We start from the raw sequence: 144,179 nt of genomic DNA on the forward strand, positions 1-144,179 counted from the left end.
CTTGCCAAAAGTCACCGCCACTCGTCGTGAAAAAACAGCCTCCCCCCTCCCTGGAAAAACTGTTAGGAAAATCTCATTCTGTAGCTATTGCACCAATTAGTCTTTACAGTAGGAAATTGTATGAGTTTTCTTAATATAGACATATTTTACATCGTATGCTGCACAGACATGCTTAGGCGAGCATGACTAGAGGACTCCAGCTCATTGCAAGAAGGAGAGACCCCACCCTGCACAACAAAGGATACCCCTGGACACCTAAGATAGCACCACCATCCCAGCCCCTCCAACGCCCCTGTGACCCCCCCCATTACCTGGCATCACAGACAACTAACTGCAGCAACACCCGCTGCAGGGACATTTAGATCGAGGAAGAAGCGGATGGATGATGACATCATCAAATTATAGTTGCTTTGCCAAACAGTGGCATGTGTGTGTTAAGTAGCGATTGGTCAAATCACGTTCTCCCTGAACGCTTGAAAGGCGTAAGAACCGTGTGTAAAACCGCATTAGGGGTGCCCCAATGTGAACGGGGCACCTCACGCACGTAAACAAAGAATTACCCTTGTAATTCTACATTTTGCATCCCAGCCCCTCTCCTTGCTGCAAAATTTTCATGACAAAAGCCAGCTGGGGGTGCTCGCAGGCTGGGGGGCTGTGACGGGACCTCTGCCAGGCTCGGGGGAGAGGAGGGTTTGTAGGCAGCTGTGGTGCCTCTGAGTAAATTGACTGGTGCAGTTAATCCTACGGGCCCGGGCACGTGTCTTGCGTTCCCAGGACTTGTTGTTTTATTCTCCCCCAGGCTCCAGGAGATAGGGCCAGATGTTAAGGAACGTGGAAATTCGCTGCCTTTAATATTCGGGAATTGGGCCGTGACCAAAACCTGTCAGAAACCAAAAAATCCCCTCCCCTCTTTGACCAGTTCCTGTACAGAAGCACTGCTCAGCAACTGAAGTCAGGTCTAAAATAGCCCACCCCTTCCAGCAAGTTTCATCCTGATGTGCTTAAAAATTGCAGCACTATGAGCTCCTGGAAAAGGCGTGTTTCTTCTCTCAAAGCAACCTGCCAGGCTGCGAGCGGGACCGAGAGGCTCATCCCAGCAGCGACAGCCTTACGCTCGAGCTTGAGCTGATACGCTTGATAAACCTCGGACTTGCAAAGGTTAGCCCAGACATAGCACAGGGTTAGCTAAGGGGTTTTACGGTTTCCGGGGAAGGCAGGCGGGAGGGGATCCCAGCGCAGAGCAAAGCGCAGTGGCCGAGCTGCTCCAGTCCCTGGGAGCCAGGGAAGGGGGACCCCAGCGTGTGCTGCCACTAACTCTGGCCTGATGAGTGTTTAAGGGATCAACAGTGCTGGAGCTTTCACACAGTATTGGGAGAACAGCCCAATCGATCAAGAAATCCCATCTATCAAACCCTTCCAAGCCTTCCTCGCCGTGGGGGTGAAGGATGGAGGCGTGTCGCAGCTTCCACAGGCTGAGCCCCACAAGCCCTGTTTCACTTTCGGAGAAGGTGGGTGCCTGGGGGCTAAACCCTGCTTTGCACAAGCCCCGGCAGTTCAGGAGGGTTTAACTTGCATCTGGACGTCTGTCGAGCAGAGCACAGCGAGCCCCTGCCTGTGCCAGGGCTCTTTTGGCTGGACTGGGAAGGACTTGCCTCCCATTTCGTGGCCAGGAGAGGACACAGTAACTCCCAGCAGCTGCTTCATGCCAGGCAGGTGTAGGCTGAGGCCACCAATGACCAAGAGCAAAAATAATTACCTCTTTTGAGGGACGTGACTGGAACTGTGAGACTGAGGTTAAGCTCAGCTGGGGCGGCGAAACCCAAAACTGAGTTTCAATGCCTGAAGAGCATCCTCAAAGGGGCTAGTGCAAGGCCAGCTTTGACAACGTCCAGAGTCCATGAGCAACGGATTGCTTGAAACCGTATTTGTACTGCCCAAGAGAATGACAGAAAGGAAATATAGCATCAGGTAGATAAGGATGGGAGCGTGAGTCCCACCACTGCTTCACTCACAGGAGGAATCTGCGACATTAATGGACAAAGAGCAACGGAAAAGGAAACTACGCATTGCTCTTGCACCTTCTTCCCTCCTCCTCACCAAAGGATGTAAAGTTAATCAAGGGAAGGCACGCTCCTATCCAGCATATCAGAGACTCAGCCAGTGTCTATTGGGTTTTTTTTCTGCAAACATACGGAGATGAGGCTCTTCAGACCTCTAGGAAACAAACCCTTTGGTAGAACAGAAGTATGCGGGAATAGACGTCTAAATTTTCAGCTTTCAACAAACCAACCAAGGAAGAATCTGTAACTTCCCTCAGATCATGTTTTTTTTCTGACTTTCTTTTTTGAGGGTCATGCATATTTTCTGCCATTACTTTTTATCTGTAATCTAACATCTGTAAGTCGTTTTACAGTCGGACCGGCAGTAGCTCACCACCTGGGGCGGGGGAAGCAGCCTTCTTGCCGAATGGCCGCTCTGGATGCTGCTGACCTTCACCAGCTATGTAAAGTACATTTCCTTCCTATGCCAAAGGATCACATCAGCTGTCTGCAGAACAATGCTCATGCGGACGACATGGAAAAGGCTGCCGGAGCCGTCTGGATAGGGAACCGTCATGCTGGGCTTGGCCTCCTTCCAGGCTCCACACGCATGAGCAGACGCTTTGATGGCAAGCGCCTTCGAAGGGGAGTCGCAGCCAAGTAATTCAAAGGCATTTTGGTGTTTAATTCGCAACGCTTTCGGCGAACGATAGGCAGCAAAATACCTTTGAAGTTTCGTGCTCGGATTTATTCTTTCTGTGAGACTTCGGTTAGGGGTATTCCCAAGCAAGCAGATGATTAACTTGAACTTTCTACTAGACTGAAAATGTAATACTACACTGACTTGCAGATCCCTCTGCTGTGATTAGATATGGTCCCACAGTTTTATAGTTCCTGTGAGTTTTACAGCCCATGCCTATTAAGGAGTGAGGGGTTCCACAATTGCTGTCGTAGCACAGGACCAAAATCTATGTGCCTATCGGAATTAAGTTATTCTAAACACTGTCCCTTAAAGAAAAAAAACATCGCTTATTTAATCTGGTTTTGTTCCTGTGGGCAAGGCTTACACACTGCATTTACTCATGCAAAATAATGCTGACAGCTTGAAACCCAGCCCTGCTCCACGTGGCAATCGCAGCTGCCCGTGGGGCGGAGGAAGGCAGCAATTTGGGGAGAAGCAGCCCTGAGCGGTGCTCCCCCATTTCGGCCCCATCTCGCTGGGAGCACCGGGCACATCGCCGCGGCCTGCTGCTGGGGGCAACAGCCCTCCAGGGCCGCCGGCACGCTGGGGCAAAGCGCTGCCGGCCTGGGGAAACAGGGAAGTCGTGAACAAGAGCAGGGAGGGGATCGCCCGTCTTTATTTCTTGCTGCCACGTTTGGCTCTGGGCTCACATTGCAGAGAGCTGGAGAAAATGCAGAGAAAGTCGTCCCCCCCCCCCCCCCCCACCTCCCAGATCATTTTTCTGCCTGGGAGAAAACGCCCTCAGATTTTGAGGCACGACAACAGCGCGGGGCTGTATAGCTTATGGAAAAAGACGATTAGGAGGTGTCTGGATGACAATTTATAGCTAGATCTCTCAACAAAAGCAACTATCGTATGCTCACTATTTGCAAGCAAACCAGCATGAGGAACCAGGGGCTGGCAGCGCACCAGTTTCTTTGGGGACATTTCCAAGTCTCATCCCCGGTGCCTGTGCCTCCCTGGGGCTGCAGCTCTCCCAGGCAGGTCGTTTCCCACAGGAACCTGGACTACGCTGAAATAAATGCCTGAGATAGGTGCTCTGGTGTCTTTCAGCAGGAAAGCAATACAGGCTTCAGTGGTAGAATATAAACAGAGTGAACAATTTATAAGGCAGACATCTTTCCAGGATGGAGCCTGGCTTGGTTCTTGCAGGAGCAAACGCATCTCTTGGCTCTCGCAAGGTACCGCTGCAGCATCCCCGAACTACGCACCGACTGAGTCGCACGGGGAAATGACCAACGCTCCCTCCGGCTTTCTACGGAGGTTTTCAATAAATGTGCCATATATCTGCACCAGCTGGGTGCTTTATACGGGCGGACGACGCAGAGGGTAAATAAGAGGGAAGGATGGAGGGGGCTGGCAGTGGGAGGTGGGCCCGGGGCGGCAGCGGACGGGAGAGCCGGGCTGAAGGCGGGGGCCAGGGCGCTGCAGAGGTGGGGATGCCAAACCTCAGCCTCTGCCTTCCCAAAAGTCTGCAGGAAGGCGGCAGGGCAGGGTTGGGAGCTGCTGTTCCAACGCACCGCTGCCCCAGGCGCCTCTGCATTCCTCCGGGAGGCCTGTCCTGCCCGGCCCGGCCCGGCCCGGCCCTGCCCCTGCCTGCGCGGCCCCCCCGCGCTGCCCGCACAGTTAACCCCCGAGTGGCAGGGGCGGGCCGGGGCCGCGGTGGCAGGGCCGGGACCGCGGTGGCAGGGCCGGGAGCGGGGTGGCAGGGGCGGGCCGGGACCGCGGGCGGGCCGGTGCCCTCCCCTACAGCCCGGCTGCCCGCCCTGCACCTGGGTGCGCGCATCCCCTGCCCCCGGGGTCAGGGCGGAAAGGGGTCCCGGCTTGGATGATTTGCTTCTGTTGGAGCACGACCGCCTGCGACGGGGCGCGATCTCTGTCGTTAATTACACTGAGGGTCATTTAATCAGCACTAACGGCACAGAAGGGCCGGGGCAGCACAGGGACAGCTTTCCCAGCGGCCTTTCTGGAGTGGTGCGGACGCATCAGCTCAGTGGGGATGCTGCGGGCCCTGCTCACAGGTGGGTAAACTGAGGCAGGGAAGGGTTACCTGGCAGGATACACCGTGGGGAGGCGAGAGAAGCCGTAGGGAATCACCGAGATCCCAAACAGGAGCCCAGGCAGCAGCAGAGAGAAAAGGTAGCGAATCCCCGAGCTGCAGCGGTTTGGTCTCCCCGAGGAGGGCCAAGCGCTCAGCTGCCGCTCCGGGGCAGAGAACGCCCTTCACCTTCCTCTCTTCAGTTCCTCCAGGTGCCGTCAGCGGTGGCGGAGACCTTGGTCTCCCTTTGCCGTCAGTCCACCAGGCCAAGTACTTGCTTTCGGTGGCATCAGGGTTGCACCAAAATAATGCAGGTGGCTTTGGTGGGTTTCCTACCCCTGCTCAAAAGAACATGGAATAGTTTGTTTTCTACTACAAAGAGCCTTTTATCAGGACAAGAACTTGCCTGGAGAATTTGTCCAGCTCCGTTTCCCTGCCTCTTTATCAGCGCATTAACACAAACAGCACCGTGACCTGTTTAACCAACATACGTGGCCTTTAGTAGTCCTCGGCTGGAAGGACTCCGCAGGTCAGACGACATCCTGCCATCAGTCATCGGCCTCACATGGCTTGGTGGACGGTGAGTGGACTTGCCAGATGCAGTCAGTGCACCCACCCCGTTCTTCCGTGCATGTCCTAGGAGAAGCTCTCTGACTAACAGATGTTTTTAAATGCTCTTTCACATGGGAAAATTGGAAAGTATATGTTTTTATTGCACCCTTGCTATTTCATCCAGCCACGTGGATCTCCAGGGATGGAGACGTACTTAAGAAAAATATTCATTTCTAAAAGCTTCTACAATTTTTTTCACAATACTTTCTCGGCTTAGTCAGCTCGACAACGCACGCTCACATTTCCATTTTGCAGCAATTAGTAAGATTTGCTAATTACGCAGCTGTGTATTTAAAGACAGTTGATTTCCCTTTGTAGCAGAAAACAATTTCCTGTTACACCAATTCTCTTCGTCTTCATCAGAAACAAACCCAGGCTGCCAATGCCAGCAACGTGTCACGCCCCTTTATTAAATTGCTCTCTTTTCTGCCCCAGTTATGTGTCCTGGTTTATTATTCCTGATCAGTGCACTGGATCACCTACAGCTGTTATGACTATAGGTATTTTGCTACACGTATTGCTGGCACCAAGCAGTTATTGGAGAGCAACTCCCCTTGCTCGGCAGCTGGCGCATCTCTTCTGGCAGCGGGAGGTGGGGGTACTGGGAGAACCTTGGACCTTTTATGCTCGGTTTTGGCACATGTAAAAAACTAGGAAGTTCAGAGCCTTAGATGTGACTGTGGGCCTTCCCCTTGCAACCAGCCCAGAGCGTGCTTCTATCGAAGAGAGCAAGCACAAAGGCACATGGTTCTGTTCATGTAGATGTATACGTTCCATTTACAGTTATACTGAAGAAGATCAGTCTTTTCAAAGAAAATAACTTCTTACACCCCAGATGTCCCAGGCTGAGTGTCACAAGCAGAAAGAATATGGATATTTAGCTCATTATACTTAAGCCTTTCCCATTTATATGTTCCTTTGCTGAGCGAGCAGTTTGGCAGCCTAAAACAGAGAGCAAATTGGCATGGCGCAGGCAGATGAGCATCCAAGGAAATGTCCTGGATGTTCAATATCGCGGGGTATTTTTGATGAGATTCCTGTGATCAACATCTCTCACAAGTTTGGGCCATGTTCACCTGACAACAAATACAAGCATCTGCTTGACCTTGACTGAGTTTCCAGTCTCTCACTGCCAACATAAAGGCTGGCAGGTACAACAAGGGCCATCAGGACTCCTCTCTGCCACGCCGCTACACCCAGGCAAAAATATTCCCATTCAGAGACCCCAACAACTTGTAAACCCAGGAAAACCTGTTTAAACTCTCCGATTACACGTAAAACTAGAGCTAATTTTATATGGAAGATGATGCTGGCTTGCAACTCTCCAGGGTTGGAAACAGACCTGAACTTAGCCAACCCAAGGCTTCACCTGAGTGAGAGAAGTGCCGCGAGACACGAAGGTCGTGTGTGACTCGGGGACTCCTGGGACAGACGGCATTAGGGAATTGCAGAATGCTTTGTGGTACCGGAAAGTCACTTTAATCAGGAAAGGCAAAAAAAAATATCCCACCTTTCCTCCACGTGTCAGGCAAGATCTCTTTTATCATCTGGGCTGCAGATGAGAGCTCTGATCCTGTTCCCTCCTGTGCAAAGATAATGCTCCAGTTCAGCTCCTTGTGCTATGGCTGGGACGTGCTAAAACCTGCCTCTGATCTACTGTGATCAGCTTCGTGCTTCTTCTTTGAGACATAAACCCCATTTCCATAAAAAAAATAACACAGCTGTAGTTCCAGCAACATTTTTTAAAGTCAAAAGTGGACATTACCTGGACTGATAGAAATCAGTGGGCTAATAAGTATATTCACCACTTGGGTTCTCGTGATAGACCTGGCTTCACATGCAAGACTTCTCTTACAGCACGGTCCTTTGACACAAAATTAGCTCAGATCCTAACAGGAGGCAACTGAAGAAATAAAGCAACAGAAAAAGCACCCCGCAAAACCAGTGTATGTACTGTTCCAAGTCAGTAAATATACATAAATAAAGCCAATCCCCTCTCTGTAAACTGCAGTAAGTATTGCAAAACTAGAAAAAAACCCAGTGATTTCTCCCCCGTCCTCATTTATAGCCAAGCTTTTAGAAAAATCTGACATACTGCAAACTTCCCTAGGAAGGAACAATCAGCAAAGTGCTAATTAACATTCTTGCTAGTTCATGTTGATTGCAAAAAGTTTAGAGAAGAGAAATAGTGTTCTGTGAGGCTTTACACTGAAGAAGGAGAGACAAAGAAGAGAGGCTGTATGACCTGCATTATCTGTGGAATTTCTCCCTCCACAAGAAACAAGGAGGCTTTTACAATGTCAGATCAGAAAAAGCCATGATTAACCAGATGTCAGTTCTGAGGCATTACTTTAATCCGGTAAATCGCAGAGAGCGAGCGCAGAGATTTTATTTCGCACCAAATCTCCATTTTTGGGTTCTGGTGAAGGGCATGGAAAAATACATGCTTGTTCAGCAACGCCCTTGTATAGGTTTTTGTTTGAAGCATAGGTGGGACAACCTGGCTAGAGAACTGCCTTAGCTAGTGACCTAAGCTGTAACATTGTTCCTTAATGCAATGTAAAAAGCCCTGTTGCCTTGCTGCAAAGCAGCGTTGGTGTGTCCATGTCAGCTCAGTCAGCGGAGATGGCTACAAAACACCCACGGCTAACAACACATTTTTCTGCACTGTGGTTTCTTCCAGCACGTTACACTGCCCCATCTCCCCAGCATCTGAGACCCTTCGCACGAATCCAACAGCATCAGAAAAGTACTTAGTGACCTTTCAGGACTTCGCCAATTTTTATTTTTCCAGGATCAGTGTTTGAAGGCTGGACATTTTGGCAATTCAGTTACAAGAAAGATTTTGGGGTAGAAAGTGTACCAATAATTCTTTTAGAATTTTTATATTATTTAAAACAGAAAATTGATACAGACTGGATCAGTGCCGTGACCAGTCTTCTATCACTATGAGCAACAGGATGCAGGGAGTGCCCCTTACGTGTCATAGATCCGTTTCTTGGAATAGTTTGTCCTGGGTCTATCCCACATCTTCTTTGGCTCATCACTTCGTGGAATAAGGACAGCGGCACCATATCAATTTTAATGTGTGTGACAAACACAGGGCAATTTGATTGACTGCCTATCAGTGCCTTTCCTTCTCGCTCCTCAAGTATCCCTACCCAGATTTAAAACTCCCATACTATTTAGCCATTGAACTCTTCAAGGGCACACAATCTGTGATAACGCTTTATACCACCTTCAGCATAAAGATGCATCTGTACCACGATGCAAGTTAACAACTGTTAAATAAATGAGAGGCATCTGTGGTTAAGTTATTTTATAAAGGCTTGGTAACAGGCTACAGCCGGTGTATTAGTCCCACCTAGGCACCGACCAAACCTGGGAGTCACAATTATCGTAAGACAAATGGCAATCCTGCTTGAGAGCAGGTCAACCTTAGGAGAAATGTTAGCAGCTGTCAGGACAACTGCACAGCTCCACAGCTGGCACCTCTGCCACCTTTCAAACATACACTTAGGAGGGGATTAGGTTCTGTCAGACTTGCTCCATCCTCTCTCACTCACTTTTTCACCGCCTTTTTTGTATCCTCTAGACCATGCTGAATTTCAACTTACTGTAAACACACTGGCATGACTTTTGACTGTACGCTTTTTGTGCAATTGCTGTTCACTACCTTTCCTTTTTTAGCGTGTAGAAGTCCATTCCTTATTTTGATTATTGCCTGAATCACCAAGTGACATCTACAATTCAAGTCCTCTGGCAAGAGCAAATACCTGCCAGTGCTAACAGCAATAAACACTGTGGGCTGCTGCTCAGCCCTGGAGTGACTGCAGCTTTTGTTTAAAGACACCTTAGGGCTGCTGGGCTTACAACATTTTTCTTCATCCTTGTAAATTTTAAAGGATTTTATTTACACCAAACATGTCACCTTTCCCCCAAAGAAAAACTCTGTTAAAATGGTTCCACAGGGTGTGTTAAAACTTTTACACAGAAAAAAAGCAGGACGGTGCTATGCTACAGATTTTACTGTAAAGGATCTCTTTCACAGTTCTTTTAGGGGCTTCTGAACAGGAGTTTTATGAATTTATAACAACATATATGTCAGGCAGACACTGGAATTCAAATTATTTTAACTCCAACTAAAGGCCTGTGTTTGAATGTCTGAATGCATTCCTTTGTGGCTGAGATTTTTGGAGTCTTAAAACTGCAGAGACTGTATCTTCATTATAAATATTCCATTTCTTAGCCATTATTGTGTCCAAGGACTGCTGAAGAGAAAAATCCGCACAAGTGTGCTCCAGGAGGAAGCAGAAATCAAAAGAGTTTTGTTGCAGAAGTAGGGACATGTAGAGCTGAATCTGTTTGCTGAGCCTGGTATCTCTACTACACAGCTAGATCTTTGGTACCAAAAATGTGTAAAACCAAAATGGCTATCAGTACTGCTTAGCTAGTACTCACACTGCAGTGTCATCTATCTTGAGCCTAGTTGCTTAGCATCTGTTGGACTTACTTACTGTTAAGAGGGAGATTTTTGTTGGTTTCCTTTTAATCTAATAGAGAGTCTGGACGACTGCTGGGCTGGAAGGTTAATACAGACCTCTATATTTGCCTAGCTGGTTCTTATAGCCCACTTCTTTACTAGCAGAATGGCTCATAAATGGCTGGCTTATTGGACCACTTAGTTTAATGGCTGTTAAAGAAAAGACATTCTTACACAACGAACCCTGTAATTGTCTCTTTGGAAACCCTTTTTCAAGCATTTGCTAAGTACAATAAACATTTCCATGTGGATATAACAGCAGTGCAGTGTACAAATAAAATGGTTGAATGGCTGTGTTTTATGAAAGTCTGATTGATTTTTAGAAACGTGATGGCTATTTCCACTTAATGAACCCCTCGGAAAAAAAAGGCTTTCAACTGAAGTTCTATGATCTAGGCACTGCAGGAACTAGGAGTAGAGGCAAGAAGCACACTGTCTGCCTTCCCCACTGCTGCGTTTCCAGCAGCCGACTCATCCCTTTCTTGAATCCCCCCAGAAGTCTCTGAGATGGCTTACACGTAGGATGTAACTTCCATTCTGTGCTGTGCAAAAACAACTGCCAGCACTTTGCTGAAGTTGAATCTCTCATGTATGAGCCAACAGAAATATGCCAGCGAGGAAGGAGGATCCTGGCTAAGGCAGGGCTTGGCTAAATAATCTGACCTTTTTCTTGGCTTGGCTCTGAAAGGTATGTGAAATGTATCAAACCACCCCATTCTGACTACCTGCTGTGCCGAAGGCCAGTGCTTAACAAATCCTTTTTAAATTAACACTCTGTAGTAACATTTTCTTACAACTTAAAATGTTAGTTAATGGTAGGGTACCCAAACACGAGACAGAGGGAGCAAAGACTGACTGCAGCGCACCTAACATGTGGTGTAGCACATACTCAGGGCAGTTTTTTAGTCTTGGAATCGTATTTCTGCCTCTGCATTTAGCCAAGCCAACTTTCCAATAGGATATATTCCTGAGGCTGACACTAAAAGCCCTGCGCTTTGTATCATTTACATTCTGTTAAAATAATTTCGTTCTTCTGTGCTTCCTTCTCGTGCTCCCAGAGAATATGGACAAACAGCATCTCAACACGACCCGGTAAGAAACTTTAATTCCGCGCATTTCTCCACGCTGAAATGAAGATTTAGCAGCAACCTGATTTAAATAAGATTTCTTCCCCACCGTTACGTGAGATTTAAATAACCGTAACTGGTATTTTGAATCGGTTTCATCTCAAAAGATTCCAGTTCCCTTTTACAGCCCAGCAGAGCCTTTGCTATTCTTGCACTAAGAAGTTGATAAGGGCAGTTCTGGGAGACAAAAAGGCCTTTTTAATGGTTCGTCCCTGGAGATGCTTGACTCCAAGCTCACTTTGAAGAACTAGTTTGTGAACTTCTTCAGAATTGCGGGCTGCTTGCTGAGGCACAAAAACTTTGCCACAAGCTTTGTTATTGATCTGAAAAAGAGAGACATGAAAACAAGAAAAACAGAAGTTACTAGACTGATTTACACAATTTCATTTCCTGAATCCAACCCATCTCATTACATGTGGGGAAAAAACGTGGCTCAAACTCTCTTTTCTCCAACACCAAACTTCCTAAGTAGAAGATAAAATTCTCCATACCTCCTCTCCATCTACCATAAAATAAGAGAATGAAACTCTGACTCATGTACTCAAGGAAAATTGAAGAAGTGGCCACAGGAAGTCTTTAGTTTTGAAGACAGCAAGCAGCATGTGACTATGCAGTGTGGTGACCTTTTAAGTTTAAAAACGTGATAGTTAGACAGGCTGAATAATGAGAGTGCACATAAGGGTTTGTCAGGTGGGAATCTTGGTTTGTGCATACTGCTAGGCTGCCATTTGGATTCTTTACAGCTAACTGATCCCTTACAGAGATTCAAATGCAAGATTTATTAAAATAAAAGTATTTGTGGCTGAAAAGATATCTGAAAGATTCATCATTACTCATTTTTAGAAAAACAGGCTTTACCTCATTATATGTCGCATTCGTACTAAACGCATGACTCATTAAGCCAACGCTGACCACAAAGATGACAACCACTCATAAGGTAATGCTTTCCTGCATGTGGCTGGTTTTCAGAGCAGCTTCCATACTGCTTTTGCATCAGCAGGGCAGACTCATGTAAGTAAAACTCAGTAAGGCCTGCAGTGGGAATCACCTTAATTTATAAAATGGTCTTACAAATTTTTTCTATCATCCAGTAAGAGTATATAACAGAGACTGCAGAACCTTAGTGAATACCTTCTGGAATTGGCATAAAATTCATTATTACAAAAGCTTTCAGATTTATATGGAGTACTTGCAGTGGATTAATGAAAAGAATATCAATCCAACATTTTAGCAAATGAAATAATTTGAATTTTTAAATCCAGTTCAATCAAATTACTTGGATAAAAATCTGCTGCATCTTTGACCTTTAGACATCATTGTAACGAGTTTTCAGTCATCTAAAAGGAACATCTGTTGCTTCATATAGCTTGGACATAAAAATGCACACAGCTTGGTTTTCACCTGGATTTTATACTGGATACATGTATGCAACATACCATGAATGAGAGAGACCTACTTCACTTACCTAATTTGTATTTTATTGAAAATAAAATAATCTGTGCAATTCTCAGAGAGAGGAAGCTGGGACAGATTTTTAAGGAACAAGATGGAGTCTCAAATGCAGCTGGGATGAGTAATTTCTGTTTTTTGACTAGACTTGACATCAGTTTGCAGTGATAATGTAGGTAGGCTTTTAACTATTCCTACATGCATCCGTAACATGGTATCATAAAAGGCTGGCTATGTTAAACGTTGCCTTTAGCACCTCATGCAAAGTAAATCCCTTGAAAAACACAGGAGGAGTTCATTTTTAAAGCTTTTGTGAAAAATAAATACAAGTAGTTCTTTCTGACAGGGCACTTCAGAGAAGAAATACATCCAACAGGAAAAAGAAAACATTAAAATCCAAACCGATACAGTTTTAGTGAGAATATAAAGCAAGCTTGTGAGCTCGCTGCTAGGACACACAGCCTGCAGTTCAAAACTATGCCTGCTTAGTTAAAATGTCATTCACTGCCCTCCATGATGCAATTAATATGTCCCAGTGGATGGATGTTGGCAGGGGGAAACTTGCCACAACTAGCCTATTTGGTGTTCTCAACAGAAAAGCCAAGCGGTCTAAATCAACTTAGTAAATAAATGACTACTAGCAGTTGTGTTTTCCCAGAAAGGTCGAGAAGCCTCGGCGACCTGACACTGTGTACCTTCCCACAGCATCTCTCCTGACCTTCCCACACCGTGCTGCGAGCTGAGTCTGAAAATCCTATCCTTGGTTATGATTTCAGCACGTTTGCAGCATGGCTCTCATTGTATCGTAGGTATCATGATGCAAAGTCAATCGTGTTAATGCCATTCTTAAAATAAGCATCTGCAGATTTAATCACACACTGTGCGCAAGCATCCTAGTCATGTATTCTTTTAGTCGAGGGGTTAGATTCTCAGCAGGACAAATAACTTCTGCTATGCCTCCATCTCTCTCTCTGTATCTCACTTGACGAGCATAACCCTTGGCAGCTCCAGGTAAAAGTGCCAGCACAAGAAACTTGGGTGCTGGCAGCCTTGTTTCTCTGAAAAACCACGACAAACTGCAAGAGGAGAAATAAATGAGACTTGGGTCCTTTTGTCCCCTGAGGAAGGAAGCTGTTGCTTTTTCTTGTCTTTTTTTTAAACATTTGACATTTTAGATAATTTTGGATCTACAGGGAGCTAGAGGGAACTAGAGAGGTTATGAAGGATGAAATGAAATCATAAAAGACTGAAAAATAAGCATCTGGAGGCTGCAGAGAGGAATTTTTAGTTCAACTCAAATATTTTTTTACCATTGATTCATAATCCTTCTGAGAAGTAAAAAGAAAAATAAATATCTGTGCACTTTTAGGCCTTCCTCATATGTGAAAACAAGAAAAATGACACCAACTTTTTTTTATTTTATAAAAACATCAGTTATAAGACCATAACAGTTCTGCACCACCTAGAAAATGTGAGGAATGCTAGTCAGAAGCGTGTTCATTGGATGAAAGGCACACTACATTCAGGTCAGATTTTTCCCAGCATAGACAATATACGGTATGATTAAAAATACTGAACTTTGCAATAACTTTTTGAATAACAGATACCATGCATATCCAGTGAATTTAAATGTCTTTCTTATAGGAAATTTGCATTGTGTCAGCCAAAGATGCAGTGAAGTTGGTTGGTTTTGCTGCTTTGGGTTAAATATGGAAAGACATAACCCCAGCACAGACAGGAAATAATGAAGTATTTTGTGTCAAAAGAAATAAAACCATAATGTCTCAGCAGGCAAATCCCTGGCAGCCGGAGGCAGTTTGATGTCCTGAGAAGAATAGGGTTGTGGCCCAAAGACTCAGTGTGGCTGTGCAGCCTTGTGAAGAGACACTGCCTCTTTGCAACTAACCAGTTCCTTTGTATGTTGAGTGTTTCTTGGTTTAATGAGGGCAATTTATTTTTACAGCCATACAAAAACCTACAGTGTCCACAAGACTTTAAAATATTCACATTTATGATGATTCCTCCCTGCTCCTCCATATTTGCCTTACTCTTACAGGCACACCCCCCATGCACTATTTTTAAGAATTATTCCCAGTTTGAAAAAGGAATTTGTCTCTCTGGTCTTCCAGTCACTTGCTTTCTCAGAACTAAGGAAGGTGTTTACATACATCATATTCTTCCATGAATATATGATTGAGAACACAGGGGTTGCTTTTTCTCTTATTACAAGACTTCTACACAAGGCTATGGCTTTGACAAAGTCAACCAGGAAAAGAAACAAAAATAATTTTCATAATGGTTGTTTCAAGCAAAATTAATTGTTATTTTTCTGGTTTCTTTTTTTGAGAAGCAAGCTTTAAAGTCAGCAGAAAAATATCAGTGAAATGTTTAGGCATTTTCATGTTCAGTTGTATAGTCTTAAAAACATTGAGTTCAGAGTTTTCCCTGTATTGCTGAAGTTTTATTTTAAAGATATATTTAATAACATGTTTGCTTTAACCACAATCGCAAAGAAGTTTCTAGAATTACACAATTTCTCATTGACTTCCTTATAAACTGAACACTGGAATTTAAGATGTTTGCTAGCTGTGCTTGAAGGTGAAGGTTTATTTTAAGCTTCAGCAAAGTGATTATACCTCAGTGAAGATTTTTGTGGATGTATGACCTTTTCACTGGTATAAATAAATGCTTATCACTTAATGAAAGAGAGAGAGAAAGAGAGAAAGACAGAAAGAGAAAGAGAGAGAAAGAGAAAGAGAAAGAAAGGGGGGGAAGAGAAGGGGGAAGGGGGGGAAGAGAGAGAGGGGGAAGAGAGAGGGGGGAAAGAGAGAGATAGGGAAAAAGAGAGAGAGAGAGGGAAAAAGGAAGGAAGGAAGAAAGTAAGTAACTCACTATTAGGCTAAGTCTGCTATTAACCCCAGTTGGCACTTAAGTCCTTCTCCTTGGATTGGGAAAAGATGCCAATTGAAAATTTCCTCCAAAAATATATACGCTGTGGTCTCTGCTAAGGATGTATGTTAGAAAAAAATCAGTGTTTTAGCAGCATTTGTCATTCTGTTCAAGTGGACTGACTGAGAGATCTGGCAGGATATGAAATTATTTGCAAAGATACTTAGATTAAGGAAACCTACAGCAACATCACTTCCCCTAAATCCAACCAATCTCTTCCCTCCTCAAAACCCCCAGCTGAACAAAAATAACCCAACTGCCTTACTCCTTCTACCTGAAGAAGCTAACAGAATAAAATAGATAAAATGCATTGCTTCTGTTTCTCTTACACACACAGAACATGCAGTTTTACGTAACCAAATGATGTTTCTTCTAGAGGCTCCATCTCATTCAATGTCCAGAAACACAAAAAGTGTTTAAGTTGAAACATTTAATTTAATTTAAAACATTTAAGTTTAAAATGTCTGCATGGTAGATTAAAGGTTATTCTTTGGTGAGCAGTGAAAAAGGCAGGAGTCCTGCAGATCTAATAGTATGCAACTACGTAATTAGAGACTATCATAATGCCTGCACGTGAAGAACTTGAATGCAAGTTGGCCAGGAGTCAGTCGATGGAGGAGCTGGGACACTACTCATGGATCCCACCCCCTTGGCTCCAGGCAGTCCCTCTATGGCCTGCAGTGGCATTTGCTGCTACTGTGCTCCATCTGACGATAAAGCTTTAGAATGCCTGGGAGCTTTAGAATGCCTGGGAGCATGCCTAGCAACGCAGACTAGTTAACTAGAGGCGCAGGGAAAAAAGACAGTATACTACACTGTGCCTGTGCTCATACACGTTAGAAAATTACAGGTTAACTAAATGCAGTTAGAAGTCCACTCTTGCACTGAACTGCCAGCTCTTTCCCTAGACCACAAAGGAGTTAGAGCTCAAAGAGAAACTGGAATGCAGTTCTAACATTAGCCAAGATACCTGTTTTTCCTCAGCCTCAGTCCTGCAAATACGCTCTGATGAAATGTGCCAGAAGTTCAGCTCGAGGCAGACGGGAAACATCGTTTGGCAAAAATCACAGCAACTTAACCCAGCTTATGATAGGTTGTATTAGGCAACCATAGCACTACAGGTACCACAAGAAATGTCATCTAATTACACATTTTTGTACAGGGCCAAGATTATAAATGCACCGTCAGGCAAAAAATCTGGAGGGACTTGTATTTTGATCATAGTTTTGACTGTACCATCCTTGCCCACAGCTGTTCATTGGTCAAATCTCCACAGGTACTAATATGCACTCACTCAAAAAGATTTCTATTTAGATCATCTCCCCTCCAGACTTGCTAAATTTTTTCATTTAGGAAAACATTTTAATTACTTAGCACAATGGTAATTGCAGCTTCTGTTCTACCTGACCTTTCACTGAGCCACCTAAGAAGGGAACTGACTTCCACAAGAGCAGAAATTTTGTCATCCTCTGAGCTTGTAATGCATTAACTGACCACCGCTGAAAATAAATGAAAATGCTCTTACCAGAACAGACATCTCCACAATATCTGATGGCTGAAGGTACTCTGGGTCTACTTTGGGCCAGGACTGATGCAGCACATCAACATCCCAGTGATGATGAGTACAAAGTTTATTCTGCATATGTGCCAAACCTGGAAAGCGAAACCAGTTAAACATTCATCTGTACTGTAACCAGAACATTCAATCTTCAGAATTTGTTTGATAAATAAGATCAGAATGAAGCTGACTTTAAAAGCAAGTCCCTTAGGAGGGAATAACATTGTTTAGATTAGCATACAGCACATTATAAACAGAAAGATATACATCTTTCAAGCGCTTATTTTATACCATGTGTAGGGATGCTAACATGAACGTTGTGGGCACATTTTAGATTTGGATTAGCACTCCAAAACTTTGCCAAAAGCACAGACCACTGTTTATTATTTTAAACTGTAATACTGCAACACAAGCTGACCTCTACTTCTAGAAGTCAATGATAATACTGCATTTTTTTCAATAACACCACCAGTTTGATTAAGATTTTACTATCAACTCAGAATGATACAGAAGTATGGCTTATTATTTTACCATCTGTAATATGCTGGATAGTTTCTAAATTTGCAAGTCAAGCTACTTGCAAGATTTTCTCATATTTTGTGAAGTATCTATTTTCTCACAAATTAAAGGTGCTACGTAAGAATACCTTGCACAGCTTGCTCTCCTTCTTACGATACATATATTCTGAAATGGTTTATCCTTTGATTTTTTTACGAAGGCCTCCTAAAATGGCTAGAAATCATATCCTTTCATTAAATAGGCTTTGCTCTCCCCAAGACAATTCATTCCTGATTTGTTTAAGTAATAGGAGAATAGGATGCAGTTCATTCTGAAGCTGCATTCTTCAACTGAATAAAACCTTCTGAGTGGGATTTATGTTGCTGTTTACTCCAGCTGTAGGACAAAATAAAAATATTTCACTTAACAAGAGGCTGTCAAATATGATCAATATTGATGATGATTGCTCTTGCGATTCTCACGAAGTCAGGGGATTTTAAAATTAAAACCATTCTCTGTGTATGAATAAGAATACAGACTAAAACTTTTTATAAGCACATGCTTCATCTAGAACTGTAAAATGTATTTGAAATCTCAACTAGTTTAGGGAAACTCCAGCAAGAGCATAAAGAAAACCCATCAACACAAGATTCACTGTTGAGACTGAGGCACCTGAAGCTGTTCAAAACACAGCACGATGGCAGACATAGGAGCAAAACCAACCTATGCGTAATACATACATGAATTTACCTAGTTGGATTGTTTAGACTAATACAGTGAATAACAGCAAACAGAGAGGTAAAGGGAATGCGACTTCCTCCAGAAAAATCCGTCAGATTTTTGTCAGCACTTTTTCAAACAAAGCACTTTGGTAAAATGACACACAGCCTTGCTCTTTGCTGAGTGATTCAGATAAGGGCAGTGGGGTGGACTGGTGGGAGCTATTTCTAATGGCAAGCAAGAACGTGCACATTTCCTAGAACCTTATTAGGTAAATAATTGATTAAAACACTTTAACGGATCTGGATTTGTGTATTTTTTTTCTCTTGCGACAGTAGCTCAGAAACTGAAAGAGCAAAAGATGGGAAGTCAAGCAGAAAAAAATCTTCGCATTGGTGATTCATTATCACGTTAACTTTAAAGACAACAGCTGCTAGATTCTTCCCTTTTTGGCTTTTGAACATCCAGATGAGCTCATTTCTTTCCAACTGATCACATGCCTTGTGGCAGAAGCATGCGTACTGGCTACTCCTTATTTTCCTGTTGAAGTGGATTCTTCAAACTATTTAAAAACTACTTTCTTACACAAGTCAAGAGCGTCTATCTACGAAAGCAAAACCAGGGTCACTTTTAATCCCTGTGGAGGCCATCAGTCCTAATAAACCTACTAATAAAAAAAAAAATTAAAATGTATTCTGAAGCAGATAAAGTGTGACTAAGCACGATGTCTATCTTTTGGTTTGTCTTCTTGCTACAAAATGAGCTATGAGCTCACACGTATTAAAAAAAAAAGTGCAAAAGTCAACAGAACTAGTTTCAGAAAACAGAGTTTGACAGGAAACCAAAATGAAGGTTTTAGTTATGTTGCCTGTCTGGCTTCCTGCCATAATTCACATTTTGTGAGCTGTAGAACACAGAAAACACAGTAATTTGGTTTGCATTTTCAAAATGCAATACACAAAAACCCAGAAACTTCATCACTCTGATCCAGAATGGCGATGGCCCACGTGTCAGGACCTAGGCAGAACCCTCCTCCAGCCTTTCCACTTGATTCGGAGATGTTAAACAAAAGCGCTGTTTGAGAAGTTAAGAACTGACCATTTCACAGACTTTTATTGTGAAAACATTAAAAACCTGTTTTTATTGTACTGGAAAGCACTTAGTGAAGTGCACATTATGAAACACTGCATTTTGCTTTCCATTTTTTGACATACGTTGCTTTTATGACCATAGATTCTCTTGCAGGCGTAGGACAGAAAGCCACCTGAGTACATTTTTACTTACTGTAAGCCATTTACTTATATGTACACATCTGTACATCTATACAGGACAGATCAAGGACAACACTTGTGCTGAACCTGAAGCCCTGGTCCTGCAATTGGATCTGCTTCAATGGACTTTTGCTGACTAGCAAACTAATACTAAACCAAGGTTTGCCTAACGAGTAACTTGCAGCATTGGAGCCCAAGTTAAAAATACCAAGTTAAATGCATATTATATTACTGTAAGTGAGTTGAGAGAAAGAGGGGACAAGATGTTTCAGCTCATGGCAATGTTTTATTAGCATTACATGAGTATGTCATAAACATAATACTTCTACTAAGCACTACTAAGGTGCTCTTTGGGGGGGAAAGGCAGATTCTCATTTTAAAGAGATTTAAGAAGGAAGATGTGAAAGCATTCGTGTATCAGCAAGGTAAGTTAGGACAGCAAGGTAATTGTAGTCTTACAGAAAAAAAGCACTAGAAAAAATTATCTGTAAAATTCCAGCAATAGTGCAGCTACTTTGACACAAAATGATGTAGGTGAAAGAAAAAGATGTGATAATGGAGTAAACTGAGTAAGAGCTGGCATGGGACAAGGGCCGGCACAGAGAGGTTAACAAAGCAGAAAAGGCAAGGAGGACGGAAGTCTTAATGGGTGATAAAAGGAAGTGAATGAAAGCAGCTGAAGCAGCGCCAGTATCAGAGTTTAGGACTAGGGATTTTCTAACAGGAGATCTAAGAAGATCAGAGGGGGCAGTATAAGGTGACTATGAAGGTGCGTTATCCAAATGCTGTCCAACTTTTGGATTTAGCTAAATCAAAGCAAAAGAAATCTGTGTTAAGTAAAAATCCACCACACTAGCAGATGAGCAGATAAAGTTTTTAAAAAGCTCAGAGCAGGAGTGTGTAAGGGTAAGTGGAGATGCATTCTGGGTCAGTATCTTAGTCATCTCTGCAGCCTCTTCCAAGGAGAAGATTGTCACCATATTACTTTGTTCTTGATAAGCTTTTTTACTATTTAATGAATCTTCCTATTTGACAGATTCAGGCAAGTTGTGTATCCGAAATACCTTTCTGCAGCCCAGGAGGAATATGTCTGCCCGTCACATGTGAAATGGTCTGCAATCTCAAAGAAATTATGGCAATACAATAACAGCTGTTTCCAGACAGCTTGGCAAGAAACTGTACTGTACTGCTGGTATAGTAGTACAGAACCGGGTAAAGTCAGGAAAACTTACATTTACTCAATACAGGGCTAGGGGATTCATTTTATACGTTCCCTAGTGACAGATGTGGAGCACCAAGGCAGGTTGTGAAAAGCCTGGGTTACTAAAAGCTAACTCTAGAATGGGTTTCCAATTCAGCAAACTCCACGTGAATCCTTTTAACCTGAAAATGATCTGCCTTCCGCCATTGGTACGGACTTACTATCCTTCACTTTGGGTTATTACTCTTGAGTGAAAAAAATACTTCGTTAATTGCAAATCGTGTTTCTTCTTGGATTAGCGAAGGGGGATTTCTGCATTCAGATTTTCAATTAAAAACTGCAACATCAATTAGCTTCTACTCAGCTCTATTCTTTACAGAAGGCTTCTTGAGCAAGGACTGAATTCAGAAGAAGAAATTCTTGCAATAGAGCTATTGCAATGACAGTTAAAATGTTGCGAAGACTATTATACATTACAAATTCCAATAGTTATGTTTCATTTCAATGCACCTTAAGATGTGTTTTTCATCAGTGTATATCTTTCATGTGCCATCTCTATTAAAAATTTAACAACTCACAATAAGCAGTTTCATATCCTTGTCTAGACAGCAAAATACTGTACTACTACAAACAAACTAAAAAAAAAAGTCTCCAGTGGTGTCTGTATATTCCTCAGATACAAGGTTTCAGGAAGGAAACAGATTTCCTCATCCTGTTAGTGTTCATAAACTGCCAAGATATCAGCCGGATGAACTCTTCCCACACTGAGGGGCTACAGTCGCTTTTTACGTTATTAAGCGATAAACCAGTGTATTCACTGCACAATTAAGACCATTAGGTTGACACACCAAAATACTGAAAACTGTTCCTCCTCTAAGCAGGAGAAAGAACTACTTCACACACAAAATATCAAAGCACTGGGTTACTATTGTTCAGCTGCTGAAAGGTGAGGCACTTATCAAGCAGCATTCAAGCAGCTTTTCCCTTGACTCAAACTGGAAATATTCACTGCCAATACTGAAGTACGCTCTTCATCCAGCTCACAAAGGGACCAAACTCTTCAGTCCTACCTGATGCATGAAAACAAGATGGTCACATACAAACTAAACCCCATGGGAGAATAATTCTTCAGCTGCAGAAGAGCAAAAATGGCTCTATCTTGAATCTACCTAATTTTACTTTAATTGTACTTAAAAGTTGAACATTACATCAGAAGCATCCTTGGGCTATCAAACTGAAGTTCTGAGTTTGCAAAGTTTATCAACAAACTAAGAAAACATAGTGGACTAAAAAGCTAAAATTTCGAATGAACTGTGATGCAACTCCTACAGAGCAGGATAGTCATTACATAAAATGTCAAGCAAAGCATCTTTAATTAACACTCTAAAATTATTTTTGTAATTTTCCTAATATTTTCATTGGTTGGCAGTCAGTAAGATGGACTGGCTTGCAGTTAAATCTAGCTGTAAAGAACTTTCTTGCTAATCAAGAGGATACCTACATACATGTTTATACACTTAGCCAAGTTTTAATTTTTACAAGCTATTGTATTAGAAAACACTGATTTGCAATTTTTTTTAACATTTCATTGTGATCTGTGTCAAATAGCTTTTAGACTGAAATGGAAAACAATTCAAATGCAAAAACCACATTTTTTTGCTATTTAACTAGAAATGCATTCAGAATGCAAGTATTTAAGAAAATGTGTTAGATACTTAAAATTTATCATGTTTTGCAGTTAAATATTTTTTTGAGCAAAGGAGAGTATTTTATGTAATTACTGAATAAAACTAACAGTATGAGATATTTTTGGAAATCAGATCCTTCAAGATTTTAATATTTAAAGATGATAGCCTATTTTGCCTAGCTTTTTATTCCAAAACTAGAAAAGGAAAAAAGATTGGTCGATTTTTTTCAATTTCCAGCACACCTGTCATTTAAACTGAAAAAATACCATATGCACCTGCAGAAGAGCTTCCAGTTGTCAAAAGTTATTTTATTACCTCCACAAAGCCTCATTCCACGTGCTTAGCCAGAAAGTTCTATAGTTCTGTGGTTTAATTGTCTTCAAATCTTTGGCAGAATTAACTTAACCTAATACAATACGTTAAGTCAAGGTCTTATTGTAGGTTGTCATTATTTCACATTTAGTTTTAAATTCTGTTGTAATTTCTTCTTAAATGTTTCTTGACCATAATCAGTGAACAGCAAAGCACAAAAGGAGAGATTACAATGCAACAGTAAATTAAACATTATTCATCCTGTGAAGCACAATGCAAACAGTCGAAATTAGTAAGGATGCTCTTTTCTTCTCTCTTTTTTAAGGCTGTAGTAAAATTAATATTAGGCATGTCTGACTATGTAGTAAACTTTCTAATGACAAACACTGATAAGAAAGCAAATCCTTTTTCTTCAAAAAAAGCTTAAATACACAAGGAAGTGCAATGTGGTTCAGAGTTAACACAACAAATCACTGTTCCTATCTGCCTTCCTACTCAACTGTAAAATTATCTGTCTGATATTAAATACAGGGCTTCCAAATTTCCCTGTTTCATTTTCCCCTGTAGAAAGAAAAATGCTCCTTGTTTTAATCACTAAACCAAACAAAATGTAAAGGCTGCATACAGGTTTTTTTGGAATGAAATGTCAGTATTTAATTATAAATATGTTGCTTATGTGTTGTTTATTATTGGCATTGCCATAGCAGACAGAGCCTTCCATCAAAGTGTGGGGTCCACTGCTATAGGTGCTATTTATAGACCTAATAATATACAGTTCTTTTCCTGACTAGTTTATGAGAGAGGAAACAGCACCATCCCTACATTTAGATGCAAAGCCAAGGTACAAAAAGAGAGACTTACTCTGACTGTGTATGGAGAACTAAAGCACAAAGAAAACTAAATGGAGTATTTAAAAAGCTTAATTTTTATATTGAAATTATTTAAAATAAGCAAGCATCATCACCTATACATAATAAAGTTTAAGAAATTGGTTACATCAGAAAAGCAACAAGACTTGGTGGAACCAGCGTGCAATTCAGAACATAAACTTGGGGAAGCTGTCTCTAGAATATAGTTGGACATTTTTCACCAGAAACCCCAATCCCAGGACAGAATTGCTAGGTGTTGGATATTTCAAAATAATATAGCCTTCTTACCACAACGCAGTAGTTAAATGTACATACATTCTCCTGATAGAATTGTTTAATAACTTTCATGTAATGTAATGATGACCATGCTAAAAGAGAATGTGATTTTCATGTTTAGTCATAAAATTCTTCAGGCAATAACAGCCACAAAATGTTTTTGTATGCTAGTCGCACTGAATCACAATGCAGTCTTTGGACCACACAAGCAAAATTTTATCTTTAAATGCATACAGGAGCAGAGGACAATACATTCCCAATTTTCATTATGCTTCCTTTTCATTCTTACATCAGAGAGAGATCCAGAAAATGTTTATCCTTCTCCAGTGATTCTAGTAGTAAGAAAAGACTTCCTTCTCTAACATTCAAAACATTACAGGATTAAGCTTTTCATTTGACAAGTTCGGTTAATTAAGACATCCTACTGTTCTTTGTCATTTTATCAAACATATTTGATATTTCTGTATTCCCTAACATTTATTTGAATTTCAAGTTAACAAGGCACTGTATGTGTAAGTAATGAGCCTGGACCTCTTCTGCCTCCATCTCAACCAATGCGGAAAACAAAATCATGACCATTACTTCCATTTAAGTATAATTTTAATTAGATGGTACTTCACATTATAAGAGAATATTGACCAGAAGTAGCTTTCTCCAAATGGATCATGTCTGATGCCGCTGTTTATTCTAAACAATTAAGCTTTTAAGACATCTTAGAAACATTAGAAATGAAAATACAGAAAAAACCCCACTCTCCCCAACATATCTTGCTGTTTCCAGAGTCTCTACCCCTATGTTACTGCTTTGAACAAGAACAGTCTTTCTTTGGCAGTTAACATTATTACAGGGCCATGCACAGCTCTGAAATACAAGCAATTTAGTAGGTCTGCTCTGTAAACACTTGAATGCACGAAGTTTTAGGATGACTGTGGAAAATAAAACTCTTAAAACAGTATCCAAAAGCTAACATTAGGTCCAAAACCACACAGCAATCTGTGGCCAGTCATAATGCAGAATATATTCCTATCTTCCCACATATGTCTTGGGACTTCTCCCAATAAACCTTAAAAGCAACTGCTGAACTCTGGCATGCACATCCCTTATTTCACAGGCTTTAACTGTAGGAGTACCATGCATCTTAGCCCACTTGGGATTCAGACTTCAAGGTTTATAACTGTGATAGAGCTTAAAAAAGATTTCCTGTCTACCATTCCCACTCTCCGCGAGAGGTTAATTTGCAGCATAACCTCCCTCAGTCTCTGGAAAATATTCCAGGAGTAGGACTTTCACTGAACGCTCCTTTAGTCTTTTTAGTATACAGCCCCGTGACATGGTCCTCTCTGCCTGAATTCCTGAAAGAAAGTATTCGTAGTCCAAAGACTTTGAAACAGTTGTTTGAAAAAGGGCTGTTTCTGTCCTCAGGTTCAGCTATTAATACTGCCATCCACATACCGGAGCAGCTAGCAGCTGACATACGAACTCCTCATGCAAGTCCTGTCTTAAATTTTTCCTCCTTCTCCCTTTCTCTGTCCCTTTCTCTGTCTCCCTTCTCTTTCTCCTTTCTCTGTCTCAAGAAACCCACCTTTGTATGCAAAGAAACTAGAAGCAGACAGACCACAAGTTTCGAGTTCATTTAGGAATTATGACAAAAGGTGACAAAACAGATGCAGAATTGAGGGATAAGTGACAGATGTATCATGTTAACTTTTTTGCCTTTTTTCCTGCAACATCAATAAAAAGTGTATTTCTAGAAATACCTTTCCACATCTCTGACGCAATGTGCGGAGCCATAGGTGCAACCATGATGCAGAGTGTAGCTAAAGCATCTTCAAATTCTGCGCTGTGGAGAATAAGAGGCTGAGAAGCTTGCTAAGTGAAAAAACAGAAGGAAAAGAAAATAAATTGTTAATACAAATATTCTGGGGTGGAGGGGAAAGTAGTTTAAGAAGAAAATGTAGTCGTGAAACCTAAAGTCAACGTCTATGCTCAGGACAGCATAACTTCATGGTAAGTTAGAAACTTAAAAGTTCTGGAGAATTAAAAGCCAACTGTTGGTCACAGAGTGCTCTCTAACACCTGGAAGCTAATCCTGAAGAGGCTGATGCAGACCCTTGGGGATCTGCTCTGGTACAGGTGTCTGAACCCAGACCCATGTAGACAACACTGGCCCTCATAAAAAATTGAGTGCTGCCACTTCTAGAAGTGCAATCTTAGATAAAATCAGAACTATCTGAGAAAAGGTGAAGTACTCATATGAAAAAGTCAAACTGTGCTGAATGCAGCATAGTTTTTGTTGGGACAAGGTTCAGTTGTATGGGTTCCTTGAGTGGCTTAAGTAAAGCGGAATTTAGTGATTAAGTGAGGTTTTAGAGCTGAAGAAAGGTTTGGGAATGAAAAGTGCAGCACAGCTTTTTACAGTTCAGTGTTCAGATTGCTTTTCAGCTTCTCTAGTACAGATAATTTTAAATTTCTTGCAAAAGGTGCCAGACTGACAAAATTTGAACCTTCATTACTGTATTGTATCTTAATAGAAAAGATTTAGCACTAAAAGTAGTCGGATAAACTTTTTCTTCCTTTGCCTCTGTTTTGACTCAGAGAGATTACATCCCATGGTAAGTTCAGATTCTGCATTTATTTTGTATTTCACCTCTCTAATGAAACAGCACAGAAAAATATCAATACATGTCAGCTTCTGAGAATTATTGCACGGGTGTGATGAACTATCTACTAGAAAATGATCCAAAACCAGTGATTTGTTTGACACAGACCACAGAAGACCTGTCAGATGGCATCTTCTTATCACTGATACTAACGAGATCAATGCAAACTAGATTTGAGTAAGTTTTAGTAACTACTACCTTTTTTCTGTACTTAATCTTCACCCACCTCCCCACTTCCTCCTTTCAAATAGGACCAAAAGAGGAAGTGTCAGCGTGCTATATGGAAACTTGTTCTTGAAAGATACTGCACTGACTTCTTTGGGCAAGAACTATGTCAAAGGTCCAACATCTGGCTGTCTGTAGAACACTGATTTTTATTTCTTTATTTTTTAACATTCACTCATCACCATCCACCAGCCCAAAATGCGTATGAATCACTGAACTGGAGGTAAAGAACTGTGTGTCACCTTCCCAACACCACACAGTATCCCAGACTTAAGTTATTTCAGTACAGCACTTGTGGATGCCTTACTTATCTTTTTATTAAGTTCCTTGACTTTGCCAATAATCTCCTTGGAATCCATAAAGTATAAAATGTTATTTCAATAAAGAAGTTGAAAAATCCAAATTTTTAATTGATTTCTGGTTTAGGTCAGGTTACCGTTATGTGCCTGAAGGATTGCTCAACCAGATCTAAGAGTAGTAAAAAAATAATGATAATAGTTTGTTATATTTGACCTCTTGCCACTGGCTGATAAACAACATAATCTAAATAAAAAATGCTAAAGACTTGTTATTTTTACGTTTGTTTTAAAAAGGGGAATTTGCAAACTCTATTACTAGCAGACAGTTCAGTGGTGAAAGCTGTCTCTGAGGAATGTAAGATTATGTGCGATTTTATAACCCTTTTCTTTAAATCAGAATGTTTGGTAATTCTATAATGTAGTACTATACCTAGCTACCTACATAACTTCTTTAAAATCAAAAGAGAACAAAAACCAGAGCTAAACAAAATGTATTCCTTTTGAAATTACAGGGTGCAGATGTAAACATCAGAACCTAGTGGCTCTAATACCATCAAGCCCACCCTGCAAAACAATATATTTTAGGGTTACAGTGATACTAGAATGTACTGCTTTTAAACCAAATAATTGAGTGAGGCTCTTGAGTTAGTAGCAATGTTAATGACAGTAAATGACTTTTGGAAAGCTGGACCTGTATAGTTCAGGCAGCTCTTGCTTTGTATAAAGACTCACAGGAACACAGTCTGAGAGAAAAATACCTTCATTCATATCGCGTACTTACATGGAGTACGTTAGTGAGGCTCATCAATCGAGAAATAGCTGCATTGAATAAATGATCCTTTGTGAAGTACTCTGTTACCTTGTATTAAAAGAAAAGGTTTGTCACTAATTACTCAAAATTCTCAAACATGGAATACTGGGTTTTAAAATGAAAAATAATTATTGCTAATCAATTTCAATTTGTGAAATACGCCCATCTTACCTCTTACATGAAAATCACTTCAGCATACAAACACATCCTACATGCAAGCACGTGTGTGGATGGGAAAATAATAATCATATAAAAATTCAGTTGACTAGTTCCCCTCTGTTTCAGGATTTTAAAAGCTTCAATCAATGCCAGTTAGAACTCTGTATTAGTAATCACCCTCTGTTTCCTTTAAAAAAGTATCTTCCCTTTGCCCCTTGAAGAGGTCTTCATACTTGTAAATCCAGTTATGCTGGTGACAGCTTGTCTATCCATAACAAAATTATAATTCTAATGTTTGTTAAAACACCTGGAAGGTCCCTTGCCACAGAATTTAAATCAGGAAAAGTTTTTATCCGTAGAAAAATATTTTAAGTTAATTTTGCAGGCATTTATGTCTCCTTCTGAATCTTGGATAATTGAATTGACACTAATCACAGCATGCGACAACACATAAGAAGAGATGAATAATCATTTCAGTAATTATTTTTTTAGGATACGCTAAAATATTTTCTTCAACAACTTTTTTTCATTTTATACGAAACAACAGGCATGATAATGAGGTGTGAAGCAAACAGAGCAAAAGTTCTCGTCAGGGATAACCTGCATAACTCACCTATAGCTTTGCTACTGGAAATGGAGTTACTCCAAACCCAGACTGATAATATTTTAATGCCATAACACTTCAGCCTTTAAAGGAGGCACACAGCAGAGAAATTTTGCCAATCCAAATCCCACTATTTTGCAAGAGTTCTGTCCCATAAGATTTGTAGGTAAATAAAATTACTTATACAGAGAATAATTCACTTAAAAATTATTTTATAAGCCACTCATCTGGGGAAAAACTCTTGACTCCGTAAGGCAAGCATACGGTTTTAGCATGAGCAGCAACTTATTTAGTCATTTACGAACTATGTAAGTATTTCTTTTAACCTCAGATATCACCAGATTCTTCTGATCCCAGATCTTTCTGGCTTCAGCCGCCTCTTTCTTACTCAGAAGCCCAGGATTGGGCATGGTTCCTGAAGTCCTTGCTTCGATAAGTTTGGTTACAAGTGTCCAGAGGCGCATCTGCCATCTCTGAACACCTGGCATAGCATCAGCTGAAATTAATGAAAGATTGCAGAAACAAATTTCAGTTACAATGAATGAATCCAAAACTTTAAAGAAAAGCAGAAAGGAAACTGAACGTTAAGAGTTAAACATTCTTTTAAAAAACCCTGTATTTTAAATGAAAATTGTCAATGCAATTAAAAAATGCCTTTACAAATAATGCCAGGTTGCCTTAATGGAAAGAAATCAGTAAGATAAAACAAAAGTATTTTTCTGCAATGACTTTAAAACATCTATACAGCAAGAATATTTGCTAAATCAGTAAAATAACCCAACGTTATGTCAATGTTAGAATGTTCATCTCGTGTTTTAATGACTCAAAAAACCAGTTCTTCTACACGCTCTCATTTTTCAGACTCATGGAAGAATACAAACATACATATATATACACACGTGTTTTTTTAAATGGAAAGGTTTCTTCTAAAATTCGATTTTAGTAATTACTTATACTTTTGTTGCTACAGAGATGCTACTGTGCTAATGAGTATAGGCTCTGATCTGTGGTACCATCTTTTGACACATCTTAGTTTTGGATGGGGAGATTATAAAGCTGTTCACCCTGACCCTGCAGGCACCGATCCCGCGCCATGGATGCTCTAAGAATGTGTTTCTGTGACCATGCTACAGAGAGACCCAAGCTACTGCTGCTCACAGCCAGGTCCTCCACGTGGTGTGGTGCAGAGCTACTAATGAAGGTATGGCTTGAGGTGTGGCACTGATACGGCTTTAGCTCTCTCTTCCAGATGTGTTGTGTTTCTACTAGACTGCACAGCACTACATCCCACTGCACTGCACAGTATCAACATATCCTAAGATGTCCCAACTGGCAAGAGCTTCCAATTCTGCTCCAGCAACTGCGCTTGAGAAGACTGCCAGGTCTACTACTAAACCGGGAGAAGTAAAAGACATGTGAGTGACTGTAATACAGGTGAATTATCTGTCTGATTGCACTAGATGGAAGACTTCCTGCACATCTAGGAACAGTAAAATACAACCTGACTGAGTATGTCTGCGTGATCCTCTTGAACTCTTATAGGTGGGACTGGGAGTATGATGCTGTCCACAAACTTTCCATCTCCTGCTCATACCAGAAGCACGTAGATCATCTAGACACCGCAGGCTTAGCATTATCCAGACTGTTGTAATGGTGTAATAAGCTACTGGATAAGTTTGGCCACATCTGGTCCCGCATAATCTGGAAGACTGCTTGCCCACACCAGGGGACAGGGGAGAGAATGATGTGGGGCCCTGCCTTCATGTCCACTACTGAAAAGACAAGGGATCTAGTCTGGAGGGCAATCCTCAAAAGGCTATCAAAACATATCCAGTGAAGAGAAGGATCATGGCAACTGAGAACCAGCATTTAATATTCTCCGAATAAGACAATTTTCTGTTTACTTGCTGTATTTCTTCAATTTAAACATTCACTATTTTGTTATCATTAAGAAATTCAAACCAAAGCTTAAAGATTTAAAAGATGCTTTTCACCTACCTTCCATTTTTTCCTCCTGGAAATCTCTTTAGGCTGCTAACATCTCCTTTTGTTCACATTTTCCAATACTCTTTTAACACAACACGACTCTGAAATCTTTCTTTGTATTTCTCAAGTGGTAAACAGGTTGGTTTGAATGACTAAATGGGTTTTTGCTAGCATTATACCTGCATGTGCTTAGCTTTCTTAAAAGCATGTTTAACCACCAAGCTCTAGTATACTTTGCAACTAAGATTTTGTATCCATCATTCTCATGCTAATTTAATTATTCCATTTTCAAAATGGAAAAATACAGCAAAAAGACTGTGCATCACTGAATTAGCTGCCTCAGAGGGAATTATGTACCTGTGTACTGTTAGGGATGCAGGAATTACAGCTTGATTCCAAGCGGCTGGGTTTTTTAAGAGACCTCTTCACATGCCTAGCTCTGTACTGTTGTGATAAGACAGTGACAGAAAGCCAACTAAGAAAAGTCATACAGCCCACTCCTTCAGAACATACAATAGTGCAATAATATATAAATGAACAGATATGAATGTAAAGGGTGACAGACACCAACTGAAATAATGCTTAGTGCAGGCTGAACTAAGTAGCAAGAAGCTAACACAAGAAAAAAATGAAGAAATACACCTTTTAAAACCAGGCATGGAGTGTTTTATTAAAGCCTTATGCAGCAAGAGGGCTAGATTTAAATTTATGCGTAAGACTACATTAAAATGTATGAACCACAGTACATAAAAGAAATTAAGATCTGTCAGTATGACAAATTGCATGATGGCAGTAAATAAGTGCGTAGGAGGGTAAATCTTATCTTATTCAAGAACTAAGCTCATAAAAATGTCATGTGAATACGAATACTATACGCTAGGAACTTGGATTATCTTCTAATGAGATTCTTCCGAGAAGTATTTCATGGTCCAGCTTACAAAAGCCACTGCATACAGGTGTAAATAAATGGAAATAATAAAAAATTGCAAAGTTTTATCTGTAATCTGATACGATTAAAAAAAGCACCTTATAATGAAAAAAATAATCTTATAATAATCATTTTCAGCCAATCAACCATAGGTAATAAAAAAATAAGAGAAGGATGTCCAAGTTTGTACTCTATTATTTCAGAAGAAAATATCACTTGAGAAGTATTTTTCATACATGCTTTTAGCTTGAAAGAGGTAAGCCACTTGGAGTAATCTTGCAAGCCTGCCTCTCAGTGACAGCTTTGTGACCCTCTCTCTTTTAAAAGAAACAAACAATAAAACCTGTTCATTATACTTTTTTGATTCAATTGTTCCAAAACTTGGGTATCCAGAACTGTATTTTGTGTTTAAAATACAACACACTAGAAAAAAACCCAAAATAAGCAACAGAAACAATTCGACTTACTTTTAGCATCCCACAGAATATCTTGTTCTGGAGGAGCAGCAAAGAGAATGTAAAGACGTAGGGTGTCAATGCCATACTCTTTCACTAATTCTTCAGGATCTATTCCATTGTGCTTAGATTTGCTCATTTTTTCCCAAGCAACTTGGAGCTTCTCACCAGTTTTTAGGTAAACTGGTTCAGTTCCTAAATATTAAGACATACACAAAATATTAAAGCAATTTTTTCTCGCTTGTAGCAGCAATTAATTTTGTTCCCTAAGCATAAGCAGAAATATATGTGGCTTTTTTTTGTTTGTTTGTTTCCAAACAGTTTAAAGAGGAAAACCCATATATAAGAACTCTTTTCCCTCCCAATTTTTTCTTACTTTCATGTTTTAACACAAGTAATATTCCAATGCTTCCATCGCATCATGACAAAGTCTCTTTCTACTGTTCGGAAGCTGTATCTGGCACTCACTCTCTGTGCTACCTTGATAGCCCTTGAGATTTAAGCATTGTTATAACCATGACATTAAAACCTCCTGGATAGGTGTACTGATTTGGTATAATTTTGACCTGCACTTAGTTTTTACAAACACCAGATTTATAGGTTTCAATCGCAGTAAGTTATCCTGACAAGAACCTGCCTTCTGTTGCATGAATTTGGAGATGGAAAGGGGCATTTACACTGATAAGGTGCAACTGAGCAAAACCACCTGCTACAGAAAAGCCTTAGCTTTTCTGGAAGAAAATAGGATAGCAGACAGTGGTAAATGTAAGGGGGGGTTTTTGTTTGTTTGTTTTTAACTGGCATATGGGGTTTGAATGCAGAACAACACTGAAAACAAGATTGTGTGAGAGGAGGGCTTAAGGGAGGCAAATACAACCAAGCCACGCTTGTTGCTACAGATCCCCAGACAAGGGCTGCTGCTCCAGCCAAACAAGAATTTGGAGATGGAAAGGGGCATTTACACTGATAAGGTGCAACTGAGCAAAACCACCTGCTACAGAAAAGCCTTAGCTTTTCTGGAAGAAAATAGGATAGCAGACAGTGGTAAATGTAAGGGGGGGTTTTTGTTTGTTTGTTTTTAACTGGCATATGGGGTTTGAATGCAGAACAACACTGAAAACAAGATTGTGTGAGAGGAGGGCTTAAGGGAGGCAAATACAACCAAGCCACGCTTGTTGCTACAGATCCCCAGACAAGGGCTGCTGCTCCAGCTTACTCACTGAAGGCACCGGACAGAACTTGAGAAACAGCACTTTCTCCTATAACCGTGTTACACATGCCTAATATTTACTGAATACACCAACATCTGTGTTAGCTTTGCCATGGTGTTTTTGTAGGTTGTCTGTTTGCTGGGACTGCTAGCTCCGTTCAGCAAGCTGTCTTAACAAAACTGACTTCTGGTCCTTTGGACTACACTGGAGCTAAAATAACACCATAGCACTGTTTCTGTGCTTGGATGCAAGCAAAAGCTGCTAGATTAGTAGGGTCTCTGTGCACTCAGAGTGGATATGAATCCAAAACTGACAGAAGTTTCTCTCCAGTTTAAATATTACAAGGATTCATTTTATCTTCCAAATTTTCCTAGCCCTGAGTCTTCTACACCAAAGCAGTGCCTGACTTTCTGGATGCATCTGTGCTGGTTTTCCCATGCAGTCTCTCTTACCAGTGAGATCAACCTCCTCTTTCTTCAAACACTGGCCTGTTGTTGTTAGTCTGAATGTCTGATTCTTGATAAGACCTTGAACCAAGAGCTTATGGAAAGGCTCCCTAAGGATGGAAGGACAAAGAAACTTGTCTGTGGAAAAGAGCTGTCAAAAGCATACTTTATGATAAGCCTCAGGTGTTGAGCCAATCAGGCACAATTATTTAATGAAACAAGAATTTCAAGTTGACTATACATAAATGGGTGTCACCTTAGAAAGAGTACTTTGTGCATTTATTCATGGTGGCTGGCTGGCAAGTGTAAGTATTTATTTGTATTCTGCACACATTCTTGTATCCTGATTTAGTACTCAGTTATTCTAACATCACTTTTCAAATTAGCATATGGAAAATACACAAGAGTTTCTCAGCCAACTGTGCAATTTCACTAACTTCAAGCTAAATCCCCATTTGTAAAAGTGTTCGAGTACCTGGCCTCACTGTCTTACACATATTTAGTGCTAGCTTCTCTCCGAGGAGCACAGCATTTTGAACAAATCAGAATCTCAACAGACATTTTCTTCTATAAATGGAGAAGATAGTTTCTCTAACATAAGCACTTGCATGCCTTCTGCCTTTGCAGAATTAGCCGTGAAGACCTAGCTGTAAGAAAAAAGTATACTAGAAAAATGGCAATGCTGGAAAGTTCATGTCAGTGGATCAATTTTTTTAGCATCTTGAACATTAAAACGTTTCTATCAAAATTGGTATCAGGGAGAGTAAACTCTCATCAAATGTGTGTATGATAGAGCTAAAAAGAGCCTTAAAAGGACCAAAGCTAAAGGCAGTGGTACACTCAGCAAGAAATAAACTCTAAGTAAATACTGCTCTGGTTGATGGATACATTATTGCTGCCACCTCCTTTAATGATCTTGCATTTGTAATTCATCAAGTCAGATGTCTATCATTGTTTTCACTGAAAAAAAAGACAACAAAATTAATGTCTAGAGGTTTTGGTCCCCACTCGATAGGTCAGGAAAGTAAGGCAGTTCTAACAGCAACCCCAAGAATGCTAGGGGCTGGGGAGGAGGTATGGAGCCAGACCCAGAGGCATACACAGGCTGGGGAGTCTTCTCATGGGATCCTCTGACACCAAGACATTGGTGATCATCATTTTGGAGGACATGCTAATCAGCACTGGTTACTACTGACTTGCACCTCCTAATGCTCACGTGTGCTCAACACTAAGCAATCTGAATCCTCCCCACTTCCACCTAACAAAGCCCCACATATTTACCGAAACAACTTATGTAAAAAGGATGCATCACTTATATTTACATGTCTTTCAAAAAGCTAGAATAAATCCAGCCATCTAAAGAAGAAAAAGTAAAAACAGGCTTTGACATTTTACTTCACATGTACAAAAAAGTCATAATCCAAAACACTACTCACTTTTATTAAGTCATTTTAATATTTTACATTATTAGGCAACATAAAGGATATGACAATTTATCTCCTGGTGTAAACCACTGTCATTTATTTAATCACATAGTTAAAGTATTATTAATTTATATAACAATTACGCATGTTTTAACTGTATTAAAGCAGGTATCTTCCAACTCCTACTCTTTAAACCCTTCTGATGGCACTGAAGTAAGGAGATATTTGAAAGAAAAGCTTTAAACTGGGACAGAGAAAGTGACAGGCTTCATACTTTATCTTCAACATATTCATATTTGAACATGAGTTTCCTTCAGGGCATATTTTGTATACTTCTAAATATTGTGCAAGAACTGGCACATAGTGTATCATTCAGTCACCAAGCAGCACTAGTCTCTACCATGCCACCTGGTTTTATCAACAATGTTAAGTAAGAGTAGCAATTCAAGCACCTCTATAAATATTTTTCTAACCAGTATTTCATAGGTTGCCTGAAAAATCCTGTTTAGAAATAAATCAAAGGAAGTTAAGGAGATGACAACTGAAGTAAAATTTAGACAGTACAAACAAGAAAAAGTATTTTAAAAATAGGAGGTAGTAATTACCTAAAATCTCAAATAATTATGTCAAATTATCCAAGTGAATTAGAAGATGAAAATCAGGAACAAAAACCTTGTAATCCTATCATCAACAAATGGTGTAAAAATGCTTCAGGAGATAACCGTTCAGAATAAGTTTCTTCTACAAACTAAAGGCATTACACCAAGGAAAAATAAAAAGACTTTTTCCCCCCCTATCATTCAGACTTCAGTCTGGTTAAGATCTCAAACAGTTATTAAAATAGCTACACTTGCTGCTATCTAAAATAAAGCTAACAAGGTAGCCAGAACATCCAAATCAGACAGGGCTCTCCGCTGGAAGTGATTTTTCAACGAACACTCATTTTTAATGACAAACAGTTAGTTCAGATCGTACGCCAAGTTATTAAAAGCTGAATGCAGGAATGAGCATTTCCTATTTTTGTTTATGCTGACAGAGGCTACAAAAATGCAATACAAAATACATTACCAAGTATGGGGGGGAAAAAACCCCACGTGTTCCTAGTGGGAGACCGCAGGAGAATGGAGACATGCCCAAAATGAGAACGCCAGAGCCCGTCTAATAAACACGGGGCTCAGAAACAAATTGAGCCCTGTACTGAATTCCTCCTGAAGCGTACAGCGATTTTGGCAGTGTTGTGGTGGCTCCATCTCACGGTCACATGCAGAGTTACACTTTAATTTACATTAAAACTGCACACTTAAAACCTTCCCCTTCAAAGAAACCGATGTGTGTCTTGGCTGTGGAAGGGGACTGCCAAGAGGCTGCAGCACATCAGGTGTGATGCAATTCTGATCTAAATGCTGCGGCACCCAACATGCCCATGCGTCATAAATACCTCCTGAGCCACGCCACTGGGAACAACTGAAACTCAGCCATGTTCGGACAGACAGACACTTCTGGCACAGTAAGCAAAGAGGTGGCTTGAGTTTCTTTGAATGCTCCATCACATTTCAAGTTGTAAGGATGCTGGAATGGGATATGCCTTCACCTGCCCGTAAGTCTGTTGGTGCCCACACTGGAGTACGGGCGCGTGGCCTTAGCTGTGCGCAGCTTTTGATCGTGTTGAATGTCAGATGGGATCCCATCTGTGAAGGCTGCCTGACACCTCTAAGAAAGATCTGCTGTGCCAGCCATGAAGTGTGTAATCCATCTTTTTCCTTTCAGTAACGTTCATATACAGGTTCATTTCTATGATAGGCCAATCTCTCTATATAGGAGCACGCAATGGATGGAGGGGCAAGCGTGACTGACAGATCAGGAACTCCTGCTCAGTGCCATGTCCTTAGGCTCCTCAATCTGCTCCATGCAAGGTGACTAGTGGGACTTTGAATCCAATTACAAATGACCTGGCTGGAAGGACTCTCTGTGGAGCCTTCAACAGTAATGAACAGTGGACTCAGAAGAAGGGATAGCTCTAGCAAAGGAGCTCACTGCATGTATTTGCATCCCGTGCTTCTAGAAAGGCTGAGAGAGCCCGACGGTGTGCCCTAGAGTCAAGACAAGACTTTGGTCAGTCACTGTCAGCTGAATTCAGGTGCTTGTGAAACCTGCAGTTAAATCTATCTGTAACGATCTGGCAGTCCTGTAGAAGGATTTAGGCAGAAAAAAGATCAAACAATATTGAACATTCAGATTTTACACAGTCAATAGCTGAGTGCTTTTACTTAAAATCAACGCTAGTGATAAAGTCCCTAATGAATGTAGTGAACCTCTAACATCCTTCCTTTACAGAATAAGCTATTTCTGTCACATGCATATCTTCTTTACTCTGTAATGCAGCTATGTAAAAATAGTGCCTTCTTACTCAACAGATTTGCTATCACAGTCAAATCTGCTGACTTAATGGCAACAATAAACTTCTTTATTGCTTTATAATCCTTGAGAGTGTGCTAGATTCCACTTACAATTATTCATCAGACAGAACTGATTACTAAAGTCTAAGGAAGAGCCAAATTCTGTATAACTTGTACTTGCAATAATACAGTTGAGCAGGTGTAACCGAGTATGTCAGCACACACTCGCCATGGTGGATTAAGCTGGAACAGATGAGTAGGTTGCTGGTCCCAGCTGCCTACCTGGCCCCTCTCCCAGTGGTCACAGCTGGAGGGCTGACTGGCTTGTGAATTAATTTCAGAACTGATGCACTTTACAGACCAGATTGCTAAAACAAAATGACATCAATTTGGGCTTAATCTGTTGTCATATGTACCAATACCCAGAGGGTGCTATTTATTCTGCCTTCTAATTACTGAGGAAATGAGCAGCACTTCCCACCATCTCCAGTTCAATGCATTAAAAAAAATTAAATGCCCCATCTTCAGGGGATATTTAAACTATATTGACACCTTTACAACTTTAGATGCCTATAAACATTGCATCTTCTATGAAATTATGTGTGACATCTGTAAATAAATGGCCTACAATATTTCTATTGTAATAATGTACATCATATGTGAAGAGATTGCTTTGAAAATCTAAACTATGAAATTTCAAACTTTTGTTTTCAACCTCATTATTATATTAATAGCCACTAATACAGAATTAAAGACTATCAGGAAATATTTCAAAGGATTTGAAAATCAGCAGATAGGAGCCAAACAGTGAAAATTTCATGAAGAAAACCTATCAAAATGAAAAATTACTACAGATTAATAGGAGAATCATAAAAATTTGTCAGAATACTAGATAACACTTTAAATGGTGGCAGCTCTCATTAACTGAGATGTAGCAGAATTTTACTAATTTAATTGGTGAACAAGACCTGAGCTACTAGAGAAAGACTGAAAATGCACAAGAGGGCAGTGTTTTTTAACATTTTAATATTTTCCCTTGGAGCCATGGGCTTCGAGACCATGACTTTAAGCTTCCTAACAATAAGCTTGTTGTTTCTAATCACCCTTTTCAGATGTCTCAGACCAGCCCTGGAGCAGTCCTAACAGAAGACTAAGCAAAATTGGCTTCTGACCAATGCTAAAACATATTTAAGTCATGTGGTAGTATTTACCAAGGGGTTGAGATTTCCATATCAAAACAAAATCCTAATTTGACTTCATGGCTTAAAAGCACCTAATGCTTTAAGTGCGTAGAGCTAGAGCAAGCAAACAATTTTGCGCACGATGATGAATTTGTTACAGTCATCTTGCATTCTGAACACACATAGAAGCAGTACATACAACAGATCCTAGGGGCAATGCTGTAACATATCTTCACATGTGCGACAGTTCTTGAGATTGTATACAGCCTCAAAGGAATTCTCCACAGTCTTGCAAACTACTTCTACAGAAAGCAATTTTGTTTTTCTCTTCTGTTGTCACTAGACATAGTGCTGCTTGAGCATTTTTTTCCATTGAAGTTAAGAGTTTTTTTCTGCAATTTACCATATTTAGACCACTCTAGGCATAGTGCTTTGGTGCTACTGCTCTGTCACAGTGGAGTATGAACAAAACACATTCCAAATTCATACAGCTACAGAATCACAGACTCTTAAAATAATGTAGGTTGGAAGGGACCTTTGGAGGTCATTCAGTACAACCCCTTTCTCTCAGCAGACCTAACTTGAGGTTGCTCAGGGCCTCATCCAGCTGAATTTTGAAAATACCCTATGATGGAGATGCCCCAACCTCTCTGGTCAAACTGTTGTAGTCTGACCACCTTCACTGTCAAAATTATTTTCCTTCTATCCAGCTGGACTTTGCTGCAATCTGTGACTGTTACTCTTTTCCTTTCTCTGTACATCTCTGAGAAGAGTCTGGTTCTGTCTTCTTTATAATCCTCCTGTAGTAGACTGCAATTAGACTCCCTCCTTAGCCTTCTCTTCTCCAGGGTGAACACACTCAACTCCCTTAGCCTCTCCTTGTATGACACATGCTTCAGCCCCTTACCATCTCAGTGCCCCCTCCACTGGCCCCTCCCCTTTACTAGTGGATACTAGTAAAGAATGAATGCATACAAGTTGCTACTTGAGAATTACTGAGCAGTTGCTTTCATGGGATCACTCATTTTGACTCAATCTATTCAAATGTCTCTGCTGATGGAAGAACTGGACAGAGCACGGGGCAGTATTTTGCTATTCTGACACTAGTGTCCTCCCTGTTGAGGCATTCCTGTGATGGCATTTTAGCGTAAAAAAAGGGCAGAATTTCAGTGGAAACGGGGACATCAGGCTGGGAATCTGAGAGGACAAAGAAAAGAATATCAGATGACTCACCTTCCTGCCTCAAACTTTACCTCTAACCGAAACAGAGGATAATGATTTAGGCTATAGCAGCATCAGCAGCAAGAGTAGTTAAAAGTAATTATATAAATGTCATTAAATAAAAAATAAATTGACATATACATACACATACATACGTATAGATACATACACTGCTTTTGCATACCAAGAACTGGTTTGCACTGTTCAGCTCCAATACTGCAGTGAATTATAGGAGTGCTTATTTTTCTACATATGCATGGTTCCACTGAAATAAATGATATTACTGTGCATGAAGTTACCTGATTTGAAATAATAGCACTACTCAGAATGCCTGAAGTTACTACTTTATGCAAGCTTTTGCAGGCTGAAAATCTACAGCAACATTTTATCACCTACTCTGAGCCAGTTAACACTCATGTAATAAAAATGCTATGTATGTATGCATATAGAAAATGCAACTGACTGTGAGAAACCATGTAGTTAGACAAGACTGACAAGCAGGAAAATTCAGGCTTCTTCAATGCAATGTTCTATCATCATAACAATGTTCACTAACGCTCTTGCTAGTCAAATATGAAAGATTTTTATAGAAATATGTACAGCTTACTTGTGTTTTGTCATCTTTAGGTCATGGCAAAAATGGCTGAAAAACCTTGCATAGAATAAGTGCATAACTGCATGCTCCTTTCCTCCAATGTACAAATCCACAGGCATCCAGTAGTCTGCTAAGTCACTATTAAAGGGCCTGAAAAAATACAATATGGAAAAGAAAGATCAGCTCTATTAAAATAGCTCATCATACTTGACTAGACACCTGAGAGCTATACATGTGTAATAAAACTTTTATTTTGCTATCATAATTTTTAAGAACTGATATGCTTATTAAATTATAGACAGAATTTTAATTGCCTCTGAAAAGCAGATCCATAAAAATATTATTTTCATATATATTAGGGAAGCAACTAAGATTTCATATACCTTACCTGAGACAGTGATGAAAATATTTGCTTGCTCTTTAAATTATTTTTTCATAAATACCCTGTGGCTAGCCTCTAAATTTTTTAAGCATTTATCAAGTTTTACATACAAATATATTACAGTGAAAGACAGAAGACATGCCCAGTCAGAAACTGGATTTTTTTTTAATCAGAGGTTTGCATTGTTGCCATTAGGGGGCAATGAAGCAGTTTACTATAAGGTTGCAAAACATTTTGAAGAGTCAGATGGGTCATCATACTCCAACTGAAGGATGCTCTATGAATTTACAGTAAATTTGTCATTTAGAGCATATTTACTATGTTGTTGGAGGTCACCTGCATAGTTTCCTAGCACTGCTTACTCCTTCATTAAATATTGTTATGTCTCCTGTAATGGGCTCCTGCCTTCAAAATACCATTCGTATGTATGTTGTTCTTTAATGCATGCTTTATGGCCCTGTTCTAACAAATCTACTTGTTTTGTCAGCTTGTTTGATTACTCTATCTGTAATTTTTGTAATAGCAACACTTTTTTCCTCACAGATGAGGCCAGAAGCAAATCGTGAATCTGGAATTCATGTCTTTAGTGGAACAAATCAAAACTGACTTGTTCACAGGGTTCCAAAATCAACAGAGTAACTCTCCCAAATTCTATACCTGTGAAATATGACTTACAGAAATAAAGGGTTTATGTTTACCCAGCTTAGCTAAAAAAAAACAAATAATAAATCAAATGGAGGTAGCGATCTAGTGCAGAAGTCCATAAAAATGTTTTTTCAATATAAAACAGATTTAGCTACACTAAGCTGTTCCTTCGACAGCTGGATGTTACGTCTGACTATTTCATCTTCAACTTCAGGAAAAGTTCCTTTTGTACCTGCATAAAAAAATATTTTAAACTGTCCCTGGAGAAGCAGCAGTGTGCATAATATTAATAATAATTCACAGTATCACTAGAAAATAATGAAAATTAATGTGAAATAGAAGTGTTCATAGAAGATATTTCTTTAGTTTAACTAAATTGGTGCTGCCAATAGAAAAAAAGATATAATGGGCCCAGCTATACTAAATCACTTGCTATGTAGTGTGTACCCAGACAGTGCTCTGGACAACAAATAATTAAATAAATCTCCAAACAGCCCTACATGTCATATCAATATGTAAAAAATGCAACTCTTTCTATCTTCCTCAGACTACACAGTAGAGCTGTTCCACTGATTCCTCATTGGCAAAACCAGTGCTATCAGCAGCACTACTACAGGCAGACTATGACGCAGAAAAGCAGCTAAACAATGACATGTATCTTCCCACACTCTCCATGCTGCAGCCGCTAATACACAGCACATGAAAAATCTCCTTTCATTAATTATGCATATAGCTGGAGTACCGACACAGCAGGAGCTTGCTGCGATGCCACTTCACTTGCGGTCTGCGCACGAGGAAGTAGCAAGAGTTACCGGAATTCAAAAGGAAAGGAGTCAAGGGGCCGTTCTTGGCAGCTGGATGTTCCACCAGACTATTCCTCCTCTTACCAGTGGAAAAGCACTGTCTGTCCACACACCGAAAAACTCAGTGTATTGCCAGGGAGGGTACCCTCCGTGCAACTTACCACAGTCTCGGAGAGAGCCATGGTAGGCTATCATTCTTGATGGCACCCTCTGCTAAGGACTACCTTTAGCTCCTCAGCTGATCATTTCCTCTGTGTCCTGCCCCATAATGCCCTTTCACGCAAACTTCTGCCCCTTATCCCGTAGCTCCTGGGCTTACACAGTTGCATCTACACATCCTGCTCTTGTAGATCTCCTGGCACGGGAGCAACCAAATGCCAAATTTTTTGAGCAATTCCTAGTCTACCCCGTGCTGCGCTCAGGCCAGAGCATGGGCACAAAATCAGGGCAGCACAGGGGTTTGTGCCACCTTCTGCAAAGGCAGTAGCTAGAAGCACCAGACTGCTTGGCCCCTTTCTTCTTTCTTTCTTCTCTTCTAGAAGCGGGCTGGCCCACCCGATGGCCCCGCGCCTGCAGCCCTCACCTGTCCCTGTTGTGAGGGTCAGTGTACCTCAGGTAGTACCAAGCGGAATCAACAAATGTATCCATGGTATCGACTTCTCGCCGTGCTGCTGCCTTACACCTGAGCAAGAGACGGACAAGAGCTATTTTTAGATAAATGACAAGCTTGGAAAAAAACAACTGTGTACACAGTGGCCACGAAGACATTTAGATTGAAAACTGAACAAATCTGAACAGTCTGAAGAGTGACATGTCCAGAAAAAGTCCAACACCAGTAACAGAGGCCACTCTCCTTCCCTCTCCCTCCCAAAACAAAATAAATACAAACCAGAAAGAAGCCTGAATAGCTATAACACCAAGCAAGAGCACCAGACAGCCCTCTCCATCGTATGTTCCTGGAATTTTTTAGAATTGCCATTTTAAAAGAAACGAAGCAAGTCTTAAGCACAGACAAGCATACTTTGCTATAAAGTCAATGGGAACTCAGTATATATGGCCTTCTTGGCCACCTGGGCACACTGCTGGCTCATATTCAGCCGGCTGTCAATCAACACCCCCAGGTCCTTTTCTGCAGGGCAGCTTTCCAGCCACTCTTCCCCACGCCTGTAGCGTTGCAGAATGGGCACTGGCTATTTAATATTTTCCAACTGCATATTTAGTCTGGGATCAGGCTTGATAACTGAGCTGCAACATGTATCTGCCTGTCTGCCTGATACTTCAGCTTGGCTTGCTGAGGCAAGTTTAGGAGCATATCACCAATTAGCTTTTTCCTTCTCTGTCTCTGCCCCAGGTCCTTCTCTACCAGCAAGTTTTTCTTTCAATGGGAATAACGTAGTAAAGAAATTTTACTTCTAACTTCTTTTTAATATAGAATAACCATTTTATTAAATTGTACATTCAAGCAGAGACTTGGCCAATGTAAAATAATGCTATAGGATATTGAAACAGAATGGCTTTTCAGTCAAAAGCAAGAATACTTTACAGTCATTGAACCATAATTATATCTGCTTCATGCCTCTGATGTTGCCTGTACTCTAAAGGGACACGGCTCACCAAGACACAGAGAACATAGGCATCTTTCAAAATTTATACAACAGGCACAATACTGTAATGTCATCAGATGATCTTCAGACAACTAACACAATTACCTGGACTTGTGTAACAATTAATAACTTGGGCATCTCCTCCCATTTATGATTGCTAACATTATCATCACTGAAATACTCACAGACTTTTGTATCTTTCCATCTTGCTTTCCTTATAAATTCTAGATATTAAATGCCGCTAATAAAAAGAAACCCTATTACTGGAGAGAAGAAATACTAAAGGAAGGGATGACGTAACATCTCAGAGCACGGAAAACCAAGGAAGATAGCACACACAAAAGTAATAGCTCAAACGATTTGAAACTGTAGCAGACATATGGATGAGCAATACTGAAGATAACTGTCAAATAGGTGAGAAATAAGAAGCCAAATAAAGGTGAGAATTAAAAAAAAGTTAATTTCAGCAAACTACCACAATTTAGGCTAAGAAACTAATCCTGTATGCCTTTATTTCTGACTAAACAAATGCTCTTGATCAACTTCTAAGTAAGGCGGCCACAGTAACTATCCAGAAGCCATAACGATTTGCTACACATCAGAAGTATATTGTTGCCTGGTAAACAAAAAAAATCATTTTTGCATTAAGGTCAGGAGGAAGCCAGGAGTGCAGACAGTGACTTTCAGTCACATCAGGAAAATTTTTCTGTTGAAATTAGTAAAATCCCTAGAAATGCTTTGGTCTACAATTCCTAAACCTGTGGATCTTGTTTAGTAAGGCTTCCCTGCAAGAGTCACACTTTAAAATACCCTACTATATGTAATTTAAATAGGCATATCTGAGAAGAAATTTTCTATGCAGAAACATGAAAGAAAATGTGTTTTACATAAAATACATGTTATCAACAAAGGTCAAAATACATGTTCCCAGAGAACCACAGAACTGCTGTGCGCAAGCTACCTAATTAGAAACGGAAACCACATTGATACTCTACCCTGTAGATGTTAAAATACAGTGAGATGTTATGAAACTGCTGCATTATCAACGAGAGCCCTAATGCCATTTATATGTCTGATTCCCCTGCCCGGCAGCCTGATAATGTTCTTCCCATTTGGTCAGTCTGTTAGCAGCAGCATTGCATTGCACTGTTGATGAAAGACTTCCCTGGGATACCCCACCTCATGTTTTACCGTTTCCTTCTGCAGAACCTGTATGCAGACCCCCGCGTACAGAGTATCTAAGCAGCCCTCAAGGTTAGACAAGTGATTTTCATGATGTATCTCTCACTACTTAATTTAGGCTGTTTTATTTTTTAAACAACTGGACTACAAACAATAAAGATTACAGCATTGACAAGATGCATATATTTACTATCTCCTTCAATGTGAATCACATGCTGTCATCTGTAATGTACAGTGAATGTGATTCTTCATGATAAAGAATTATATAGCTGAGGAAACACTTTATTGTTGGACTATTGCCAAGAAAATAAACACGACATTAGTTTCCTTACCAAAAGGATATAATTTAGTAATCATTAGAAGCTTTATATGAACTCTGCTGGTGAAAGATAATGAAAATTATTGTAGTAAATTAAGTGAGAAATACTGTTAAGAAATAGGGGGCAGGGAGAAAATAATTTTGTTTTCCCTTTTTTCATTCTTCCAACTTAAAGTGAGCTTTGCTTCAGCTTGTTTATGAAGGAATAGCAGTGGGTGTCTGTGTTGCAAAAAGAGTTTTACAGAGTATAGAAGAAAAAAAAAAAACTATGCTGGGTCACACTAAACATCATTCTGGAGTAATATCTTTGCTTAGAGCTGTTGTCAACACTTACGGGAAGAGCACAAGAAACAGGCAGGTACAAAGCGATCTCTCTCAGTCTGCAGTAAATGCACCACTGCCTTACCTCGGACAGGAACAGTTCACCCATTCTGGAGCAGCTTCTAAAGGTGAGGCTCCCTTTCCTGTGAAGGTGGTTACATTGGGCAACACCACAGGTAAGTCTTCATAAGGTACGGGGACAGTGCCACATGTCTGGCAGTGGATGACAGGAATAGGTGTGCCCCAGTATCGCTGTCGAGATATTAACCAGTCTCTTAATTTGTCACTTGTTAGGTCTCCACCTATTCCTTTATTTTTGGCCTGCTGGGTAATAGCTTTTACAGCCTCCTGACGAGTCATGCCTGTGATCTGATCAAAAAAAAGAGAAGCAGAAGAAGAAAGAAAGATGTGTATTTGTTGTCAGTGAAAATGCAAGAACAGACAAAAAAGTCACAAACGCAATTTCTGAGAGTCAAAGCTTATGAGCCTCACATTAATCTTCCCCTTCCCGCTGCTTAACATCCTTCTATCTAAGAAACTATTCACATACCAGTTACTTGATTCTTTTAAACCCTCTTAATCAAAAGGTAATGTTCTTGATGGCCTTTGATGGCCTGAATAGAACAAGGCTGAGAAAGAGCCCTGTAGACCCCTTCAGCCTTTATTGGCAGATATTTGCATTTACTGCTGATATTTTAATCATCTGCTGTATGCTGAAACTTCAGAATGTCATTAACACAAGGTAGAGACTGAGGAAATGTGGATGGTGAAACAGCTTTCTTTCTCCTGCGTTCATTTGGGGTTTTTCTATTGTTGCTTTCAGATACATCTTAACCGCTTAGACCCTACCTGTCATGTAATAGAATATGAGCTTTGTGTCTGCTATTAAATGCATTTTTTTCAAGAGCTATATCACCATATATATTTTACATTTAAATATAAGATTTCTATGTTACTTCAGGCAGATATGTTACCAGAAAGGTTTACAGCACATTTCAATGAATATGTGGAAAAAGGACTAATATATTAATATTTAGATTAAAAATGTATTGAGATGACGAAATAAGAATAAACTTTGAACATAGGATCAATTATTCAGTTTCCATTCTAGAACTCAGACCAATACTGTAGCTTCTTCTCCGGCACAAAAGGAAGAAACCCTCATTTTATTGCTACAGAAGACCCAACCTATTTCATCGTTAAATTATTCCTAGAAATTTGGTAGCATGAGCCTGGCTTAATTCTTAAAAAAAAAAAATAAAAAAAAAGCCTGTAAACATACAAATTATTTGGCACTCTTGAGAAAACAGATTTAGTTTGCATTGTTATTGTAAGTTGGAAAGAACTCCATACTTGTATACCCACCTCCCCAGAATTAATGACTTTCTCCAAACCATTTGGCAATGTTTCAGTGACTTCAGTGAAAGAAATGCCCAGATTCTTAGCTACTGCAGCATCTTCCGCACTTGTACTAGGTATTCCTGGCAGGAGGGGTGGGGGTGAAAAAAATAAATTAGTTCTGGGATTGACTAACATGGATATCAATCATCAATTTGAGCATAAAACATTTTATTTCTGTGACACTCTCTTTATAATGACTTATGTTTGCCCAAAGGAGTCTAAAAATCTAAGAACAATAAAAATGTTTTAATGTTCTTTAAGCAGTGAAATTCAAGCAGCAATAATTACAAACACATTTTCTCAGTTTCTCTGTAATCTAAGTATTAATCAATGTCTCATCACAGGAAAGGCTGAAAATTAGATGGTTCAGAAACAGCCTAAAAGTAAAGCTACAAAATTTGGATAAATAATACAATTTTATAGAAAATTTTATTATCTAAATATAATATATTTAAATAATACAAATTTAAATTCTGTTTGCTAACATGAGAAACAAATACTAAACAGCCTAAATAGTCCTCTTTTTTAAATAGTAAATTTAATCTTTTTCTAATGTCATGGTTTATTAAAATGTACCACAACACAACAGTCTCTAGCATTACTATCCCTTTAACTTATTATGAAAGATATGATTTGTTTATAATCTCAGGAAAACAATTCAAATAACATCAATTTTTTATTCAGAATGTAACCTCTGAGAGCACTTCCTACTGCTGTTCAAGTCAGCTATAGAAGTCACAGTATTTAAGGCCCCTGATGCTATCTTTCTCTTTGCATCTTATTATTTGGGTCAGTCATACATCTTGAATACAATTTCCTCTTCTAAGCCACATAGACTTCTTTTTGTTATAGCAATTTACCAGCACCACAAAATGACACATTATCTTTAAATATTTCTTACTCATATTGATAGATGATGGCATCTTCCCTCTGATTTTGCTGCATGTATTTTGAAAGATACTTTGTTCTACTTTGGAGGACTACCTTTCATGGTGAGTTAAGAAATTTCTTAACTTTATTATCACATGTATTCTGAAAAAACATTGAGATACTAACAGATTTATTATTTCCACAGGGAAATACATCTTTCTGCGTTTTTTTTTTCCTTTCAGTGACAATTTATTTACTATTTTGAACAATCTTGCACAATTGCTGTCATCTTTAAAAGCCAAAGAAACTTATTTCAACAAGCCAATGCCAACATTAGGTTGGTGAAAACTACAGACAAAAGACTCTCAAAATAGTGCTAAACACATTAGAATTATTAACATACAAACTACTTCATTCAAACCCAGTTTAATTGTCTTTGTTCAGGCAATGAAATGCCTGCTGTACATTAACTCTGTGAATATATGGAAGTTTGGAAGCAGATAACTAAGAAAACCAAGCAAAACTGCCCTGTGACAAATAACTCCCTAACTAGCAAAATACAGAATCGCTATTTTATCTTTCCAGCAGATGTATGCTCTTGCCATTTCAAGGCCCTATCACAGAATAATGTATGTGTCTTAATTTGTCAGAGAGCCCTGCAGCCTGCAACAGGTGGCTTCACAATATGCTCTACAAATGGAAAAAAAGCGGGCCCCACTTTTTGGTCTTCTTTCTTTTGAAAAAATGATGCTATTAATGTACATTTGCAAAGCTCAACAGCTGGCATCCAGAACTTCCCGGGAAGAGCTGGGCTGTTTCCAACAGACAGAAGGCCAAGGTACGTGCCAGTGAGCAAGCTGGAAGCTTTTAATGAAAAATATGATTAGGTATCTCAATTATTTGGCTTCTATTACATGAGCAGAGGTTCTGGTTCTCAAAAACAGATTCATTCCTAAAGTCTAAGATGCGGGCATGTTGTAAGTAAGGTATAGAGCCCAAGTGAATAATTTCTATCAGCCTTGTGAGGGTCATCCACGACATTTTTGCAGCGTCAGCTGGTTTTATTCAGTCCAGTTGTTGTGCAGGAACAGCCAACATTGGCAGTGGAGTAAAGAAGAAAGGAGTAGCTCCAGGGCAGGAAAGAAGGATCGGCAACAGGGAGGCAACAAAAGGGACTTAAGGGATAAGGATGTAGTGGAAAGGGGGAAGAAGAGATAAAGAACTATTTCCTGTTAGGACTGGCACAGAACATTGCCTACTCATTGCAGCTGAGAAGAGACCACAGAAAAAAAAACAACAGTCAACAAAAAGCTTGGTGGGTGCTACTGATGAAGATACACTTTGCAGATTAAAATGGACACAATTTTTAAAAGTTAGTACAATTTCTAATTTTACTTAGAAGGACAGGCACATCACCTAACCATATGTACTTAACTGCCTAAGTTGAGGGGCTAGGCACCCTGTGCATGAAAGGAGTAGGACATGCTGCTTCATAGGATGACTTTGAGAAGAGAAACCCACTCCAGGCAACTCAGAGTATCCTCTAGCAATGCCCTTCGCCCTCCATTTATGGATGCTCAATCCTAAATTAGGTGCCTAAATTATGGGAACTCTTCCTTTAGAGGTAAAGGGTCCAAGATAACTGTCCAAGACTACCTGAACAGATTTATTACCTATGCTGGTTCATTTTACTGATTTCAAGACAAATATTATCAGATAAAAGTCAAACTTGGAAGTTTCGTACATTTACTGTCTGAAACATTTCTCTATAAGGATGCACATAATTTATGTAAACATAAGACAAAAACAAGCTAAAAGTTTGGGTTGTTGCAAAATGTTTATGTCAAACAATGCTACAGTTCTGTTTTGATTAAGGATAGTGAGAGACAGCCAAATACACATGCACTGAGGTAATCAATCCTCTTAAGATATGCAGATCCTCAAATTTAGCTCATTAAACATACTAATTTTATAATATTTCCATTAAAATTTATCATCCTGTAAATCTCTCTCCCAGACAGATTCCACATAGCTACTTTTCCCTTCCTTCTTCACTAATGAAGAACAGTAATGAAGAACAGGATTCCACAGTCCAGAAGAGAGCCGCCGTGTTCAAAGATTTGCTGCAACAGTATCTGGTGCTCCAACACAGCAATTGAAAACTATACTATCACACTTACATGTTAAATATCACATACCTATTTTAGTATCGAGAAAATTCTCAAAATTGTTTTTTGCTGAGATGACTACAGGAATCTCCTGATTGGTAAGCAAATTCACAGCTGTCACTGAAGTAAGCGAGTCTGAAAACAAATGTAATGATCACAGTAAGTCAAATGCATGAAATTTAAGTTAGAATTTTGTTTAAATAAGAAAGAAAATGAAGAGCTTAATCACATTTCTAAAAAGTTCGGACGTCTTAAAAACTTCAGTAAGTCTGACTGATAAATTTTCATTATTAGAAGACATACTTATAACAAACACCTGAATAAAAAGAGAGTGAGATTTGGACTATAATAAAAACATAGTGAGTCCTTGACCACTATTTGTGTGCTGCAGAGTTGTATGAATTGGCTCTAGTCAGCCCTGAATGATATACTAGCAGACATTACAAAATTAAGCAGAAAAAATCCAGTTATTCAGATGAAACTGAAGGGGAGCATATATACTATGCTTATGATTTGCTTTCTTACAGAAGAACTACAAAGCATGAGAAATATTGACCAGTGTAAAAAAATGAAACCTAAATAACCAAGTGATTTCCAAACAGAATATTCATATTATATATGAGGAACCTAATGTCCACAGGGAAGGGGAGAGAAGAGGAGAGAAGCAAGTGTGATAAACCGACATTGATTTACAATGTGTAGCTTTGGTGGCTCGGCAAGAAGAAAATCAAACCTGAATACTCCCAAGTTTTGAGGATTCAAACCCCACATCTCAAATTGGAGCTGTTTCTAACTTTTTCAGTGCCTTCACGATGATGATAATTAAAATAATTAAATAATTTAAATAATTAAAATACAGACTGCTAAGCGCTTCCTTCCACCTATCTTCATAGCTAACCTGAGGAAAGTCTCAGTCGTGCATTGCTACGCATAAAATCTTCTTGAAAGAATATAACAGCATTTTAGAGAATAAGGCTACTCTATCTCACCAGTCTTGTTAACACAAACAATATATTTATTTATTTCTGATTACTACCTTTGCAAATTTCAGGTCTCTGAGATACCCATATTCTAGATAAAATTTCTCACGTTCAAACCACCGCACATAGCTTTCCTCCTCTGTTTAAAAAATGTACAAAAGGAATAATTTCACTCTTTAAAAGAAACTAAGCAAAAAGCCTCATGAACAGGATGCTGAGTGGGTAGGACAGTCTGCTTTTAAAAATACCTTCTCTCTTCCACCCAGCAATAATTTTGATTTTATGCTGCAACCCAAAATAGTAACGCCAGTTTATAAAGGCACTCTTTTGCTCATTTGCTCACATCATTATTATAATAGCCGTAAAGAGATGATATTACAGTTACAAATGTAAAAGAATGTACGCATAGTATTATAATGAGATAATGAGCAATATAAGGATGATCAGGGGACTGGAACATCTTTCTTATGAGGAAAGGCTGAGGGACTTGGGTCTTTTAGCCTGGAGAAGAGAAGACTGAGGGGGATTTTATTAATGCTTATAAATACTTAAGGGGTGGGTGCCAGGAGGACGGGACCAGTCTTTTTTCAGTGGTGCCCAGTGACAAGACAAGAGGTAACGGGCACAAACTTGGTCACAGGAAGTTCCATCTAAACATGAGGAGGAACTTCTTTACTTTAAGGGTGGCAAAGCCCTGGAACAGGCTGCCCAGAGAGATTGTGGAGTCTCCTTCTGTGGAGATACTCAAAACTTACCTGGACACATTCCTGTGCAACCTGCTCTGGGTGAACCTGCTCTGGCGGGGGGGTTGGACTAGATGATCTCCAGAGGTCCCTTCCAACCCCTATCATTCTGTGATTCTGTGATCAAATCTTTATCTCAGATACCTCACACTGACAAAACTAGAAGACTTACCAGATTCTAAATTAACATAAATTTTGCTAGGCTAAAAACAAAAGAATGAAAACCGGCTGCTCACCTGTATTTAAATAATAATAGCCTAAAATACAGAGCTGTACTCCAACAGTAAAGGTATTAGAACTTTGTTACTTTGCCATACAACATCTTTTTTTTCCCCCTTTCCTAGAAAACATAAAAACATACCCTCCTAATTATTTGAAATAGAATACAGTGAAGAAAGGGAGTTACAAGACTATCTCTGCTGAAAAGAAAACAATTACAATTTTAATGTTACTGGTGAATGTTTTAAAAAAATCTTGGTTAATGTGAAAATATGGTCTATCGAAGGCCGTCAAAATTTTCTTTTTACTTAAAATGCCATTGTTGGCCCTTCATATGTACCATGGCTGAAATGTAAATCTGAAAGTCCATGTAGAAATTCTTCTCCTTTACGTTCTCTTCTTTGGAAAATACCAGTCCGTGCCTTTGAAATGCTCAAGAAATGTAAGAAATATCAGCCAATTTCAACAGAAGAATGGATATATTTATGAGTAGCAGGAGTACACAACAATAGCAGAGTTACTATTCTAGAATAGCGTCCACTTTAAAGCCTCTTTTTCAAGGTCTTATGGCTGTCATTATTCCGGATGAGAGTTTCTTAATTCAGCTCAACCAAAAGGTGAAGTTCATTGTTAACAGACACAAAAAAAGCCTTTCAAGTATTTTCACGTAAAAACAATAGAAAAAATATACTGTAGTCCTTATTAAAACCAAGTTTTGCACCTGTGTGGTTCGGCTTAAAGCACAAGATCCAACAAAGATACAGGCACGTGCATGTATGTGCATTTCTGGGGTTAGTGCTTTGATTTGGCCTAATTGTAAGAACGGCAAATTTCTTCCTTTGTTCTTTAATAAAAATTCTCCAAGCTTTTCTCAGCGCTGAGACAAGGGCTCTACATACTCAACACATTCGGGCTCCATTTTCTTCTGCTAGCAAGCGAACTCTATTAAGGTTATAGAAATGAAGCACTCAAAAATAAAATGGGTTCTGTTCAACCATAACAATTTCCCACAAGATTCCTGCTTCACTGCTGTTGACATCAGATGTTATATAGACAATGAAGCCACATGTTTACCAGTGAGGAAAAAGTAAATATTGAACACCAGTGTGAAGTGGAAACAAAAAATATTCAGTATACTTTGTATTTACTCTTATAATTTTCAGGTTTTCCAAACAACAAAAAAATAGTAGGCCAGGAATGCTTAATGAATCGGTGGCAGGAGCCTTCAGGAAACCAATCAACACCAATTAAAGAATTACCTCTTATTTGTATCATCTGTACAAGTCAGGACCTGCCATAGGGTACTCTGAATTTACTCCATTAGAATCTGCACAACAGAGTACGGTTTTGCTATCTATCAGTGACCTACTTTGCTATTTATCAATGATCTCTTGCTCTCTTTATATTCCCTGTGACAGGAAGAGATCATCATTGGTGCAAGAGTTGGTTCTGCTGTCTTTGTGCTAATCACAAATTACCATATAGCCACGAGATTTTCAAATGGGCTGTGACAGAGCCGGACTATTCACTTCTGGTACTTGAGGAAACAAGAATCTGTTCCATTGCTTTTATATACTATGAAGTTTTACAGCCATTATAAAAGGAACAAATCTAACGTAGCTGCTGTTACTGCATCTGAAGCCAGGACAGGCTGATGTGATACTGTTTGACATATACAAAGAATCAAAAGACGTGTTCCCTCTTAACAGGAACAGCTTATGCTCAGCTTGACACACATTCATTGAAGATCATTCTCTACAATTGTTACTCTTCTACAACAAAATGCAGTATGAGAAAAATACCACCTTTCCCTGGAATGAACTCCCTCTGAAAGACTTCCTTGAGACTGCTCTTCCCATGCAGCAGTCTGTGAGTCGGTAAGATATATAAATGGGAAGCTCCATAAATGGCTTCAGGCGTATAGGTGTAAGCTGCTAGCTTCTCTTCTGTTACTTTACCATTAACCTGAAAAAGAGCAAAAAATATCCCTGATGAATTTATTTTTTCCTCCATTGGAAGTGCAGCAGTTTTAGAGTCCCCTTCCTTTTCATGCAACTAACAAATATACATCACCCTGAAGAAATACACAATTCTGAATATCAAAGCCAGATGCATTCCCACTGTAGGGAGTTTTTCCAGAATCAAATCTTGACAAAATTTACTTTTAAGACCTCGAGAAAGTTGCTTTACAATCTTGCCTCAGCTTATCCAAATATATAAAAAAATATTTATATTCTAAAATAATACGTAAAATTACATTGTGCTACTGAGCTAGATTCAATCCCTGGTTAAGTAGCCTGGAATCCTTCTATTGCCTTTTAATATGCATACCCTGTTTCCAAGAAATGGAAATGAGATGTTACCTCTGAGCTCTAAAGAGAATTTAAGATTTTCTCAGCTACCAGGCTTGCCACTGCACTTCTCTGATGAAGTCAATGTTGCAACTTATGTACAAGAATAAAATAATAGAAGGTGACACAACATTAAAACAACGGGACATAAAATGAGAGTAATAAATCCAGAAGACCGCTTAAGAATTATCACCCATCACTATCAACAGGCTTTATATTTTAGGTCAATTAACTGTGGCGTGTATGGGGGTCTTAGAAGGAGATTTTTCAGCAACAGGTATTGATACACATTTTCAGAAACAATTGCCAAAAACAACTTAAATACAAAAATGCACCTTCTAGCAGTGTGCAATTCAGAGGTAGTAAGAAAGTTGTATTGGGTTTGCACAGCAAGGTTTTGGTAGCAGGGGGGGCTACAGGCGCGTCTTCTGTGAGAAGCTGCCAGAAGCTTCCCTCATGTCCGATAGAGCCAATGCCAGCCGGCTCCAAGATGGACCCGCCGCTGGCCAAGGCTGAGCCCATCAGCAATGGCGGTAGCACCTCTGGAATAACATATTTAAGAAGGGGGAAAACAACTGCACAATGGCAGCCAAAGAAGAGAGGAGTGAGAATATGTGAGAGAAACAGCTCTGCAGGCACCAAGGTCAGTGAAGAAGGAGGGGGAGGAGGTGCTCCAGGCGCCGGAGCAGAGATTCCCCTGCAGCCCGTGGAGAAGACCATGGTGAGGCAGGCTGTCCCCATGCAGCCCACAGAGGTCCATGGTGGAGCAGATATCCACCTGCAGCCCGTGGAGGACCCCACACCAGAGCAGGTGGATGCCTGAAGGAGGCTGTGACCCCGTGGGAAGCCCGTGCTGGAGCAGGCTCCTGGCAGGACCTGTGGCCCCGTGGAGAGAGGAGCCCACGCTGGAGCAGGTTTGCTGGCAGGACTTGTGACCCCGTGGGGGACCCACCCTGGAGCAGTCTGCTCCTGAAGGACTGCACCCGTGGAAAGGACCCATGCTGGAGCAGTTTGTGAAGAACTGCAGCCCGTGGGAAGGGCCTGTGTTGGAGAAGTTCATGGAGAACTGTCTCCAATGGGAGGGACCCCACGCTGGAGCAGGGGAAGAGTGTGAGGAGGAAGGAGCGGCAGAGACAACGTGTGATGAACTGACCGCAACCCCCATTCCCCGTCCCCCTGCACTGCTCGGGAGAGGGAGGAGGTGGAGAAAATTGGGAGTGAAGTTGAGCCCAGGAAGAAGGGAGGGGTGGGGGGAAGGTGTTTTTAAGATTTGGGTTTATTTCTCATTATCCTACCCTGATTTTGATTGGTAATAAATTAAACTAATTTCCCCAAGTCGAGTCTGTTTTGCCTGTGACAGTAATGGGGAGGGATCTCCCTGTCCTTATCTGGACCCACGAGCCATTCATTATATTTTCTCTCCCCTGTCCAGCTGAGGAAGGGGAGTGATAGAGTGGCTTTGGTGGGCACCTGGCGTCCAGCCAGGGTCAACCCACCACAAAAGTTTAAGCTGTCTCAATTTGAGCTTCCCAAAAATTCAGTATTTTAACATAAGAAGTCACTTTTAAAATGTTAGACCAGGCTAAATGAACACAATAGATCTTCGAAGCCCAAGGGCTGAAATTCCATCAGGACCTCTGAAGATCTATTCTGTCACTATCATATTCAAAAAGCCTTTTGCATCTCTTCAGAAGGACTTCAGATTTTGCCATTTTTCTCTAGATAATTATAATTCTCTTAAGGTTTCTCTTTGCTTCCTCTCCTTTCTTTCTATCCAGACTTCCCTGTAAGCTCCATCACTACTTAACTGTCTGGTTTTCATTATTTTAATTACTCTATGTAATAAACGAAATAATGGACAAATGTCACTAAGTGGCTTGCCTGAGGTCACCTTGGGTCTGACAGAGAAGGTGCTGTGCAGAGCGGAGCTCAAAGCCCAGCTAGATCCCAGCTGACTTGTGCAGTGCCACTTGATACTGCTCTTGGTACTGCTCCCCTAAATGTCCTGTCTTTCAGGAATGCTTATTAGCTGGCATGTATTTTGGCACAAATACACACAGCCAATTTGCATCTGATGTTGCACTTGAACACGCAAACCCTTTCCTCAGGAAGACAGCAGGGAGTATCTCCTCAACCCACAAGTGGTGTTTTTCAGGATCTGTGCGGGTCTGGGCATGAAGATATAATAATCTCTTTTAGTAGGTTTCCATCTTTTTACATCTGAAAATCCATTCCCATCACGCATTTCAGGGCTTGCAGTTAGCCCAACCAAGATAGCAGCATTGAAATTTCGGACTTACCTTTAGCAAGAAGTCAAAAGAGCATCCAACACAGTCACCTATCCAATTTGCTTGCATTTCTTTTATACCATACCACTCAGGGAGATCGGACAAAGCATCAAACATAGCCTGATGCAATAAAAGAAAGAACATTCAGGTTTTGTAAGCATACAAATGAAGACTATGGGTTTAATTATAACTAACAGCAAAATTATAAGGTGCTGGTAAAAACACAGGAAGAGGTGTTTTTATTCTGCTGCTGCCCCAAATTAATCTCTGAGAATAGAATTAACACAGCGCAAGCCAGAGGTATGATGTCTCCAACAGAGATCCTATTGCTATTAAAAGAGGCCTTCCTTTTGAATGGACTAAACCTTAAACACAGAACAAACCCTTCAATGAAAACAAACACAGAAAATATTCCAAATGGGTGTAAGCTGTAGGAAGTGTAAGTGACCTAATGAGCTGAACAAGACTACTGACACATAAGAGATGTGCTTGCAGGTATGAAGCCTGCAGTTGGATTAGTTGTTCTAGACAATAGCCTGGAGATGGCAGTCAGACATTAGACATTTAAATGTCCTAAAATTTTCAGGCTCTGACTTCAAATGGCAAAATAGAGTTTCCAGCTGCCTATCTATTTTTCATATTTCGTATTGATATTTTACCAAGCACACTAGGCTGTAAAAAACTGAATGGGATCTTTAGGTGATATCATCCTGTAAAAAACCCAACAAACCCAAATCATAATAATAAGGGTTCATCTTAAATTCAAAATATATAAAATAATACTATTATAAGATAATAATATAATATATTATGCAGCAGAGAAGAAATTAAGTGTTGGCTCCTTCATTAGCCATAATGTCCAACAGCCAACCTGTAACTTCTATGTATATTTATACTCAGCAAGAGATATATCCATCTATTTACATGCTTTCTGATGTGTGGCATGGATAACAGACTATTCCAAGTCAAGTAATATTTGCCTAAACCATTTGAACAGTATGTTTTTAATAAAAGAAATCTATAAAAAGGTAAAGGAGAAGACGTACAAAGGGATGGATAACTCAAAGCTCATCTCATTTTTCACTTCATAACATTTCCCATTTGTGTTATGAATACTCCATGACTTTCCAAAATCTTTACTTTAGCAGAAGTACAGCCAGAGGCACGAGTCACTCAGACAGATGGTGGATGTGCTGAACAATTACAGTTAAAAATCTAAGAACAAGGCAACATGTTGAATAATTTTTCCTTCAGCTGTGACTCCCAACATCAAATGTGCAAGCTCTTTATTATCTCATTAATTGCTAACAATCTGCAAGGATGGACAGTAGCTATTAGGTGTTGCCCAAATTAAATAGTGGGTAGTTAGATAATTAGTGAATATACAACTAATTCTTTTTCAACTGTTGTGTTTTAACAACATTCTTAGATATTTTCAGAGTGAGATGCATAAAAGACATTATAAGGATTACTTTCTAGTTACTGCTCTGTTGTATATCTATCATTCAAATTACAACAAAGGGCATGTCCTTCATAAATCATAATATTATACTACCGCTTGGGATTTTTACCGCTTTCTACATCCTTGAGAATCAAATTAATTTTCTGATGATTTACAAATTAAAGAATGGTAAGGTTTTGGAAGGTTTTTAATCATACTGTAACTTTAATGAGTTGTACCTCACAATTGCAAGTATACTGTATCACAGAGAAGTCCAAATTCTCATTATTCTCATTAATTTTAGTGTTCCAGAGACTACTGAGCTTTATCTGCTATGAATAATCCATGTACATATATACCTACTAAAGAATAAGGAATAACTGGAGATATGTATAGATATAGAGGTAAATGTACACAATACTTGGATACCTTATTTGTAAGAATTTTATGCATTTTAGAAAGAATGAAGTTGTGCCAATACACACAGAACTGGCTGGACACATTAGCAGATTTTTATGAATTCTCCTGCTTGGATATCCATCCTAATCTACATTACATTTTGCTGGCAGAAGCAGCTAAATATGCATGTGCTCTGTTGAAACTGTACAGTCTGTAATTGCTTGCCAGCAAAACTTTCTTTTTCACTGCAGGATTCATACATCAATAGATCCTTAATACCACTGTGATAATGATTTCAACTCTAGTTAGTTGGCCTTATTAGGAGCTATAGGCTACAGTTTGACTTAGCCCAATTCTTCTCTTGATAATGCAGTTGCTTCATGCAGCTAAATGCAGTAAGAGCCAACTTAGCTTCACCTGAACGAAGATAACAAAACTTATTCTGCACGGTAACACAGCCTAGGAGAGTTTGCAAACACAAACCCTTCATATCTTAATATGCACATGAACAGTAGTATAGCGTGATTAAAAAAACAACCAAAAAAAGCTTAAAAAAATTTTCAATATGGAATTATGATTCTCCGGTCTTTGTACTCAACACATTACTTCGGTTTCTTGTCAAGGCTACAAATAGCAGGTGAATTAGAAAATGAACAACATGTAAACCACAAACACTTTACATAGTGTTACAGAGGCAAACAATATACAGCATGTATACTGCTAGCATATTAGTAAGTGTTTCTGGATGGTAAATTAACCTAGGATACTCACTAACAGGAAAGTAGAAAAGCATATTAATCTTACAGACATTAAAGTATTGTACATTCAAAATTCAACCATGCAAAGTAGGAGGTTTTTAAAAATTGCTTAAGGGAAACCATTTTACAATGTTTTTTTTTCAAATCCAATTGCACTACACCCTGCAAAAACATAAATCTATGAATATATGTTAAAACTATTATTAATTTAAAAAATGTATATGTAGCCTGTTTGGATATATGAAGCTCTTGAATTGAAGCTGAGTAATGCTAGCATAGAAATTCTTGAATATTATAAGCTAGTGTTTGAAAAGTTAAATATTAACTCCATGAATTTAGCTTGCACGTTCTTTTTTAAAATAGCAGCCAAGTTTGGTAAAACGTCTTATGAATCATTAAAGTAGTCCCGTGAATTCTGCTCGAACTATTATTTTGCAATTACTGATAAGATTCCTTAAACAAAATTTTTGACCCTTAAGGCCATGCACATAACTCCTAGTCATCTGTGCCACCAGTTTGTTAACTAGGTAACACAGAAAAGATGATCAACAAGAAGATTCCCAGCACACAGGCAAATAAACAAAAGTAAACCCATGTTGGATTCTGCAAGGGACAAAGAAAAACAGCAGCATTACAATCCAGCAAGCAGAGAGTGATACACTCATCAAATTAATTCCCTTTACAAATTTCTGTTTATGACTTAATAGTGAGAAACTTGAAAACATTAGATAGCAGAGTCTTTTTACTTCCATTTTTCATGGCTCAGGAAGAGATGATAAAACTTAAAATGCAAACTTCTAATTACAGAAGAAATTACTCTCATCTTAAACACAAGTCAAGGTAAAGCATAAATACATTTGGCGGTCTTTCAGATCTAAAGATAGGTTCAGGAAAAAGCTAAAGACATCAAAGCTACATTCAGGGATGAGAATGACTTCAAGGCTCTTACAGCTTTAGGAAAGTTTGACTTAAGTGCTGGAGAAGTTGAAGATGCAGGATAAACTAACGTTTCACAGGACTGCTTTACTCTTTCAGAACACCTAGAAAATTCTGGCATAGCTAGAAGATGAAAGTTTACCAGTTCAGATGACCAGAAAGTCACAAAATCAAGAAGAGTTTGCTGAAAATTCATCACACACAATGATGACCAAGTCTGAAACTAGAAGTAAAGCATGTGAAAGTGGAAAACTGTTCTCACATATCCAGCTGTTTAGTCTGTTGAAGATTCATAGAGAAACAGAACTTCAGTTTAGCAACCTTCAGACAAAAAAAAAGTACGTAAAATCAAAAAACAGAAGTGCTTTATAATTTCCGAAGAGTATCCCAACTCCAAAAGACCCTCAACTGCTTGTAGTTCAAAGAGGGAGGATTCTGCTGAGCACCTAAAAAATTCAGTCTCTGACTTCAGGAACTAAAATTTTTAGTATGATCAATGCCTGCCGCTAATTTCATACTTAGTGAGAGGACTTCAACTCCTCCATGACAGTAAATGAAATAAAGTGAAAAATCTAAATTTTAGCTATAAAGCAAAATGTTTACTCTTTTTTCAATGAAGACACTTCAATGAAGTTTGACAAGTTTGCAACATAACAAGACTGAAATAAAAAGGTCAGCAAAAGGTTTCATTTCAAAAGCATTCATTAGCAAAATAAAATTGTCTTCTACTGAATTAAAATAAAATGAAAATAAAAATCTTTGCTTCTGAGGAAGAGTCAAAGAAATAGTCAAGATCCATTTGGATTAAAATGAAATTCTTCACTTTATTTGATCAACCTCCCAAAAGAGTAACCAAATATAAACTAAAAATTACACAAAATAATTTAATACAACTTAATATATTAACTAAAGTATAGGAAATTAAAGTTAGGCTGCCCACTCTTTTATTTTGCACTTTATTGCACAGTTCCAACTGTGATTATGCAGTACAGCTTCTGCTGGTATTTAATCTCTTCTTGTTTTTTTACCTTCAGTAGTTTCTGCCTGTAGGTCACTCTTGACTCTTATGTCCCATGTGTGAAGTATACTGAAAACATACATTAAAAATGAGTAACAACACAGATACTGTGTGTGCTTAAAATTCTCTCTTGTAAATGTCTGAACCATCAGAGTTTCTCCCTTTACCATATAATTTATGGTCAACAAACACCTCTGGTTTGACTATGTAGAACGGAGGCAAAGAAATGATTCCTTGAAAGCAAAAAGCAAAGCCAGCGTTCTCCAGGTTTGCTCTCCAGCGTTGTTCTCATCGTAGCAATTACCAAAGAGAAGATACTCCCTTTCCAATATAATGAAGCGTATCTTTGGGATAAATAAGTAATTGATTCCATAAATATAAAAGCTCTTTAAAACGTTTGTTATCATTTTTATTTGTACTGAGCATTCACTGTTTCGATTAATCTTATACCAACAGGAACTTAAATTTATATTGCTAGAGCATCAAATGAGACGTTGCATTTAAACTAAGGTGAGAAGATCAGCCTGGTCGGGATATCCACAAACAATTGTCTGTCTTGCCAAGCTGACAAAAGAGGTGTCATTTTTTTTACTAATGAAGTGCTAAGCAAGCTGTGGAGACAGTACTCTTGGTCCCTGTCCAGGAGAGAACTCTCAGCCTGACTCAAAGGAAGTTTCGAAGCGAGGTTTATCAGGCCAATTCTGTTGGATGAAGACAACTATGAGCTAGACCCCAAGTGCGGGAAGTGAAAAAATTACACATAAAGCATGAAATACTGAAGAGCCACAATTTCTATTCTCCTCAATGATGAGGCATTACCTCATGCTATGAAATCCAAAGTACTGTCAGGACTCTTAATACCTTAAAATGCAGTACTTCAGTTTCATTACATTCCATTAACATTCTGCTTAATATCTCAGAAATAAAAGAGAAACGAAAAAATCCACTCAATACACGATTATGTAAAACAATTCCAATTCTATTCAGACCAGACAAAGGGGCTATCAGATGCAGCGCAAACCCAGAGAAAAGCTAGAGAAGAACTGGTAGATCTTTTATTGTTTTCCCTTCACAAAGTTAGCACCATGCTAAACATCTAAGTTCCCGCGCTTCACAGAATGTGAGAAGGATTTGTCTCTAAATGTCTGTAGGAAAAAAATAAACTATAAAAATAAAAAATAGAGTACCACTTATCTGTATGGCAACTCTAAATCAGAGCGGCAGAATTCTGTAGTCCCTGTCACTTTCCCCAGTATTTAAATTAAACATACATACACTATCTTATTGCTGTGCAAAAAAGGGAGATTATTCAAGGCAAAACTTGAAGTTTCAAAGTTGCTTCTATTTTATTTTGTTAAAAAACCCAATTATTTTCTGGTTATTTGGGTGATTTTTGAAAAGTAAAATATGAACAAATATTGTACAAAATGAATTTGGGAAGAACAGGGACTATGCAGAGACTAACCTTTCAGATTCTCATTTGGGGACTCAGTTGACTGTGCATAAAAAACCATAATAGCAATTTACAGGTACACAGAGAAAATACTAACATTTACAGATAGATTTTTCCAATGAAACTGCCTACAGATTCAGCTGGGTAGCCATAGCAACTAAACATTTTAGCTTAAACATCTTAAATGCACAGACAACAATTTGAATAATAATGCCATCAGTTAAGGCATTATACTTTTATCAAAGAAATTTGTCAAAAGAAAAATAGCAATTAAAATGGTCTTTAAAAATCCATAAAAGCTACTAGACCGTTTCATATGTACTTCACAGTTTAAAAAATGGGTCATGATTATTATTTTACATAACCAAAATGCTTTCTGCTAAGTGTTTAAAGCATGGTCAATATTTTTGCCCTTTGAAAAAAATTCATTGGCAATGGTAAATTGCCGTGTGAGCAAACACTGCTTTGTTTGTTTGCATTTTTATTTCAAGAAAGGACTACGAGCTGGTGCAGTAACAATAAAGAAATCAAAGCAAATCCACAGAAGATGCTTCCTCTGGACACAATAGAAGTTTAAGGAATGAAACACTAACTCCTGTAACACACGAGATGATTTCACAGCCTATTGCTGATCATGTAAGTCTTTGTTGCTATTTGACTAGTAATTTAAACATTGCAGATGAAGATTACCCTTACTAGTATTTACTTTTATTAAAGTTGTGAGATACAGGAGAAAACATAAAATGATAAATGGGTGAAAGAGAGGAACGCAGATGACTAGAAAGATCATCAATATGCAGTATAAATAGGTTGAATAGTTACCACAAAGTAACTTGGGGATGCTCCGAGTAGAAAATAAGTTGTATGCATACATATTCAGCCATTATTGCTAGCTGGCAATTTGCATGAAGAATTAAGAGATTGCAGATTCATTAAGTGTATTTTAAATGGAACCTTGTCTATGAAACATGGTTATGAAATTAAGACTTACATTTTCCTCTAAGCCACACCAGAAAGGAGTTACTTACCAGAAATAAAGCTTTTTTTAACATGCTTTCCCACTATGTCAACTTAAAGAAAACTCACGTAACTTCTGGAGGGAACAGGGAACAGATTTGCAGAGAGCCTTGTTGCAGAAAAAGGGCAAGGAAGGTGGAGCTTTCTGACATTTGGTCTTGAATTTCTGTAAACTTTTCAGAAGAAGTAATAGTCACCATGGAAGGTGCAAGCAAAAGGTGACCAGAATCAAATGGCTTTCCCCATGAGATACCAAAACCAGATTAAGGCCTCACTGGAGAACGATGAGTGGGAGAAGTAGAACACACTTAAAGAATACTAACCCTCTAAGTCTAAAAGAGGCCAAAGTGGGAAAAAAATACAAATCTTTCCCAAAAGGTGCAAGGATTAAATTACTATCAGATAATCTTAGTGCCTCCCATTTTTTAACTTCAAAACAAAAAGTAGTGAAACTTCAGGGGCTAACAGAAATCTAGCCATATAACTCACTGAAAGCCTGATCCACTTAGCTCTCTACCTTTTCCCAAACCTAATAAGAACATCCCGCACAAGGAAGGAATAAATCTGCTCTGTGCCCATGAACTTGTCCAAGCTGTGAGATACAGGCAATAGAGGGCCAGGTAAGTTCTGATACAAATTCTGGCAGTATGGCTCAAAGACCTAAAAGCCACTCTATACTGACAGAAAATGTAGGTCTTTGGATCAGAATGATTTTGACCGTGCTAATCTGGCACCACCTTGCCTTAACCTTCTGGACATCTTCAAAAGAAGCAGAACTGGACAAAAGACATTCAACAGGCAATCGATTCAGAAATGGGGAATAAAGACCTCAGGGCCAGACAAATTCTGGAAGGGGGAACTTCTATTTCTTTTGTTTTTTTAATGCAAAAAAAATTGACCATGGATTTGAAATCCCCAGTCCCATTTAGAGATAATCTTTATAATGTCCTCTCAGATTTCCCATTTACAGGAGTCTGGCATACGGTGAACCATTAGTAATCTTCACCATCTACGCCCAGTTTGGATAAAAATGCTCCCTACTACTGTAGCATCCTGAGCCTTCAGGTGCCTGAAAATAACTGCAGAGAAGATACTATACACATATTCATGGCGAGCCTCAAACAACTGAAGAAAAAGGGAAGTGAGATCCATAAAGACCCTGGTATTAATCTAAAGAGGTATGTTCATTGGCCAACTGTCAGGTAAGGATAAAAAAACCCTAATTGTTGTACTCATTTATCATCAGAAGCACAAATATCTGAAGTCTCTGAACAGCAAATACTTTCAAGAAAAGAAAGTTGTACCGGTAGTGGTTCTGGTCCACAATATAAACCAGGAAAATCTCTTTATGGAAATGAGTGTCTTCAAGATCAAGAGATGCAAAATAACTCCCCCTGCTGAAGTGAAGCTATTATCACGACTAATGTTATCATCCTAAAATTGTATTAGCGATTAAAGATCTGTAGTTTCTTAAAGTTAAAGAGATGTCTCTATCCTCCACACCTATTAGGACCAGCTCTGTAAAATCTGGACGCTCCGCTCCAAGGTGAAAGGCTCTGTAAACGACAAAGTTAAATGAATGTGTCTCTCTCAACAAAGCCCAGTCTCCTGGCAAGGGCTTTTGAAAAGAGGTGGGGAAGAAGGCTTGAGGAATAGGCTAGGAAGAGTGATTGCTGTAACCATGGTGTTCAACGCTATGCTATTTCGGACGATATGGATTCAGATCAACTGTCAACAGCCTGAATCCAAAGAAAAAGTATACAAAAGAAACAGATTTAGAAGGAAGGACTCATGTCTCTTACCACTCCTTGAAAAACACTGGGATGACTACTGTAAGGAATGAAGAAATGTGTGCAAAGTTGAGTTTTGAGGATAATTAGTCAAGATATTCAGAAAGAGGAGCCAAAGTTGTATCGTTTAAGATCTGTAATTTGGCTTCTGTTAAAACGCCGTTGTGAAATTTCCTGGTTATGTCAGTGTGAGCATAGAGTCTCTAAGAGACTGAAGTACTTGTCCAGTGTTAGCTCAGAGACAGCCTCCCTCTGATGGACAATCTTCAGTTGCGGCTTGCAGTTCATGGGCCATTCAGAGCTGTAAGGCCAAAACAGTCGTCTTCAGAAAGTAAGACACAACATGCTATGTAATCTAGCCTCTTGCAACTTGAAAGAAAAAATTAAGTACCACAAAAGGGAATTTATTTATCTTCATCTTCCAAAGCATGAAATCCATCTAATATCAGATATTGGACTTAGAATAGCAGAGCCTGGTAATCTGCTATCCTTATTTGAAGGTTTGGGGGAAAAAAAAAAAAGTTATTTTTTTCCCCCTCTACAACCAAATGTTTAAAGCCCTTGCCAAAAGAAGCAGAGTGAGACTGTTCAAAATGTGCCAGAACCACAGCAACAAAAATGGGAGTCAGTGGAGGGTGAGTAAAAAGGAAAATCCAAACCACCTGCTGATACTTGGTAGCATCTGTCACTGTACAAGAAGTGGGAGCACAAGAAGGCAATGCTTGCCAAAGCACTTGAGCTGGGAGCAATATGGCATCATTTATCGACCTGGTTGTATCAGCTAGCATAGACCATACAGCATATCAACCATGCACAGAACAAAATTTTGGGAGACCTTTACAGAGATCGGTAGAGTACTCAACTGTCCTCTGTAGTAATGCTTAAAGGTTTTGTAGAGGTTGATATAAATGTTCATCCCCAAATGAAAAGTATAAGCAGCTCTCATTCATGATGCCACTAAGATGTTCAAGAACAAGGGGTTGTTTGCACTGTTGCCCTTCATATAGGTAGGGGATAATGGTAGTCTACTGAGGTGACATCTTTGGGGGGAAGATGGGGGGGTGTTGTGGAGGCACAAGTTCCTTCTTGTCATCAACTGAGCCTACTTAGTGGAGAATGACATGTGGGAGACGTGATCATCCCAAGAGCTGATGCCTTTTCTGTAATGACATTTCTTAGGTCAGAGACTAAAGACAAAAGATAAATCCTCCTCCCTCGAGGAGGGTGGATATTGAGCAAGAGGTAATAATCCCATAAGCCAAGTTTTTTTTCAAAGTTACTGAAAAGCTCCTCAGTCTTGTCTCTTGGTCTTTATGAGTAAAAATTTAAGGCTTATTCACCCCTCTTAGAGGGAGATAAGTAAACAGTGATTTGGTGCAAGCATGGATACAGCCCAGAAATACCACTCATTGTTTCCTACGACCACCATAAATACAATAGACAAAAGATGTATCAGTAAAGGTAGAAACTCTAGTGAAGCTCCAGCCTCAAATTGAGGGAAACAGGGAGTTGGGGCAGACCCTGAAATATCACAAAGGTGATCATGAAATCTGGTGACAAGAGCACCAAGAAAAAGCTCAGAACGTTGTGATCATTTTGTGACTGTGCAGACATGCTCCATTTTCCCTTCAGCTATAGCAAATGTTCCCTACTTACTGCCAGAACAGGCAGCACAATCAGAAAACATGCATCTCAACTACCCCCTCTGTATATGAGGAATCAAAGCATCAGGCAGGATATCTAAGGCTTTTCTCTTTATTATGAATGGACCTAGAGTGAGACCTGGATTTCTTTCCCCTGGATGATGGTGGAAATTTGGTCTCTTGAATCTGAGGCCCAGTAAAAGGGTCAAAGACGAATTTTTAATATTTTCATGGGAATAACGTTCTTAATCTGTACTTGAGGTCTCAATACACAGAACACTTGGATGGCATAAAACCTTCACCCAGACAAAACAGGAAGTCGATACTTTCATCTCAGAGAGCATAAAGCCAAAAATTTTGTTGAAGAATTCCTAGATATGGAAACTATGCTGTCCCATCACAATCAAAATTTGAGCTTATAATAAAAAAGGATTTTTAAATAACTTCAAAATATTTTCTAAATTACAGATAATCAAATAGAGTAGAGTATGAAGTAAAATATAATAGAAGGTCCAGATGATCTTCAATAAAGAGCAGTTAATCATAAAGAACTATGGTTCAGACACCTGTGGAAATGAATGCTAGGTGACAGGCTGTAGTCCATTGCTTACACCATGCCCATAAGTCCAACAGGTTGACGAGGAGAACAAGTTTCTAGTTCAAAAGATTGCACAGCTGTACACTCAAAATATGCAGGCAAGCACTTGATGCTAAATATAGGATGACAATCTGTGAATGGAGAATTCATTCATTCACCTCTAATTTATGCTTTTTGATTTCTTCAAAACTTAATCCCACACCAATTACTTAAAATTCTTAAAGATGTGAACAGAAAGACTTCAGGGATAGTAATTTTTATATACACATATACACAGGGATAGATCACGTATATTATTATATAATTATATATTACACAAACTTGCATATATAAAAGACCACATTCAGCTTGATGAATATTTCTGGATGAAAAGTCACCTCTTTTAAATGCTACCACAATTTACAAAAACTGTATTCGCATACCTTTGCATACGCAGTAGTTTTGATAAACCACTGTTTGAGGTATTTCTGTTCCACTTTTGCTCCTGAACGCCATGAGCAACCATTGTCATCCACCTGTTCATTAGCTAGAACAGTCTGATCCACTGGATCCCAATTAACCAAGGCCTAAAAAAAGTTTCAGGAAGAAAAAATATTTTCAGCAGCTATTGCAAAACCAGAATCTTACTTTTCAGACACCAAAGAATTATCCAGAAACATTCCTTGGGGCCCTGAGTTCTCTATATTTTTATAACATCCACTTGAATCAGTGACAGGGACTCAACTGAAGTTGTTTTGAATATTCATCTTCTCAGAACTCAAAAAACCCAAGAATGCAGTTGGCAGCATTTGTCTTGATTGATTATGCCAGCAGGATAGGCTGACATTTGAATATTAAATAGCTAAGTGTTCCAATTGACTACACTGCAAACTACATAGTCTGATGCTTAAAAGCTGTCCACCACAAATCCAAAAGCATTGAGTCAGACTGAGGGGGATGAATAACCAATGATCTCCAACTTGAGAGGACAGAATCACAAACAAGTATTATAGTAGTCAACTATATTTCAAGCGAGAGTTGATATTTTCTGCACATAACTTCCGTCAACTGTGTGAATTACTTTTGGAATAATTTTTCCTTATCAATACAAAAATGTTAAAGAAAATTTAAAGTGAAATAGATGTTGGTGTTCAACTCTACAAACTTTGTTTTTTGAGGACTAACTGAAATACCAGACATAACATACTGCGGAGGGAACAAAAATCAAACTCACCCCCCGCAGCGTTGAACAATTTAGCTGATCATTTATCCTAAAGGATCTAAGACTACAAAAGAATCCTAATGGTCATTCCAGAACTGGTATTCAGTGCTAGACATTAACTTGGAAAAATGAACAGAAAGAAAAACAACACAACAACAAAAAAAATCGAAGTGATAAAGAAGAGACGTCCATTATTTTGAGCGTTTGAGCTAAATCAAAGTTAAATCAGCCTGACTGAAAACCAGTAGCTTCAGCTCCATCGCATTCTAACACATTAAACATTATTTGAAAATTTCAGATGCATTCTTTGGGTATGGGCAGGACTTAGTATCTCAATCTAAAAACTAATCACTCTCCTCATGTTACCCACTTTACATTTTATCTATCACTGATCACTTTCTGAAATGCCCCAGTTTCCAAACAACTGATACTACTTAGTTTTAAATATGCTACATGTTCTTAGATATAGTAAATATCACAACCATTTTACAAATCTTATAGTGAGGACAGCAGAAAGACAGATGCATATAACCTCTTCCTTAGGAATACTGTTGCTGGTTTTGTTATCAGCGTGTGGTATACGTGTGTATGCGCGCGTGCGCGCATGAAGTCTGATTACCTACATTGATTTATACAAAATTTATTATAATGAAATGAATGAAAGTCATTCTTTGATAAAAAGAAACTCACTTTCAAATGAAGCTTGGGTGATTTCAGTATGTCACCGGAATTTAAACTTTTTACAGTTTGCCTACCTTTTGTCTGTTGTCCACCCACCCACCCACACTGCTTTTTATAAAAGGCTTCTGAAAATTCATTGGGAAATTACAAACAATCAATATATTCCACTATTACAGATTTATTTTCTAGACTTTCAGTACACACAACTTCTTCAACTAATGATATGACACATTATGAAGTTGGCTCTAAAGTAATGATCTTTTAATTTATAAGTTCTGAAACAAATCCCACACCACTACAACATTAAAATAACAGCTAAAGAGAGATAAATCAGATAATATTAAGTAATAAAATGCCAGTTGCATAACGCAGTATTAGCATATGCTTGTATTAAACTGGCTATGAGACAAAGTTGAGAAAAAAATACTGTTTCTGTTTTGATGATACTGGATCAAATTTATGATGAAAATTTCAGAAGGTAACTGAACTGATCTGTATGAGTACCATTATTTAGCATAACATACTCTCATGATTCATAACAGGAATATTTATCTAAATAAATCATGCAAAACAAGGCGAATACGCATTTAAGAAATCTGTAGCTGAAAGTTCTTGTCTGTGAATTTTTAGAGTTGCATTTTGTTCCTTCCATCTTTCACAGCCTTTTGAGTAATATCCAGAACCTGGATATTAAATTAAATACTTAGTTCCTACTTGCACCTCACACAGGCAACTTCTTGACAATGACAGCCTCCAAAACTATGGCCCCAGGAAGCCACTAAATGTCATCTACACAAAGACAGCACAGTGCAAAAGTGTTTAGAGACCACAAATCATTTAGATCTCCTCACTACACCAACGTAGACCATATGCTTTTAAGATAGGATTCATCTCATCTAACTTCAGGTATCTATAGCATAAGTATCTATCTCCAGGTTTGGTGTCTATGGTTCCACTACAGTCTACAGATACCTCATCAAAATAATCAATACAGTCTAGGCAGAAATTAATCTCATCCTAAATAAGACAGCCACATCTGGCCAAGTCAATACCTCTGCAGTACATTGACTAGATCACTACTGCAGCAGAAGAGACAGGATTTTTGCTACGGTGAATAAGGATATGGATGCTGCAGCACCCTGACAGACATTGTTAATTCTCACTAATTCCAGCTCCCAGACATAGTGAGTCTGTGTCTCCCTACCAGGGTAATTTCTGGCCAGACACACATACTCCTGGAACAGACCGTTAACTAGAGTAACACTCTACATATATTATTCTTATTGCCACAGTAATGCTATGAATTATCTCCTTGTACCCAGTAAGACAGGAGACTTCAAGCTGTGCAAAAGTGCTGCCTAACATATATTGCAGGTGGGCTGAAGACATGGGATAAACATACGCTCTAAGTACATCTGACTGTTTGCAGGGACCCAGGCTTATGGGCTATCTCTGCCACCTGTTTCCTGCCAAAAAGCAACTGGTTTATATCCACCAGAGGCTACATACCCTACAGGTTCACAGATGCCAATTTAAGTCCTCAAACTGATCCTTGACTCTTAAGAGGGAAGCAGATCCAATCATGGGTACCCAGACACCTCCAGGATCCCAGAGTACTGGGGGCCTGCATGCAAAATTCATTTTGTATATCATCACTGTTTCTAACGAAGCAGCAAGCGTTGTGCTTTTCAGATTCACCTGGGATCACTCATCAAGAAAACAAACTTATTTTTATCTGTAAATTTGTTATGGCAAAGCTAGGGGTTTATTTTTTTTTATCACAAACGGAAAATAATTACAGAAAAAAACCCCCACCACTTCCCCACCCCAAACCCAGCATGTTCGGACATATCAAATACTGAATCTTTTTGCTGGCTGTCATTTAAGATCTCTGAATACATCTTGCCTGTGGAAATAGGAGAAGTAGCTCAGTAACACCCTGCCATTTCAAATGCTACCTTTCACCATCAACCTCTTTCTCTGGGTACAGAGAATAGCGTACATCCCTTATTATATCCTATGGGATTTCTTTGTTTTTATAGAATGCAAACGAAAAGTCAAAGCATATTTAAGAAATCTTAGTTTTCATTTTAAGTTAGAAACATTCACTAAATTGCAGCTTTGTTTAGGTGCAGCTGTTCAGGTATTTTGGAATTGTGTTGCTTTGGCTATACAGAGAGTTCTTTGGAATGCTCATTTAACATCTTTGTTTCACCTCCTGCTTAGGAAGTTAACTGAACCCTTTCCTTTTCAGATAGCCTGATATATATTATTTACAAAACATTTTAAGGTCAACATTTTCTTAATGTACTCTAACAGAAAAACAGCTGTGATAGTCTTATAACATCTAATATTTCTGTAATATTTTAGAGACCACAAATAGGGTCGAGGAATTGGATGGTTAGGCACATAATCTCCGACTATCCTATCCAATCCTATCAGTTCTGAGACGGCATCACAGTAATGTTATACAGTTAAATAATCTTGCTGCTGAAGAGACTCCTCATGATCACATTATCTTATAAGTTTTCATGAGAAGGAAGTTAAGACCTAGAAAATTCTATATTAAGCCCATGAAATAAACTAATAGTAGCTATATTCTGATCCTGCACTTCAATGTAAATCACTGATAATAAACATTTCTGATTTGACTTGCTACAATACCCATTCATGTTAGTTAGTTACATACAAAAATTACCTATATATAAAATTCAGTTGTATAAAATCCATTATATTTTGCAGTGATTTAAAACCAATAGAGCACAATAAATACCAATCCACTTAATGAACGTGAATGGACAATCCAGAAATGTGCGAGTGGCATAATGAGTGACTTGTTAGTGCACCTGCAAAGTATTAAAGATCAAAGCTTGTACCTACCTCTTTTTGATACACTATCCCAGCTTCAAAAAGCTTAAGAAAGAGATACTGTGTCCATTTGTAGTACTCTGGTAAGCAAGTGGTTATTTCCTGCAGAAATGAAATAAAATAAAAATTCCTGAAGCTATTCTTAGTATTTTCTTACAGCGTTTTAACTTCAACAATTAACTCAGGAGCGTGTAACATATGCCACAGAGAAAACATAAATGCAATTTTGGCTGATGTTTATAGTGAGGGATATTCACCTGTCCACAAAACCAGAGAACATGGGCTTTGTGTGGGTTTGATGTGCAAAGTTTCCCTGTCAACATGGAACTTAAGAACCCTGTAAAATCAATGCTGATAGGTGTAAGAACAGATGATGAATGGAAATGACCATAGCTGCCTGCCCAGGGAAACAAGCTAAACTAGAAGAAAGCAGAACTGTATCAGAAGTCATCTTAGCCACGTTGCCTTTTCCTCTGCTGCTCAGCAATGGAAAGCAGGAAGGGAGACTGTCGAGTGCTGAGGGGCGGCTGGGAGCTGGCTGCAGAGCCGCGAGCCGGCTGGAGGAGCCTTCAGCTGAAGCAGCAGATACACCAGGACAGCAGAACAGCTCTGAGGAACCGAGGCTGTCGACAGAGCGTGTGGGGCAGACGGGAAGGAATATGGGGCAAGACTCAAAACTTCAAGGTGAAAGACTTGCAAAGGGTATCTCACAATCAAAGGTCAAATAAGCGACCCTTTAAAAAGGCAAGGTAGGAGAATGCTCTGGGTTAATGTGCGGAGGAAAAGATAAGAGTCACGAAAGAAGTCACAAATGAGGGGGATTGTTAAGAGACAGATAAATCTAAAGACAGATAAAAATAAAAGACGACATAAGAAGGAATGGGAGTTAAGAGAACAGCAGGTAACAATAAAATGGATAGCTTTTTTTAAACTTGAAAACATTTTATAAGTTTTTAGTGAACTCTAATAATTAAAAACCAACCTATTTATCACCTGTTTACAAAGTTCCGTATTTTAAATGCTTGTTCTTAAAAAAACAAACTGCATTTCAAATAAACACGTCAATATGTAAAGATGACTACAGGATTACATGATTATAGACTCCCAATTTTCAATAAAACAGTGATTTACAGGCACAATGGGTACACATACACTTTCACCCACATATCTTAAAGTTTGGCCAAAGTGAAAACAACTGTGTAACTCAGTGCTTAAGCTCTAATTACAACATAAATATGTAACAATAAACAGATCACATCTCTCTCCTCAACAGCTTTTCTGGTTAACTTGCACTTGTTTAAAGAAGAAACATTTCTACAAACTTTCTGTTTGACCACATTTGTCCTTACTGAAGTGGAAGATGACTCCTACGCTAAACTTCAAATCAACAAGAACTTCTCCCGATTTTAGAGTTACAGAGTTGACAGCAAGTCTCTGATAAAATTTATTCCGTTTGCAAACAGTTATCAACTACCTGAAATAGCTCCAAACATGAAATGCCTTTCACCCAGGCTTTTCTACCATCTAAGCTTCCCACTACACACGACATCAGCAGTATCATCTGCTACTCAAATGACATCTGAAGCACTCTAGCATAAAAATTTTACTCTTTTCCTACAACTTTATATGCCAGTGCTGAAATGTCGCTTTGAACAATTAATATGACCTTTGAATAGATATGCCTCAGAAGTGTGTATAAGAGGCTTTCAAGACCAGAAAGAGACATTTAATGGCAAGTTTTCAGCACAGCATGCAAAGACTTAAGTCATGAAAAACAGTTGCTTGATTAAATCTCTGTGCCCTGCACTGAAAAAAACACTTGATAAAAGTCTGATTTCCATCTCTCCAACTAAACACAATCCATTTAATATTTTTTTTTTTCTCCTGCTTCTCCACACAGTGGAGTTGTTCTGCCAGTGTGATACCACTGCAGGCAACAGAGCTTCATCACTCTAATACCAGGGACACAAAAGAAAAAGAGAGACAATCCCCTTTGGTACAATACAAGATTATGTGAGCAACAGGCAAACAGGTAGGACAACTGAAATGAGCTGTCAAATAAAAATCGTAAAATGGACTGAGGTTTGTCCCTTTGGTCCTGAATGGCAGATGTGTGTTAACTGAAACAAAAAGAGATGACGTTTCTCAGTCTAAACAGGCATGTTTAAGACACGGTACAAGCTAACTCCTAGGAACAGATTCTCATGTCCATGCTCTCTCACAAGTTGTAAACTGACATTTTTTTTAGAAAGAAATGCAGCAGACTTATCACTGAAGAAAATCCATTGTGTGGTCACTGAGCTGCAAAAAGATCACTCAAGCTCATCATTTAACTTTATAACCATGAAGGTTTGAAGTAACATTTGAAGTTAACGAAAAAAGAGAAATTACATCACTACCAAGAGAAATGAGCTGATGATGACAAGGCGGCAACCTCTTGATGACTTGATGATCTTACAGGTCTTTTCCAACCTTAGTGATTCTGTGATTCTTGTCAATCTCAAAATGTGTTTTCGTTTTTTCCTACCATTTAGCACATTAAGACTTACGGTAAAAAATAATTTTCCACGTAAGCCAGTTACTGATCTTGATTAAATAAATAATGTCTGATAAAAAGTTTCCATTAGGCTGCTATCATGCTTAAAACTAAGTCAAATATTTACGTTGCTATTCATACTTCATGAGCGTGGCAAAGATTTGCGGTGCATTAAACAGAACTGACTTAACTCAGAAATACAGAATAGGGTTTAGAAAAGGGTTTGCAAAATAGCACAATAGAGCCCTTCCACCCTGCCAAAACACAGTGAGCTGAGTACTAGCGTAAGAGCGTATATACAGAACCTCATATCATAAAGCAGTTCAGTGAATATACGTAAACAGGATGAGAGCCTATTTTCTCCAAAGATAAAATATATACTAAAAATCAGGACCCTTTTTACAAATATGAAATATGCTGCGCAGCTGTCTACTGCATGTGCTCTTCAGTGCTCTGTGACAGGTTCAGTGATAACCCATCACCCCAGCATTTCAGAAGGTACTATGAAACGGGAGGGACAGCATCTCCCTCTTCCCTCCAACCATTTTCCCTTTGCCTTTTGTCAGCTTGCTAGTTAAAAAGAGTACCTGATACTGCCACCAAAATGCACCTTTGTCATTGATTACTGTTACTGCTCCTTATTCCTACAGGAATGACACTCATTCATTAAAACAATTCATTAAAACAATTAAAACAAACCACCTTTAAAAGTGCTATGCTTTTAAAAATAGCAGATATTGCTAAGGTATATAAGAGAAAGATCCCTACCCTTACCAAAAACTACCTTGCTTAATCCCTTTATCGCAGCACAGCAGTCTGTTCCTAACAAATAGCATGATGGAGGGGTTAGTACCTTATTTATTTTTGCAAATAAATTCTCAGTTACAGACTAAATAGCGGTATTACAATTTAGATTTGACAGCAGTGCGACTTGGGAAGCAACCAGTTCACGTTAAGGTTAAAGGGCCATTCATTATAAAAAAATCTGATAAAAAAACTCCAGCTACCAGAAATATGGGAAAACCAACAGTAAAGAATCCTGGATAAACAAAAAAAAACCAAACTGGATGGAAGATTTTGGTCATTAATAAAAGAAAAAATAATTTTCAAATGCCCTGTTTTATAATTCATCATTTGTTCTAAATCTGTTCCATTCTTACAACTTTCTATTATGCAGCTCTGACCTAAAACTGGTTTTTGCTTGTTTGTTTTTTAAGAAAGTTACATCTTCAAGCTACTTTCATGGCTATTTTTTTTAAAATAAAAGTAACATTTACAGACTGCATTAAAGTGTTTATTTGTTCTAAGATCCACCAGGCTTTGTGAATAATTTATAACTAGACTAGAGACAAGCAATTTCCTAGTGTATTACTAATTTTATTTCTAGCACAGTCTTACACTAACCTGAAGACAGCCATGTTGCACGTGATACTTATTATAAAGGTGATAAGGATAAAAAGTCTGAGCAGATTTTTTTCAAAATCTATTTGGGAAGATTAAACTGTCTGTCACCTATTACGTGCCTATTTTGGCATTGAAGGGCATGCACCACCTCATCTGGAAGTATAATTATTTGATTTTCACAGGTTTAGAGCTACACCAAACTACATTTCTAAATTCATTGAGTATTTGTATTTCAAAGGCCTTTAGTTTCATGCTTTATTAGCTATAAATACAAATGTCATGCAATGCCTACATTTTAGAGCATGAATATCTTTCCTGCAAAAAAGTAGCCTTGTATCAACGGTTTCCTTTTTTATTTAATTACAAGTAGGGTGACTGATTATCAGTGATATGTGGATAAAAAGAAAATTTAATAGGTAATGTTCTATCTGCTGTTACAGGTTTATGCATGCATAGGCAGTGCACAAGAATGACAACTTCAAAACTAAACAGAAAAATATCTCCACAAAGAAAATCTACCAAAGATTTCATCTTTTTTAATGTACAGAGCAGAAGGGGAACATTACTCTCATGCAAAAAATTATGTCACTTGGCATGTGGGAATTGAACAGACTAAAAAATGTTGGCAGTATGAGCTACCTTCTAGAAGAAAGTTACAGATTGATAATACAGTGGTGCACTGATGGCTTGCTGGGAACATGCATTCAGTCTGACGGCACTCCTGAGCAAAAGAAAGGAAAAATGTTATATGCTCTCCATCCCTTGTCGCTGATGATATGAATCTTTGAAAATTATACTGTCTAATTCCCCTGAAAATCATGTTTAAAAGAAGTGGCAGGCAGTTTGCTATGCTGTCTGGGATGGTATTTTGGAGAAATCTGATGACCAGGAATGCCCAAATTATTGTTATCTTAAAAGCAAAACATAACCACAATGGTTTTTTTTTATTTTCCAGGTGGTTTTTAATGCGTCTCAGAGACATTTCTTCCATCCTCAAACTGCAGCTTGTTAACCCTGGATCTGACAAACAAATGTTCAGAACAGAAATGTTCTCACTTTTAGTATTTTTTTAAAATCTCTCCCCAAAATCACACCCTTTTCAAAGTGGTTTAAAAATATAACATTTATTACTTGAAGCACTTAAAATACCTGCATGTTTCCAGGAAAAAATATCAGATCACTATTAGTATTCAAAACCACTCTAAAGCAAAGTACTTACAGAGCTATTTTATGCATTTAATCACATTTTTAGTTTGCTTACATTTTCTGTTTAGGAGAATAATTTTCAAGTGTCTTTGTAACCTGGCTTTCCGAAATCATCTAATTAGCTTTTAATAATGCCTTATTTGTGGTGCCTTACTGGTTAAGTAATTTCACTGACTGCTACAATACAAAAATACTTCTGCGTTTTGATTTGTAAGACAGAGAGCAATGAAAAAAACCCAGATAAATAAAAGGAAACTTCTAGTATCCCAGGTGCACTGGGATTTGTTCGTAATAATATTACCAAGCAATGAAACTGCAACTAGTCTTCATATTCCTGGACAGGACTTTCTTGAACACCAGGCATGACTTTATAAGCAGTTCAGCTTCTTCAGCACAGCTACATGCACGAGGTATTCAAAATGTACTTTTTATTATTTTCCCACTTCTTTTTCCCTTAATGTTTGTAAAATCACATCATCTAGGCATATAGTCTAAGCTAGCCACAGAGGACAAGGACAGTTAATGTGAAAGTTTCACACTTTAAGAAGGCAATTCACCACACACTAAAATAGGGATCTAAGGTAGGGGACTGGGTTCCCTCCAGCATATATTAGCTAGGTGCTATGCTATAGCACAATGAAGGAGCATATTTAAGCAACACCAATGAAATTAAATTAAAACCAAACTCCTGTTTTGTACAATAGTCTTGGTGAATTAGACTAACCCATATAAAAAGTGTTTTTCTTGCATTTTTCACAGGAGTCACTAACACTAGTGGGTTTTTTTGCATTGCCACAGTATTTTGTAAGCCACTGATTTAGTGCCATACAAGTACAAAATAATAAGAAAATACTCCTTACCTCAAAGAGCTCACTTTTAAGATAAGTACCTGCACAGCGCAGTGCACTGCTGTGCAAAGATGCTTGAGTTAGCCCAGAAGCAGTGCAGCTGAGGCAGCAAGATGCTCTGCCCAGCCTAATTAGCCTTGCAGAGAAGCAAAGGCAGTTCTTTCATGGCTAGCTCAAATATCTGTGCATTTGGAGATCATGTAATACAGATATATTTCAGGCATCATACTTTTTTTGCAATGAACAAATATATCTATTTCTAATGGTTATCATCAGGTCATTCTTACTCCAGTTAATAAGGCAGGCTTTCTGGGTAAAATAAAGCTTAACTAATAAGCTAAGGAGTGAAAACTCCAAAATTAATTTTGTTTCAAGGAACGCTTTTTAGCTGTTTTAAAATCTTACCTTTCAAAACCACAAACTATGTGCCCCTAGAGCATTCTAAATTATTTTAATTACACAACTGTTCAAATTAATTTAGCTGTGCAGCATCAAAGCCCTTTCCACAAGTATTCAGAGACTTCTGAAAGTTCATTAACCAAAACATGGTTTACTAGAAAAGCAAAGGTAAGCCTCAAAGAACAGGCGCAGAGATGAGAAATTACTTTCCCCTGTATACTTCCTGCCATGGTTTTCAGTACTGCCAGTTCTCCATCTCTTCTTCAGAATGGAAGGGTTAAACAAAAGTCCATAGAGAGAAGTGAATATTCTCAATTTTCTTGAAAGGCACTCTGGAACATTCAACGCTGGTGTGTTCCATAATACAGCCTACACATATCATTTCACTGTTGTGAAGTATTGCTGTACTACACATACAGAAAATCTCTGAGATGCTAACAGTTTTAAATATAAGAAAATAATTGTGAAGAATGCGTGCAGTAAACCTTCCACAACAAGCCTTTTATTTTCAGAGCAACTTTTTGACTACCAAGAAAACAAAACTCTTACTAAAAAGGCTTATACTGAAAATCTTGCCATATATATGACATGATGAAAGACAGTTTTTAGATAAGACATACAAATAAACAACTTCACCTTCAAGAGTAAAGAAAACAGATGGCAGGTCTCCGACTGCCAGAAAGCTAATCCTTTTCCTTTTCAGATCTACAATAATGCTATAAAAATCCAAGATTAGCATCTCCATCACTCTATTCAGAAACATATTAAGGTGATAAGCAACGGTTATTGCTGAGAATATAAAGGTAGTGACTGACTTTGATTCACTGGTAAATGCAATAACCTTACAATTGCTTCAAAAATTAATTTCTTTTTTATCTTGAAAATGACATTAGCTTATGTCTGATCATGTTAGTAAGGTTTTTAAGGTGAACACCTGATTCTCAAGCATTAGTGTTTTAAATAAAATTTGTTTTCCAAAACGGTCATGATAGGAACACCTACAAAAATGCAGACTTATGTTTCAAATTCAGAATAACATAACCAAACCACCATTCCAAGGTACTAGCTTTAAACCCTTGAGTATATTATAAAAACATACACATTGAAAAAAGCACTCCTCAAAACATACATATCTTAATACAAAGGCATGCTGCTTCATAAATATCTATTTACACTATTGCCTAACTTCTAACACAGAAAATTGCTACTTTGGAAGAGCCAAAAAAGCAGAGAAAAAACAAAATGCAAAACTGAAATTACTTTAAAGAAAAGAAAGATTCTCCTAAACCTTGAGATTATCAGATGACGTCAGTATGTCAAACGTAAGAGAAGTTTGATAAGAAGCTTGAGAGAAGCTCGATTTCTAACTTTTTTCAAGTGTAATTTCACAGTTTAAAAACTTAAACTGGTTACTTTCAAAGACTTCTATAATGTCATAAATAAAATGGTTCCATGTTCCATCATACAATAAAGCAGCATCCCTTAAAAAGGAAAATCTTACCCTTTCCCATGTAAAAGACAGGCCTAGTGCATCAAACTGTTTCCTCATGTGTTGAATATTACTGCAAAATAAAAAATTTTAAAAATTATTAACTTTAAAATATTTCTATCATGAGATCATATTTAAAATCAGGTGCTTATAAAGTTTGAGAAATCAAAAGCATCAGTTAACCTCTAAATACTTATCTCACTAACAGTGAAACTCAAGTAACTATCAGAATACTCATCTTAAATAATAATATTAAAAGTCCATAGTGTATTCTGGTTCAATTTCAATGGCTGTGTGTACAAGACAATGGTTTTCCTTTTCTTGATTTGAGCTTAACTGAAAAGCAAATATGGCACTGCAGTTTGAGGGAAACATTCCTGATGCATCACTTCTCGTTATTTTTAATTCTCTTTACTGCAGTTGAGCCAAAGGGCACTCCGAAATCTTCACAATGCACTAGGATGTACTTCCACAAGCAGCTTAATCCTGCTCTATTCTGGCAATGCTATCCTGGCTGTATTTTGCTTTGGCTCTGGTGATCGTGTGGCGATAGGATGAGTTGAATCAGCTTACCCGTTCAACTGAAGACATGCCCTACAAAAAGTTCTCCAAACGCCCCCCACCAGTTTTCTTGCTTCTCTCTGATCAACAGGCTGATCACACCAATACTGTGGCCCCAAAAACAGCTGAGCCAACACAAAGGAGGTGGTGGGAACATATATCCTGAGAGGTGACAAGGAACCCCTAAACTTCTGGTGGCAGCACAGCCATAGATAAACTTAAGTCAACTGTGAAACTGTAGGGCTAGACCTTGCCCCAGATGGGTTATATTCAAAATGTAAAATAAGATACACCAGAATATACAGTGAAGCTTTAGTTTGAAAATGTCCTAAATACAGTTTACTAAAATACTCACAACTACACAATATTAATTAGTGACCCAGTGTGAATTCATTCAAATACTTTAAAATGGCTTAAAATTTCTTACGGACTTTTAACTCTCTACTAAAATGCACTATGTCAGATAAAGTATCATCTATCCTCCCACAGTGCCTCATTTGAGAGTCGTGAAACCAAGCATTTAATTCTGATCCAGAACAAACTTACAGCGCTGAATAATGGAGTAATGCAAGTATCCCATACTAACAGCTGCAGAGCCCCAGTTACACTGCCAGCAGGGTTGTATCAGTACAGCTACACCAGGAAATCATCTTATGGAGTCACAGCTTCCACTGGGAGAAACCAGCAATAGTACTGCTTATATTAAAGTCCCCCTCAAAATGAACTGTACCAATAAAAAATTTCCAAATTTGCCTGTATTTTCACAAAGCTTCTGACACTATACTAACTCTTACTAACAAACATTTCTGTGTGTTTTGTATAAGTAACTCCGTCTTCAATTTGTTTTATGGGTTTTTTCCTAACTTTGAGAATATAAGAAGTAATAGCCAATTGGAGCTCATTTTAAATCACCTCTTCAGAAAATTATGATGCTCTGAAATTTGGTTGTTCACTCCTGAACCAAGTAAGTTGAAATGCTTAAACAGCGTGCTCCCTTTTACATGGGTGGCTGGCTCTGCTCCAGGGATGACTAAAACACATCAGGTTGCTATCACACCATCACAGCTTCACGTTCAGTTCAGTCATCCCTGCTGCAGGCACGAGAAACATTCAGGACAGGGACAGTGGGGAAAACGGGAGACAGCAATTACTGCAGTGGTCAGAATTTAAACTGACGGTATGATGAACCAACTGCCTTCCTTAGCATAATCAAAAAAACTGGGTAGTTAAATAATTTTCCTATTTGGTGGTTGTTATAATCAGTCTCAATGATGATGTGCTAACTTGTCTCAGTTTGTTGTTATAACATTATTATTTAACTCTTAAAACTAGACAAGCACTCCTTTCAGTACTAAGGAAATTTTCAAAGCAAAATTTTCTTGCAGTAGAAAACATCTTGCACTTGTAACTCCTAGCTGAACTGCTTTAAGTGTATGGAACAACATGAAAAGAGAAAAATAGAAGAGCACAGAAAGCAGTGGAAGAGAATCTGCTCAGGCTGTGCCCTGCCACATGCTTTTTGATACAACCCAGACAAACAGCTTAGATGAGAGAGGCTGAGCTGATCCGGCACTTTGCTACTGCAGTCTCTCTGCCCCACATGCTCACCTCTTTTCTGTTGAGCCAATTCAACTCAATCAGCTGGCAGAACGTCTTTCTTCTGAGTTAGCAAGCTGAGTCAGTTCAACAAGCTGTCCTACCAGTGCCAAAGCTAGAGCAATAGGTGAGGAGGGATCACATAGCAGAGAGGAAGGGAAAACGTTGACCCTTTTGTAGTCACAAGTGCTTAATGTCAGCTTCGTTGTCTCAAAACTACAACCTTCACTTCTTTGTGCCTCATTTGTCATGTAGGTAAGGACCACAGTAACCCTCTATCTGGTGAAAGTTCCATCAAGATAATTGAGTTAAAAATGAGGCACTCAGATAAAACAGATATGTAGATTTGTTTTACAGGTGAACTTCAGGAGGCTTATTGAAGGAAGACAGAAATCATGAATTTACTGACCATGCTACAATATACTTGATAGCCCACAACACACTGCACAGTGATGCTTCAGACTCTCAAAGGAAAAAACAGGTTTTTGTGTTTTGGTGGTAACTGGTTCTCACGCATATACTCATCTAAATCATACATGAAGGAAATTTAAAAAAAATGAGCATAAATAACTCAGAATTTGTGTGTAGCACACTCATGCATTCTCCCTAAGTGAAATCAGTTGCCATCATATTTTAGCCAGAAAAGTATCAAGTATCTTAACATGTGACCAGAAGCACGAAAAAAACTTAAAAGAAACAGCATTATCGAAGAAGGAAATGGATCAAGGTCCAAAAAGATACCACAGCCAGATTACTGCACCCAGAGCACAACAAACAGCTTCACTTAAGAAGATTGGTTTCTGAGTCATTTATAGAAAATAATGTTTCCTTATATAACTTTCTACTCATTTTAAAGAATATTAAGGGAAGACAACACCCAGTTCTGTGGTCTAAAGCCCAAAATTTTCACAGAAATCAGCAGCAACAATGGCTGCTTATCGCTTTCTAAGAGCCTGTCTCAAATGAAAAAAACCTATCTTCTTCCTCTTTCGCATGGTACTGAAAACTGCTAGTAAATGTAACCACATAGCTCATAATTTTCAACTGTGTATTCTATACTAAGATTTAACTCACCATGATAAAATTCTGATTTACTTCTTACTCACTGATTTGGGTGTTTGGGAAATGTCACTCTTTCAATATTCTACCTTTTTACAAGTTAAAAGTAATTGAGATGGAAACCTTGAAAATCATCCTGATACTTTTGTCTTTTGAAACTGCATCATCTGCACAGTCCCATAAAACATTGGCAAATAACCCTGGTTCTTTCTGTACTGTCTTTCTTCTACATCTACAGTGGTTTTGCTCTGTTCTGTTGGTTTATGGGGGCCACAGTACAGGTATTCACAGTGGAAATATCATACTACTTAAATTCATTAAAAACTACCTTTGTGTCCAGCTTGCAGGGTGAAATCCATGTTCAACTGCAGCATTTTCTGCTGGTAAACCAAATGCGTCCCATCCCATTGGATTTATCACCTGTAAGCCAAAAGGAAAAACACAATCTTACTTAACTTTCTGGAATGGCATCAACAACACACACAGGCCTCTAAATAATGAACAGTGTTTTGCATCCAAATAACGAACGGTGTTTTGCATTTGTCTGAATTGAACAACTTCAAAACATGCTCACTACGGCTAGGCCTGTTTTAAAAGATGAATATGAAGCATACTTGCTATCTACAATATGATGTTAGAGGGAGCTTAAAGTATTATGTAGTAAATCCTCATGACTATTTCAATACCAGGTTGACAATGACAAAAATCAATCCTCTGTAAATTTGTGTGGTGGTCAAAATTAGCAGTTGATGCTATTGCTAAACAGAATAAAATATTCATCCTGAAGGAGAAGAAAGCAAGCAAAACTAATTGAACCAATGGTTTTATAATTGTACCTGACATGTAGCCTACTTTTTTTTTCTTTTTGTTGAAGAAAAAACAAGAAAAATACCCTATGATAACCTTAAATCCAACAGATAAAATTAAGAGGATGGGGAAAACTGTTTTAGTCAAATTTTACTAAAACATCTCTTGTAAATATAGACAGAAGACTGACAAATTGTATTTCATGACCGCAAATAAACAAGAGGTGGAAAAAAATGTTTACTACAAAGTATAATAGATAATTTCTGTTGAAATAGATACATATGTTTCCTATTAACATGTAAATTATTTATAAAAATAATCTAGCAATACAGTAAGTATTAAAAAAACTTGTTTAATAACCAGGGAAAGAAAGCCCAGTCCTTAAAATGCTGTCATTAAACAGACTTATATATCGGATACCTGATAAAACCAATCCCATTTCTTAAACCTACAAATGTGCTATAAATTCAGTAATTATGACTAAAGTTACACAAGTTTAACAACAGCAAAACATGATTGAGTAACATTTTACAGGTTGCAAGAAATCAGAATTTTTACCCCTAAAAAAGAACTTGTTCTTTAGTGGCATGTAAGCAAACAAGCAATAAGAAAGCTAGCCCAGCAATACTAATCCCATAAGCTATCTCCATGCAAAAGATCCGTTAATTTCCGAAGCATAAGAGCTACTTTTGTCACTGGTTTGAATTATTTTTATTCTTCTTTGCCACAACCTTCCAATCCTCTGACTTCAATGGATTCTGTCATAAAAAATATTTTATAGACATGTTTATAAAGGTGCCCTAGGCACCAACTCAGTTTAAAAACAACAGAATTTAACAGATGTGACTCCTCAGCATTCTTGTTTTCAATACCGAGCTCAAACTAAACCTGTTGTATATCATTACTCTGCTGGTGCAGCAACAAAACCAAAGGTATTAACCTGTGATCAACTGTGATTTCTTTAGGCAAATGCCCTGCATATGCATCCCTACATATGCCTTCTTTTACTACAAGCTGATGCATGTTAAGCGAGATTAAAAAAAAAGTACTCTTCATTAATTTTTATAAAATTTGGTTTCTGAAGATGTCCTGGATATAGATAAGCAGCCAAATGCAAGGCACAATCTCATTTCTCACACTCATGAGCAAAAGAATGTGGGAAGAACAGCTTCACTACCGGCTACAGGCTCCCCAAAAGGGCTGACTGATGCTCCACACAGCTAATGTCTCTACCATCAGCGCTAGCAGGAGTTATCTGCTCACACAGATCTTCCCAATTCTAACATGTATATTAAAAATATCATACAGTGTATTCACTTATCAAATTCAAAAGACAGTTCAATTTAACAACCAATAGCATTCCTCAAGTTAAAGGGCTGAAGAAATACGCTAATTCAAGTTTCAATCAGAAATCTGAATTTAAAGAGACATTAAAAATATCCTCAAATTAATCTCCAGGATAGATCTATTTATGTAGTTGCTATAGAGATGAATATAACATGCACAGTGGTTTAGAAAATGATTTGAAGTTTATTGTCTCTTTTACTTCTCTACCGTGAATGGATTTGAAAGGTTTGTGAAACACATTTGTCTAAACAATAGGTCAGCTGCTTCTAGCTGGAATGTATGTTACATATCTACAGTTAAAAAGCCATGGTCTCCACGCAGCACTTGGCATTACATCTTAACTCTACTTAGCCAACATAAAACACAAGGCTGAGATTAACTATATAGTTCTGAAAAGCATCAAAAATCTCAAGAGACAAGGAAGGGGAGAAGAAAATATACTCCTAACATGTCAGAAGTTGGCACAAAGAATAAAGGAACAGTTCAACTGTTCAAAACAAAGAAAAAATTGGAAGAAAGCAATTTTGAAGACCAAAGGGTATTCCTTGTAACTCCTTGACGGGTTGGTCATAGGCTAGCAGAAAACATGTCTGCTCCCTCCAGTGTTACAGAAGAGCAGAAGAAAAGGAAAAAAGTCATTCACTTTCTTGAATGCTGACTTGATTGCTTCTGACAGCAGTCTCTAAACCTTATGCAACTAAGGGATCAATTCTACTCACTAGAGTGACCATTCCTCCAAGCATCACTTCCCTGTACAGACAGTATTTTCTCCAAGCCGCAAGGAGAAAGAAAAACAAATAATGAACGTATCTTGTAGAGAGAGGAGGCCTGCATATGTCCAGCGATGTCTATACCTGGTAAAAGAAGGCAGGCTACAGTTTCAGTCATTTTAAGACAGCAGAAGCCAGTACTATCTTCAAAAGCAGCTGTGTGTTTCTGGTCTTCACGATGAAGTAGACAGATAAACTCTTCCTGGTTAAAACTACTAGGTTAGTCTTGAACACAGAGGGCTTAAGATCCTCAGAAGTTCACATGATCTGGCAGGATCAACTATGAAAGACTGGCATCTTCTACCACTCAACATACTATATTTTGCACAGGAACATGCAGTTGTGAGGAAGCGATTTATTAGTGCATGGGGAACAAAGTGCTTGGTAACTACCACACCGAGTGGTCTTTTCAGGAGCAGATTATTAAAAAGGAAAACAGCTGCATCTTGAAACGTTTTAGATCCCAAAGGCTCTGACTTCATATTAGCTCAAAGCATTGCTGTAAGAATCATTTTGCCACACGGTCAAAAACCTGTTGTTAACGATGGCTAGAGCTCTTAATGTGACTGTGGGACGAAGCAGAGGAAGACACAGCCACTCCATTAATTCATTTCTGATATCTCAGCTCTTCCTTTCAGAGGATTTTTATCTATAGACTGCCGTAACAATCAGCCCATCACACTGACATTAGTAGGTGAGATCAGCAGGTACTATATAACACAAAGCTGACAATGATCTCGTACCACTCAGTTCTCTGCCTCTGTCAACATAACTAGGACAGACAACTCAGTGAATTTTCCTTAATGTGCGTAAGGAAACAAAGAATTTGTTTGCTCTCCTGATGTGCTCTGTGTGTCTCAAAACTATGACCAGGGAGCTGACGTATCTTTCTTACATCCAGATCAACGCATTCTAAATTTTAAGACAGATACCAGAATGCCTGTAAAAACATTTATTTATTCAGAGAATGTGTGATAAGAGAAGAGAACCAAAAATGAAAATGAAGAGGTTTCCTGACAGATTAGGGGTTTGAATCAATACAGCAAAGTCTACATTCCTGTCTCTAGTTATAGCCCCATGACACACTCGACATGAACTAACCAAAAAAGGCTGACAAAATAGGTGATCCATGGTCATGAGTTTCAGCTGCCAGAAGACACCCCTGGCTCCAGCAGCAACTTTCTGTCATCCTCCTTGCACTTGATCTCATAGTTGTGCAACCACACACAAGTGAGACACCAAGGACACGCGGCTGGAGATGGGAAAGGAGAGGACAGCTGCTCCTTCCACTGTCCGCTACAATTAGACTGAACATGTTGAAAATCTGATTTGTAAATCGACAGATTACACATAAAACACATTTTAACTACAAGACCTCCACCTGAACGCAGCCTAGATTGTATTCCAAGCGTACCACGTAATAAACACCGTTACACAACAGCTAAAAATTACCACCAGCACCACACAAAAAACCCCCAAGCAGACAAGGCACACCTGGAAATAGATTAAAATAATGAATTTTTGACTAGTGTGTACATTCTAGCAAGGACTATTTCAATGATTCTGTGCAACAGAATGCTGCATATTTGCATTCTGATAAGGCACTTTCAAATTAAAAAATAATCAACCCACACAGATTTCTATCAAAACATAACTCTGCCTATAAAATGCTCTCATTTATTTCTTATTTTCACAAGATATAAGAAATTATTCTACATCCACACACTATTACAAACATTTAGAAAACAAAGGTGTCACTCGCCTCCTTAATCTCACACATTCTTGTATAACATAATTGCATTTAAAATAATATCTCATTTTCTCTTTCTTTCAAAATGAAACAGAGTGAGCTAATTAACACTTTCAGTACTTGCTGCTGGAAAACTAAATTTAAGTAAGATTCAATTCACATAGGAAACCTGTAATACTTTCCACTTGGTTTATACCACACAAAATAACCTGGCAAAAGGACACAACAGCCTCACACAAAAAAATGGTGGAGAATAGCAGCTAATGATGACTGGAAAATGGAACTGTATTGAAATAATTCATCCTACTGATGAATTAATTATAAAGTTCTAATTAAACGTGCCTGTCTTTCTTCAATACCATTCACTTTTACAATTTCAAGAGTATTAATATTCACTGCTGAAAGAGAAAACAATTAATGAAAATATATCCAATTTAAAAAAAAGACATTTTGGATAAAATGAAAATGCTTTTTAAGTCATTTTGGGGTATTGTGGAAATATCACTGACAATACTGCAATCCTATCTATCAGCAGATACTATATTTAAGTATAAATTAAGAAATCTGATCCTAGTGTACAGGAATTTCACCCTGAACTGTCCAATGATCATTCTCATTTCTGCACAACTTGCATATGACAGCCTTGCTGTGGTATCAGTTACAATTCAAAATTTTATTAAAAAGATATCACAGGAACTATTGAACTGAATCACTCTCTGTTTACTGATTGCTAAGGGAATTATTCTCAGTCCTCTGAGAGGCACAAATTATCCACTTTGGAATTTATCAAAGACATTATAATGATAGCATGATAAAGCAATGGTAAATAATTTTTCCCCAAGCAGTAGCAGACTGGAAATCTGCCATGGTGAAAATCACCATGAATATCTCTATAATTTGTACATGGCACTCTCAAATAATGAATAGGAAATCTCTTAATTTCTTACAAAACTCGTACATTTGAATTCACAATGTGCATGTACCTTTACGGAGAAAACACAACCAGAAACGTCACAGTTTAGTTCTGGATTGGTTTATTAATAGATACAAAATTGTAATTTAAAATATATACATTTCTTTTTCATAGCATTTTAAAAGAAATATGTTTGTAATAAGATCTGTGACTAGAATTCTCCATACACAAAAATTGTTTTAATTGCACTTCAAGAAAAATGTTATCCTTAACACATTTTCGAAAGAGACCAGCTCACTGCATTCATGCTAAGTAATCTATATGGTTTACAGCTCCCATGCAAAGACTTCAGACTTCATCTTCAGTACTTAGAATGTAAACAACTTATCTTACAACAGATGTACTCTACAAATCATTTACCCAGCAAACTGATCTAAGTGCATGACAGAGTTTGCTCCCCATGCACTGCCTACAAGTACTTGTGGGGTGTTGGAACAAGACAATGCTTCACTGCTCAGATCTTCAGGCAAGACAAACGGGACTTCATCACCCGTCGGCACAATCAATGCACTGGCCCAGTGTTGATATAACTCAGGTGACTACCTCTGTACTGCAATACACACATTCACGCAGCTCCTACTGAAAACTCTGAAGCTTATCACTCATCAGTACACTGAAAAAGCGACTGCCTATTGTGATGTTACACTTGCATTAAATCCCACCCCTGCTCACCATTTAATAAAAGACTAGCCAGTCAGGTATTGCAGAAAAGGCTGCTGCTCATTAGGTAATCTGTTTGATTGCCCATTTTCAGTGTCATTAGTCACCAATATCATCTACAGCTTTATGTTGAAGCAGTATTTCTTCCAGAAACAAGGGGGGGGAAAAGAGCAACAAATACTTATTTTCCCAATTAAAATGCTGGTGAAGTACAGGTTTCTGGCAAATATCAGCAGATTTCAGTGCATATTACCTCTCTAGAATACTTTAAATGAAACAAAATCAGATCCTATCCAGCTAGAAAAACGAAATACTAATGTTCCATTTCAGAAAAACAAAAAAACAGCATCCAAATGATTTAACACTTTCCCAGTTAAGATTTCAAACCACCTCCAATATGAAAAAATGACAGAATGCATTCCAAAGAATGGTTCCAATTTACTAAAGGAGCTCTAATCCCTTTGTAAAGATATTCAAGCTTATCCTTACTTAAGTATTATAACAAATAAGACTGTTCAGATTAAACCAATATGAAGATAATTTACTATCTTCTCATGAAGGTGTCCTCTAAGAAGAATATCTCCACCTTATTCAACACACATTACTCTTTTACTCAACCATATATATGTCAACTATGTACACACTATATATATTTTCCCTGATATTTTCCCTCACTGTTTATCCAACAACAAAAACACATTGTAGTCTGAAGTTTTCCCTGGGAACTCTAACTCTGAATGTTTTTGCCTGTATTTTTCATGGTAACAGTCCATCACTCCTCGTTGCCTTACAAACACTTTCAACCTACCTGTATTGCTTCTAGCACAGTTTTATGACTTGCTAACCAAGGTCAGTTCTACATCTATATGTAGAGATACAGTTCTTAAGATTATTTTAAATGACTCTTCCTTTTCGTTAGTTTGGAAATGATGGAAGCAATTACTACTCAAAAATCTTACCCTAAACTTGCCTTGAATACCTGAAATGCATTCACTTCTACTTAGAATTTTGACTTGAGAAAAATTAGCAGTCCCTGAACTTTCAAACATGCAGTATTAAAGCTGAAATTCCAGAAAGAAAAAAAAATTAAAAAATCAATAGAATAACTTCAAAATTATGCACACTAATAATTTTGTTTTAAAGCATTCTTTCTTTTTATGTACTGAAGAATTCCAGTAATTCCCTGGATACAGGGAAAAACATTTTTCGTGGGCATATCAAATTTTATGTATGATAAGACATAACCATGTCATAGCCTATAACCATCACAATAAAGAAATTTTAACAGATTGCACAACCGTGACAATGGCTGGAGAAAACATCTAGAGGCTGATAAATTAATTGCGAGGAAAAAATCAATTATAAAGGCTTTAATTCTAAGTGATGGAAAAAGTAGCATGGCTAATAAATAAAAGGTTTTTTAAGGTAAATATAAGTTCCAGCAAGTTAATGTGCATCACTAACACAATAGCTCTTAGTCTGACATACTCAGAAAATCATTTGAGAGATCTTTAATGTCTCTTAATCGTACATGAAGGTTAAATTCTTTGGCTGCCTACCTTTAGTCATAAATAGATGTTCAAAGTGGTTAACACAACAGAAAAGATACATATTTATAGAAATTCAGCATGTTTTACAGGCACTCTAATACCCTTCAAAGTAATTTTTACATGAAATGCAAAAATAAGCTGAAATGCAAGATTTAAAAACTTTAAAATACTTTCAAAACTTTTCTGGAAAAAATAGGCCATCGTGGAAATAAAAACCTGCTTTCATTGTGGCTCTTGTATTTTACTGCAATTATATATTTTCATTTTCTCCAAAGATTTCTACTATAGGTGCTTACCTCCCTTGTATTCAGAAGCTAACACCTACAGCATCCTACTGGATGTAGACAACTATTTTAACTTTATTTTAGCTAGCAGAAGAGGAAGCATGTTTTCACCCCTCTGAACAGGAATGTAGTGGATATCTCCACTTTTATTGATGAGAAATGAGCTGTCCTGAAATAACATCTCCAGTGATCTTAACAACAAGCAAGAATCAAAAGTCCCTTTAAGAGCTCAGCTGGCTCGATGTTTTTAATGAGATCTAAGTTCTGGTCATTCAGAGGAGTTACGAAAGGTTAGTATTACAACAGACAATGTTTGGGTTTTTTCCTCATTTAAAGTCTAAGATAGTTATTTTCTTTTCCTGTATTTTAAAAGCATGAGAATGCATTTCTGTAAAGCAACAGCACGTATTCAGTGCACGGTATGTTCATCATTGGCATAAAATACATAGTATTTGGAAAGGCAGCACACTGAATAATTCAGTGATAATACCTTTAAGAGTCTCATGGATGGTGATAAATCCAGGAAACACCACACTTCTGCAGCACTTGTAGCAAGGAAATTACACTTAGTACCACAGCCAACAACTAACATTTATTTCTCCATTTCATCTTCTTTGCACTCTTTCGAGGGTCTGATTCTTATATTCTTGAACTGCTCCTTCTCTCTCGTACATTAGAGAGAATTCCTTCCCAAGTCTCATCCTAGATTCCTGACTACAGCTATTTCTTTCCTTTTGCTCCCTACCCTAAAATTGGATATTCTCTTTCCATATTCCTCCTTCCTACTGTTTCCCAGATTCTTAACATTTTCCCCCTACCAATGTCTTCTTCCCCCTCAACATGCTTGTCACTCAGGCCACAATTCTCCTACACCTTCCTCACATCCTTCAAATTTTACCTGCCAGTCTTTACTGCAGAACACCAATTAGGATCCCACCTGCAGACTGCAGGGACTAGGCTCTCAGCTACACCTTCTACCTACCAGAGAGAGAGAAGGGAGAGAGGAAGAAATGATGGCAGGCATGGGGCAGACTGGGAAACAAAGGAACGCAGAAGGGAAAGTGTTATTTCTCCTTGCAGATGTGGCAAGTAGTTAAGTCTTAGCCTACTTCACAGACTTGCACCCTCAGAAGACAGCATTTTGTACGTACGAGCAAGGCTGGAATATGCAAGTCAAGGGGTCAGCCACTACAAAACAGAAACTTCTACAGTTACACCCCGGTGACATGATGTGTGATGGGACCCCGTTCACCTGATTTACAGCAGTCATGAGAACGGGTTTCCCTCCAAGCTGGCACAGAGGAGCAGGATGTCCCCTCCAAGTCTGACAAAGGACATCAACCTTTTGTGAGGAGCAGAAGAGGTGAAGGGAGTCGATTTCTGTGGCGTCTGTTTTCTCTTGCCAGCTGCATTTTTTTCTCCCCCGTGGTCCCACCTAGATGGCAGTACGGTCTTCAGTCTTCTCTCATAGAAAAGGTGTGGCCCAACACATCTCATTGACACTGTGCCGTACATCAATAGATTCAGGTAGCTGATACAGCATCAGCTGTATCATTTGAGATAGCTTCTAACTATTTGTTATCAACTGTGAGTTCTGAACACCACCTTTTTTAAAAAAGTCTCAAATTTCAATATTCAAAGGTCCCCAGGTCATTATCTATGCATTTGTAGCATATATTCCAACTAAGCTTTCACCTTCATGGATTTTGGAAAATGTAATTTCCTGGCCAGCTGTTATATTAAAACATCAAAAAAACACCCAGTCCTACCTTTTCTTACCTGCATCCCTCTCATTTTCTGGAACCGAGCTACTGCATCACTGATGGTGTAGACACGAACATGGCCCATGTGAAGCTTTCCAGAAGGATATGGGAACATAGAAAGCACGTAAAACTTTGGTCTTGATTTCTAGAAAGAAATTTTTAGAAAGTTATAACTACATGAGTTAGCATTCCACTTGAATAAATACATGCACACATTATAAACTACACAGTGCCATGAAAAGACACAAGGTTCTGCTGGAACTGATCCAAGTGAGCACTGACAAAGTTCCTAGGATCAAATTCTTTGGGGCTGTAAATGCAGATGTTTTACCAGACTTTGCTGCCATCTCATCGATTTATATTGGTATTTATATAACACCTGAAAATTGTTTTTAATCAACTTTTACTCAACAGAAGATATATTAACGTAACTGCAGCTTAACAAATCACCATTCCCTACCACAGTATGTGTCACTGATTATCTATGCGCTCCTAATCTGTTCCACCAAAAAATGAGAACATGACAGATTAAATAAACGTTTTACTTTGTATTTACAACATGGAGCTCACTCAGAGCCAGTTGTTTTTTGTCAGCTGAATTGCAGTAACTCAGAATGACTAACTCAATCATTTGCAATTGCATGAACATCCACTGAAGTGAAACTGTTCAGTTCCACTATGTATGCTGAGATACAAACACATCTTACAAGCAGTATCTTGCATAGTCAAAAGAAAGTAAAAATTTCAGTTAGTTAGGTTTGTGTAAATTGACAAAAGTTACAAAGAAATCAAACATTATCTCTCTCACATAAATGATTCCTAATAAATCTTCTTGATTACCATTGAATTTACCATTGAATTTACTATTGATACATGCTTGATAAGTTCCTACATTATTTTATTAATAATGCAAAAAGAAATTATGGGCAGCTTTTACTATCCTGAACCAAACTCTATTAATATTTAGCAAATATTACTTCTTTATCACTTTTGCCCAATAACAGCAAAATTAGAAATAATCTGAGTACTTCATTGCAGCACTATACACTATTTTCCTCTTAGTATGAGATGTTATTAAATTTACTTCAACTGTAAGGATAAAACAAAAATATCATTAAAAATAGAACTAAAAATAGAACTTGGCATATGTATGATTTATATATGATACCTATGTGTACATGTATTGTCAGATATTAAAGACACAAGCCTAAATTAATGCTTTCCCTGCTACATACACATACATGCATACACACCATTTTCACCTGTTTTCTTCCTCAGAAAAAGCAAGCCCCTTTTCTCTCTTCGACACTGAGAGAATCAATTTTTTGTTGGAGAGGGGGCACATTTTAGGAAAGAAGAACAAACAAACATGCAGAGACACAAAAGTGTTTTTATACCTATGTGACTGAACACAATTGTGAAGGCAAAAAGAGTCAGAGACTAAGATTATAACTGTTTTCAAGATCTTTTATTGCATGGGAAAACTTTTTTTTTCTGCAAGTCACTCGTTATTTCTAAGACACTGTAAACCAGAAAATATTCTTTAAAAACTACCTTCCCTTAACACAAATTTTAATGAGTCACAGTGTGTACTGCAACAGATTTGTCATAACCATTGGGAACAAGATCATTAAGTGTTTACAAAAGTTACAAATGTAAAGATGTTTCTTCTAATACTTTAAATAATTAATTCTTTAATTTACAAGTTCATACTTTGCTGATTGTGTTTTCCTCAAGATTTTTTTACTATTATTATTTTTCCACCTATTTCATCAACTGTTTTTAATAATCTACTATTATATAAAAGTATTTCCCCCTGAAATGTAATATACACCTCATCATTATAAGCCAACTGTACTAAGAAATTTTCAATTAATTTCATTCAGAGAAAACAAAAATATCAAACACGTAATTTCCAAATTTCTCATAATGCTTACATCAGTTTCTGAAATTTTGCAGAACTGATCCTTTATTCTTGGGAGCCACCAATTTTCAACTCTTTTTCTTGTCTCCAAACTATAGCTTTTTTCCCACTTCCCGGTCTCACTGTAAATAGTTCTGACACAAGCAGGAACCAGTCTTTTCTGCCATTTAATGAATCCCAGGAAGTCATTTAGTTGTCTCTTCAAACATGAGGAACAAGTGCCAACTCTCTGACAAATCAGCTGCATTCTGAAGGTTATAGTATCTGAAAAAAACAAAAATATGTATTTCAGTCTACAATATATAACAGGAATTAAGTGATTATTACGATTACACAGAAATTTGGTAGCTATGAAACCTATTTTAGCTTGATTTAGATTACTTGGCTACTTTCCATGGTACTTACATTTTATGCCCATGTGTTTGAATTGTAAAAACATTTATTTTTTAGCCAAGAGAACTAACTGCGCCCCTTGCACAGAACAAAACTGTTCTGTTAGATTTCTCCTCTAATAAGATACAATTCAGGCATTCAATCTCCCATAAAAGCAGGATTCGTCAACTGAAGGTTCAAGAACAGAAGAAGACTGAACAGAAGAAGACGGCTAACAGGGTGTTAGTAACAATTTAGAATTAAAATAGGGAGAAGAGGAAGTTGGATGAAATTATCCTGTAGAACTATTGAATTTGTCATCACTGAAAAAGGATGGGGGAGGATGACTGTAATTTGAGATTTCAACTAGATATTCTAAATTGAGTATTTCGCTAAGGGCTTCCTTGTCAGTATAGTTTTCTGCAAGAATTACATGAGAAACTTACACTGTTCTGAAAAGATACAATTTAACAAGTCAAGCAAGTCAAGCAATCCAGTTCTCTTTCAACTGAAAATCCAGTTAAAAGAACTCCTCATATGCTTTAGAGTGAGTCTTCAAAAATAAAACTACTCAGATGTGAAAAACATCAAATAGTCTGCAAGTTTGGCCTCTGTCTCAATAGGATATTCACCGATTTTACTTCCTACAGTAGGAAATATGGCTTTAAAAAACCCCCTATGCTGAGAAGATTTCTTCCTTGTCTTCACCCCTAATTCTTTTTTAAAAAACCTTGTTTGTTTATTTATATCAATATTTGCTATCCTCTATGGTTGGGTTTTTTTAAAAATTCTGGCTTATATACTTGACTGTTGTACCAACCTAGCTATTTCAGTCAGTTGGTAATTTTTTTCTTGCAGAGTTACAGCATTAAAATCTCTGTGTAGAGAAACTCTGTATAAGAAACACATTTATTTATTTCCCACATGATAGCAACATTATCAGTAGAAGTAATTGCTGTATCACCTAAAATAGGTCCCCAGTATAGCTAGTGGGAGTTATACTTCCTTAATATTCACCACATATGGATACACAAGCCCTCATTGCCTGTATCATTACATATCTAAAGAATTGCACCTTTTCTCTGTTACTTATCAAACAAGCTCTTTCAAACATTTTTAATTTACATAAGTCATGCCAGTGCCTTGAATTTTTTGTTGCTAATCTCTAAAACTTCTCATATTTGTAATAATAACAAATCCAGGACTGAAATCAGGATTCCCAGTGCAGGTGCACACAAGTCATTCAGCAGACACCTAATTTCTACCCCTCCATCACCTTACACTTCCTCACTCAGCTCAAAATTAGCAAGAACATTTCAGTACTTCACAGTTTTGCTTATTTTTATGAATTATTTCCTTATTAATTGTTTCTATTATTTCAATTTCTTTTACAATAGAAAGGAGCACTTCCCTTTCATATGGCAGGCCTCTTTTGGCATTGCTGATTTACTCTCTCTATATATATTTTAAAACATGAATGTTACGTACATGTGAATCCTTTGATGAAGACAGAAAGGAAAGACACAAGCTAAACCTCACGCCTGCGCACAGCTCAAGAGGAGCCTGCCTGCCAACATCATACCTGCCAGAGTACATTTGGGTGACCTCAGGCCCTACAGGTCATGCAAGCAGGGGTCAGAGCAGTGGATGTGAGTGGGAAAGGGGCCGCAGCCTGGGTCACAGAGCATTAGAGCAAAGCTCATTTAAACAAACAGGCTTCAAGGATGAGAGAGAGATCTGCCGTCTCTTTCCGGCTCCCAGACCCCCTCATGCACGAGACCTGATGATCAGCGAGTCACATGTTGGGTCAAGCAAGGACACATAGCACATGCAAGAGATGTGGTGCTAAGTGGTTTTGCCTTTCCAGGCTTGTAGGCATGAGACTAGGACAAGAAGGGTGCCTCTCCCCACCCCAGTTATGGGCATCCCCCTCCAGTGCTGCGCGGGTCTTCGAAGGAGCACATTACAAACCCAAACCATCCAGCTCCGCAGGGTGTGCCAAGAAGGGTGGAAGAGACTGGTCTGACAGAGGAACAAAGGTTGAGACCCTGCTTTGGAAAGGTGCAATAAGCACACAGGACAGGAAGCCTTTACTAAATTAAGGTACTGAAAATTGCTTGTAAGGGCCAGCACATTTCACTCACCCTGCACGTGAGGCAGGCAAATTCCTTTCTTTTCCCTGCGGCTCACATTCGAATTCAAAAAGGAAAACAAAAGCCTTCCTACATTTTTTTCCCCCTGCAGTTTATTGGCAAAGGCTCTGTGGGGGTGGTCCACCGCTGGAGCAGCAGGCAGGGGAGCAGGCAGCTCCCTCAGCGGGAAAGAGTGAGCAGGAGAGCAGTCACGGCGACGCGGGAGACTCGGGAAGGGGTGCTGCGGGGCACAGGCCCGCTGGGGGAGCCGGCTGCGAGGGGCCGACCCGCTAGCAGCGGCAGGGCGGGGGCAGCGAGGCTAACAGAGCGGGCCAGGTGAAGCGCGGAGGAGCGCACGGCTGCAAGCACCGGGGGCAAAGGCCGCCCGGGGGTGAGGGCGAGGAGGAGCGGAGGCGGGCCGCAGTTCGAGCCGTTGGGTTGACAGGAGGCGAGCCCCGCGCCCGCCGACCGGGGGACCCGTTACCTGCGCGCGGGAGCCCGCTGCTGCACCTCACACACCCTCAGCTTCCCTTGGCGGCCCTGGGCGCCGCCATCTCGGCCTCACTTTTGGCGCGGGCGGCCGTACAGCGCATGCGCCGCCTCCGCACGGCCTCCCGCGCATGCGCCGCGGGGCGCCGTCCCGGGCAGGGGCGGGGCTTTGTGGAGGGTCGGTGCTGAGGCGTCAGCACCCGCCGCGGGCGGGTGAGGGGAGGCGAAGTGTGGGGGACCTCGGCGTCTGGCTTGCCAGCAGGACACGGCCTGAAAGTCGAAGAACCTTCACCAAATCTCCCGCGCTTCTAAGCCCTGAGTCTCACGGCAGCCTTTCCGAAGGCCAGCCGGGTGCGATGCCTGCTTGGGCGGCATCCCCTCGGAGCCTGCCGTGAAAACAGGCCCTGCAAAAATCGAGGGCAAAAGCTGAATTTTAACAGTGATAGGCAGTTACTGACCTGCTAGAGACAGGTAGCAACCGTTTTAATCAATGGCTTTAGGTACAGTTACGCATTTTAGAAGGCCAAACAGCACCCCACCTCAGACAGAGTACATGGGCTGCATTTATATCGTTACAAGGGCTTACCAAGATGGCAGTCGTTGCCTTGGGAAGGGCGGCCTGGTAGCGCTGAAGTCCTCGGCCCTTCAGTCCTGCAAACCTTTCAGTAGGTGTTTGATGGGGAGGAGAGAGGACGAACGCAGGCCAGGCACCTGAGTAACACGTAAGAGCCCTCCTAAGGGTCTGAAGGATCTGGTGCTGGGCACCGTGAGGCTGAACTTGTCACTGTCTCTGTATTTCAGGTACTTAACATGCACTCCTAGGGAATCAACAGTAAATAAAAAGATTAAGTTAACTGGGATTGAATCTATGTATATGTTGCACAGTGTTTGATTAATTTTGCTCACCTACACAGCATGTACAGGTGCTCTGTAAAGTGACCGTACAGTTTAGGGCTAGATCTCATTAGCATTTTGTCTTCAATAATTTTGTTTCCCTTCTGTAATTTTTTTTTTTTTTAGAGGCAGATTCTGAAATAAAGCCAGTAGTTGTTTTGTGATGTCGTTTTGACTAATGAGAAAAAAACCCCAGAAGTGAATAAAGACAATCTAGAGCAGCGTAATTAATTCTACCTCTGGCTGGAAAACAACATCTTACCCAGTTGTCAATATCGTACAGTGCAGAGTTGTTTTTAATTACTGCAAGTAGCTTGTAGTAGCCTCCAAGGAACAAGAAATACTTTTTTTCCCTGTGGATTGTGCCCCTTTGATGCTGGCAATTTTTAAACCTTTTACTTCACCATTGTGTTTTCAGCGGAGTTTAAACCAACACATTCTGTTTATGCAATGCAATGCCTACAGTAAGGTGCACCTTTTAGTACTCTAGAGATAGGGGCTTCTTATATGACTAAAAATAAGTATTTACTGAGTATAAGTTTTCTGCTTAGTTGTGTGTACCTGTCAAGTATGCTTAAATTATAACCTTTTCACTGCAAAACCGAACTGAGAGCAGCTCTGATGCTTACCTTGCTTATAAACAACTCGTACAGTTTCACCAGGACTGTGCATAACTTTGCTTTGCTTTCTTGTTGATCTCCCTTTCAGCAAGCAATGGTGACTTTGGTCTAACAGACCTTCCCATCCCAAATCTCTCTCCAAATTTGCTGCCGTGTGAGTTCCTGGGCTGGGGGAGGATGTGGCATTTTGCATTGTGGGGGAACAGACAGCGCAGTCCTCTGCTGAGATCCTACCGCAGGATAAACGAGAGCTCATGACCAGCGGGGATGTGTTTACACGTCAAAGGATGATTTTCCTTACACCAGCCCTGATCCCTGAGCTTTCCTGATTCATGTGGGGCTGTTCGAGGGCTTGTGTCCCTGCTTGCTCCCTGCCCTCTGCACGTGTTACTGCCTGGTAAAGAGAGACAGATGAGCAAGCAGCATATCCAACTCCTGCCTGGCCTGTTAAGATGAATTCTTACTGAATTTAATTTTAATTCGTATGGTGGACTGTCAGCTATGGCAGTTCACAGCTCTGATTTGTGATCCCTGTTGGATTCAGCTCCGGCACCTGAGAGGTTCCCACTTCCAAAAACAAGGGACCTCACATGGAAGAGCTGGCTGTCCTTGTTTGCAAATGAAAACCTCTTTATTTTGTGTGTGTAATGCCTTCACCTTGACTGGGAACAACATGGTAGAGCTCAGAGTGAGTAGAGGTAGCAAATAATGAGAATTATTTTATGTTGTCTTGAAAACATTTTGAAAGTCCAATCACTGTCTCAAATTTAGAATCACGATTTTTTAAATACATTTAAATCTCTGGGCTGTTGAAGTACCTAACGTCAGACATATTGACCTATATTTCTCAAGGCCTGACATCAAGATTATAGCTGATTGAGTAGTCAAACCTTTGTCTTATCTTTTTAATCCGTTCGTTTCACTGAAATATTGCTTTCTCATCCTGACAATCTACTTATGTATTTCATTTGCTTGAAGATGAGGATAATCTGTTTAGACTAATACCAAATCAATCACAATCTTAAATGCCTTCAAAGAAGTTAATGGATGCTATACACAAATGCAGACCTGCCATACTTCAGGAGCACTTGGGTTTGGGCCCATGTGGGGTCTCCAGCACTTCTCTGTTCACCATCTTATGCAACGACCCAAACTGGGCTTGGTTAAAGTCAGACGTAGCTGGTGATACTGATGAAATGGGTAGTGCTGGAGGGGTTTATAAATGGGTAGAGGCACAGTATTGTGCCAAGTCTTGGCTATAGGTGCCACTTTGCACCCACTATTTCAAAAAAATGAACTGGAGAAAAAGAAAAAAACAATATCTTTTTTTATTATTCCTTATTTTCTTCTGGGAGGACTTGCTGGTATGATTTTGATTAGCTGCTAACAAAAACAAGCCAAGCACATTTGACACAGGTTTGAATTGTGTGTTACTTCAGGACATGTAGAAGATGACTTCTGTCAAGATACTATTGGGAACTTACTCTGAGAATGTATTGAACTCCTAATTTGTGTCACCTTCCCATGGATTTTATTGAAGCTTATTGTGCTGTCTGGATTCTGATAGTGAAGAAGGCAGTCAGTATCAGATGAAGTTAACAAGGTGTAAGATTATCTGTAAACAGAAATTAAAACTAGGTGAGAAAAACTGAGACCAACCAGAAGCATACTCAGAAGGAAAGAAGAGGAAAGGTATTTTGAGTGGTATGATAATCCATGAAGATCAGAAACCATGCAGATATACACTGTTATTTGGTGTTTGGGCTTGTTTATTGGCTTACTCATGGTAAGAGTAGTAGTAAGTTGCCTATCTATTAAGCACTAATTGTTTGGCATCACTGTTTTAAAAACACTGAGATCCCATGTCAGCAGTAAGTCCCAGAAATGGCAATGAATTATTGTCCCATGATGTGAAGAGGACAGCCAAAAGCACATCAAAGCTTTCCTCCAAAATCTGATAACTGACTTTTCTTCTGTGGTCTCATCCAAATCTGCTAACCTCTCTGAGATATTTTCCTCATCCAGCAATGGGAGGTCAGATTTTCCTGTCTGCTGTGCCCTGTCTGCGTGTTGGCCAAGTTGTGAAGGGACAGTAATTCACCTGCTATATGTATGACAGAGTCAGAGAAAATGACCAGGGGCTATTACGCTCTTTTTAAATAAGAGGGAGCTTGAGATATCGCTGAAAATTACAGAGACCTTAGAGGCTACTATGCCTCTGCTTTGTTCTTTAATTTCTGCATTCAAGAGCATCCAGATGTGTCAGGGGCTTAAGCCAAAATATCAAACTATAAACCCCACAAATGGTGGGGTGTATTGTAACGGGACGAATACAAGAGATCCTCAGACTTTTCCAAAGCGGGGATCTACCCCACTCTCCCATGATCCCCACCTTCCCCATGTTGGTTTTGCTTGTTAACCTGGGCTGTCTGCTCAGTCTCCTTTCATTACAGGAAACTAATGATATAATGACATTTCTGTTTGCCTTAATAATAACCTTGGTAGTAAACTATTTTCCATAAGGCTGATATTCCCATTTTTTTTTTCAGACTTTACACTAATTTGTTTGTTAGCATTTTCGTTAAACATCACAAAGCCTGGAGATGACTAAGTAGTTAGGTAATTCATTAGTTCCTGTATGGGAAATGTGCAGAAGTGCCCCAGTTGTCTGTCATTTAAATAGACATGCTTCCCAGATTTCCGTACAAATATAATTTTGCCTTTGCTGCTAGTTACCAGAATTGATGCTTGTGTTTCTTGGCATTGCACTTTTGCTCTTACATCAACAACATGACTAGTATTTTTCCAGCCTCCTATAAAAAGAGGATTAAAAAACAGCATTTGGAATACAAAATAATTTTTATTGCTTGCATACTTCAAATCCCAGCCCCATTTCATGTAATTAAAGAGTTTGCTTGGTTTTTTTTTCCATTAAACTCCTTGAGAGTGGCTTTTGCTTCTGAGTTTCATTTTGTCTTTGTTTACATACACATGTATTTAGTGTTTTTGCTTTAAAACACAAGGTCAGATAAAAAATGCAGGTGATTGGATTGCAGGGATGTGAAGAATAGCACTTAAGAATATAAAAAAGCAAGAAATTAATAGACTAAATTAAAAAACCCTCTCAAAGCCATGTCTACCATCTGAGCCTACATCTCAAAGGGATGAATTCTGAGTGACCCCACAAAGATCAATAGCAGCTTCATTTTTGCAATAGATTTTATTTAAAAAGCACTCAAATATTATGGTAATGGAAGAATAAACTCTTGAAACAGATAGAATAGGTAGAGTTATACTTTTGGGATAGAAAGGAACGGATTTGGGCAAGACCAGTCACATTACTAGGGGTGGAGCTTAACCTGCTCGTAACAGGTATTATATGACATGGTTGATGCCCACCCTGGCTGGGGACTGGCCTTGGTGACAGAGGAGGTTCTTGTCATCCAGACCAACACAGGTTCATAATTCATTGGTTTTGCAAAATGAAGAACAACTTACACAATGCATCAATGGAAGAAGAGATCAGCTAAATAAGAAGTCAACAACCTCCCTGTCCTGCCATCCAGGGCGCTGTGCTCGGTGACCAGGATGGCCCCATCCGGTTGGAAAATCCATGAGCCTGTGCCTGTCCCTGTGCCACTCGTTAAACCACTGAATGATATGGAAGGATTTTGAAAATACGCAAGAACCAGACTTAGTGGAATTGTATTTAGCAGTGTTGTTTTAGCAGGCTGATGTTGGCCCCCCAGCCTGGAGCTGGGACATGGGGCTGAGTCCACTTTGAGTCCTAGGCGAGCCTTATTCTGAGGGGATTTTGTGCAGCACCTGCATTGTGTTGGGTGTTTGCAGAGGGGTGCATTTAACCCAAAATGCATATCCTCAATGTTCCACACAAAGGTATCAGACCAATGTCTGTGACAGTTAGCAGCTTGTTACTGATTCAGACTAAAGTTTGTGAATAGGTATGTGCAGGTAGGTGGGGAGAAGTTATCAAAATCAATGCACTTTTGCTTTTTTGCCTTTCATCAACAGTCCAGTTTTCAAGCAAAGTAATCTGTGCTGTATTTTCATATTTGCCATCTTCTTCCAATTCACTAGCACAATTTTGCTGTCGTTTGGAGCTAGTTATACACAGTGGTGAGCAGAGTTACCCCTTTGCAGCATTCAGAGCTCTACATTTCTTGCTTTAATCTGGAAAAAAGCTGTTTGTAAGACTGTTTAAAGTTTTGCATTTACAGTCATGGGGCTAAAAGCCCAATCCTTACGAGCTGGTGGGCTCTGGTTATGGTGATACTATATTGTCATTAAGTTATCCACAACTCAGATGCATCTGGGAACATTATGTCTCCTTATTATAGATAGGAATGCAAATTTTGGAAGCCTGGGTTTTCCTTCTCTCTTTTTTGAAGCCTGTCATTTGAGATGGCAAGTCAGTTGTGCACCAAGAGGCAGAAAATTCCAGCTGCTTCAAGCCATTAGGGAAGGCTGCCACACTGATACGGTACGTACCCTCTGCATGTACGTGGGGAAGAAGATGATCGGTCTGGACAGCCACGTCATAGAGAGGTGCTGTGCCCCTCTTCCCCCACCTTCTTTCACAGTAAATGTGTGTATTACAAAAGAATGTACTGCCATGTCAGACAACAAAGAATAACAAGACAGACACCCACGTGACGATGGTTCTTTCATTAAGAGACAGGCCCTCGTATTTAAAATAGGTGGTGAATGGACATTCACCGTGACTATTAAAAATTGACGACCAAACTTCACCATTGCAATTATCCAACAACTAGATTGCTCTTAGTCTTTGTCATGATATCTGAGAGCATGAAACAGTTTGAGTTCTGGGTAAAATCACCCTGCACGCTGGGTCTGTCTCGTTGGCTGTCAGCTGGCTCCAGGAGAAAAACTGGAGTAGAATAGGAGGAAAATATCTACAAGTCTTAAAATTAGTAAGTGTTAACTGTTCTTCATTGTATGGAGAGGTTAAAATGCTAGTATTTGCTAAAAAGCTGAGTGCAGCGTGGAAACTGTTGTATGCACATATTTACAGGTATGTGTATGTGTTGTCTGTGTATATATATAAACACATAACATGCATATGCACATACACATACATATATGCGTGTTTTATATGTATATACATATAAATATGCCCCAGATGGAAGTAAATGTGATTTACCTCATTTTTATTTTCTGTATTTCTACACATAGTATAATTACCAAAGGAGAAAGAATGATTAAATTATTCTTTGTAGTTACACAGAAAACAAGATGAAAGCAGCCTGGGTTTACCAAGGGAACATGGTGCCAGAATAATCTGATAGCTTTCCTTAAATGAGATAATGGATTTTCCAAAATAGAAAATGTGGTAAATCTCATTTGGACCTCAGCAAAGCACTTGATAACACTCCTAAATGGGAAAATATTAATGAAGCAAAAGAAGATGGAGGTTAACAGAGGACACGAAAGGTGGGGAAGAACTGACTGACAAAAAAGGGCAGAGGAAAAGGAAGAAAAGAGAAGAGTCAAGAAGCAAGTTACTGCAAGAGTTCCTTAAGTATCAGTTTTAGGACCAATGCTGGTAATACTTTCATTAACTACATTAGCATATGAAGTTGGTGTGCTCTTCAAATCTGAAGATGAAGGGAAGAAGACTATTGTATATTAAAACCTTTCTGACTCTGACAGGTAGATAAATGGGAAGAAATGTTTGAGTAGAACAGAATGTCAGGGCATGCATTTCAGGGTTAACGAGGAAATTCTTCTCCAAGGGAGATAAGAGATGACTCAAGCAGAGAGAACTCTGGGTATTGTAGATGATCACAGGGTGACAAGGAATCAACCGTGGGATGAAGCCATGAAGAGGGTGTACATGCTCATAGCACACACCAGACAAGGTATTTCCAACAGAAAGAGAAAGTTCCATTGTAGAAGGCACAGATGAATGCGCATCTGCAACCCAACTGCTGTCACATTTCTGTAAGAAAGATGAATTGATCTGCAACAAGTGTAGAGAGGTACCACAAAGCATGTCATATGAGAGATGACATAAAGTCTAAAAAAATAAAGGCTATGGTAGGATACTGATTTCTTTCTAAGAATATATTGGTTGGTCTAATACCAGGAACAGAGAAGAGCTATATAAGGAAAAGAATAAAAAAACCCCAAGTAATCATATTACATTTAGACTGGAAAGCAAGAGCAGGTTCTCACTATTGAATCAGAGAGGTCCTCCAACAACCTTCCAAAGGAGTGGAAACAGCCTTCCCCCTCCAATAACTCTAGCAACTTTTAGGACAAAATTCAACCCATTAGCAGAAAAGGTGATGTGGCGTGATCTCTGTGGAGAGCCAGGGCCTGGGCTGGGTTTGGTAACGCAGGCAGCCTCTTGAAATACTGCAAGTAGTCACTCAAGTCCTTATTTCCCTGGAAAAATTCTAAATTACCTTGTGAAGTAACATTTAAAATGGGAGCCTTGCTCGCTAGCAACTAGCTTGGAATCACAAAGTAAGGCAGATACAGGCGTGCTATCCATCCTACAGTACAGAGGGAAACCTGAAGGTCTCATAGATGTAATGCAAAGTTGTCATTTCTGTAAATCACTTTCTGCTCCCCCTTCAAAACTCATTATGCTTTAATAAAAATGGAAATTTCAGTTTCAACAGAGGGAATGTTCTTTTGCACATTTTTCAGCAGAACTGCCTGCACGGCTTGCAGGGATACCAGATGTACCGGATAACCTCACTCAGCATTCCTTACTCCCATTGTAATGGCTTGCTAGAGACAGGCAGGAGAGGATGCTCCATGCCTTCCTGGCTCAAAAAGCAGATTGGAGCAAAAGAGTTGCAATTTCAGCACAGGATATACCCTGAGTCATACTTTATTGACGTAAGAAAATCACTTGTTCGCTCAAGAATGACCTAAGCCCAGGAATGATGGTCATGGACGGTGACTCAACGCAGTTCCCTATCACCTTTTTTTTACAATTGAGCCGTGGCAGCTCCTTGCTGTTGGGGTGATAAAGCAGGTAGTGCAGCAAAGGACAAACGGACTGTTTTCTTGTGCCAGGACATTGTGTCCATTTTATACCTAGGGTAGCCAGATTGTGTGGGTCACTTTGTCCCCGGGCCAGTGAGGAGCTGCACGTGGGAACCCTGCCTAGGGCCCTGTGGAGCCCACCCTGGACGTGGGGCTGAGGACAGTGTTCACCAGGGCCTATTTTAGCTGAGGAAGGCTTAGCAATAAAGGGGAAAGTTCATCCATTGGCAACGCGGGGTGCCTAAGACAGACCCCTGCTCTCTCCGTTGACCACAGAAGGAGCTGAAGAAGGGAGCTGGCCTCCCTTATGATAGCTTTTGTCAACACCTTGCTCAGCTGTGCCTTCTGGGCATGCTGGACTGTTGTAAAGATGTGAAGGCTGCAGGACATCTCTGCATTTTAAAATTAATATTTTATGTTCCTTTACCAATCTGCTGCTTCTCGTGATGCCAGGACAGGGAGGAAAATCTGCAGAAAAGCGAACAGTGCATAAGAACAGCATGATAAATTGAGTGTGAGAAATTTCACAGACAATTGTCTGTGACGTTTTGTCCAAATCTGTGTGCTGCACTCTGCTGATACAGTAAGGACTTCATCAGCAACAAACGCAAGAGATGATAAATGGGAAAGTCCTAGGAGGAGTGAGGTTGATCTCAGAAGTCAGACTCTCAGTCCATAGCGAAGCATAGGGGGGAAACAAGTTGGGCTGGGAGCCCCAAATCCCAGAAGGGGTTCAGACCAGATCTGGGAATGGTGAAAGCTATTTAGCTGGGGGAGCCCAAGCAGGACCAGCACAAGCACAACTAGCTACTGGACCCAGCAAGCCACTCTGTCAGGGAGGTTACGCACAGGGGAGGGAGGACGCCTGCTCACAGTCCAGCAGAGAGACTGTTGTGCTGCTTTAGGATATTGCATATATTACAGCTGGGAAAGTTATGATGCTATTATGATCCCCTGCTGTCTCATGCAATTGCCGATACCTTATATTCTTCATTAGCACTGTTTGCAGCTCTGAGTCCTGTTAAAGGAATTTTTAATTTAATTTTCTTTGGAAAGGAAGCAAAATAGGATTGGTAAAGCATTGTGGATGCTGTTTGAAGTCTGGCAGTCTTTCCTAATGATCATCTACGATGCTTTAACTTTTGTCCTTTTTTTTTTTTTGCTATTTTTATTAATTTATTGATGTGACTACCAAACATATATTTAACACCACATAGACTACAGAGATACTAAGTCCATTACATAGAACAGTCTTGGTTATTAACTAGAATGCATATGCTATTCAAATCCATTGGTAGCAGGTAGAAACCCTCTTGCTTCCCAATGATTAGATAACTAATAGGACGATTGAATGCTCTGGACTGCAATTCCTAAATACAAATTAACACCTTATTTTCAGGATTTGTTGTTTTAAAACCTGCCACTCATTTTCTCTTTGTAGCTGAAATTATAGGAAAAGATGTCACAAAAACTGTGTAAGAAAGTGGAGTATACTGTTTCTTAATAGAAGATGTTTGAGATTTATATGATATATCTGGTTCCTACATGAGAAGTACAGGGTTGATTCAGTAGCCAAATTCCACTTTTTTTTTTTAGTTCAGCTTGAACTTGTGAAAAACACTTTGCATGAAGTGAAGGAAATATCAAAACACCATTCAGGTACTCTGTATATACAGCCCATGCAGTCAGATTCCTACTTTTGATTCTTACTTCTAAAGGTTTTTTTGGACGTATTTTTTCCTGTTAATATTCCCAAGTCTAAGCAGAGCATGTAATGTTCGCAGTTTTTACGTATGTTTTGCAAACCCAATATTTATACTGTTAACCTTATGCTAATTTAAATACTGTTTTCTACTCTTTAACATTCAGAAGCCCACTAGAGGAGTTAAGATTAGAGGGTAGCTTGACACCTAGAATCCCCAGCCCACATTAGCACTGCTTTTATGTGAACGCAGTGCTAAGATTTCTTAAGGCCTATCCAGGGTTTTTAGTGTCTGCTCTTTATTAAGTGCTTTGCTGTATGTGGAGAAAAAATGGTCCATCATTTGTTTACAGAAGAATAGAAAAATTGAAGAGTACTTCTCACTCGCTTTCAGGCTTCCATTGAAGTACTCCTCCCTTGTCTTCATCCTAAACCAAGGGCTTCTCCCACGCTTGCCTGCTTGCGGCTGAGGTGTTAATCCAACACAGGACGCTTCCCGCAGGATACTGTGGACAATCATTCAGCAGTAGTTTCTGGACTGCAGGACACGCTGGGACTCACAGCATGCTGGGGAGCAGTGACACTGCCCGCGCGAGTGGTGGTACCCCCATACATCCATTGTCACAAACGCATGTTGGTGTACTGAGAGCATTCCGTGACCTGGAGTGGTGCTGATGAAGGGTCTTGAGTCATGTCTCCGAAACAACTTCCTAATGCAGTGGAGTTTCAGTGAGCTTCTCTGTGTGCTAAGGGAGCCTAGAGCTAGGAGCCAGCACAGACACTGGCTGCACAGATGTGTTGGGAGATGGTTACCACAGGCTCTTATAAATCTATGACTTACCAAATGGCTGGTGAGAAATCAAATGTCAGTGTTTTCCTGATAGAAGTCTACCAAGTGATTGTAGTTATTCACAGGTTGCAAGCTGGTTAATGGCTGCCTCTCTATTCATCTCAGCTTCAACAAAACTGGAGAAGACCAACTAGAAAGAAAAATTTATATACCAACAACTTTCCAAAAATCTGGAAGGTATGATGGAGAATTAGGTGGGTAAAAAGGGGTGTGAGAAGTCTGCATCATGCCTTTAGACATGCCATTAGAGAGAAGAAAAGAAATTCAATTTTTGATAAAAGTTTAGAAACTCTAAAATGGTCTGCAATGCATATGTAAAAGCTAATTCTGGGGCACTGCTATGGCTCAGTATCTTGTGAAGTACCAGCTGCAAACTGAATGCTTTATATCCCCTAGGGAAGTAGACAGTCTTGGCTTTCTAATGGTATAAAGCAATCCATTCCTGCCTTAATGCCTGCAAGCATTCCTATCTTGAGCCAAACTCCCTTTCAGTGTTGTAGACTTGCTGTTTGGGGGCTGCAGGCAGTTTTTGGAGATTAAAATAACGTTTTAGGAAAGAAAGAGAAATCTTTGCATGTCTGGCATGTTGTTTTGTTTTAAAATTGTAGCTACACTTTGTAAAATGTTGGTGTGAGAAGCCACCATGTGGTGTGTACTTGTTGGTGCTCGTTGTTTTCCCAGGAGAAGTCAGGAGGCCAAAGACACATGATAAACGGAGCTTATTAGACATTTAGCTGGTTAGCTAATGACCTACTTTCTGAACTGAGTGTAACTGAGAGTGCTTTTTGTTCCAGTCTTCTAGATATCACATCGTTAAAACTGACCACCAGGCTTTGGAAACATTAGTCATCAATTTCTGTTGCGAAGGATGTTAGCTTCTTCATCGCTACAGATTCCTTTTCTATTTCCCTTTTTTTCCTCAAAAATTTGGGAGCAGCAGCAGATTTTCCTCATCTGGAATTCAGCAATTAAGCAATAGTCCAGGATTTTCTTGATCACAAAGATCAAGAAATAGAGAAAGAAGTAAAGGGCTTTTCTTACATAAAGCCCTTTATTTAGATGCTGAGGAGGGGTAGTACAGTACACCATGCCTCTGAAACATGGATGCTTTCCCCAACCCTGGCAGCAGTCTATGGGATGATCTCACATTAGTTATTTCACTTCTGGGTTTCTAATACTTTCTTCCTTCTTATCTCATTTTTAAGAGGTTCCCCATATCCAGTGACTTACAGCTAAAGAGTTGAGGCTCCGTATAACTTAAAAAGAAGAGAGTGAACTACTCTAAATTTCAAAGCTTTCCTTGAGTCCACGGGAACACATGAATGCCTTTACCAGCCAGGGATTTGCAAAAGCAGTCTAGACTTTGTAAAAGCAGTTATTATTAGTGTTAGGTCTCATCAGAAGTAATTTATTGGAAAACACCGTATATACAGCAAGGGGGAAAAGAAGAGACTCTCAGACATGACATGATTTCCTTTATGCTTTGACCTTTGGTTTTATAATCTGTAGGAACTAGTGTACAAATCAAAATGCCAGCCAGCATCTTCTGGAAATCTGGATTCTCACAAAGATGAGCGTGTAATGATAATTTTGCTTTTGCCCAAATTGGCAGCTTTTCTGTCCCATTGTTTCCTACAGTCCCTCACCTCCTCATTGAGCTGCTGCAGCTAAAACCTTTCTCCTCTTAAACCACTGTGGTGGGTTGACCCTGGCTGGACGCCAGGTGCCCACCAAAGCTGCTCTATCACTCCCCCTCCTCAGCTGGACAGGGGAGAGAAAATATAGGGAAAGGCTCATGGGTCAAGATCCCATGAGCCTCAAGATCCCAGGGAGATCCCTCCCCATTACTGTCACAGGCAAAACAGACTCAACTTGGGGAAATTAGTTTAATTTATTACCAATCAAAATCAGGGTAGGATAATGAGAAATAAACCCAAATCTTAAAAACACCTTCCCCCCACCCCTCCCTTCTTCCTGGGCTCAACTTCACTCCCAATTTTCTCCACCTCTTCCCTCTCCCGAGCAGTGCAGGGGGACGGGGAATGGGGGTTGCGGTCAGTTCATCACACGTTGTCTCTGCCGCTCCTTCCTCCTCACACTCTTCCCCTGCTCCAGCGTGGGGTCCCTCCCACGGGAGACAGTTCTCCATGAACTTCTCCAACACAGGCCCTTCCCACGGGCTGCAGTTCTTCACAAACTGCTCCAGCATGGGTCCTTTCCACGGGTGCAGTCCTTCAGGAGCAGACTGCTCCAGGGTGGGTCCTCCACGGGGTCACAAGTCCGGCCAGCAAACCTGCTCCAGCGTGGGCTCCTCTCTCCACGGGGCCACAGGTCCTGCCAGGAGCCTGCTCCAGCGCGGGCTTCCCACGGGGTCACAGCCTCCTTCGGGCATCCACCTGCTCTGGTGTGGGGTCCTCCACGGGCTGCAGGTGGATATCTGCTCCACCATGGACCTCCGTGGGCTGCATGGGGACAGCCTACCTCACCATGGTCTTCTCCACGGGCTGCAGCGGAATCTCTGCTCCGGCGCCTGGAGCACCTCCTCCCCCTCCTTCTTCACTGACCTTGGTGCCTGCAGGGTTGTTTCTCTCATATATTCTCACTTCTCTCTTCTCCGGCTGCTATTGCTCAGTTGTTTTCCCCTTTCTTAAATGTGTTATCCCAGAGGTGCTACCACCACTGCTGATGGGTTTGGCCTTGGCCAGCAGCGGGTCCATCTTGGAGCCGGCTGGCATTGGCTCTATTAGACTCAGGGGAAGCTTCTAGCAGCTTCTCACAGAAGTCCTCCCCGTAGTCCCCCCTGCTACCAAAGCCTTGCCACGCAAACCCAATACAACCGTTTTGATGACTCTCCTTCTGATGTTCATGATTAAAAAATATGATAGGAAGATGCCACCTGACAACAGAAGAGGTTCCCCTGTGAGTTGTCATCTATAGCTATCAACAAGCAGCGATCATTTCTTCCCCAGAGATTATAACTAGGTGAGCCAGACCAAAGGAAGCAATGGTAATGTTTTTCCCACTAACGAATCTGGATCTACAAGAGAGGGGATTTACAAGGTTTGTGCAGAGGAGCTAAGTAGCAGACCTGAAAACTGAACCCAGATCCCCTGACATCCAGCCCCGGCTGTAACTACGGGCACCAATGATGTTTCTTTGTGATTGCCAACACAGGGGTGTAAATCCAGGCAAGCAGTGCTGAGCACTTTCAGCTCCCACTGAAGTAAGCAGGACTGAGAGGTGCTCAGCCCCATGCTGCCCTTGGCAGGAAGGCGGCACTGGTCCTGCTCAAGGCCAGCACTGGTTCAACCTCCACCACCCCCAGGCTCTGCTACCTGCCTGCGTCAGCCGCCTTCTCCTATTTCTCATATGTCTCTAATCCACCAAACACACATGTGGGAGTATCTAAATTAAAAATAGCAACCCAGAAAAAAATGCTGTGCAGTCGGAGAGCTGATTTGCAGATGAATTATTCATCCCCACGTATCCCTCTCATCCCAGGATGATAGTACCAGGGCTGCGCAGGTGCAGCCTGGCTCGGGGACGGGCGATGCCAAGGAGAGACAACACCCTTGCGGGCATCTGTCCCCTTTGTCTCTTGTCAGAAAGCTGAATTCCCCACCGGTCAGCTCACCTGTCTTTTTATACCAGCTGCCACATGAAAACACCTTAAAACACCGCCCTACTCCCCTCTATGCTGCCTACCTTCGCTTATCGCCCAGTAACTGGGCTAATGCAGCTCGGCTCTCGCAAACCCAAACAACTGAATTAGTCTAACCTTTTAAAAGGTTATTGGAACATCCTGTTCCATTAACACCAAACCTTAGTGCAGAAACAGATGAAAAACCTGTTCCCGAGCTTTTATTGGCCAGGAGTGAGCTGGGGCGCTTTGGTGGGTTGCCAGCTTGCAAAATTGCAATTTGCAAGAGACCATGAGTGATTTTCCCCATGTATCTGCAGGAGTGGCCCTTGGTTTTAATCAGCGCTCTGGTATCTGTGATTGCAGTGCGCATTACAAAAATTGCTGGCAGTTAATTGTCACTTTTTCACAAGGAATTTTTGTAAATAACATTTTCGTTCCCACAGAGAATCATTCAATTACCAGAGCAACCATAAAAACCTCAGAAGTCAGAACATCCTGAGACATGAAAGAAGGACAAAAAGAAAAAGGACTTAACTTGAAAATAGTCTTCACAGTTCCTGGCTGGCATCCTGCTTCCCTTGCCTGGTGCGGCTTATTTGGCATGGCCTCCCTCACTGCCGTGGTCCTGGGCTGGAGCCTCGCAGGACCCTGCTCAGGTATCCTCCCCAGGGATCTGGCTCTGCTGTGAAACTCACGGGTACATGAAATCTGAATGATATACTAATAAGAAAAAAACAGGTGTTTGGTAGTGCCGTTTTGCTTCTGGCAGACAAAACCTCCCAGTTTAACTGGTAATATAAGCGAGATGTTAAAAGCTTGTATTGCACAAAACACAGCTCAGCCCCAGACTCCCCTTGACAATGAGGGATGGTTTCCCTGTCTGCATGCTTCTCTCCATTGGCTCTCCTGTCTGTGGGGTCCCAGGACCATTTTTTTCTTCTACTGTTTCTGTAGGATGCCTACATGGGTGTCACGTTCCCTGTCTCATTCCTGCAACCTGGTTTCACATGCCACCAACTCATTGACAATCCAGCTCTGGCTGCCTTGGAGGTGTGCCCGTGTCTTAGCAAGCTAATCTTCCCCCACAAAACTGCAATAGCTTAATTCTGAATTACGGCAAATTGTAGTCCTCAGAAACACGTAATGGAGATGTGAGTCTGTGGAAGGATGGTCCCACCTCGCTGTGCTGCTGCAGGCATTCCAAAAGGAAGATAGCAATGGCTGCAGTAGCACCCTCCCTCCTCTCGTGGTCCAGCACATCTTTCCAGCTTCCAGCTCAGCCCGCATCAGTGCACAGGTGGAGCAGGAGACTCAGTTTGGCTTTGGATGTTAGCCAAAGCGACCAAGGGACTGAAGTGACCAAGAGAAACGGGAAGACACTCAGCAGCTGTAAATCAGGGATCGTCCAAGCAAGCACTTGCTACTTGGATAGAAACGCTACAATCTCTCCCTTGAGTTTCTGACCTACTTCTGTAGCTCAGGAATATGGAAGACTGTGCCAGACGTCTATCTGGGTGTTTGTCTCAGGGCTTCAGCTTTGCTTTCTTCTACTAGTTGGCACTCAGCAGCATCATCCCCTCACTGCAGGGGCCCGTTTCTTCCCAGTGGGAGCTGCTGGGAGCAGGTCTGCCACTCATACACACCCGAGCATCCTTCACTGGGATGTAAATGCCCAGCCTTGGGCACTTCCAGAGTACAGCCAGAAAGAAGCCCTCCAGTTTTCACAGCTCTCTATTGCTTTTGCTAGATTTTGTATCACCTTGTCTTTAGCTGATAAATCTCAGCTGGGAGGCAGCTGTTCACTAACCACTGAAACGGGGCCAATTTCTCCAAAAAGGGCCATTCAGTGACAGTCCTGCTACTTTCCATATTCATGCATATCCTCCATACGCTTCATTTTTGCAGCTGAACGTTAGCGTCATGTGAAGATTTGCTGGGCAGTGAAAGATAAAGCGAGCTGGAGAGAGGAGAAGAGAGCCAGGGAATGCTATTTGCGTGATGTCAAAAGAGCACCAGATTTTAGTGTTATCTCTGATGAAAAGTTGAAGGGCAAGGTGAGAAAATGGAGATTTGTTAGCACTGATCATAGTTCCTCCCTGGCTGGACTCACAAAACAGCAAGGACTAGGAGAAGAGAGAATTTTGAGTGGCATTCAGCTGTATATTTAAGCATGAATCATCCTCCATCTATTGCAAAGCCTTTTTTTTTTTTTTTTTTAATGTAGCTGAATTTTCATGAAGGAATATATGAACTTTGGCTACAACAGATGTCACCTTGGAGGTTTGGGTTTTTTTTAATATCTGACTGTAGCCTCAGTATAATAGGCAATATTGGGCTTTCATCTTTCATCACTACTGGCTATAAAATTCAGAGCATATGATCATTAGCATGCGTTACTTAAGAGAGGTACAGCACTCAGTGAGTCAGGGTACAGATCAAGAATTAATTGTTGAAGAAATTCAAAAATAATCCATTGAAGAACAGACACATTTGAGAACATTGCCTTCTGTCCAGACTCCAAAGAGCCAGTGCGCAATGAAGACAGCTGTGGTGATGTATTCCCTGAAGGGATGCAGGGAGAATTTGCTGGGAATGCAGTGGCCAGTGGGAACACGGCTGGGGTCTGCAAGGGAAGCTCTGGCAATGTGCTGCAACGGGAGTATGGAGGGTGAGGTTGGGCGGTGGCAGCTTCCAGCTCCTGGCTTGAATTTCTGTAGGAAAAGGAGCCACTCACTGAGCTGAAAATGGCCGAGGTGGCTGCTGGAGAGGGGAGCAAGAGCTGGCCAGGGTGCAGGTTGCTGGAGGCACCTTTTAACAGGCTGCTGAGGAGTGGGCTTCAGTTTTCACAGCCTGCCAGTATGGACTGAACCACCTGCAACAGAGCGGTGGACTACGGGACGTGCATGCTTGGGAACAGATGGAGAAGTGCTGAAGAGGCCGTGCTCGGTGGCAGCATCCTCAGCCAGCGCCCAGCACCCAGGGCTGCAGCTGAAACAGAGCCTTTTAGTAGCTCCCTGCCCAATTGCCCTGCTGAACTTTCCTTCAAAACATTTAAATCTCTCCCGAACAACTGTCTTGGTGGCCGAGCCTAACCTCTGCCGCGCTTTCTGGATGCTGGGAGTTCTTTGTTGCTATTATTATTCACCCTGCCCTTTATGCAATGCCAACACTGCTGCTGATTTATCTGCTATATTTCAGGGCTTTTTTCAAGACCTCCGTTTCCCGTGAGAATATTTCTCACTGATTTACATGGGCTGTAGCGGAGCAGGCCATTAGGGTCAGACATGGCCCCCCAACTGGCCTCCGCCTGCAGGCTGCCCAGCGAGCTGTGCTGTAAAATATTTATGAAGGAGCGGCCCCAGCGCTCCGGGTTTTGGGGGGAGGAAGGACGGGTCCAGCCAGTGCAGACTCTTTCTCTCTTCGCACAGAGTAATTGTAGTTGTCAAAGCAGCCGGGATTTCTTACTGCTTTCTTTGATTAGATCATCGCTTTGTAAAGAAATTCTTTTTGACAGCTGATCATCATTTTCTTCTGCTAAATTTCCATAAATTCCTCCCAGCTCTCTCCCATACTGCATCACGCATGTGCTCTCCAGAGTATGGCAGCAGCGAAGCTTCTGTTGCTTTCACGCCTTTTGTAGCTTGAGGACGTCACAAAAAACAACCCAGACCAAAACTATCTGAAACTAGACTAATTTAAAAGCTCAGATTCTGCCATTTCATGCTCGTACCCAACAAAAAGTGCCCCTGAAGCCCATTCATCAGTAGAATTGACGGACGGAGGATGCTGTGCCCGGAGCAGAGCACAGGTAGTGCACCAGGACAGTGCCCCTTGGCTGGCTCCGCGGTTGCCTCTGCTCAGCAGACTCCCCTCTGCTTTGCTCAGAGTTCCAGTGTGAAAACTTTTCCCTCTTTTGTTTACTAGACTGGTGCCAGGAGATGCATACGGGTAAGAACGACAACTTGGAAGATGGAAATTGATTTGGTCTATATGTGTCCTGCTCTCAGAAAGCAGAGGAATGCTTCACATTGTGTTCACTCCATTAGCTAAGACTCCAAGAACATTATTTTTCCTCCATGGACTTTGTGAAGTATGACTCTAGAAATGCCCTGCTGACTCCTGACCAGGGGTGGATAACGGACTGTCCTTGAGCCCTCGCTGATGGGACGGGGAGATGTAGGGCACAGGAAGATGGTTTTTTTCTTTTCAGTGTCAGTAGTGATTATTTCTCTGATCTGGAAGTCCAAGTTGCTAGATGTTTTGGGTGCCCCCATTAGAAAGCCGTAATTTTTAGGGACAAGGTTGACCCAGCCTTAAAACCAAATAGGAATCTTAAAAAAACCTCTCAAGTTGTTTCCCTCAGACAAACCAGAAACTAGGCATTTCTGCAAATGAAGGATTTAATTCGTCATACTGAGACTTATTGACTAAGTATGACAGTAGAAGTAAGGGATTAAATGATGGACTCTTTACTGGTTATCATTTTCACAAATTATAACTAGTTGACCTTTTTATTGCCTTTCTAAGAGGTTTCTGCCCCCTCCCTCCTGGCCACAGGCCTCTGTCCTCTCAGTTGTGCCAAAGACTGAGTTGGCAATCTTTTTATGGCTTGTCTCTAACAGAGGGGACAAAAATCTCCTCCCCTTGTGGGTTTGTGGGAAAGGATGATAAGTGGCAGTTACTGTTTGTGCCTAATGTATTACTGCCTGAGCAGCATTTACAAAGGTAACAGCCCTGTCTGAAGCTAAAGCAGGGGTGCAGCCGGGAGCTTGCTGAACTGCGCTGGAAATGGTCCCTTGAATCGGCGATGGCTCATCTGCTTCCAGGAGCTTTTTATTCATTCCCATCAGTTTCTCTGCTGTGAGCTAGGGATGGATTATTTCAGATGGAAATGTAGACTGAGCGCAGAGCAGAAGTGACAATTCTTTTCTGTGTCCTGCAGCACCTGTGACACGAGTGGGCTGGACAGCAGTGACAAAAGTCCTTTCATTAAAGCAAGTATATTAAGAGGTTGGTGTAAATTTAATTGGCTCTTGGCAGCACAGAAGACCTAGTGCTAAGAGAGAGACAAAAAGAGCTGTCATATGTTGCTTTTCTAATGATAATCTCTGATTTACTCCCTTGGTTAGCAGTTTGCAAAAGAAGGTATGCTGTGCCATTCAGAGGGTGTATAGAGGCTGCTTACGTTGGTCCTACAGGATAAAGAGAAGGTTTAACCCTGCCCCTTGATCTGACCCATGCTACCTTTCCCTTCCCATCTCAGCAGTTTGGGGGTCTGTGCCACTCCTTTGCCCCTTGTTGTCACAGCTCCCCTCCACCGTTTGAGCAAAAGGGAGGTTCACACCCCGCCAGAGGTGAACGGAGCTGGGACCATCCTTCCTTTGGAAGGAGTTGAGGATCTCCAGCTGATGGTCCCAGCCAATGGTCCCAGCACTGTTGTGGGACCGAGGTTCAAAAGCCGCATTTGGGCTGGGAGAGGATTAGCACCCCGCTCCATGCCCATGGTATTTGCCTTACAAAAAAGTCACAGACGTGGGTTATTTTCTGCTACTAACTAGAAGAATAGTTTTAAAGCTACGTGTCACTCTCCCATTTCACTTTTACGAGACAGTGCTTATTTTTGGAAGAAATTACTCACAAACAGTAGGTTTTCCTGGTCATATCCGCTGATAGGAATGTCTGTATTGCAGATGGCAGCATGTCTAATCCTCATGAGACAAATTTCCTGGAACTGAACAGAAGACAAAGTGTGACTATCACAGCATCATTTAAGTAACTGTGCCTGTTTAGTAGAAAATCAGTCAGCAATACAAAACAACTATTTAAAAAAGCAATGTCTCGGACATCCAATTTAAGTTGCATGTAAACAGCTCAATCTTTCTTGAGCTAGTTGTGGCTGCAGAAGCAAAAGTCTTTCATATTTACCTTTTACTATTGCTTGATAACTACGAACTCATGAAGAGTAGGAACCAAGAATACCCAAGCATGACCAGTGCATTTGAAAACAAAGTATTAGCCCAGGTGATGCATTTCAAAGCAATCTGCTTTTCAGTGGAAGGTATGTGGGTGGATTTACTGGTACAATAAAAAGGGAAAAAGGATTGAATGATGTCTGAGGTAGGTATCCTTCATATCTCTGAAGAGACTCAATCCTAAGGCCATTGTAGAACATAGCACAGGGTGATGGAGGGACAGCTTCCCTTCTTTTCCTGTCTCCATCTCAGCAGGTTGGGCACGTTTTAATCCCACCTTCATATAGAGGAAGGGGCCTGAGACATTTCTTCCTTAGTTGCTCTGTGTCCTTTCCCGTCTGGAAAGCAAGAGGTGTTTGGGATACCACAGGTGAGCAAGACTGCTCCAAATACATGCGTGATAAATATTAAAAACTTTTGGCAGCACAGTCTGCTGGCAGAGGAAATAAAACTAATATATTTATGCAAATCAGTATATTCAGAAGAGATAATACATGACCCAAAGACTCTTTTGGATTTTTTAGGTTTAGCGTAGGTGGGTGGAAGGTTCCTCTGTGCCTCCAATAGAGCAGAAAGACTAACGACTCTGGGAGAGAAGGGAGGTAAGATGGGCTGAACACAATGGCTGAATCACTGGAGCGTGGTCTTGAGCAAAACCAGACATCTCAGGGCTACACTACCAGGAATGCAGCGATGCCCCGCTTGTGCATGGGATAGAGGCTGCTCTTGTTCCTCTTACCTGGTTTGATAAAGGAGATAAACAGCTTTTTTACAACTTGTAAAAATTATTCATATTGTGGGTTACTAAACAACAACTGAGGCCATGTGGAATATGTAGGAATTGTATGAGGCTGAAGTTATTGCACCTTTCTATGAAAAATATTTTCAACATCCCTCATACGGTTTGAGTTATGTCCTCTGTCGCTACAGTGAATTGCGAACGTTTGTAGATGTCTCCCTGTGTACATCTGTGCATATATTTGTTTATACAAAAGAACCATCTTCAGATGAATTGCTGGTGTTCAGCAGTTCTGCCTATGGGCTCAGACTAGAGGGCTGGTGAATCTAAGTCAGGAGAAGAATTCATATTTTTAAGCATGAATCTCTCTTCTCAATGTTTTCTATCACCAGGATATCTCACATTTTAACATACTGTATTCTCTCTGGGGTGAAGGCTGGGCAAGGAGACACATGAGAATAATCCCTCAGTGCCTGAGCAAACCACAGCCCACAGGCAGGAACATGAAGGATGCCTGGTCATCTTTTGGCATGCGGGCTTTCCTGGAGGAGGAATATTAAGTCAACAAACCGCTAGCTCTTGAAGACACACTGTCAGCTTGCACCTTTAGTACTGCTCCAGTCACTTTAACAGAAAATATTCCATCCAAGCCTTCTGTATTGCGTATATGGAAAAGGATCTCTTCTGACCAATGCAATTCATCACCATCAGAAAGAATATGTATTAAATCTTATCCGGATACAAGCACCAACTGCAAAGCCCTTTATAAAACTCCTGTGTGACAAAAAGAGCAAATGACCTCTTTCCAGTCTTTTGTATCGCACTTGCTCTATAGTTTCCCCCGCCTCTTTCCGAGGCATTCATTCGTCCTCCAAAGGAGCTGGCTTTACTCGGCATTGCTTCCACTCACCCGCACAGAACTATGTGGTGGGCAAGTTTTAGGAAGGAATTCCTCACTGTTGGCAAAAGTTAGCAAAAAGAAGGGGGAATGCCTTTTCATACTTATCCACCAATCTCAGGGAAGACAGGAATAATTTTTCTTTCATCTGCATTGAGCTCTTCCCCTATCCACACACAATAGATCCATTTCCACGTTCTTGCAGTCGTTTGAAATAAAGGTCCCGTCTTTACTTTCCAAAAGGCAGAAATACGCCAGCGGGCTGATGCATACGGAGACTATTTTCTTTGCTGGACCAGATCTATGTATAGGCAGAGTAGACCGCCTTCCCACAGCCTCACCTCCGTGGCCTCTGCCGAGTCTCATCCATGATGGGAAGGGCTGCATTTTGCCTAGCCCGCCGAGAAGCCTCATGCCCTCGTGTTTTTTATGGAAATGGTGAACTCAACCCATGGCAATTCAGAGGCCAGAGTGTCTCACTGCTCTTATATAAATGAGATATTACAAGGCACTCATTCTGTGGCAATAGCAGCTCAGCTAGTCCACAGGTTACCTTACTATGCATTAATCATCCGTGCTTAAATTCCCCTGGTGGTTTGCATCACCGTGTGACAGTCTCTGGAAATGAAACCTTTAGTGTCAAAGCAGCCCCGAACAACCCTCCGCGCGCTTCTGGTGAATGAATCCGGGTGTTTAGCAAGAGGAGTGACTGCAGAGTTTTTCTCTGACTCCCGAGCCCCAACTGCTACTGCGAAAATTAAACAGGCAGCAAAAAAGACCCACGAGTAATGCCGCACATAGTTGCCATAAGGATAATAGCTGGCATTTGAGTCTCATTGGCCAGTTAAGGATAGCATCCGCAATGCCGGAGAGGTTGCCATACCAGGCCTGGGATTTAGAAGGGAGATCAGAGGCAGCTGTTCCTTTATCAGTGTAAAGATGAAAGCTCAGGGTATAAAAATAAAATGCAACTGATCATCACTTTCCTCGGAGGCTGTAGCCAACTCAGCAGCGGCTCTTGCTTCAAGCAGCAGTGGTGGCGTTGTGGCGTGCCCACCCTGCCTTTGTGGAGGGTGCTTGGGAGCGCATCCCTCAGCCCCATGCAGTGGCTGCTGGTGCCTTCAGGGGAGCCTCCCAGTTGCCACTGCTTTGCAGCTCCCTGGAGGGATGTGCACTGGGGAGGACAGCTGCCCCCACAGAAAGGCTTTGTTTGGAAGAGCTTTACTATTGAATAAACAACCGTGAACAATGTTTGGAAGTGGGATGAAGGGCGCTTGCTTTTGTTTTAATTTCACAGGAACTTGCAGGCTGGGGAGAAGCATCTTTCATCTTGCTTCCAGCCTTCTTGTTGGAGGTGAACAGAGCGGGGCCGAACTGCTCCGTGCACAAGGAGATCTCACCCGAGTCCACAGTGCCAGGGTACAGCCACCGTGGAAATGCTGAAAATCCGTATGGGCCAGGGCAGACATGGCTTTTCCTACAAAAACAAAAATGTAACTAACCCTCACAATGCAAACATAAAGCGAACTATTAAAAAATAGCTGATCCTAGAATGCCTTCATCCAGGTAAGCTGTTTTCTTTAGAGCATAATAAATCGTAACTGTTTCTAGAAGCTGTCTCTGTACAAGGAGACGAGAACAGAATACAAAACTTGGGTGAAAAATTTCAAAACCTTAATCCCAAGAAAGGGTACTCTTTAACACTGCTTATAATTTCTGCAGGATTAAACAATTGTTTATTAAACAATTATTAACATGTCATTTGTTTAGAAAAATCAGGTTATTCAAACCAACATAGCTTAAAAATTCATCTCCAATGAAAAATGTTTTCCCTCTGTGAATATATCAGATTGCCATCATCAAGTTGCACAGTGAATCATTTATTGTTGGACCTCAACATTTGAGATGCTGAGTTACATGTATCCTCTTAATTCCACCCCTTAGCCTGTATCACCATACTTTTTTCATCAGCAGATACCACTGTTAATCATACGAAACAGTATGCTGATATAATACGTTCTTCAAGCACAGATATGAAGCTTAGAATGGTTATAAATATCTAAAAGGAATCATCTTCAGGAAGGGACCAAGCAATGAAAAAATTCATTCCCCAAAGTGATTGCAACAGAAGGTTACGAGCCCCTCAAAACTGTGGACTTCAACGACACCTTCCTAAACTACCGATGCCTGATTTGTTTTATGTACAATCTGATCATCTGCCTTGAGAATTTATCACCACTAATCGTAAGTCGTAAATATTTCACTGTGTAACAGGGGAGTGCTGGGTTTTTAGACAACTCAATAAATGATTACCAGATTTCTAGGTAATTGACTTCCTTTTAGCGGGCACTTAAGTAATTTATTAAAACAAAAATGTCAGGATTGTGTCAGGTAATTAAAAGAATGATACTTAAATCCTCATTTTGGTTCAGTTCTTACGCTGGCCTTCATTTACTTCACTTCTGAAAAATCATCAAATCTCTAGTTCCCGGTTCTAACTATACGTGAACTGACATATCTGAAATTATGTATTTGATCATTCTGTAAAACTCTGGAGCCCTCTGCCACGCTGTTGGACAGCCGCAAAAAAACCTCGAGTACTTTCTATAAAATACCAGGAAGCTTTGTGGAGTGTGTCTTCATCTTTGGTCTGAACATCAGAACAAGCAGGGAACCAAGCAGAAAACAAAATGAAAACATCAAGGATGAAGAATCTCAGTCACTCAATTCTTCATAGACTCTTTCTTTCTCATAAATTAGATTTAGCAGAGTGTCTCAGTATGTAAAATATACATGAAAGAAAAGTCTCCTAACAGGATCAGCAATTGTAATCATCCTCATTTACTTAGTGCTTTCAACTAGTTAGAAAATTGCAGGCAGAAGAACAGGACTGTTACTAGAGGACCAGCAGATCTGCTGTGCTCTTTGGCCACGACAGTAACTGTATTACGTCCTGGGAGAGGTATCATACTAAGAAGAGGGGGATTAAAATGTGCTTTCCATTACTTTGGTCCCTACTCAAGTCAATGACCTTGTGCAGTTTAAACAGAGTGAAAATCTATTTGCTTTGTATGCACAGCATGTACAAAAAAAAGTACCATAACCCAGATGAACTCCCCAGGTTTGATTACCACTTGCATATTTATGCAAATCGTCCCGATGATTTCTGTGGAAGTGACACAAAGCAGAAAGGTTTCCTACAGTTCATCTGGGAGGAAGGGGGGTTCTTGTCTAATCATCATGAATAGGTGAAGATACCAAGCCACTTGCTGACAGTGGGGCATATCATCTTTCCCAGTGGATTGTGCCTGTCCTAATGAGTGCCTACTTGCTCTCTTTCTCTGCAGAAAATGGTCTTCCCTGGGCTAAACAGCACATTTAACAGCGGCACTCATCCGGAGCCTAGGGAACGTCAGCTTTATGCTCTGCCTCAGTTCCTTTCCTGCCAGGTAGGCTGGTATATGTGATCAAGACTGTGCATCTTAAAATAGCATGCTGGAGACCGTGCTGCTCAGCACTCTCCAAACATTAGCTAATTGTCACAGCAGCTCAGCACAGCACACGCCTGGGACCTGTGCTCTGCACTGATTAGGAATTTGCACACACGGGGAAGAGTGTGGGGGAGAAGGACAGCAAGAGGCAGTGATAAAGAAAAAGAAGATCAAATCAGACGGGCAAACAGGGAGAGAACAACTAGTAGATAGAGTTAGGAGTGTCAGGAATGAAGGCGGTAGCTCCCAGAGGATGCATAAGTGTTACAAGCTGGAGGACAGGAGACAAAGGGTTTGATTTCTCCTTGCTTGCACCAGCTACCGCTGCAGCGTGATGCTCCTGCTGATGCCAATGCACACAGCAGCCACTGAAGAAAAAGACCAGGAGATGACAAGACCAGCCTGTTCAGAGATGACAGTACACCCTCCGACCCAAGAGAGGACCTCCAAGCAAAATGATGGCTTTCAGTGAGAAACAGACAGGCCAGGAAAAATTACAAATACATCTGCAGAGCCCCAGTGGGAGTCAAACACACACAGCCATGGCCAGCCACCTGCCTTCATGCCCTGCCTTCCCATATGGGCAGAGAGCCACCTGGAAAGCCTTCAGACACGCCACGCTTTGAATGTGCAACCCCTCTGGGCTTAGGAATGAGGACACACACACATTGCGGGCTTTGTTCAGCCCAGGTTTAGAGCTGAAGTGTCTCTCGAGACCAGGCTTGCTAGATCTCCCACACTCTGTGATTTCCTGCTCATCCATCCCATACTCACCACAGCATGTTCAAAGCATCTTGTTTGAGAAGCTTTTCTCATCTGCCTTGTCAAAGATGTGCAACACAGGTGTGTGATGTCACACATTGGTGTAACTAGACTCTCGCTAATAAATACTAAAGTTAGGCACATAGTTAGCATTGAAAGGGGCATAACTCCCAGCTTCAGTCCGTTTCTGGCACATAATACTTGGATTTCTGTGTTCTTGAAAAGCATAATTGCAAAACTCCCTTTATCTTTCTTCTGAGTAAGCCATAATTTTGTTCAGATACAGGCAGCGGAGTGGCTGATGAAGATGTCTGTGTTTCCAAGGAGTTAGCCCTTCAATTGGTGTCTAGAAGATAAAAGAGGCCTGAACAGCTCTAAGTTCTCCCCTAAAATCACACTTTGAGAAGCCCTGGCCAATTTTGCTTTATTACAGTCTTTTGCAAGAGTGAAATGAGGCTGCAGAAGCATGATGGAGCAGGGAAGTTCGGCCTCACTGAAGAACTCCCCCATGCACCTGTTCTTGTAGAAACTGAGAGAAAACTCTTTTAAGAGATGAAATACGAATCTGAAGCATGACGTCATCAGAAGTACCTCTCACTCACAGGAGCTATGAGCAGTTTACAGTTACCTAGCAACTCCTGCAGGCAGCTCACTTCAGCAGCAAAGCATTAGGGTTTAAGAGGCAGATACGTACCTGGCTCTAAAGTCCTGCTCTATTCATCAACAGAACCTGGTGTTCAGTAGTAGTAATCAAAAAAAGTCGGGAATATTATTAAAGACCCCCACTGCAGCCTCCAAAGCTAACTTCTTGGGGGGCCCACCCCGTTGTGGTACTGCATGGTAGGTGACCGGCTTTTTCTCCAACAGCGTCCACTCTGAAAGGCAAACTAGGGAACGCTGGTGAGACAAACAGGTAAGCAAGAGAGTATAGTGAGTGTTTCATAAACCTGCAAGGGTTGCTTTTAGAAGACGCTGGATGCCAATGTCCATAAATTTCCCTCTGCAGCTTTGTATCGATCCTAATCGCGTGTGTCCAGCTAATGCACACGTTCTAGGAAGACAGCTGGTTTTAACTGGAAGGCACCAAGCATGGAGGAATCGACTTCTCTCCTGTATTCTGCAGCAGGGTGTCTGCAGGGAAGTGGCTGCACAGAGTCACCAAGAAAAATGGTGTGGAAAAGCCTGAGCAAACCAACTACCAGTATAACTGCTCCACAGGCTTCAAAGCCATCGCCACTGACTTGGTCAAGTGAATGATATATTTATTTGTCTTCACATTTGCAAAGAAGAACTGCATCTCTACTTGCCTTTTCCAACCCATGCTGGCATATCCTGAACCCTTCATGCAGTCAGGATTTCACCCAGATTTGCCACATACGTTGTCATCCGCAGAGAAGTGAGACACATTTCTACATGTCAGTGTCCAAAGTATCTCATTTATGGGGGAACTAAAAGATAGCCAAAGTCTGCAGCAGATAAGGGGAGAACTGATAGCAGTCTACACTGAGTAGCTGAGGAAACAGGAATTGTGTGAGCACGGTGTAATGCAATACATGATTTTATTTATAATCTCATCAGGCTTTTCATGCCTTTGGTTGTTTCCTCTTCAGATTGTCATAGATTTATTTCTACATGACAGTCACAGCTTCTATTTAATATTAAGGTGCTTTTTGTTTTTCCTGTTGAAACACTGCAATTCTAGGAAATGCATCTATTGCTTAGGTGTCTAGCCCTTTTGATGGACTGTTTTCAGTCAATTCTTTCATTAAAAAAGAGATGAGCCGTGATGTTCCTTCTGGCAATATTTTCATCACACTCTCCTCTCCTGCAAGCCTGTCCTCTGTTACAGGATATTGCGGTCTTCATTAAGATAGGGCCTGTGATGGGGTGATAAATACAGAAGTAGATAAACTCCCCAGAGCAAGGCAGAGCAGCACGGAAGAGGAGCCCTGGCAAGGGGGGTCCAGGCCCACCGGGGGCACCTGCTGACACGGCTCCTGCTTGCCCACAGGTCTCCGGGGACCACCCGTGGCTGCTGTACATGGGTGTACCTCCCTGTAAGAGGAGGGCTTTTTCATTTTGCAGCAGTACCTGTATAAAGATAAGCTGTATTATGGATGAGTTTGGAGTCATACAAAAGAGGTGGATGACGAGGAAGGAAACTATCCCCTCTCCATGAGACCCAGTGGACTGGGCTTGTATTTCACCACAGTCAGCTCACAGCTGCATTGCTGCTATTTTGATGTCTGTCTTTGGGGGAAAAAAAAAGAGGGATTTGCTCTGCATCTACAGATGTTAGTCCTCTGCCTACTGCTTTGGCACTAGTGTATCTGAAAAAGCTTAGTCCCACCCCAAACTGTTGCACAGGTTTATACGAACAGTCTGAGGCCCAGGAGTGAGGTGAGCTATTCGTAAACACACTGGCTAACTTTTCCCAGTTTTCTTCTTGTTAGTAGCTTCATAGGTGAAAATGCAGGAACTGCTGTCAAGGAGCAGGTGAACGGTCCACCGGTTACCATGTCACTGATTCTTCCATTCCCCAAGACTGCAGAGGAAGATGGTGAAAAACCAAATAGTAAACAAATAGGAGATTTGCCTGCTAGCAGGGAAGGGAGACTACTTCTTGTCCTTATGCTAGTAATTTGACTTCTCTAGAGACACAGAAGCTTATAACCTTACATTAGATGGAATAGAGAAAATATTAAGAAGTGAATACTTTAATAATTTATACAAACATCTAATCCTTTTTATAGCCTCACTAAGTTCTTGTCTTCAATGGTTATTGTAGGAGGTTAACTGTACTCTCTATAAAATTTACTTCCTTTTATCAGACTTCAATTTGTTGCCTTTAAGGTAACATCTTGTTCTTGTGTTATATGAAAGACTAAAGAGCAGCACCCATTTTACCTTCTCCATGACATGCATGGGCCGGAGGGATACGACTCTGTCACATCCTTCTTATCCATGCCCTCTCCAGTTTCAGTGTTGCTAATTGTTCCAGACTGTTTTCCTGCAAACACTATTCCTGTGCACCAAGGCACTCTTTCAAGATACCAGCTTCTCTTTTATCTGTCATGGTTCTTTCAGCGTGGTGGTCAGAGCCGCAGGGCACTGAGGGAGGATGTGCCATTCAAGTCTCGCAGTTCAACGCCGTTGGGGCATCTAGTTCTGCTCAGCTGTCTCGGGGAGGACTGACTTCACCTGGTGAGGCTGGCAGAAATTTTGCTTCATTGACGAGCCCGTGGCTGGGTTCCCCTAGCAAAGAAAAAAGTCAAAATGAATGCTTCTGTCCTGTCTAAAGCCTTCAGCAATCCTAAAGAGGAAAGGGACTGATTGTTCTTTAGCCTTCCCTTTTTCTTCTCAACAAACTGTTAGGAAAGAGTAGGAGCTGCTAGAGAGATAACAAGAATAACAAAAATCCCTGCAGTGCAAGATGTGTGGAGGCTCGGAGAGTCGTGGTACCATCTGTGCCTGTCTATTTACAGCCAGAACAACTAACGCCCAACTAATGGTGAAGAGAAGCAGAGCATCATGTCACAGAGACAGCTCTCTAATCTTACATAAAAGCAGCTTTCTGAAAAGCCTGAAGTGTTCAGATGGAGAGAGGAATGGTCATAATTTACACTTACGAGGGTTTATTTATGGAATGGTGGAAACACCTCTTTGTTTCAGCCATGTCCTTTGAACGGTCTTCACCTGAGACTCCCAGGCAAGTTTGGTCAGAGCTTTTTCAGCAACACAAAGTTTACTACACACAAAACATGCATTACAGATAGCTCCATGGTTACAGCAAAAGATCAGTAATGAGGGGGAAAGCAAGTAAGCTGTGAAAGCAGTCTTCTTGTTTTGATTAAAAAAAGATTTTTGTATTTGGCACAGCTGCTGTGTGAAAAGAATAGGTATTAGTTGAAGGGAATGAACGAGCTCTTCCCTTCATACTTTTCAATGAAAATATGTTCTGAAAACATGTATGTTTAGGCTGAAATTTTAAAAAATCATCTTTGAAATATAAGGAAAACACAGAGTTAAATCCACTGTATTTACCTCTGTGGAGTTGTCATCAGGGATAATTTTAGACCCTGACACAATTTGACTCCAGGAAGGATAAGAGATTGGACTGGAAGAAAGTATTGTTTTCAGGTGAAATAGTTGCAGGCAATTACCCACCTAATGAATGGAGCTGGGCACACAGGGAAGGGGCAGGGCCGTGGTATATTCTGAAGCAGAAGACACACCAGAGGAAAGGAGAACCTGGGGACCAGAGACAGTCCCAGATGAAAGAAATAAAAGGTAGAAAGGAAGGAGAAAGCATTTGGACTGGGGAAGTCCCTGTACAAGGGAAGAAAAGTTCTATGTCTATGGGTGTAAAAAAAAAAGTATATAGAAAACCAAATTAGGTTTCACTCAAAACTCAGCTTCAGAGGAACTGATAACATGTAAAGAAGTCTCTAAAAATCAAAGAATTTTTTTTGATTCATAAAATATATGGGTTTAAGTGCTCAACTTTTGCCATTGGAAATTTTAGATGCTAATGATAAATAAACATCCACTTAAGTAACATCTGAAGTTATAAACACTACCAGAAAGCATACTAAATTTGCATGCTGTTCTGTCTCCATTGATTTCAGTGGAGCAGGGAATTACTCTCTCTGTCCCTTTATGTATTTTTTTATTTAGTCAGTTATTTCAGAACAGATATCTAGACACCTGAACACTCACAGAAGTATAATAAGAAAGGAATAAAACCTACAATACAAGAGAAGAACAAATGGTCACCACTAAGACAGGGTACGCTCAAATATAGTCACACCCCAGTGGATAGAGGGAGTATGCCATTACCATCATCTTATCAAAAGTTCTGGAAGAAAAGATGAGCTTTTCAGTATTATGTTTGCTCACAGAAAAAGGCTCCTGCAAGAGGATGGTCTTTTCCCCTTCTGACTGTCAAATTTTAAGTGATGAAAGAAAAATAACTCATTTTGCTTATAAATTGTGAGGCTATAGAAATGTTCTGTGACCATCAAAATTACTGCCTCAAAACATCTCTGGAGACTTCCACCAGCCTCTCAGTACTCTAATATGTGCAGCCCAAACCTGCTAATTAACAAAAATGCCCCTGAAGATTGTACCACCAAATAGATGCAAATTACTCCTCTAATTTCTTTCTTCATTACATTCCTTGTTTCCTTTGATGCTGTAATGCCTTTTTCTCCCCATGACAACACACTAGCGATGGCTGATAACATCTTGAAAGTAATTGCTAACATTTGAAATTTTATTTTTCAGCTTTAGTCTTGCAGGGATTTTTCTTTGACCATGTCTGGGATTTCTCCCTGCTCCTTCTTCAGATCTCTCCAGTCCTCCAAGAATTGATTCCCCTTGTCTCTGGAATTCCAGGACTCTGCTCTTGTTCTCTGCTTTTCCCCACCCTTGCTTTCTTTTTTTTTTCCCCCTCTTTTTTTGACCAAGTATGGCAAATAGTTATCAAATTATGCCGTTTGTAAATGGGGCAATGCCACCAAATTTAGTGGTGTTGAAGCATGGCTGCATGGCTTCATCCTGTATTTTTTGTGAGGAGTTTATGCCCAGCTTCTCTGATATTTTAGGTAACAAATTCCCTTTGTCATCAGAGTTGCCTAAATACCTTTGAGGAAGTGGACCTCTGACAAGGGTGCCAATGTGACTTGCCTGCACTGAATAAGAAAATGTGTGTTTGTTAGAACAGGAATGGAAATAGAATGAAATGTCTCAGCAGCTAGTCAAAAATAAGTTTATTTCTATATATAATGATATATATATATATATCTCCAAATATATAGGTATGAATATTACACATTCTTATAAAGACAGTAGGATTCTTTTATCTTTATGTATGTCCTATAGTTGTTGAGTAGCAACAACATTTTCAACTCTTACACAATTTTACACAAACCAAACTCCTAATAATAGGAAAATGAAGACATTTGGAATAATTTGTTTTTATGTGAGCTATGAAAAGATGTCCTTGACTATCCAATTGTCTGCTTTTTACATATTTGTGTTCTTGGCAGTAATACATTTGGCATCCAGCAAATTTCCCTGCTTTTGGCATTTCTTGGTTGTTTCTCCTTTTCCAAGCCAAAGATAATGACAGTAAGCACAGGAAAAGATTTGCGCCTTTCATTTGTTGAAGTTCAAAATCAAGCTTGTTCCATAAAGGAAGCACAGGATGAACTGCTGTGGCGTAGCTACCCAGATCCCACACGGGAGTGTGATCAGAGGAACTGAATGTCCTACGTGGGCTAGAGCTAAAGAACGTTTCAAATGCAGACATTCCAATAGTGCTATAATTTGTCTACGGAAGAAGTTGTGAAGATATTCCTTTGTTTAATGGACCAGAATATATCAAGGATATGTTATAAATTAAGTAACACTGACTTAGGTTTCAGTGTACTGCCAAAAATAAGTATACCAAGTACTCTTAGAATGGAGAATGAAAATAAAAGCAGGACTTAATCTGATGGTAAAATGAGGTATTACTGAATCCATCCAACTTAATAATTTAATCATTGTGTAAAAAGAAAGTAATTGGTAATATGTACACTAAATAAATGTTCATGCATAGCACAGCAGAGGTGAAGGCAAGAAGAGATATCTTATTACAAGAATCAGCACAAAAAGCAGTATCTGGACTGCAGAAAATCATCACGAAATTGTAATAGAGATCCATTCAATGTTCAGCAAATCCCCTTAAATATTGGCAAACATTTCTGGGTCATGCATGTTTTCCCGAGTATAGCCATAAACCTGTAATATGGTATGACTGCAAATCTCTCTCTTTTGGAGAATTATAGCAAACTAGTTACCCTACAGCACTGAAATCATACAGGAAGGTTTTCAACTCATAGCACAGGCAGAGGAAATGGGTAGCCTAAAAATAATAACTAAATCCTCCTTTCATTCTTCAGACATCCCTTAAGAACGACATTGGGGGTGGTATCATTCATACAGGGAAGTCTTTGTCTTGGTTTAGAAAAACAGAATAAGCTCCTTAACCCTTCTGCATAGTCATGGATGACTGACTTCAAAGAGGTCTTTAGAAAAAGGGCCATTTTTTTCCTCTGATTGTGGCAGAAACAGCCACTTTACTAGGTAACAGAGGTGAGTCTGCTCACTGTAGACTGTGAGTCATTTATCTTCTAAAGGGCAAATGCTCAGGCCATAAAATACACACATAAATATACGTATATATATGTGCACAAAGACATTAACTTTGCAAACAGCTGTACCATTCCCAGCTGCCTGTCACCACATCTGTGTTGGAGGTTGCCAACTGCCCCAGTTCTGCCAGTGGAAGGGACCTTGTGAAAGCTTCCCTGCTTCAGGAAAAAAGTGTTCGTGGGGTCATCTTGCTTTTAAGGATGAATATAAGCCAATAGTCACAGAGCAGATTAGGCAGAGCTGACACAGCAGAGTGGAGGGCAGACAAATGGATACCTCCAGGTGGTGGGTGGCTGTGAGCCCCAGGAGAGCCACGAGCAGAATCAGTGCTGTCCTCAGGTGGCATTGCTGGAGCCAGGAGAGAACATCTGCCCAGACCTGTGGGCAGATATTTGTCTCCTTGACACAAGACGACTGTGAGGTCGCTGTACAGTTGGCAGCATCCTGACCACCCAACAGTAATGACCCTGTTTGGAAAACTTGTCCAAGTCAAACCTGGAGCATTTGTAGTGATCTATTAAATCAAGCTGCTGATCTCTCTATGAACAGAGAAGGAGAACTTGCGTTAACCGCACCACTGGTTCTGAATAAAAAGGGGCAATATCTAGTATGATACTCCACTCAGAAAGCATGTTATATAATTATTTTGTTCAAAACTAAGGTCTACCTACAGTGATCAGACAGGCTTTCATTGGTTTCCCTATCCTTTCATACTTTCCCTTCAGCCAAAATCAATGTAGTTTTAGATTTGATTCCTCTGGTTTGCTGTTTGCATTTTTTAAAAAATCCACTGTTGAATTACAACATGTCTTACCATGTAAGTTTCCGATTTACTAAACTATAAATAGAGAAATTTCCTTGCTGTGTCCTATGCAATTACTGTAACTGCTCAAGGTTGAATGTTTGGTGGTGTTAATGGGAACTCTACAGGGTGATATAAATATAAAACAGAAGAATCACAATCAAATCTAGATGAGCCAATCAAGAAATGCACAAATATAGGCATTAGATCAGATAAACCTAAATATAGAATTAGATTATTTCTTCATATCTGATTCTGATGGGATACAAACAGGTGTGTCCAACGGCAGATATGAATTTGTGCTTAGTATACATATTGTTTCCTCCTGTGAAGAAAGGGATTAAAGTTTAGGAGTGGGTCTAAAGAAAAATATCAATGAATGGAAATGAGAGCCTGAAGTCATTAGGAGGTTTGATGCCAATGTTAGTACAGTGAAGACTGTCTTAGGTTCCACAAACTCTCCCCATATTCCAAGACCAAAAGTAGAAACTTCATAAAGACATTTTGTTCATGAGATTCCTACAAGCATTTGTATGTCTTTGATTACATCCCATTATGAGCTTTCCTTGAAGTTTCAGCTCCAGAAGTGCCCAAGTCTAAAAAATGGAAGTGAATTGATCACAGATGACACCTGCTGTTTACTCTCACCCTCTGAGTTTCACATACTTTCAAATAACACATAAAAAAATTTAGCCAGTAAAAATGGCACAGATGTAGTACAGGTTTTCCTTAAAAGATCCTGCATAGAAATTCTGCTAGTCCCACCTGATGCTAGACTCTGATTAGCAGAAGGGTTCCCTGCTGTCTGTAAATCTGAAGCTAAACTTGAGATGAGTGGAGCTAAACGTGAGATGAGTTTCCGAGGAAAACAGATTTCTATTTAGCTCATCTATAATAATAATTTCAAGCAAACGAGATCTGGGATGAGGTCACAGTCTTCACCATACAAGAGATTTTTTTCCATCTCCTTTTCTTTGCTCCAGACCTGTCAATCCTCATGCAATGTGTTCCTCCTTCTCTGCCAAGGGCTCAGATATCACCACAGCTGCACAGCCTTTCTCCATCTTTGCGATACCTGTACTGCATGCCCAGGTTTGCTTCATTGGAGCTCAGCAGAACAGCTGCACTGACATCCTGGGCTGAGCGAAACGCAGTAGCAGTGCTCCATATGGACTGAGAGCTTCTTGGTGGGGCCCCTAGGAGCCTTGCTAAAACATACACATCCCAGCTGCAGTGCTGCAACTCTTGTCATCCCATGGACCAACACATCCCTCACATGACTTAATGTCTCCGAGTGTGCCTGTAGCGCAATCAATACTGCAGTGCCCTCACCGGTGACTCAGTGTACTTGTTTCTCTAGGAGGAAGAAAGGTTTCAAGCAGGCAGGAAACTAAAGCCACTGACGTCTTAAATCAGCATGACCATTTAACTGGGTAAGTAACTCTGAGAACTTGACCAGTCATCTGCAAGTCATGCTGCAAACCTGTTCATCTACGTTGCTAAATTGGGGGCTTAATACCCTTGAATTTCATGTCAAAAACACAAATGGCAGCCACCTGAAAAAGGATCAGCCATAGAAGTGCTGAAATTTGAGGAAGTTCCTAAACCAGAATTTAGGCTTCACGGTCTGCTTTCTGCTAAGGTCACATACCTGGGCAGTGTCATATCACAACCCTCTCTCTGCTATGAACCCCCCTAACTTCAGCAGAAGTTCTGAGTCATCAACTGGAAATAAACCCTGCTCTCCAGGGACGTCTCTCCCGGTCCTGGTGACAAGACAAGCTCTTCCAACTGTGAGCCTTATTCTCCATCAGGGCCCATTCCCGGCCCCAATCCATGCTCGGGAAGCCACCCCCGACCCAGTGCCCTGCATGGCTGGAGTGCCTTGCCCTGTGGCAGCAGGGGCACCTCCAGCCACACGTGCCCTCCTGACGCTCTGTGCCAGCCCACGGCAAGAACAGGGCAGGTCTAAGTTGCAACTGTTGGCTCAAAAAGTGGAAAGCTGAGCTGCAGAATATCAGACAGGCAACAGGAGACCATAAGTATTTTAAAAGTCCTTGAAAATCAGCTACCAGGTCTTTTATTTTCAGCAGGGAGAGAATTATACGCTGTTATCTTCTTCCTCCTCTCATGCCAACAGTGTGATATGAGGATGCCTCCTGGTGCCACATCTGACTCAGAAGTGGAGATTTAGTCCAAGCACATATAGTAACTGGCAACAGCGTGAGCGTGTTTACTTCTTACCTCCTCAGCTCCCTCAGTTTTCCCCTTCCTTTTATGATTTCCTAGCAATGGGAAGCAGCCCCAGCCGCAGCTTAGTGCTGACTGAAAGTCTGCAAGTCTCAGGACCTGAATAACTTTCTTGGCAGGCAAAGAAGGAGGGTCTTCGGCTCCCCTGCCCTTTCATCCCCCTTTTCATCTGACCCCTCTGCAGCAGCAAAGTCACCAAAGAAAAAGAGGCAAGGGGAACTAATTTAGATCATAAGAGTTTAGGGAGTTTAGGAGTGAGAAGTAATTTGACAGGGGGAACAATTTGATTGGATTTAAAATTCTGCACTGTAATGAGCTGTGCGGGGGTGATAATTACTCTTGAATGGTGGGGAAGTAGCCAAGCAAGGAGAGAAAGTCCAGCACAGTCACAGGTATTTCTGCTTCCCATGTCTCCTGTGAGGTGCTTGCAAGGGAAGCCTTTTCAGCTGCTCATGCAGAGCAAACACATTCTGCAACTCATTGTTAATTCAACAAGTAGGTCCTCTTGCAGAAAGGAGGGAGCACACATCACATTGACTCTGCGCACCACAACTGCACCTCTGCGTTTTCCATCCGTATATTGACTAAACGCTACAATGCTCCTGACGCCTTTCCTTCTGCTTAAGAACTAAATAGCTGGAGAAAACAAGCTTGCCTTTCCAGTCAGCTCAAAATATTCTGTCATTTCTGGGAGAAATCCCCAGTCTGTACTAACCCCCAAGCTCCAAAATATAACAAAATAAATTAGCTCACGGTGAGCAGTATTTTGAAGTGACTAGTTCATTATCTCCTCACCTAAGGCAGAGAATTGACAAAAGGAAGAAAAGTTCCAGGTATTTTCTGGATTCTTCCTTGGGATAAGTTACAAGTTTAATTAAAAATGCTGCCTGGGAAGATGGCTGAAGTGCAAAGGCTCTGTTGGTGCCCGGAATGGAAAAGTCTTTCTCCTTGGAGGACAGCTATGCACATGTAGTCTACGTATTGCTTTCTCTGTAGTCTATGTATTGCTTTGTCTGTCTTGATTTGGAAGAGTAAACTGGAAATATATTTATTTGTTTACTTTTAAGGAGAAATTCAGGATTGTGCCTCCCATTCAGAAAAAAAAACACTGCTAAAAAACCGATGAGCTCACTCACTGTCTATCAGCCATGGTGGGTGTTTCAGGTGCCAGGAGAAGCACCGCTGGTCCACAAGCATCCCCTACATAGCCAAGTGGCTGTTGGCAAGGCCACAAGATGAGCCTGTGCCCTTCTCCCCCTTCCCCATGTGTACATCCACAGAATCACAGAATCATTAAGGTTGGAAAAGACCTATAAGATCATCAAGTCCAACCATTAACGCAACACCACCATGCCCCTAAACCATGTCCCGCAGTGCCACATCCACACGTTTTTTGAACACCTCCGGTGACGGTGACTCCACCACCTCCCTGGGCAGCCTGTTCCAATGCTTCACCACGCTCTCAGCGCCATTTGCAGCTGGAGTGAAGGCCTTGTGTTCATGCACAGTCTAAACTGTCCTTTCGAGAGAGACTAGCTTATGCAAAGAAATCAACACCAGGCTCGGATAAACAAACCATTTGGAGTGACTGCACATGTGCTGCAAGGAGCCCAGTGATTTCATTTCAGTGCAACTCCCCACTCAAGTCATGTGCAATATATGTATTGTGTTAATTCGTGTTGATTTGGGGATCATTTTCTTTGCTTATAAACATGGTATTTCTGGGTAGTACAAGCATGCATCTGGGAATGGAGAATGGGCAGCACAGTCCTGCTCACCTTGAGTGCCGGTTTAATAGAACCAACAGCACTGTCACCCAAAAGACCCCTAAAGAAATTAAATAACATATATGAGGCAACAACTGCTATCTTTTTTCTTTCAAGAATGTTGAATGCATTTCTGATTTCTTAGTCCCTCAAAACGTTTTCAGTGATTTCTGTCCTAAATCTGCTGTGCTGCTATCATCTGTTTCTTCACAGACAATGCAAACAGTCCCAACTCCTCTCTACTGGGACAGGATTGCTGGTAACCTTCCAGGGCATTCAGGCTGTGACACTGATTCCTATATCGATCCCTTCTGCTTACATACTTAATAAAGTTTGCTTCCCGTGGGCAGTAGTGATCATATTTGTGGTAAGAATGCTTATTGCATTGGTTCTTCCTTTGCCTAGGAATGTATGCATTAGTGGCCACAGATGTGCAATGCATACCTGCAAATACCTTCACGTCAGGAGGAGGCAGTTGCATTCACAAGCCCTCCCATCCCTTGAGGCTTACTGGTTCTACATCCAGCAGAACACTGCTATCACAGAAGGTCCCAAGGTTGTTTCTGAAGTAAGACCAGTCCAATGGATGTTTAAAAAATAGGAACTAAAATGTTGAGCTCACTTCTCATGAGGTGTCATAAGTGAGTGCGTCATTGGATTGTATTCGCTTGCTTGGTCTGACAAGTAAGCTATAGGTATTTAATCTGCTGGATCTTCACAAGCTCAGGAGTTCCATTCGCATTCAGCTCACTGTGCTAAATATGCTAGGAAGACACAAACTATGTGGCCTAATGCCAAATCCAGGAGATGTGGGCACTGGAGACTGTTCCCCACTGTCATGGATGCTTGTGTGTACTGATGAGGGCTCCAGAAGGGGCTGTCTTCCGAAGGCCATGTCAGCCAGTGGATGACAAATGGATGACAGATACCTCTAGAGAAGCAACAGTGGTATTAGGACTGGTAAATTCCTAACACAAGCATTAATGCTATACGCCACATCTAAATTATCAACAGATCTGCTATATTGGGATGTCTTACAGAACTGACTTGGCCTTCTTACAGGTACTGGCACAGACTACTGCTTAATTGGGTCATTATTAGCAGTTTAGTGAGGATGCACTCAGTCACTCAGGTGGCAATAGGTTACCTAGCATTTAGTGTTTAAATAATTACAAAATCACAAGTTCTTGACTGTAAATACAGAAGGTGCCACAGACTGTAAAAGGGACGAACGGGGAGAAATCTCAATTCAGTAAAATGTGACCTTCCAGGAACAGAATTTTTCTTGCATTTTACTCAGTACAGTACTTCCACTTGATTTTCTGGCTTTTTACACTACTTTAGACAAAGAAATGGCATGTACTCATCTTTGAGGTATCAGGTTATCCGCAAGAAGATTTAACTTAACAGTCTTTTATACTCTATCAGGCACAGCTAGTCCAGTGAAATATTATTCCTTTCCATTCTATAAGTCAATAGCAACCAAATACAATGTATTCGCTACCCTCTTTTCAAAACACAGACGTAATTGATGCTATTTCCATGAGACAACGAAGAGTGAAGTTAAAAAGAAGCAGCTAAAATTCTTGAATTAGGCAAATTGGCTCAGGTTGCAAGTTTTAAAGCCTTTTATTGTCCTGGGTCACTCAGTTAATAAATACTGTACTGGACCAAATTAGAGATAGGGAACTAATACAAAACTGAGAGAAGTTTGGGTTCAGATTCTCAAAGACACTTTATTCAGCCTCCAGAGTTTAATTCTAATAAGCTCAGCCAGGAAGCGGCTAACTGGCTGAAGCGCTACGGAGCAACATAAAAAACTCTGTTCATAACAAGCCCTTTGTATGATACAGACAGCTTTAATTTGGTGTGGGGCACAGATGACGCTGCAAAATGGTGGGAATAGAGTTCAGAAAAATTCAGGAATGAAGGGTCAAATTCTTTGCTTCAATATGACTCCAATTTATGCCAAAAGCCCTTTAAAGTGGTAGAGCTATAGGATGTCAGTAATAGACCACATAGCTTAAATTGTAGTTTGTATTGAATTTTCCGGAAGAAAGTCAAGGAGCAGAGAGAAAAGAGCTCTTATTTCATGGGAACGTATTCCTCCATTTCTCTGTAACTGCTGCCTGCAAAGAGGCTCTTTCCCTTTCTGGGCAGACACGTGCTACTTTGCTGAGCAATACAGGTATTAAAGACCCCTCCACACCTTCCCATCTGGTTCTGACCTTTGAACAAAGCTTCATGTCACAACACACATTAAAAGTGGAGTAAATACACACGATAAAGTGTTCAAATGATACATCTGAGTGACTGTAAAAGCAGTGTCATCATTTTTAACCTATTAAACCCAGGTGATTTCAAAAGGTACACTGAAGAATGCTATTCCTAGCTCTGCCATACCACATCAGTGCCTGCCCTTCTTCCTCTGCATTGTTGAGGTAAGAGTACGTAAGATAAATCTGTTTGTCCATAGGATAATTACATGAGCCTTAGGTGAAGCATGCAGAAAATACCCATTTTATTTAATGATTTGTAAAGTGGTTACATCCAGAAGAAATGGGACAGCTTAGATCATGTTTCTGGATAACCTGGGCACCATTTTGCAGCCTCCACTGGGATAACAGCTCAGTTGCTGGTTGCATAATTCATTCTTATCCTGCCCAGCTGCATGCAAAGGTTAAAAAAGATATAATTAGTCTCCTTCTCTGTTCCCACCTCTGGCCCACACAAACCCTGTCTCTTATTCAACCTGTCATTGTTAGCAGTATTATCCAGGTCTCCTGAAAAAAGACAGCAATGAAAAAAATTATGGTAATTTAATTCAGAATGATCTTTCCTTTGTAGTTTGCACATTACTTTTGCAGATAAATCTATTAATAACCTGTAGGAATCAGCTTCTATTTACATAGAAGCTTTTCTTCCCAAAGGGTCTCTGAGTGCTTTGCTAACCTGAGGGATCATTTCATTCTTTCCTGACAAGTAAGGCTCAGTTTCACCTTCATGGCAAACTTCAGGAAAAGGATGGGGACAGAGGAATACTAAGCCAACCCACTCCTGCAGAGCCCCCAGCTCCCAAAGTGGGCTGCTAGAGTCCAGCAGAAGGTCTCCTGCCCCATGCAGGTATTGTTACTCCAGTGCATGAGGCTCACTTTGTCCTTCTCTCCCTGCCTCCCCTCTGGCTGCACAGAAGGAGCTCCAGCAACCAAGGAGGTTCACACTGTTCCTGTGTGGTGATGCTCCCAGTTCCCACTCCATCAGCACTGAGCTCATCTCAAGCAATGTCAATGGTGTTAAATGAATTATTTATTCAATTTAATTAAGAAGTGCTGGAAGCCTCTGAGAATGCTGGGGAGAGAAATCCTGCATGACTGATACTATTATTTCTCTATGGGGTTTTTTGGACTACAGGGGCACCTACAGACACCACCAAGATTAGTTTTCATTGTGCTACGTCCTGTACTGCTATCCACTCAGTTGTAGCTCAGTGTTATCCAGTTAAAGGACAAGAGGCAATAGGCACACATTGAAATACAGGAAATTCCATTTAATTATGGGTGGTCAAAGACGGGCACAGGTTGCCCAGAGAGGTTGTGGAGTCTTCACCCTTGGAAATACTCAAAACCTGACGAGACATGGTCCTGAACAACCTGCTGTAGTTGACCCAGATTAGAGCAGGAGGGTTGGACAAAGTGGTCCAATGGTCCCTTCTAACTCAAGCTATTCTGTGCTTCTGTACGCTTACATTGAGCAAAATGCAGACCATATTCCCAGGTGCTTACAGTTACCGGACAGGTTAATCAGAGAATTAGGATTCACTCCAGGGCCTATTCTGATGGCCCATCCACTAGCCCATGCTGGGGACAGAATATGGAGGGCCACGAACTGCCTCCCGTTCAGAGCTCAGTTGTTACAATGGGCTTCAACATTGCTCAGTGTATGTCTGAGTCTGGCTTTTACAGAATACTCAATGGGAAAATGAAAGAGACGTTTTCATGTGAACATAATAGTATCTACATAATACAGATATGTGTGTATATGTAGATATGGGGTCATCCTGCCTGAGGTATAGGCTTTCAACTCTTGGAATAGTTTTGTGGACTACCTATATGTAAGAGCACTGCCAGAGATATCATCCATAAGTTTTTCTAGTGCCTTCTGTAACTTCTTTGCAGAGAGCTGAACGGATCCAGGTGCAGTAATACTACAGGAATACCATTTACACAAACAATAATCATCTTCAGTGCTGAGCTCCTGGAGCTGTTCATTCAATGCTGACACTCCCTGTGGGACACTGGAGCAAATACTTTCTGTGAAGCAAATACTTTTTCAATGGATTTGACTTCAAAAGCAGTTTCTAGTAGCTGAAAAACCTGACCCAAAAAATAACTACTGAAATCACAGAGAACACCATTATTTCAGCAGATGCCTGGCCATATTGCAATAAAATTTATGGTCTCAAGCCTCTCCACTCTTATGTGTCTTAATCAGAAATAACTGTCAAAATCAACAGGATGATGTTGATGTAAACCCTGTATTCAGAGGAAAACCTGGCCTTTTGAATGAATTGTTTAGTGTTCATATTGATACCTTTTTGTAGCCCAGGCACATTGGAAACAATGTATTAGGAGGACTAGAAGAATCTGACCATCTGTGAGTGACCAAGAATAAAATCTCTACAAAATCTTTTTCTAACAACACTAATAATCAGGGCAGTGTTAGGTGTGCAAATGAGCCAAAGGCCTGGTCTGCAAAGTTGGCACAAAATGTAGCTTCATCAAGATCAAACCATTCTGTGACAACTTGCCACCTTCCAGTTCAGTTTTCAATGATGTAACCCTCTCACCCTTTTAGTTTTGTTGTGATCTTGTAGAAATGCTTAGTTTAATAAAATACAACCACTTCTGATGTTATTGTTTGATACTGGCTTTCGTATGTATTACCTTCTGTATTTTGTATTAAATAATATAATATATAAACATAATATTGCAGATATGTGACATTTGAGACATTAATTTGATGCAAAGTCAAGACAGTACAGTTGGCACAACATAGATTTTGTTATTGACGTGATAGTAGTAAGCCAACTCTTTAAAATCCATAAAATAATAGCTTGGAAACAAATTTCTTTAGAATTTTAATTTCCTGAGGAATTTCACTTTTCAGTTTTACTTCAGAATGTTTTTATATTCATTTATTTAGTGTCAGAATTGCCTGTGGAAGAGGCCTTAGTCCAAACCAGTTCTGATTATAGTAAATAAGAATTTTTACAAAAGAAGCTCCACTTCCTTGAAACTGTTTTTGGACTTTGCCTTTGAAGATGCTATTTTCAAACATACCTCAAGCTCATCTTTTCAATAGTGACACAAGAAATCCCAGTTCTGCTCTTGTGTCAAATTTCCTTCCAGTGCAAAGGACTGTCACGAGGCCTTCTGTGTCAGTTAAGCCTCAGATTCGAGTTACATGGACAATTTTGCTTAAATGATATAATTTGCTTTTACCACTGGGGAAGTCTTTACAATGCATCATGTCAATGTTTGATGCTAAAGACACCATTTTGAATAAGAAAATAATGCTAAATAATTAACCATTAATCTTCACTAATCAGCAGAGCCTCAGTGAGTCCTGTTTATTAAACTCATTTTTGTTCCTTATATGCGTGCATAAAATTACAGAACAAAAATGGCATCAGCATTTGTAAAATGTCTAGAGAAAACCAGCTACTGGTGTACTTGACAACAGGGAGAACAGCTGGAGAGCCTAATACCCACCTCCTCCAACCACATAAAACCCCCAAATTCTGGCAAACTGATAAAGGTTTATGCTCTGTAGTTCTTCCTAATTTTGTCCCTATAATGTGATTTTCTCTGTAAGACACAAATATCTTGATTTTTTTTTTTTTTTTTTTTTTTTGTTTTTGTTTTTGTTAACATGAGACACTAACCTCTGTATTTCCTCTTATGCAATTACCAGTTTAACAAACAACTACCTTCACTCAACTTTTCTGCGGCTTCCTTCTTGTCACTGCTGACATACCAAATCTGTCTTCCTATTTGTAGGCTAGAGGCAAGGATAATAGAAGTGAGATAAATATGTCCCTAAGCTGTAACTGTTCTTCTTTTTCCTTTGGGACCAGCCATCCACTATGTACATTTAAGCGGAGTTGCTGGCAGAAAGTGAAAATAAACTATATTAGTCATTTTACATAGTGAGAGACATCTAACTTGGAGTCCCAGTTACACTGTTTCAGAACTGGTAGGTACAAATCATAGAAGAGGAGAACAGGGAGTAGTGTAAATACTGCAGGCAGAAAACCCATGCTGCCTGGGGAAAAGGTCTGTAACCTCTACGCATGTGAGTCATGGTCCAGTCTTCTGAGCAAGGATTTGACATCAGCACAGTAGAAAACAAAAACTGTACAGGGATGGTAACAGACTGAAGTAGAAAACAGAGATGAAAGTCCAAGATTAATGATGTTTTTTTTGAAAAGTTATATTGTTGTATTGTGTATATTACATGGCACTGTACATAAAACTGAAGGCTCTGACATCCATTCAAAGATACTTCACAACAAGCGATGATCAGTGGATTAGCATCTATCACTCCGTAGCACAGAGAAGCCATCTGTTTGGTTAATTGCAGGCAGGAATATGCGTATCAGCAGACATCAGTGACAAGAGATAGAAACCAAAATCAAACGGCAAAAGCATGAACAAAAGTTAAAGGAAAGGAAATTGAAGAACTTCTAAAACAGGATATTCAGGTAGTCCTACAGATTTCTGAGGAAACCACTTCCCTGTGCCAAGAGAGGAAGATGCTCCTTTCTCTTCTGGCATTGTACTTGTACATATTCAGCAAAGCTGGGAAAACAGATTCTGATCTAACCTGCTGCTTGCAGACGCTATTGATCTGGTATGAGGAAAGAAATGTAGCCAGTGTGTATTTTATGGCAGGGATGAAAGCTAATTCAATATTTGGATACACAGACAATACAATAGAAATAATACTCTCCTAAGGCATTAGGCTAATTAAAGTATTATAAACTCTCTATCAGATTA

The 144,179-nt window shown here is 40.1% G+C and overlaps 1 protein-coding gene across 1 annotated transcript; it reads right to left on the reverse strand.

Moving 5' to 3' along the window:
• Nucleotides 1-11,060: 11,060 nt before the first annotated feature.
• LARS2 (leucyl-tRNA synthetase 2, mitochondrial) lies at nt 11,061-98,024 on the reverse strand. Its single transcript, XM_059818457.1, has 21 exons — nt 98,015-98,024; nt 95,512-95,762; nt 93,591-93,719; nt 83,999-84,090; nt 80,467-80,527; nt 72,585-72,674; nt 68,245-68,388; nt 56,782-56,889; nt 53,936-54,095; nt 50,219-50,323; nt 47,115-47,230; nt 45,835-46,118; nt 42,907-43,005; nt 40,506-40,643; nt 33,683-33,786; nt 32,032-32,214; nt 28,977-29,146; nt 27,858-27,935; nt 25,650-25,761; nt 17,025-17,152; nt 11,061-11,424 (listed from the first exon to the last, which is right to left on the reverse strand). Exons 2-21 carry the CDS (start codon nt 95,743-95,745, stop codon nt 11,245-11,247), a joined length of 2,715 nt encoding a protein of 904 aa, XP_059674440.1. The 5' UTR covers nt 95,746-95,762; nt 98,015-98,024; the 3' UTR covers nt 11,061-11,244.
• Between the last annotated feature and the right edge of the window lie 46,155 nt (nt 98,025-144,179).

The sequence above is a fragment of the Gavia stellata genome, chromosome 6 (genome assembly GCF_030936135.1).
Source record: "Gavia stellata isolate bGavSte3 chromosome 6, bGavSte3.hap2, whole genome shotgun sequence".
NCBI lineage: Eukaryota > Metazoa > Chordata > Aves > Gaviiformes > Gaviidae > Gavia > Gavia stellata.

Excerpts from the sequence above, each read along its gene's own strand:
- LARS2 (XM_059818457.1), bottom strand. The coding sequence starts at position 95,745 with ATGCAGCTGATTTGTCAGAGAGTTGGCACTTGTTCCTCATGTTTGAAG. Across the intron at positions 84,091-93,590 it reads AGAAAATGAGAGGGATGCAG|GTGATAAATCCAATGGGATG; the intron begins GTAAGAAAAGGT and ends TTTGGCTTACAG. Across the intron at positions 50,324-53,935 it reads GGAGTTCATTCCAGGGAAAG|ACTCGCTTACTTCAGTGACA; the intron begins GTGGTATTTTTC and ends ATTTGTTTTCAG.